This window comes from Sminthopsis crassicaudata, chromosome 5, assembly GCF_048593235.1.
Source record: "Sminthopsis crassicaudata isolate SCR6 chromosome 5, ASM4859323v1, whole genome shotgun sequence".
Lineage (NCBI taxonomy): Eukaryota > Metazoa > Chordata > Mammalia > Dasyuromorphia > Dasyuridae > Sminthopsis > Sminthopsis crassicaudata.
Window position 1 is genome coordinate 19009352 of NC_133621.1, and position 109848 is coordinate 19119199.

General features: G+C 48.3%; 1 protein-coding gene across 1 annotated transcript; it reads left to right on the forward strand.

The window, feature by feature from the left end:
• The first annotated feature begins 21900 nt into the window (after window positions 1–21900).
• TRIM71 (tripartite motif containing 71) lies at window positions 21901–99107 on the forward strand. The gene is given in 11 exon segments (XM_074267130.1): window positions 21901–22052; window positions 22055–22195; window positions 22197–22298; window positions 22301–22330; window positions 22332–22361; window positions 22363–22397; window positions 22399–22498; window positions 22500–23132; window positions 86829–86996; window positions 93844–93978; window positions 97502–99107. Coding segments are annotated over 11 exon segments (2961 nt in total). The 5' UTR covers window positions 21901–21917; the 3' UTR covers window positions 98954–99107.
• The last annotated feature ends 10741 nt before the right edge of the window (window positions 99108–109848 follow it).

Sequence of the window (109848 nt, forward strand, 5' to 3'; positions counted from 1 at the left end):
ATATATTGTATTTAATTTATGTTTTAACATGTTTAACACATATTGGTTAACCTGCCTTCTGGGGGAAGGGGTGGGGGGAAAGAGTTGGAACAAAAGGTTTTGCAATTGTCTATGCTGTAAAATTACCCATGCATATATCTTGTAAATAAAAAGCTATAAAAAAATAATAAACATATTGCCACCAAAAAAAAAAGAAAAAGAAAAAGAAAAGAGAGAGAGCTTGGAAAAGGCTTAAGGGGCCATCCACTCAACTCCTTCATTTTACATATGAAAAACATGAGGTCCATAAAGATGAAGCTGTTTAAAAAGGAAACAGAGGTCATAAGTGGCAAAATCAGGATTTGAACCCAGAGCCTAATATTAGATATAGGGTCTAGAGAAATGAGGTGGCCACTAGCTGTGTGACTCTTGGTCATTCTCTTAACATCTTAGTGTCAGTTTCTTCATCCATAAAAACAAGAATAATGGGATCAGTCGTATCCTCCCGTCACAAGGTTCTTGTGAATGAGATAGTCAATGTCAACCTTTATTGTTGTTTTGGCTACGAATCCAGAATTCTGCCCTCAAACTTGCCTAGGTGCCACATTTATGGCATTGTAAATGGGGAGCTAGAAGGGATCTAGAACTCACCGAGTCCAATCCCATTCTTTTCCAGAGCAGGCACTTGATGCCCAGAGCGGACAAACGGCTCACCTGTGGCCACACAGCTTAGCCCTGTTCAGTTGACGTGCTCAAGCATGGAATAGGAAATTCCAAAAGATCTTTCTGTTCCCTCAGTAAGGAACACACACGCAGCTCCAGTCACAGGCAGCTGTAACTGGACACTTTCCGCTGACCCGGTGCCTTGTAAAAGCCCAGCAGGAGCTGCCGGAGAGAACATGGGAACAGCCCTATCAGCCGAGGCCCCAGCCAGGCTTCCGTGGATGGAGCAGGAGCTGGCCTGGGATGGTGGGCCCAGAAGAAAGGAGCCCTGTTAGCTGGGAAATCTCCTTTAGTAAGGAGGCTGGTCCTCCCTGGCAGCTGTATCCATGCTGCCCACCAGAGACTCCACTAGAAAGTTAGTCACTGCTGTCAGGGATCTCCTTTATCCCCAAGAACCAAGGTGTTTGTTTTTTGGGGGGGGGATTTAGAGGACCAATACAGGGGAAGCTGAAGGGATAGAGGTAAGAGTCTAGAATCATAATTTCAGACTTGGCAGGATCTTTGGGGACCAAGATGATCCCCATAGACTTATGGGATCATAGATTTGGGCTGAAAAAGACCTTTAATCTTCTTAATTTTACAAATGAAGAAACTGACTCATCTCTGTCTCTGGTTCAAGAGCTCTTAATCTGGGTGGGGGGAGGGTCTGTGACCTCTGAAAAATGTATTTTGGCAACTGTATTTTAATATAATTTGTTTCACTTGTAATTTTATTCTATGAGTCAGCAGACTGCCAAAGGGGCCAAAGACACAATAATCATAACAATAACGATAACTAGCATTTATATAAAACTATTTGGTACAGAGATAAGCACTTTCTAGACATGATCTCATTTGATTCTCACAATAACCCTGGGAGGGAAGTGCTATTATTCGCATTTTATAGTGGAGGAAACTGAGAGGTTAGTGACTTGCCCAGGTTCACACAACCACCAAGCATCTGAGGCAGGATTCAAAGTTGGGTTTTCATAATTCCAAACATCATGCTCTAACCATTGCACTACCTAGCTACCTATAAGAGAGTTATGAATCCCAATGCAATAGATCTTTTCTGCAGTGTTCCTGAAAAGCAGACAGAATTAGATCCCCACAGAACTTCCTACCCATATTCTGATTGAAGTCTAGAGAGAGAAAACTGAACTTGGCATGAAAAGTCTTGGGTTCAAATCCCATTTGACTTGTGTGACTTTGGGGAAGCCTCTCTAATTGGATTACGTGGCCCCTAAATCCCCTTCCAAGCTTACACCTCCAATCCTCATCTCTGACTGATGGGATGGGAAACCATATGGACAAGGAAAATGGACATCACCTATTGGAGGAGCCCCCTCCAGAGAATCTTATCCTAAAGTCCCAGTGAGTCCATAACTTGGATGGGAAAATTACACCTTTACTTCCATATAACTGGTCTCTTTTGTGATACTTTGCATTTTTTAAAAATGCATTTAAGCACATTATTCTGAGAGATCTATGGGTTTTTTCATCAGACTGACTTCCCTAACAGGTCTATGATTCAAAAATCACTTAGCACAATGCATGGCACATAGTAGGTGTTTAAGTTTTAGTTGATTAATTAAAAAAAGATGAAGAATTCCTAGTCTAATTCAACCCCTTGATTTTACAGACAAGAGAAAAGTTCACAACTCTTTTTACGTGATTTATCCAAAGTCACACTGTTGTTTAGTGACAAAGCCAGAACCTTCTAACCGTCGGCTTCATTTTCTTTCCAATTTGACATTATGTCTCCGTCTTTTGAAGTGGATAGATCAATAAGAAAGAACTCCAAATAACTCCTCTGTTAAAAAGCAGAATGGATCGCCTCAGGAACGGATGGCTGGATGAATGAATGAACGAATGAAAAAAGCATTTATTCAAGTGTTATACATGCCAAGCATTGTGGAGCTAGAGAAGGAATGAGTGGAATTCTGGGGCCTTTCAGTAAAGGCTGACTGAGAGCCATATAAATGCCAGCCATAATTATTATTATTAATTCAGTTCTTTGGTGGGGGACACGCAGACTGTCTGACACTCGGTGCCATATGCAAGAGGGTCAGGGGTTTAATTGGAAGGAAGTATACAAATACTTCTTGGTTCTTCATTCTGAAGACAGAGGAAAAAAGTTCAGATCAGGAAGCTTGGGGCAGTTTAGGTCCAGAAGACAGGGGGCCAGGGAAAGGGCTGCTCCGAAGGGATAGAGGAAAATATTGAGCAGGAGGAGAGGGCGTCCCTAGAGCAGAAGCAGCCATGGGGAGGAAAGACAGTTCAGGAAACCATTGGTTTTTCTGGTTTACCACCTACCGGCACAAACTCAGATTTTGAAAAGAAGTCAAAAACATGAACAAAGAGCTGAGGGTGAGTTACAGGCCTCTGTAATAGCCGTGCTCACAGTTCCGAGCCTAGAACGAGCTGAGGCGGGCCGTGGAGTCTAAGCATAACAGAAGGGGTTTGGGATTGTTGTTTTTAGCTATATTTGAAGCAGAAAATCAAAGGAAGACTAAAAGAATGGGATTATATTTGGAGACTGAATTACTCAGCTTTTCTTTTGGCTTCTGTTTTGTTCTCCAAAGAAAATACGCTTGCAGATTAGAAGGAATGAAATCATAATGGTTATGTGGAGGGAAATCCCCAGGAAAGGGAGAGAGAAAAGCACTGACTAAGCACTTCTTATGTATTGGAAGCTGCACTGAGTACTGGGGATACAAATAAAAGCAAACCAGAAAGTCTCTGCCCTCAAAAAGCTTCCATTGTAACGGGGGGAAGACAACACAGAAAGGGATGCTGGGAAGGGACAAAGGAAGGGATATCCATGAGCCTGTGGTCAGAAAACTATAGAAAACAAAGGCAAGAAGCTCACACATGAGGCAGGAGTCTGGGAAGAAGGGAGAGAGACAAGAGTACTGCTTTCTGGTGGGCTAGGGTGATTGGGAAGTGAGACCACGTAGGGAGGATGCAGAAAATGGGAAGTTTGTCAGCAAACCCCAGTGAACAATGTAGGAATTTAAAGGATTGCCTTCTGCTTGCTGAGCCACGGTGGGGGATGGGAATGGGGGAAGAGGGGGGAGTTCAATAAATGGAGGAGAAGAGGACGGTGGGCTCGACTTTCTGAAAAGGGAAGAAAACTGACATTCTGAGATCTCTGGCTGACCAACTTTGGCTTTCATTCCCGGCAACGTTCTAAAACCTATTATTAAGTACAGCAAGTGAGCATCAGGGAAGGGATGTAGTGCTCACTGAACCCCAGCAAGGCTTCGTCCAGGACAGGACAGGACACGCCACCTTAACCCCGTTTCCTTCTCAGACACAGAGACCCAAGGAGCAGTCGGAGAGGGAAAAGGAGATGGGCGCTGTGTGTATGTGGACATATATGCATACATGTGCCTAGACATAAGTGTGTATAATTCAGATCAGCATTTATTAAGTGCTCACCACATCCCATATCAAGTCCTTTGCTAGCTCTAGAGATACCTAAACCCTTCTTGCTTTGAGGGAGCTTCCAAGGCAAGCAACAAGTAAATAAGCAGTTCCATCCTAGAGGAGAGATGGAAAGGTACACAATAACATGTCTTTCCCGAGACCCCTTTCTCCCATTCCTTACCAGTCCAACTGTAATCCACCCGCCAGAAATACCTGTGCACCCGCTCCCTGAGACCCCCATCTGGGACTGCGAGTAACGGCCGTGTGAGCTGATGGGATGGGATGGTCTCTGTCTCTTCCCACCCCTAGGAATGAGTTTGGCCCAGATCCCGGAATTTCTAGGTAGAGCTCTGACTCTAAGGGCCAGAACTCTGCCCTAGACATCTGTAAGATGGAGATAATAATATCTGCAGTATCCATTTCATGGGATAGGTCAGCTGCTGTTATGAGGTAAGGGCTTTGTAGGCCTTGAAACTATAGGAGGATGTTAACTTCTATTATTAGACAGAATATGAGGCATGCAAAGCAGCCCCCAGGCCTTCCTGGGCAGAGAATCATGGAGTCCTGGGTCCTTCTATTCTCCCATTTCAGAATCAGTCCCCTCAGTGCTCCATTTTCCCCTAAAGGACTTAGACTTTCAGTGAGGAGGCAAATCCCCACTCCTGCTGGGCGATGGGAGCGCTGGTTTGTCTGGGAGGTCCTGGATAAGAGTGATGGGCTCTCTCCTCTCTCACTCTCAGGCTGAGCAAAAAGAAAACCCAGACTACCGATCAGTTACTCAGGGTTTGAAGGCTCAGCCAGAATCTTGTGAAGTTCTGTGGAATCATATCCCCAGCTGGTGTGGTGAGCAGAATCCGGCGCCCTGGATGCCTGCCAAGAGGCATTATGGTACAGTGGGCAGGGCAAAGACCTCGGGGAGAAAATCTCACTCTGCCTCTTATTACTTGTATGGTTTTGCACAAATCACTTTATTTCTCTGGGTCTGAGTTTATTCAACTGTAAAATGGTGGGGAGGAAGCAGGAGGACCAAGAGTCTGCAAGAGTCGGGCCTTCTACCTATAATCCATGCTGTTCATGCTTTTTCCATCACCACTGGTCTGTTTTTAGGCCCAAAGCCTTAGTTCCTATGAGTAGAGGTTAATACCCCAATGGCTAGTTGGAAGGCAAGAGGCACCTTGTGGGAGACAGGGTGGTATAGTAGAGGGAGCTTTTGATTTGGGGTCAGAAGACTTGGTTTTCAGTTTCATCTCACATGCTCGCTGCCTCTGTGACCACTTACATTTTCTGGGTCTCAGTTTCCTCAAACATAAAATAGGAAGGGGAGGGATTGGACTAAATGGCCTCTGGGAATCTCTTCTAGTCCTAAGCTTCAACTTCCCTGATGCTACGTGACCTCCCCCTCACTGAACCTCAGTTTTTTTAGCTGTAAATTGAAAGGGTCGGACCTGTTATATGATCCCCACTGAGAGGAATAGTCCTGGCTTCAAGGAACTTTCATAGTGAGAAGTATTGTGGTATGGTGAATAAAGCATTGCTCAGAGACCTGGTTCAAATCCTGCTCCTGCCCCTTACTGGTTCCATGATTCTGGGCATGAATAGCGCCCCAAGCAATTGTCTAAGGCTTCTAAGTCACCACTGGAATTGCTGAGCCGCACTGGGAGAAGTTTCCTCCTTGAAAATTCTGTCCACTAATGAAATCACAGACTCAATCTCCCTCCAAAGCCTCCGGCTGTCCCCAAACAAAAAGCAAGAAATGTTGCCTTCTTGTCTTCAGGCCCTTGGGCACAAACAAGTTTTAAGAAATAGTTCTTGAATCAAATTGAATTTCAGCTCTAGGTTTTCTAAAATTCATAGAATTTTTTTTCATTGAAAATAGTTTTTAATGATTCATAAATTCCTTCTTTTTGTTTTGTTCAGTCATGTCTGACTCTTCATAACCTTATTTAGGATTTTCTTGGCAAAGATACTGGAATGGTTTGTCATTTCCTTCTCCAGTTAATTTTATAGATAAGAAAACTGAGGCAATCAGGGTGAAGTGACTCATCCAGCTAAGGTACCCGAGGCCAAATTTGAACTGAGTGGGATGAGAGTTCCTGACTTTTGATCCAGTGCTTTATCCACCATGCCATCTAATTGCCTTCATTTTTAGACAAGGAAACTGAAGGTGAGAGCTTTAATGACTTGCCTAGGGTCACACAGCCAAATCCTTTGATTCCTAGTCCTGTGTGAGGGTGACAAAATGGAACAACAGGCAGTGATTGGAAGCTAAGAGGGTTGTTTCTGAAATATAAACATGTGGAGAAGAAGCAACAGAAGTAACCCTTAGTGGATGTGATGGAGATTGCAAGGCAGGTGTTCACAGACTCAAAAACTTCTAAGGCTAAAATTATGTAGGAGGAGGGCTATGAGAGATGTCATCCCAGAGATATGGGACAAGAGAAAAAGGTGTGAAGGGCACCCAAAGAGAAAGGGAGGAAGAACTGTTGGGTGGCTTGTGTGGACCTCATTACTTCTGCTTCCCTTTTTGCTTGCCCATCACTGAGGCCTTAGTAAGCACTTCGTAATTGTTGCCTCTATCTATCTATCTATCTATCTATCTATCTATCTATCTATCTATCAATCTATCTATTCATCCATCCATCTATTTATCTATTCACCCATTCACTGATCTAGCTAGCTGGCTATCCTGTACCTCCCCTCCCTCTAGCTTCTCTCTCTAGCTAGCTATCTACTTCTTCTGTATTGATCTATTCCATCCCAAATTTTATACAGCTATTTGTACCTGACTTGGCAACAACAGAGCAAAAAAGGAGGGGGCAGCTTTCAGAGATTTGGTGTGCCGCGCTGCATTTGCTCACCTGGTTCAGAACACTCTCAGACATCCAGACTGATTTGATGAAAATGATGGGGAAATTCAGAAGCTACAAAATGAAAAACAAGAATTCCATAGGGTGTACCAGCAGGATAGTTCATCTATCTCCAAGAGCATTCAATTCCATCAAAAATAAAGTACAATCAAAACTTAGAGGGATGCAGGATTCTTGGTTCCGTAAGAAGGCAGAGAAATTCAGGTTTATGCTGATAGTAACAATCCAAAGCCTTTTCATTATACGTCGAAGATTATTTATGGGCCAAAAATCTACGGTGCATCTCAGTTACTCAGTGCTGATAGTGCTACACTGATTAGTGTTAAGGACGTGATCCTAGAGAGATGGACTGAACACTTCCACAGTGTGATCAACAGACCATCATCAATCAATGTTGAAGCTATTGACCATTTATTTCAAATTGAAATCAATCACTCCCTAACTGAAGTTCCAACTGAAGAAGAGCTTTTGAATGTCATTAGGCTACTTTTGTTTTGTAAAACACCAGATGCTGATTCTCTTCTGGCTGAGATTTACAAGATGGGGGGGGGGGGATCCATTGCTCATGCAAAAGCTGACTGAAATTCTCCAGATTGCATGGAAATGTTATGCCCCAGGAGTTCAAGGATGCTTCCATAGTTCATTTTTACAAAAGTGAAGGGGAAGTGGTAAGATTCTTGCCTCCTTAAGAGGCTGACTCTACATGTAAAAAAAGGTCATTTACCCAAGAGCCAGTGCAGCTTTAGAAGGGGCTAAGTTGATATGGCGTATAGTCCTTGACAACTCCTGGAAAATGGCAGGAGCAGAGCAGAGGGCTCCACACCACATTTGTAGCTCTGACCAAGGCCTTTGATGCTGTCAGTTGTGAGGGCTTATGGAAAATTATGTCGAAATTTCGTTGTCCAGAGAAGTTCATCAGTATAGGATGTTAATTTCACAATGGCGTGCTTGCCTGGGTTCTGGACAACGGGCAATGCTCTCGAGCTTTCCCCATCACCAATGGAGTGAAACAAAACTGTGTGCTTCCTCCTGTGCTTTTTAGCATGATGTTTTCATCCATGTTGCCAAACAAACATGGAATCAAAGGCAGCTATCGCACCGATGGTGAATCTCCAACTTGTAAAGGCTACAAGCCAAAAGGGAGTGCTGGTACCTGGTTTTTTGTTTGCAGATGATTGTGTGCTCAATGCAGCCTCCAAAGATGAGATCCAACAAAGTACTCTTGTGCTAATCTTGGCCTAACAATTAACACCAAGAAAACTGGGTCCTCCATGGGCCAGCACCACACCATCCAGATCCGAACCATCGCTGACCGCAAATATTGAAGTTTGGAATGCTGTGGATAAATTCTCTTCCCTTGGCAGTACCCTTTCCAGGGATGTCCACATTGATAATGAGACTGACACAGGCATTGCCAGTGCTAGCTCAGTGCTTGGGAAGCTGCAAGGGAAAGGTGTGGAAGAGGAGATATTAGAGTGGCTACCAAATTGAAGGTCCACAGAGCCTTTGTGCTGACCTCGTGATTGTACACCTGTTAAACCTGCTGGTCTACCAGGGCCAGGCCGGGAAACTGAATCCTTTCCATTTGAACTGTCTTAGGAAGATTCTGAAGATGGCCGGCAAGATAAGAGACTTATCTTGAATTAAGAGCCTTTCTTGAATTAAACTGCCTAGCATTCCAAAGTGACTCCGGAGAGCACAACTCCTTTGGGCTGGCCACATTGTTCAAATGCCAAATACCCTCTTGGGAAAAGAATTATTTGATGGAGAACTCACACATGGACAAGCACTAACAAGGTGGTCAGAAAAAAAGTAATACAAGGACACTCTCAAGGTATCTCTTAAGAACTTGAGAATCGATGGCATGACATGAGAGACACTGGCACAGGACCGCCCTGCGTGGCGTGCCCTCCTCGGAGAAGGGGCTGTGCTCCATGAACAAAGCAGAATTGAAGTAGCTCAAGAAACTCGAGATGCACAAAGTTACAGAAGCTAGCCCAGATGTTCATAGGGACTCTTTGTGTCCGACCCATGGCAGAGCATTCCAAGCTCACGTTGGTCTGATCAGCCACAGTCGCACACACTGTAACTTGACTCTAACAATGATATCATTTTGGTTGCCTTATGAAAGACAATAACTAGCCAATCTCCTATTTTTCTATTATCTAGTATAGGAAGCCTTTCCTAACTTCTCTCACTTCTAGAGCCTTCCTGTTATTTCCTGTAAATAGCTTGTTTTTACATATTTCCTTATTTGTTTTTTCCCTGGTTAGATTAAGATTTTTCTCCTCTTTTTTTGCATCCTTAGCATCTGGCACATAGTAGGCACTTAATATGTGTTTATCAACCAGATGATAAACTAGCTATTTTTCTGCCTTGGAACAGCTTGGTGGCCCAGTGAATGGAACATTGGATCTAAAGTTAAGAAAACCTGATTTTAAATCTAATCTTAAATACTTCCCAGCTGTATGACCTTGGGCAAGTCACTCAACCTGTTTGCCTCATTTTTCTCATCTATAAAACAAACTGGAGAAGGAAATGGCAAATCATTCCATTCTCTTAGTCAAAAAAACCCCCAAATGAGTCATGGAGAGTTGGACACAACTGAATAACAAAAATCTTCTACCCATGCTTTTATATTTATTCTTCTCTATCTTCTATTTATCCTTCATTATCTTTTATCTATCTCTATATCTATTCACTCCCCTCTCTCTCTGTCTCTCTGTCTCTCTCTGTCTCTCTCTGTCTCGCTCTCTCTCTCTCCCCCTTCAATGGGATCCGTTATCAAAAGAACTGGAAAAGGTTCCCCGAAAGGTGGGTGGATCAGCATTATGAAAGAGCAGCTTTCCAGGTTGAGAAGCTTTCGATAAATTATGCCATGGCTGTTGGAGAGAACCAATAAAAGCATGGGTGAAATCCCAGTTACATAGGAAGCCTGAATGCTAAATAAGTACTTTGCAACCATTAACTCATCGGTTCTGTTATGATCATCGCCCACATTACAGATGAGAATGGAACTTGCCCAAGTTGGACAAAGACCAAGCGCCTGAGGTCAAATCCAGAACCCTACTCTCCCTCCAAAACAAGCACCATCAGTTTAGGAAAATAAAGCACTCCAACAAAATCAGTAAACTTTGAGTCCACCACCTTGCCAGGAACTGTCTTTGGTGCTGGAGATAACAGAGACTAAAACCAAACATTCCTTACCTATAAGAACTTTGTTTAAATATTTAATTAGGTATGTGAGAATTCAACATCTGACTCTGTTCTATCAATAAACCAATCAACAATCATTTTTTAAACTCTTACTTTGTGCCAGGCACTGTGCTAAAAACCTGGCCATATTTTCAAAAAGAAAGCAAAAACAACCCCTGCCCTCAAGGAGTTTAAATTCTAAAGGTGGGGGCAGAGACAACAAACACATGTGCAATTATGCATCTATTGTCTCTGCCCCCTCCCCTTGGGGATATATTTGGGATATTTGATCTCAAATATATTTGAGATATATTTGGGAGGGACAGAAGGTCACATGAGGGAGAAGGCACTAGCAAGTGTGGATTAGACAAGACTTGGGTGTCTGGGATTATTGGGGGGGATATTCAAACCTGTGTAAATCTAGAGAGTAAAGTTTTGGAGTTTGAGATAAGTTAGTCCCTCTGAAGTTCTCTGCTATAGAAAGAGGTTAAGGTAGATTTGGGGATTTGATTCATGATGAAAAAAATTGATGGGCCCCCTCAGATAAGTTTTTGTTCATTGATAAGGAAAGGGAAAAGCTTTCTAAAGATCCTCCCAAAAGCTGATGGGATTAATCTAAAAACTGGAATTCCTACTTTCTTTTCCAGAAGTTAGAATCCCTAATTTTATGCAAGATTCAGTACAAGTAAATTCTTCCTCCTCAAGGCTTTCCCTCATTCTCCCAATTCTCAGCCTTCCTCATCTATCAACAGGTTATTTCACCTTAGTGAATTGTCCTAGGGACAAGAATTGTTTCTTGTCTGTGCTTGTGTATCCAGCACATAGTAGGTGGTGATGGTAGTTTTGTCTTTTATTCTCAAAGACACCATGACATTAGGGAGGTGATGTCATGACTTGCAAGTGAATTGGATGTAAGTGAGGGAGGGCTCTCCTCCAGTGGCTAGATATACATCAGAATAAAATCAGACAGGCTCTGGATGCAGTGGGAGACCCTGAAGGCCTTTTTAAGCCAAGCTGTTTAACAGATCTCAGTTTGACTGAAGTACTTAATAAATGGTGGATGAATGAATGAATCAGAGTCACAGAATTTGAGAACTGGAAGGGACCTAGAGCAACACAGACAATGAATGAATGATAATTTGTTTCTATTTTTTCCTGCGTTCTAATGGAGCTAAAAAATGCCTTACATAATTAATTACTTAGAGGGGACTCCTAACCCAATAGTTGCATAGTCAACACTGTTAAAAAGCAGGCTTGCTTTATTAAAATTCAATTAATTGGATTTTAATAGCATGAAAGTATTTGTGAGAAATCATTAAACACCAAATAAAGCCCTTTGAAGAGCACAGGATAATGGGGCAAGAAGAGACTGGTTTTTGTAACAGTAATTAGTGAAAGACTAATTTTTTCCTAAGTTTTAACAAGTGTTATCCAAGTTAGTACACAGCTAGTTTATTTAGCATTTTACAAGGTCCTGGAAGGAGTTATAAACTTGGTAAGAGATTGTTTTAAAAGGCAAAAGAATGAAAGTGGCCTAAGTGTGAATGCTACTTGATAACAACATTTCTGTGTGGTGGGAAGAGGCTCCAATTCTATCCTTCTACCATAGTGACCCTAGATAAATCGTTTCCTCTGAGCTTGAGTTTCTTTATTAATAAAATGGGGGAAATCTTAAATATTCTCCTACCTCCTTGGGTTATGGGGAAGATCAAATTGGAGAAAGTAGGTAGTTTGCAGTTGGAAAGGACCTGGAGGCCACTGAGTCCAATCTCCTCAATTTACAAATGAGTAAAACGAGGCTGAGAGGTCAAGTAATTTACCCATGGTTATCCAAGTAGGGTTTAGAGCTGGAGTGCACACAGGTCTTCTGACTCCAAATCCCATATTTTTTCCACTCTCTGTGTCCAGTCCCTTATTACCTCCTGCCCGGACTATTGCTGTTTGGCTCTTGTTTCCAGCCTATTCCCTCTGCAATCCAACCCTCACTCACCTATCAGTGGTTTTCCTAAAACACAGGTCTGACCATATCACTCCCCTACTCAATAACCTCCAATGGCTCCCTGTTATCTCTAGGATCAATGATAAAATTCTCTGTTGGCTTTCAAATCCCTGCCATTCCTTTCCGGCTTCTTACACCTTCCTCCCCCCTTACCCCCAAGCTTACAAATGTTCAAGGCTTTTTAGAATACTCAGTGTGTTCACATAGGCAGATCCATTGCCTTGTGGAAGATTGTTTTAACAATTATACAGCACTGTTTTCTTACAATCCAGGGACACCTACTTAACTTGAACAAAAGACTTCATTATTTACTGTCTGTCCCCCAGATTCTGGATGCTCTTCTTCCTCACCTGGGCCCCTGATTTCCTTTAAGTCTTAACTAAAACCCCATACTCTGTAAGAAACCTTTCTGTAAGCTTTCTACCTAATAGTGCCATATTTCTGTGATTACTGCCCATCTCCTCTGAATGTATCTTATGCACATAAAAATGTTTGTGTGTTGTTGTTTCCCCTAGGCTGTGAATTCCATGAGGACAGGGACTTTTGTCTTTTTTTTTTTTTTTTTTTGTATCTCCAGGGCTTCCCACAGTGCCTGGCGCATAGTAGGCATTTAATAACTTAAAAACATGCTTGTTATCTTGACTTGATTGCAACTCCAAATATGTGTACATATATATATTTATATATATACATACACACATATACATATGTGTGTGTTTACATAAATGTATGTATAAATGAACCAGAATTGAGCATTTATTATGTGAAGACATTTATGTGCTTGGGAATAGAAGAAAATAAAACATAGTTCATGATCTATAGAAGCTAATCGCCAAATGATAGGACAGAAAACACTGCTGTATAATTGATGAAACAATCTTCACAAGGCAATGGATCAGACTATGTGAACACATTGAGTATTCTAAAGAGCCTTGAACATTTGTAAAATGTTTTCCATTTCCTTGTTATCTCATTTGATCTTCACCGTGCTTCAAGGTTTGGGCTGTTGCTATTCCTATCTTTAGATGAGGAAATGGGGGTTCAGAGAAGGAGAAAAAGTACATGTCTGAGGTACGATTCAAATCCAGCTCCTCCAGACTTCAAGTCCGGTATTCTAGCCACTAGGTCAAAAGAACAAAAAGTCGTAGTCCAAAATAGAAGGTTTCCTGGAGGCAAAAGTGATTTGAAAATTTAAAAGAAAGGAGAGATGCAGAGATGAATGTGAGGGCCATTCCAGGCCATTCTGAGCCAGGCTCAGAGGTGACAATTTTAGAACTATGGAATCTGAGAGATGGACTGAGTTACGGAGCTATACCATCTAAGCCTTAATGTGGTCCTTGCTGGATGACTTCCAGGGAGGTCGCCCAAATCAGCCCATTCCTCTTCTGGGTATTTTGAATGTTTTAGAAATTTTTCCTTATTTCAGCCAAAATTCTGATTCACCCATTGCCCACGATTTGACCCTCAAGGACCAAACAAATCCTATCTAATTCCTTTTTCATGTGATAGTGACACCCCGTTAAATATTTAAAAGCAACTGTCATGTTCCCTCTTAAGTCTTCTCTTCCCAGGCTGAATATTTCATTTTCTTTGAGCCAATCTTCGGATCCTCGCAAAGCAGCCTTCCAGGCTTTCACCAAATTGTTCCCTGATGGATGTTTTCTCGCTTCGAGCTCAGTGCCTGCTTATGGATGGTCACCCAGGCTTTTTCAGAAACAACACAATACCACAGAGGGGTCTGACCAGAGTGGGGCTATCACCTCTCTCTGATCCTGAAGCCTCTTTATCTCTGAATGCAGTTCCTGACTGCAGCAGCTTTCTACAAGTCACACTGGGAAAATGGGGACAGATCAGAGGGACAATGACCACTGTCTATTTAGGACTGAGGGTTCTCACTGATGCCCTTAGATTCTAAAGGCCCGGAGGTAAGTAAGGACTTTGCTTTCCTTGGTCCCTAAACAATCCCTTTGTCAGAACCAACTCTGTCCCATCCCAAGGTAAAGCGAGCAAAATCGAGACTTTAAAAAGAAGCAAAAAGAACCCAAGCCAAACCAAAAACAAAACAAAACAAAATAAAACCAAAACCAAAATTCTAGTCATAATAGGACCCAGCCACAACTGGTTTCTGGGACGAAACTTCATTCAAGCCAATTGAATACCAGCTCCTCTATGACAGGAAGCCACTGTGGATGTGGAGGGAAAGAGCAACACCACTGGTTGGTCAAGAGAGAGAATTCTAGTAATTGGGAAGATATGGGTGAGGGATATGGAGGCAGCAGCTCCAGAATGCAAGAAAGAAAGACTTAGTCTCTTGAACAGATTCACCGGCCAGAATGCTTGTTTCTTTCTAATTGTTTTTTCAAGTTTGATGGATACTTTTTAGTTTTTACGCATTATATTTTCAATCCCACTATGCTCCCCTACCTTCCCTTGAACCCATCCTCGTAACAAATAGATACACTCCAGCAAAACACATTGGCCACGTCTAGAAACCGATGCCTCCTTTGTCACTAGATGTTTCATCATTAGTTTTTTTGAAGTCACACTGACCTTATAAAGAATTCTGATCCACTTTACTTCTGCAGGAAGCCTTTCCCAACCCATCTTAATGCTGGGGCTTCCTCTCTTAATTATTTCCTATTTACCTTTTTTGTTTCTCGTTTCCTTCATTAGATTGTGAGAACCTCAGAGATAGGGGCTTCTTTTTAGTCCCAGCTTTTGGCTCATCCTGGGACATAGTAGGTGCTTAATAATTGTTTATTTCCCATTACCAGAGGAAAGCACAGAGAAGGGATTTTTATTTATATTCTTCCTTTTGGCTCAAGAGTCCTAGGTGATCTGATTTTTATTCCATCACAAGTTGGAAAAGGATCGAACCTTGAAATCAAAAGATTTCAAGTCAGATCGAACCTCAGAAGCCATCTTCTCTCATTACTCCATTTTACAAAAAAAAAAAAAAAAAAAAAAAGCAGAGGCCTAGCAAGGTTATTTTGCTCCAGGTTGGTGAAATCTTTCTCTTCTGAATGCTAAGGCTAATGGGGCAGAGGACCAGACCAGGTATTTCCCCCAGGTGACTCTGTCTTTGGAAGTCCGGATCAATCCTGTTCTGACAGAGATGATTCAACAACAACATGCCTTAAACTGGCATTCTCTAATTGATTCAATAGCAATTATTACGTAATGTTTGTTTTATGTTTAAAAAAAAAATACTCAGGTGATTTAGGAGTTCAAAAGTTATGTGAAAACTCTCCAAGGACCAAGAGTGAAAAGTGAATTTCAGAATCAAAATAAATCATACATCAGAATATTTAAAGGATTGGATAGAAAAGCAGATGCAAAATTTCAGTAATGGAGTTGTGTTATAATCCCATAACCTGGGAAAATAGGGAAGGGAAAAACTGAATCCCCTTTAGGAAAAAACCTAGAACTGGTTATCATAAAAAGACACCCTTAAAACAAACATCTATTATTAAAACAAAAGCTGATTTATAAGATACTTGCACTAGAATAAATATTCTCATCACCTGCTGTGGCTACTAGATACACCTGAAAGGGTTCTCTCCCCACCCTCAGTCACAGAGGATGCTCATTAGTTGGAATGAGCTGGGAAAAGGTAATTTGACCAAGTTTATAATAGTGCACTAGTGACCTCGGACCTTTATCCATTTTTCCCCTGGTTAAAGGTAAGTTGGAATTTTACTGGTTGCAAATATCCATTTTTTTTTTTTTTATAATGTTTAAATTTAATTAAGAGTTAACTCCAAGAAACTGGGTATGAAGTTTTTTGGATATGAAGAAAATGTTCAGAAGCTGACCCTACTGAAATCCCAATGGATTGCTTGGAGAAAGATAAATAGAATCTTTTTTTTTTTTTTTTTTTAATGCTTTTTAAAAAACTTTTGGTTACATTTATAATTAAATATAACTGAGAAACAACTTAGAGGACAAAGAAGAAATTACTCTTGGGATCTATGTTTAGGGGAAGAGTTCATGACAACACAAGATCAAAATGGATAATTCTGATTATAAACAATTTAAAGGGTTTTGTACAACCAAAACCAATGTAGCTTAGAGGGGAAATGATGAGAAAAAAACCAAAATCTTTGCAGCGTTCCTTTAATAAAAGTCTCAGAATCAAGATATGTAAGGAAGTAATTCAAATTTACAGCATTAAGAGACATTTCTGAATAAAGAAATGGTCAAAAGATTAGGATAGACAATTGTTAAAAGAAAAAAACCAAGCTATCAATAGCCAAGTGAAAAAAAGAGCCTAAATCACTAATAATTAGAAAAAATACAGATTAAAGCTTCTTTGGGGTATTACTTCTCACTTATCAGACTGATAAGAGATGACAAAAGAGGAAAATGATAAATGTTAGAGGGGCTAGAGGAAAACATTGGGGCATTGTTGGTAGAGCTCTGATTAGTCCAACAATTTGGAATTATGCCCAGGAAGTTATTATATATTATTAAAATATATATAAACTCTTTAATACATAAATACCATTACCAGTCCTATAAACCAGAGATCAAAGAAAGAAGGAAAAGATCTATATGTAGACTCCAAGTTCAAATTTTGCCTTAATCTCTTATTCATTATGAGAGCCTCTCTGTTTGTTTCCTTGTCTTTCAAATGGGGATCATATTAGAGAAGGTGCTTTATGAACCAATAAATCGCTAAATAAGTGCTAGTTATTGTATGCAAAAATACTTATGGCAGCTCTTTTTCGTGATAGTTAGAAATTGGAAACTAAGGGGGTGTCCTATTGGGGAATGACTCAAACAAATTGTGATATATGAATGTAATGGAATTATTGTGCCATAAGAAATGATGAAATGGTTGGTTTCAAAGGAGACCTTTATAAATTTATGAAGATTGAGCAGAACTAGAACAATTTATACAATGATAAATTACAGAGAAAACCAACTTTGAATGACAGCAGAACTCTAATCATCTCAATGATAAATTATGAGCCCATAAGGACAAAGATGAAAAATGCTACTTGACTCTTGACAGAGGTGATGAATTTAAGCTGCAGAAAGAGACGTACATTTTTGCACATGGCCCATGTGGAGGTTTTTTTTCTTGACTATGCAACGATGTATCAAGAGCTTTTTTTCCCCAAGTTTTTTTTAAAAAGTTTTGTTCAGTGGGAGTGTGGGTATTAGAAAAAACAAATTAATTTTTAAGAACAAAGGAGGGGGATAACAAATACCAGAAATTTACAAACATGATCATTTATAATCTTCCATGGAGATTTGTTTTTGTTTCATCATATGTTCCTAATTCTTTTCTTTTTGTGCTCTGATTTATACATAGGAAGACTCATATTTGTCGATGGATGGTAAAATAATTTTAAAATAAATAGTTATGGGTTACGAATGAATCCATAAACTAAACTAAAATTTAATAATGAAAACTTAAGCCCTGCACAGGTCATGTTTCACTTCAGCTCAGTTCTGTCGGTGTCTTGTTTACCCCACACCGGTCATAGAGGTAACCTGCTTTACGATGTCCTTGGTTTCCTGAATTATCTGAAGTAAGGCTGTCTCTATGGTGGCGACCATTTGGTATCATCACAATGCCTTGGCCCTTTTACTATGACCTTGTAAAGTTCGAGGATTATTTTCTTTGTACAGGTGAGCAAACTAAGACTTGAAAATAAAGGACATGTGCAGTATTATAATCATGAAATGGTTAACCCAGGGCTGAGACTAGGATCTCCCTGGCAGAGGAACAACTTTTTTCAACTTATTCCCCACCCCCTAAGAAAAATTTCCAAACGCCTTTTCTGAGAAAACAAATCCACAAAACACTTCTATCCTTTCTTTCTTTTTTCTCCTTGACTTATTTTTTTTAAGTCACCAAAATAAAATGCTTTTACTTTTTGACAACTACATTAAAATTTGTCTTTTGAATCTTTAAGTTTGATTTTTTTTGGGGGGGAGGCCCTTTTTTTGGTTATTACATTATTCCCCTCCATCATTAAATCTTGGTATAGTGGGCAAAAATAACCAGAATCACAATTAGACAGTAGGTTCTCCAGAACACTGTTCCGTTGATCATCTTCGTGCCCCTTTGTTTTCTTTTTGGCTGGAGGTCCTCCCCCCTATAACTTTGGACCTGGGACTCCCTAGTGCTAAATGTTCCATGTAGCAGCAAAGGTGCACACGTAGGAAGGAACATTTTTTTTTTTTTTTTAATGTCATTTATAGAAAAAGATGTGGTCCTTGCAATACAGAGTGAGGGACAGATGGAGGGAGTTTGTTTTCCCCCAGTAGTTTTTAATAGAACATTTGCCATGGGTTCTGGATTTTTCTTATTTCCAAACCACATAATGGAGGAGCTCTAGATTGCTCCCCCCCTTCAATCCAAAATCCTTAAGAGGCTTCTCCTTCCCTAATAACTTTGTCTTTATTTATGATGTAGACATGTACATGCTGTTTTCCCCCAAACAGAAGGAAGCTTTTTGAGGTGAGATTGTTTTTGCTTTTGAATTCCCAGCCCTTGCCCCCAGAAGATCTCCAATAATAACAGCTAACATTTATCTGGCCACAGGCAGTTTTCAAAATCCTTTATATTTTCTCTATTTGTCTCATTATTAAACACCTACTGTGTGCCAGGCAGTGTGCTAATACCAGGGATGGAAAAAAACAACAACAAAAAAAACAAAAACAAAAGAATCCCTTACCTCAAAGTTTAATGCCAGGAAACATTGTGTAGACAAATATCTACAAAGCAAGCTATCTAGAGATAACTAGGAAATAAATAACAGAGGAAGGGCACTGGAATTAAGAGCTTCCTACTTGTTGAATGGAAAAGTGTTTGCCTCCCAGTTAATAGAAGTCCCAGGTTCAGTGGATTTTTGGTGAAGTTATTCAAAAGTATTTGAGCATTTCCAATGTCCAGGACACCATCATAGCTATTTGAAGAAGTTTTCATGACCAAGAAGAATGGGGCGAAGGGCCCTTTGGATTCTTGACTTGGGAAACCTTTTCTGCTTCTGGGGAACGCTGGTGGTGTAGACCCTAGTGGGCCAGGAGCCCAGTCTTTCTGCTTCCTGGGGGCCATCAGCACATGCATCCAGCTGGTTTAATTTAAAACGTGCTGCCTTTTAAACACTTCTCCCAACGAGTCCGGACACCCAGGGTTGGAGAAGGAGGGGGCCGCTGCCTTCTGCAATAAGTGACACTGACACAAGAAACAACCTGGGAGTTCTTGGGCTTTTTGGAAACAGGGAATTTTTTTTTTTTTAAGGTATAATTTCACTAAACATGAGCAAGAAAACCAGAAGATGCTGGGAAATTCAGCATTCGCTAATCCTTCCTCCCTCCCTTTATCCCAGTTCCCTCGTCCTAAGAGCCCCGATCCCTCCCCCCCCCAAACCGTTCAGCTGTTGCCAGTTTCTCAGCCCCCCCCCCCCCCCTCTCACTGGGACTTCTGGGAGCTGCTGAATTCTGAGCATTGCCAGTAACCCCGTGGCTGTTCCTAGGAATAAAATCCCGGATATTAAAAGCTTGCTTATTCGAGTCTTCCCTGAGGGAAGAGGTAACTGCCTTAGCTCAGAACGAGAATTTGGACGAGACGGCTCGTACGTGCTGTGTACAAATCACGCGTGATCTCAAAGCTAGCAGAGAATCGGCCTGTCTCCACGCACCTCGCTCCTGGAGTAAAGCAAAAGGTTCTTGGGCTTCGTAGCTGAGGAACGTGCAAGCTAGATCTGCCGAAGGAACTCTTCCTTTTAAATGAAACGGCGAAAGCCCCCACCCCGTCTTTCCCCCTCCCCGCCTCTCCCCCACAGCCTTTCTTGGTGGCAAATATTTGAGTTCGCTCGGGAGCCCATCGGGAGCGGCGGTGGGAGGGAGGCAGGCAGCATACAAAGCCAGCCAGCACTGCTCGCAAGGCTAATGTTTCCTGTTTGCCTTTTACACCGACCACCCTCCCCCTCCTTCTGACCCTCCTCAGGGCTCCCCCCGCCCCCCAACTCCACGCTCCGGCGGAAGTGAGTTCGTTCGCTCCTTTGGAGATTAAAAGGATTCCAAATTCCGCTCGGTTTCAATGCCCGGTGTCCTGGGAGGAGGAGAAGGTGGAGACGGGGAAGGAGCGGGGGAAGCGCGCGCGCGCAGACACTCACACATGCACACAAGAGAAATACACATGTTTATCACACACCGCCTGTGAGCGGCGGCCTTGGGCCAGCTCCTCCGAGGCTCGGGGCGCCCGAGCTCGGGCACTGCGGCGCTCGCGGGGCCCCGCTCCGGGACTCGATTAGGGTGCGAGTGTGGGAATCCGGCCCCCTTCACGCCGCGGCCCAGGCCCACGCGGGCACGGCCGGCTGCTCCTAATTCTCACCAGGCCCCGGGCATTTTTCTGCAACGGGCATTTAACTGGGACGGGGGGAGGGAAGAAAACACGAAATGCAAAGATGACAAAGGAAACGTGATCCCCCATCGCGGCAAAGGTTGGAGTCCGAGACAGAGAGAGAGAAAGAGAGAGAGATGGGAGAGAGGAGCTAGACCGGCGGGAGGAGGAGAGAGGGGGGATGGGGGCAGCGCTGGGGGGGTGTGCACGAAGGTCGGATAGCATTGCACGACCGCTCGAACCGGCGAAAGGTATAATATCTTCCTGGGGATGAATAATTCAGGGCGGCCGGCGGGGACCAGCGGCCCCGCGCAGCCCAGGCAGCCGCCGCCGCGCCGATAGCACGCGCGAGCCCTGGACCGCCAGCCCGCCGGGCGTTCCAAAGCCACCGGCAGCCCGCGGCGAGCGGGGCGCGCGTCACCCCCGGTGCCATCGCTGGGTTCCGATCCCCCAGGCTGGGGCGCGTGCAGCCGCCCGCGGAGCTCACCCTCCTCGTAGTCGGTGGGGGAGCGCGGAGAGTGCCCCGTGCAGCTGCACCCACTGCCGCGTGGCCCGAACTCGGGTGGAAATAACACGGCCACGCGTGAGCGAGGCAGCGGGTATCCGGAAGCTACCGCGAGGTTCTCCTCGACAAAGACGCCCTTCCGAGCCTCGGCACCCGGCCGCGACGCAATCGGAGCTCCCAGACGTGCGGTGGCAGGGGAGGAAGGGAGTTGCCGCTCGCGGGAGGCCGCTCTCGCATTATTTTGGAGGCTGCTTTGGGCTCCTAAGGGGAAGAGAGGAGCCCCAGGTGAAACCTAATCAAGCAACTAGACTACCCTGACCCCCCAAACCAAGCCACCTCGGATTCTCGGGCTGGGGGGGCTACTCCAGGGAGTAGATCTCACAACCCCTTTCCTCCCCACACCCCCCTATTTCTCCCTCCAGCTACATTTTCTCGTTGGGGTATAAACTGCAAGTCGACCTCCAACTGGCCTCAGGTTTGAGGGGGCGTTCCTCGCCCCCCTTTCTTTGCTCTGCCCCTTACCCCCAGCCTTGGTCAGGCTTGTCCGGGCACTTGTGTTCTAGAAAAGACACTAACCACGTTGTCAGCTGCTGACCAAGGGAAAGGAGGCGAATCTGTGTCAGTTATTGATTGCTCCGGGAAATCGATATTATTATTTAATGTAAACAGCATTAAGGTTAACTATAGGTGGGGGGGGGGGCGCTTGCAAAGCCCGGCCAGCTCCCAGGTACCCGGAGGAAGGACTTGGCTCTCAAATAGCACGACTAATCGAAGCAGTTTTCTGGGTGAGCTGGTTGCTCGGCCGTCTCCCTCCCCTCCCAACTCCGCCGCCCAGCGCTTCCTCCTCCTCCTCCCTCCTCTTGTTTTTGGTTGCAAATGGCTTCGTTTTCCGAGCCAGATTTGCAGCTCAGCCCCCAGTGCAAGAAGTGCGGCTCGCGGGCTCGCATCTCCTCCGCCTCGGCCACGTCGCCGCCGTCCTCGCAGACCTCCAAGTCGGCCGGGGGCGGGGGGCGGGGCTGGGGGGCGGGAGCGGCCCGGCCTCTGCGTCCTCCTCCTCCTCCTCCTCCTCCCGCTCCTCCTCGTCCTCACGGAGGCTGCACGTCCTGCCCTGTCTCCACGCCTTGTGCCGCCAGTGTCTGGAGGCGCAGAGACACCCCGGCGGCGGCGGGCGGGCCGCCCGGGGAGCCCCTCCACTTGCGCTGCCCCATCTGCGACCAGAAAGTGGTGCTCCGCGACTCGCCGGGCATGGACGCGCTGCGCCCTCCTCCAACTTCCTCCTGAGCAACCTGCCTGGACGTGGTGGTGGCGGCCGAGGAAGCCGCCGCCGCCGCCGCCGCCCAAGAACAACGGCCGCGGGTGGTGGTGGTGGGCGGCGCGGCGGAGGCGGCGGCGGAGGCGGCAACGGAGGCGGCGGTAGCGGCGGCGGCGGCGGCAACAACCGCCATCACCACCATCACCAATCACCACCACCACCACCCCCGTGCGCCCCCGCCGCCGCAGCCGCAGCCGCCGCCCACGGCGCGTCTCCGCTGCAAGCCGCCGCAGCCGCCGCCCTCCTCCTCCTCGTCTTCTTCCTCCTCCTCGTCTTCTTCCTCCTCGCAGCAGCAGCCGCCGCCGCCGCCTTCCTCCTCCTCCTCCCAGCAGCCGCCGCCGCCGGCCCAGCACCAGCACCGTGAGCACCCGCACCGCGACCACCCGCACGCGCCCCGCGCCCCGTCCGCCCCGTCCTCCGCCCCGTCCGCGTCCTCGCTGATGCTCCGGCGGCCGCACAGCCAGAGCGAGGCGCGCTGCAGCTCGTGCGACGAGGGCAACCCGGCCAGCTCGCGCTGCCTCGACTGCCAGGAGCACCTGTGCGACAACTGCGTCCGCGCGCACCAGCGGGTGCGCCTCACCAAGGACCACTACATCGAGCGCTTCGGCAGCCCGGCCGCCGCCGCCGCCGCTGCCGCCGCCGCCGCCGTGGCCAACAACACGGCGGCGGCGGCGGCGGCGGCGCAGCTCGCGCTCAGCCAGACCTTCCCCGGCTCGCCCTTCTCCATCCTCTCCGTGTTCCCCGAGCGGGTCAGCTACTGCCAGCAGCACGACGACGAGGTGAGCCGGCGGGCCGGGAGCGGGGCGGGCCGGGGGAGGTCTGGGGCCTGGAACCGCGCGACGTTGCTCCGCGGGGGACGCGGCCGGGGATGCCCCCGGCGACCCCCCGGAGAGATCCGTGGCCGTGCGGCCGCTGCAAGGGAAGGCCTCCTGCACAATGCTCTCCGGACACACGGGGAAACTGAGCCCCACGGAGCGATGGGGAGGGAGTCGGGGAGACCTCGAAGCTTTCTGGGGGCCTGCACCACAACAGCTTGAGGTTCCCTTTGCCCGGGGCCTCCCGGTCGAACGGAGCTTCTCAGGAACAGTCCGTGTTAGAATTCCAAGGGCCTGTGCTTCCTGGGATGACCTTGAGCTAGTCAACTCCCCTTTCGTACCTTAGTTTCCTCGCCTGTAAAACAGGGACCTTGGGTTTCTTGGTTTCCTTCCTCGGATTTCTATGGTGTTTTAGATAATGTGTGATAATAGGGAGTTGTGTATGTGGGTGCGCGCGCCCATTCATCCGTTCCCCGGAAAATGGGGCCGGAGAGGGAGCCGAGGCCTGGGGCCTTGCTGAGACCTTCCTTCCCTTACAGGGAAACCCACCACCGGGCTGCCCCGTTGGCATTCTGTTTAATTTTGGGGGGGAATAGAAATAGAAAAGTCTGGGGCCTGTGCCTTTTTATTTGGTCATATTGCAATTGCTTCTCCCCACAAAATCCCCTAACTCACAAAGTTTGAGCAAGCTCAGAGTTCCCGTGCCCTGCACAGTTGCTCTCAACACCCACCCACGCTGGCTCCCTCTTTCCCTCTCAGGGGCCTGCCTTTAGCTAAGAAGGGTGTTGGACACAGTTTTCCCGTGCACACGTGGAGCTGTCCACGTTTGCCTCGAGTTGGGACTAATCTTGCAGAATTGGGGGGCTCCATCCGGCCTCCCCTCCCCTTCGCCCCCTCCCATTGTCAGGCATTTTAGTTGTTGCTGTTGGAGTTGCCGGGGCACTCTCGGAGGTGGGGGAAGGTGAGGTGCCTGCTGCCCGGGAACCGAGGGGCTGGCCATTTCTGCGGGGGAGGGAGTGAAGATGCTTTTGTTGCTGAGTCAGTTTTCTTATCTGTTTCTCCCCTCCCCACCCCCCAGCCCTTGAATTTCCTCGTGGAATAACCTGTGGCCTTTTCTCTTAGTCCTAACTTGTGGCCGGCTACTGAGCATTTTGAAATGCAGTTTGTTGAGTGTCAGGGAGAAAAAAAACAGAAATTGCTAGTATATGAGAATTAAAACGTGCCTAAAAGTCTGATGTGCGGGAGCTTAATTTAGTTAAAAGTTTACTTGTGGTGATCTACTTGGCTAAATTCAAGTGGATTTTATGATAAGTGGGAAATTGAGTTGTGCTAGCCAGTCCCCTGTTGGTAAAAAAAAAACAAAACAAAACACGACGATCTCAGGCTGGGTTTGGGGGTGTTACTTTTTACTAGTTCTTTGTTGGGGTGGGGAACTTCGATTTTTACCCCTCTGTTTAATTCTGTGACAAAGACTTGAAACTCCAGTCCTCTCCTTTCCCCCTGAAGAATTAAACAAGTCAATATTCTTGCCCACTAAAAATGTAACAGTGAATAATGGTAAATCCCAGGGTAGAGTCCCCACAAGGTTTTCCCCCAGTGCCTTTATTCACTGGAGAAAAACATGAAGATTTCATGAAATTCTACCAGCCAGTCCTGAGAAAAAATTGCTGTTGGAACTTGAGAGAAATGACAAGTTGGAAATATTATTTTTAGTCTTAAAGCTTGAAATGAAGGGGAGTGTGTGTGTTGTGTTTATAAAAAATGCCTTCATCTTGTGCCTATGGAGAGCTTCCTCTTGGGAGCTGGCATTTGTTGACCCTTAACCTGGACAGCTAGTTACTTGGGTAGTGGGTGATTTCCCCCCTGGGGGATGGGTTATTTTATTTTGTTGGATTGGACTGAGTGGAGGATAGAGTTGATTTACTTTTCCATTTAAGGATAGCAAATGAACAATGGGCTAAAGCATTGCTAATCTATCCACATTTAAAATAGTTTGTGAAATAATTGGTTCTCTAAACACTAAATACTCAATTACTATCAACAGCAGCATTTTATATGAGTTGGCTTTTTCTTTTTGGCTCTTTCTGCCCCACCATTTTTTTTTTTTTAAAGAAATCTTCTTTCTAATGAGTATTGAAAGAAAATTGCTCCAGGAATTTAATTTTATTTATGAAGTTATTTTAAAAAGATTTTTAGGGTTAGCAGACTAAAAAAGTACATGAAAGATTAATTTGTTTTTGTTTATAGGAATATACATATACATGTATATGTAGATATATGTGGGAATATACACACACACACATATTTATGTGGAGAGAGAGGTGTTTAATCCTAGAAGTTAGTCAATTTCTTCCTCCAAAAATAGTGATCAGTTTCTAATATGTTTCTAATCAGTTTCTAATAGTACCTTCTTGTTTAGAAAGATGGTCTTTTGCTATAATCCTCCTCCTAGGTCTCAAAATAATTCATTAGCTACTTCAGGGCCCTCTGTTTATTTTTTGGTGACTGACAGACATAATTCAAGGGTGTGTATCTGATTTTGGTGGGCTTATTAAGGCTTTCTCAAATGCTTTGCCACCAAAAGAAGAAAACTTCCATCAGCTTAGTAGAAATTTGTCTTGGGGAATGTTTCCGGATCTTTTCCCGTTCAGAAAGAACCATTTCCCCCATGGCTCACTCCTGGAGATTTTCAGATCTTTCTGGAAGAATTTACAAGTTGAATGAAGTCTTGCTGAATTTTGAGGGGGGGGGGGGGAAATCGACTTAAAAAAAAAAAAAAACCCTTCCAAATAATTTTGTTTTAAAATAGGAGGCATTCTGCTATCATATGAATTTTTAAAAATCGGCCTGTGTAGCAGTAATTTGGGGTTAAAATCCAGTCCCACCTCTGGCACTGTCCTAGGCACCTTGAGTTAAGAGCCTCCTTTGCTTAAGCTGGGTTTCCTCTAGCAGGTCCCTTGTGCGAACCTTTTTTATTTTGTTTTTGATGGGAAAGGAGAAGACTTAAGTTTGGATAGTGCGATCGAATGTGCGTTGTTGGGAGAACGTCGGAGCACCTGAAACAAATACATTGAATTTCCTGGGTCAGTGGGGAGACCAGACAGGATGTTGCACAAGGGCGAAGGAGCGAAGTTGCAACAAAGTGTTTTTTCCATGGGCCGGGCCCGGGCCTGGGCCTGCCACACACCCTCTCCAGCCATTTGGTTGGCTTGGTCTCCGTCAGGGTTAGTGTCACCAGAGCCATGGGACTGCCCCTGAGAAATGCTCCCTTTTGGGGTCATTGTGACATAAAATTTTAGGAACTCGGGTACCAACTTTGATCCCCCTCCCACTGCCCTTTTTATAGCGCCTAACTGTTGCTCCTCCAGTGGCTGGGGGCCCCCGGGCCCTGGCAAATAAAAAGCCTTTTACAGCTGGGGAAGAAATGAGGAAGGTTAATTAATGATCAGCGAGGTGATCAGCATTTCCTGGGGCGGGGTGGGGGTGGGGCTGGGGGGGCTTCGGCTTTCCTGCCTGGTTTCCCAGCTCTCCCCACCCCCGCCCCCAAGCTGGAATGCATCCTGGGTCCTGGTGATCCGTTTGCAGGCCGCAGACCCAGGCAGGGGAGGGGAAGACTTTGTAGCCAGCTCTGCTTTGCAGGGCCTGGAGCTCTGCCCCAACCCGGGGAGGCCATTGTTTTTAAGAATTGCTATCTTGCTCTGGAGAAACTTTGTAACCAGGCCTGCCACCGGGCTGGGGAGAGAGGGTGACCTTTTTCTTCCATGGAACTGCAAAGGATTACAATCTTGCTCCCCCTTAGGCACCCGGGGCCCGGGGAAAGGCCTCTGCAAAAGGCCATGGGGGAGAGTGGGCAAGGATCGGGCTTGTCCTTTAAGAATAAATATCTTCCCAGAAATACAAGCACCCACCTAGATCCCTCCCTGGAAACTCGCCAGTGCTGCCTCCAAGATGGTCACCACTCTGCACTTTGGTTTCCAGGCAAACCCTCACCCTGCCCTCCCTTTTCCCTTAGGAAAGGGCTTCGTAGAAATGATCTACCTTAGGAAACCTCTGGGACTTGGATCAGAAGTGGTTAGGCCTCTGAGGGCATCTAGCCCAATCTCATATCCCTATTTTACAGAAAAGGAGTTATATGACTTTAGATCAGGATTTGAACCCAGTCCCTGGGACTCCCAAAGCTTGCAGACTTTATTTTTAATTACCATTAACACATGTCACCCAGGACCATAGATTTTAAAGCTGAAAAGATCTGAGAGAGAGACTTGCTGGGGCCATTCCCAGCACTTTCCATGGCCATTCCCATCATCCTCCAGTTTCAATTTGAGAGATGTTTACTGATCATCTCCTGGGCTGTGGAATGAGGGAAATGAGACCCTGAGAAATGGAGGTGACTGAGGTCACACAAGCCAGGATTCCAAACCAGCTCCTCCAAGGGCATGGCCGGTTGCTGGTACTCTTTCTAGGACCCCCATTTGGATAACTGAGGGAATTGGGAGACCATGTATCCAGCCTTGGCTTTTTAAACTGGGGTTGTGAACCGGTGGTAGGTTTTTCCTGATATTTTGAAGACAATTTCCATGTAATTGGTTTTCTTTGTAATTCTCTGTATTTTCTTTGACACATTCAAGGCCATGATTCTGAAAGGTTCTTTTTATTTCTCTGAAGTTCAGGCCTGGAGAATGGAGAGGGGAAAGGCCATAACTGGGGCCTGACTAAAGGCTACTGCTCGGCCAGAGTCCAGTGTGTGTGTGTGTGTGGGGGGGGGGCTGCTGAGGATGCTTAAGGGGCTATCTTAGGAGCAGGCTGGAGAAGCCATCAGGCATCTTTAGCTGAAGGGGAGTGGGTCTGCCTCATTGCATCCCCTCTTCCTGAGCAGTTGTGACACCTTGGGAGTAACTCGGAGGCCTTTTTTCTGGATAGTTACCTTTACACCCAGTGAGTGGGCAGCTCTACTGGAAAGGTGGGAATGTATGTGTGTTCACATCCAAAGAAACTCCTCCAGGCCTCTTGTTCCAAGGGAATGATTAAAGAAGTTGCCAGTTTTTGAATTCATCTCTCTCTCTCTCTCCCCCTTCTTTATTTCTTCCCCCCTTCCCCCACAGGTTTATAGGTATCATTTACAGGGTTCACAACTAAACAACCTTGGCTGGATATTGGGAAAAGAGGAAAGTTCAATCGAGGGGGCTGGCCCAGTTCCTTGGCCTTGTGGTGAGGTTGAGCTAAAACAGTTACTTCTCAGTTGAGAAGGGCCCCCACTCAGGCAACTTTGTTGGGTGAACTCTTTGGGCCCTCATAAGATGACAGGCCGCCCTCACACAGCCCAGGGTGCTGTGGAGCATGGCGGGTGTTTCCCATGGGTAGGAGATACAAGCTGAGTAAGCCAGATGGGGTGGGGGCAGGGATCAGCTTTAAATGTCCAGCCTTTTGTAGCTACCTAAATTTTTCAGAGAGGTAAAAAAAAAAAAAAAAAAACTTTAGAAGAGTCTCTAACATCCAGCCTCTGATCTCAACCTGGGATGGGGGTCAGTCTAACTTAGGGACCGAGTTTTGGAGCTGGGAGAGCGGAACTACACTAGCCATCTTTTGAAGATCGGGGACCCCTCCTCAGAGCCATGCCTTTAATGCCTCTAAACAGATACAGAAGGTATGAAGGAAACTAATTATATCGAAATAATTATTCAGATATTTCTAAAACAAGTTCACAGACCCTTGAAGCCCCCATCAATATTGTCCCCAATACCGTGAGATTTATAGGACTCAAAATAGTTATTTTGAAAATGACATTTTCATCATGAGAGATGCTTGAATTTTAGTGGCCCAGTGTTGTAGTGGTTTTGGGCACTGAGATATTTTTATGGAACCTACCAAAAAAGGTAAGGGGAAAATGGTTATTACTCTGTAGATGTGTTCTTTATTGTCTTTTTTTTTTTTTTTAAGTAGTTTGATTTTTAAAATTTTATTTTACTATGTTTCTAGGTAATAATCCCTCTTTTATAACAAAGACTAACCAGCTGGCTGGTTGGGGTTTGTGACCATCTTTATTTCTTCCTATCGGCTCAGGCCAAGCTTAGTCAAACCATTGACATCAATTTTGATTTCATTTTCTTGGAGTCACCCTGTAAACTGTGGTGCTAGTTCCACCTAAGTACCTTCTTTTGACATTACTTTATAGGAGTTTCTCTGCTTTCCTATGGTGAAGTAATAATTTCAAGGTTCTTGGACCACTTTTTTTCAGCCATTCTCCAATCGATGGATATCCACATTATTTCTGCTTCTCAGTGTGTACTTTATCATTTCTACGTTGCCACATTAGATATACAAGCTACCTTGTGCTTTGTCAGCTAATTTTTGAAGACATAGTGTTTTTGCATTGCATTAATTTCTGAATATGCTGCCTCCTGCCTCTACCCTTTTCTCATAAAAAAAGATTCTTGTTAATGATTTGGCAAAGTTAACAAATATAGCAATTGGAGTATATGCAATTAATAGTTAAGCGAAACTAACATAGAAACTGACATTCTCTAAGTATATAAGCAAATTAATGGTTCAGTAAAACTAACATAGAAACTGATGTTCTTTAAGTATATATATATATATGCAATTAATGTTCAGCAAAATTAACACATAAACTGACATTCTCTAAGTATATATGTGAAATTAACAAACATAGAAACTGACATTCTCTCTAAGTATATATATGAAATTAACACACATAGAAACTGACATTCTCTAAGTACATATATATATATATATATATATATATATATATATATATATATATATATATATATATATACACACATACAATATTCCATAGCCTTAGACTCTAGGAAGGGAGAAGGAAGGGGTTCTTCCCTGGGGCTAAGTTTAGGCCACTTACCTGAATCTACTTTATCTTTCTTTGCCCAGGCTTGGGATCTTCCTTCCTTCACTTTGCATCAGTTCTCTACATCTTCCCCAGTCTTCTCTGAATGATTTAGACCTGGGTGTTTTCTTGATATGCAGCAATTTTTTTTTGTATTCTTAAACTATAGTGTATTTAGCTCTTCTTCTCCCATGGCTACGGGGCCTTGGGTAGGGACACTTTGGAGAGCAAACTCTGTTTTTCCTCAAAGTACAGCTCAGCATTCTCTAATTTGGCTTTGCTTATTGGATGTTGATGGAATAAGGTATTGTCACTGGCTTTGGAGATGACAGTCTTATGTTACTTTGAAGTTGGCATTTTAAACAGTGAAATGATAAAATTAATTAGGAATTAAAAAGAAAAACCATTTTAAGTTAAAATGATTTGTACTACTTACTAAATATTAACAAGATGCCTTGAATTTAGTAAGCTGAGATTGATATTTTTTTCCTTTACGTAAAAAAACCTTTAAAGACTCATTAGAATTTGATGTACCTCGTTTACCATAAAACCGATGATTAGAAATCTGTACATCTCTCCTCCCAACTCCAAACGGAGCAGCTCCAAGATAGGTCTTTTTCAGCAGCAGTTGTGTGGGCTTTGGGCTCAGTTTTCCTGAAATTTCAGAGAATTTTACTTCCTACCTGTGACTTCCTCATTCTTACTGATCTTTCCTCTATTTTTCAAAATGGTGCAAGATTTTTTTTTTTTTTTTTTTTTTGCTGTCAGGTCCAGGCTTGAAAATGAAAGGAAGTCCTTAGTGGGATGCTAAAGCAAAGGCTGGACCTGAACCCTTTCGCAGGCCCCTTCTGGCCCCCAGTGGATGATCTAAGTGAACCAGGAGAGAAGGCATGGGATGATGGGAGTGTAAGAACTGTGGACAGGGAAGAATCAGAAACCCTTCTTGGCCAGGAACGACAGTGGTTTGGCCTGATGACACTTTCAGGGTGTAAGGCAGGTTAAATCTAGGATAGCTTAACAAGGTAAAGGAGATTTTCTCACCCTGGAGTTGCCTACAACTTACAAAGAATGAAGTCACAGTTCCTTTTCAAAAAAGTAAACCCTGTAGATTCCAAGGTGATAAAAAAGGAAACTGAGCCAGCAGGGCCCATAGTTCACCAGCCATTTTCAGTGTTTCTCAAGGACAAATCTTTTATGGGAAGGTTCCTTTAACTAGGTTATCTCAATAGAGAATGCTCCATATTCCATAATTCCTCTGCCTTTGTAGCTCTGTCTACATCCCCTCAGGCACAGAATTGACTGGATTAATGGAAGCCTTCACTTGATAGTTTGGCTAAACTGGTTAATAAATAAAATAAAATAAAACTGTGGGGAGGAACTCTGGAGTAGGACCTCTCAAAACCGCTGATTTGGAAAGATGGGTTTTGTTGAACCTTGTGGCTATTTTCTGTCTCGTTTCAAAGCCTTTGATGATAGTTGTAGACCTAGAAATTGGGGGTCAGGTCCTGTCTCCCTGGGAAGGGGAAGGGGACACTGTTCAGAAAGTCCTGTAGCTCCAAGTGCCTTTGACCTTGTTTTGTATTTGTGTGGAGCCAGCGAGAGAGTGGAGGTCTTAGCCCTGATCCATTTCTGGGGGCTGTTGTCAGTCTTCCTTCCCCCCTGACTTTTCTGGGGCTTTCCCTTTAGGGTGAAGCACTTGTCATGCCCTTTGCCAGTAGCTATGATCTTTTAATGGTGCGGTAGAATTTATTGCAAACCAAGATAATTAATAAAATATATAACCGAGAGGATCTTGTGTCTAGCGCTACGGCGACCATTTGCCTGGGATTTCCTGGCATGGTCCTGATTCGAAGACAAAGTGTACATTGAAGGAAGCTGTGGGAAAGGAGTATCATTTGTCAGGTCATTTGTCCCAATTTTTGGTTTGGAGAATATGGCCGCTGTCTCTCCAACCTTACTGGTCTTTGTACTTCTTTTTCTGGATTCCCTAAGCTAAGGATAAAGATTGACTTTTGGAAAGCTGCAATTTTGCAATCAGTCATTTTCTAGAGTAAAACATTTTTAAAAATGTTGATCTCTCATCAGCTGGTTTACAGAGAAAGATTATATCCATCAATTCAACATTGTCTGCTATATGCAAGGCTTGTATACTTGTTGAGGTAGAAAGATAAATGATGGGGTCAATATTCCCTTATCCAAAGATTTGAAGATTTTAAAAAAATTTGTTTTATTTATTTATTTTTGATTTGAATATTTAAAAAAATGTTAGAATGGTTTTCTTTTGAATATCAAATCCTGAGGGGGTCATTTTAGAGGAGGAAAATTCCTCTAGTGAAAGAGATAAGAATTAAAGGCTGCTTCTGATAACTAGCCTGTCTTCTTGGCATTCACAACATATTAGAAGGTTGTGAAGAACTTTAAAAATGTTATCACATTTGATCCTCACAATGACTTTGTTGCTACAATCATCTCCATTTTACAAAAGAGGTAAACAGAAGTAAAGTGACTTGCTCAGGGTCACACAGCCTGTGTGTGTCTAAGGCTGAATTTGAATGCAGATCCATGGGGAAGGAGGATGCATAAATGCTTAGGATAGATGGTTCAGTTCATTTAAGCCAAATCCCTTAGCGGGTCAGTGATGGACTCCAGCCAGGGATCCAAAGTTCAAAGGGGAACAGCTTTTTCTCCCTCTCACAGATGACATTCTGCTCTGTATCTGACAAGCTGCTGAGGAACCTGTACCTGGGTGAGCAAGACATGCATGTTGGAATGAATTTGTCCATCTGTCCCTCCCAGGGCTTCCACGTACTATGGGCAGATCTCGTTTTGTGAATCGTTATGGGTATAATCAGACCTGTTTTATATTAGAGAAGGCAGAGATCCAGGTAAACGTGACTCGCTTGGCTCCCAGCCACAACACTTCTTCCCACCAAACCCATTCTCTGTCCGGTGAACATCACACTATCAGCTCCTTTTCATAATATATGGATATTTCTGGCTACAGTCATTCTAGTTAACACTAGCTTTTTTTTTTTTTTTTTTTTGGCTGCCTCTTAAATCAATCTTGATTTTTGTACTTTGCACAAAATCATTGCCTAGAATCCGGGTGGAAAGAAGTGGTTTTCTGGTTACTCCCCTAAATGGTCTTTCTTGGCTGGCCGAGCTGGTTATTTTGGGGCCTCTGGTGCCTGAGATGGGAGCTGCAGTCCGCCACAGGGAAAGCACTTGTAGGTGGTGGAAAGCTCCCTAGGCTAGTGAGAAATCGGGAGATCTGAGATGTGGCCAGACCCTGCTCCGGATGTTCAGCTGGCTCACTTTAGGGCAGTGATTGGCTTCTGGTCCTCGGGCCTTCATTTTCTCCCTCTGTAACATGAGGAGTGCTGAACAGCTGGTCTCGAAAGTCCCTTTAGCTTGAAAGTTCTGTTATCCTAAGCACGCGTGCATCTGTCTGGGGGCCAAAGCATCCGGCACAACGGTGGGCTTCCACCCCATAGGGCTGGGTGACAAAATTATCATCCTGTGGTACTCTGAAGGATTTTTCTAAAATTAGGGGTGGGGCCCTTGTTTATTCCCATTCTGCTGGTTCTGCTCTTTACTCTCTGTGATTCTGGGAAGCTTCTGGGCCTCGGTTTTTGTGTTTGTAAAATGCAGATAACCTTGTAACCTTGCAGCTCCAGACCAGTGAGCATTTAGTGAGTGCTTCCCCTGTGCTAGGTTGTGCAGGGACGGGACTTGTCTTTAAGTGAGGGGATGGAAAATTGGGGGGGACATCAAAGTTCCTTTGATCAATGAGTAGCACCTGCAGAAAGTGTGTCCGTTAGTGGGCGGTCACTTCTAGGGGGCTGGAGGCCTGCTGGTCAGAGAATGACACTGTCGGGGATTGTGGGGAAGGTGCCGGATGGACCCTGGAGTCCCAAACTAGGGATTCAGATGGTACCTTAAGTGTCTAACTTAGCTAGCTGTGTGGTCCTGAAAAAGTCACTTACATTCTGGAAATGGGGAAAGTGATAGGGTGCTGGGGAGGAAAGCCCTTTGCAAACCTTAAAAGCCCTAGAGAAACGTGAGCCATCCTTGGGAAGCTAGAGCTGGGGACCTGACCTTGGGGTTTAGAAGGCAGCCTTTGTGTGGGGCAGAGGAGAGAAGAAAGACGGACTCTTTGCTGGCCTTGACTCGGCTCGCGTTTCAGAGATGGGCATCTGAAGGCTGCTGTGATCACTGGATCCGAGAGCCGGAGCTGGAAGGGCCCTCAGAAGCCATCCTTGCTGACCTTTTAACGATTACAGTTGAGGAAATGGGGCCAAAGGACTTAGGGAGCAGATGCAGGACCCTGGATTTCCAGGGTACCACAGTGTACTTGAAAATGGCTCCGGCCTCAACCTAGCAACCTGGAGATTTGGGGAGTGGGGCCAGGGATGTTTCTCTCCCTGTTCCCTTCCCTCTCTTCTTCCCCTCCTCCTTTTCCCTTAAATGTTATTTAAAATGCACACACTTGATTTTGTTAGATGGTTATGATAGAATTTCTCTAGCGCCAGATTTTCCTTAAGGAGGAGGATTAATTAGGGATTTCAAGTAAAAGTGACTGAGGGTGGGGAGGTTGTTTCTGCCAGGCAGGTAAGGGAGAAATCTACCTGGAGGTAGAAAGGGGGGCTCCCCTTGGAGTAAGGAAACTGTGCTCCAGAAATAAATTCTTCCAGAAAGGTGTGAAAAAGCATTTGCCAATGTGGCCAATTATAGCTAATCAATTGGGGCTTGCTGGAATTTGGGAAGGTGCCTCAAAGCCACAGAGCCGTGGGGTGCAGCACTACCAGGCCCGGGCCCCAGGCAGCTATTGGGGAATAGCTTCTGTTTTTATTGTGGCAAAGACCTGGTAGTGAATGGGGTGCCCATTAACCGGATACCAGCCCAGCAGATTATGGCATGTGGGTATGATGGAGTGTTGTTGTTATAAAAGAAATGGCTCCAGAGAAACTTGGTGGGACTTCTGCCACCTGATGCAGAGTGGGCTGAGTGGGCTGGACAGAACCAGAACGATTTCTGTTCAACCACAGCACCTTTGAAGGAGATAAGATCAGTGACTGAAGGAGACTCTAGAAGAGCCTTGATGAGGTCTGCTCCCCCCCCCCCATGTGACAAGAAGTGGTGGGACTGGGAGTGATGAATGAGATGGACGTTTTAGAACATGACTATTGATGTAGAAATCTGTTATTTGATTCTGCATATCTTTAAAAAAGCGTTTATTTTTATTAGAGCTTTTTATTTTCAAAATATATGTGGATAATTTTTTTTTAATATAGCTTTTTATTTACAAGATATATGCATGGGTAGTTTTACAGCACTGACAATCGCCAAATCTTTTGTTCCAGTTTTTATCCTCCTTTGCCCCACCCCCTCCCCCAGATGGCAGGTTGACCAATACAAGTTAAATATGTTAAAGTATAAGTTAAATACGATATATGTATACATACAGTTGTTTTACTGTAGAAAAAGATTCAGACTTTGAAATAGTGTACAATTAGCCTGTGAAGGAAATCAAAAATGCAGGCGGACAAAAACAGGGATTGGGGATTCTGTGTAGTAGTTCATAGTCATCTCCCAGAGCTCTTTCACTGGGTATAACTGGTTCAGTTCATTACTGCTCTATTGGAGCTGATTTGGTTCATCTCATTGTTGAAAATGGCCACGTCCATCAGAATTGATCATCATACAGTCTTGTTGGTGAAGTATACAGCGATCTCCTGGTCCTGCTCATTTCTCTCAGCATCAGTTCCTGTCAGTCTCTCCAAGCCTCTCTGTATTTCTCCTGTTGGTCATTTCTTACAGAACAATAATATTCCATAATATTCATATACCACAATTTATTCAGCAATTTATGGGCATCCACTCAGTTTCCAGTTTTTGGCCACTACAAAGAGGGCTGCCACAAACATTTTGGTACATGTGGGTCCCTTTCCCTTCTTTAGTATTTCTTTGGGATATAAGCCCAGTAATGACGCTGCTGGGTCAAAGGGTATGCACAGTTTGATAACTTTTTGAGTATAGTTCCAAATCACTCTCCAGAATGGCTGGATGTATTCACAATTTCTATGTGGGTAATTTTCAACATTCATTCTTACAAAATCTAGATGTTTTCCCTCCCTTTCCCCCAACTCATCTCCTAGTAATCCAATATATGTTAAACGTGCAAAATTTAATTATTTTTAATGCACACTGCTTTATGAGTTATTTTGGGAGTGAAAAATCAGAACAAAGGAAAAACCATGGGAAAGAGAAAATAAAAAAGAAAAGTGAATGTAGCATGTTCACTTCCTTCAGTCTCCAAATCTGCATATTTGTTACAAGGTTTTATTTTTTGTTTTTAATGGTCGAGAGCTGGGACAGAGAGAATACATGCTTGTTGGAAAAGGTCTAGGGGCAGGTAAACTTTGTTGGGACTTTGTGGGGAGGGGAAAGCAAACTGCTCACCTTTTTCTGAGTCGTTGAAGGTTGACAACTGGTGGGGTTTTTTTGTGTGTGTCATCAGTTATGCAGGTAACTATTTTACAGATGAGGGAAACTGAGGCACATAGTAAAATAATTTGCGTTATTTAACCTCACAGAGTTTGCTGGGTGTTTGAAATGGGATTAGGCCTTAGTTAACTCCCAGGTGCCATGTTTGTTCTGCAATGAAACTGAAGTGTTGCACGTTTACAAAATCGGTATCTTTCTAGGAAAGTAGTTTCTGAGCGCGTGTAGGGGCTTTTATTCTGGCAGCAGTGTCTGGATTTGTACGTGTTTTTCAGCGAAGTAAGGTCGCACTGGTTGACACATGGGAGGTAGCATTGCTTTCAGGTGTACTGACCACAGTTGCTCTTACTTACCTATGCAAACTCCGTGCAGAGTTATGAGTAAATAGACTTCTGACTATTTGAAGTCTCACACACCGCCCCAGCCATACCTCCCTGGCAGGCCTGTAGCCCAGAGAGATCCAAGAAAGGAGGGCAGATCCTACATGGAGAGAAACACATTATATGATGGCAGAAAGCTAAGGATGCCCCTGGAGCAGAGCTCTCTTAGGTTCTGCTCTCTGAAGGTGATGGGGTCCACTTGGGACACAAGAAATGAAATCATTGAGGCCAAAAAGACATGGAAAAAATTGTATGAACTGATGCAGGGGGAATCGAGCAGACCCAGAACAATGGTGCTGTTAGATCTGTTAGATCAGAACGGACCAGAAATGGATGAAAACTGAGATGAGCTGGACCAAGGCCCTGTTACGACAGGCAGCTTAGAAGGCTTTCAGAGCCATGATCCAGGCGAAGGCCATTTATCCTCCCCGGGAGCTGACAGTGATACGTGAGCTCCCTTCCAGGGAGAAGCGTCGGCTTTTGGGACAGAACAAGCCAAGAACAGCCATTGAAGGAACTTCTTTTGCCTGGTTGTTCATATTTGTTAAAGAAATGTTTCTTTGTTCCTCCCCAGTGGGGTTGGGTGGGAGGGAGAGAAAATAGATTTCTCTTAATTAAAAAACAACAACAAAAGGAGTGAGAGTGAGTGTGTATTGTGTTTTGTGTAGTGTGTGTGTGTGTGTGTGTGTGTGTGTGTGTGTGTGTGTGTGTGTGTGTGTGTGTGGTGGGAGAGGTGTGAGCTTTGCTAACTGGGTTTACCCTTGTTGTAAGAGAGCTCACATGAAGCCAGTGCAGTGGGTATTGAGAATGTGTAACATAAAAATAAAATGCATCAGAGGGCTTAATTTTAAAAAAAATTAGCAACAAAAAGTACATTGACCACCCTTTAGACTGCTAAATTGCCTTTCCGTACAAGGATGACCTGTAATGGCCGACTGTTCCTCGCCTCGGCAGCCCCCTTTTCCCTTTGATCATCCATGTCTGTGCGCGCGTGTAACCTTTTTAGACTCTGAGGCAACACGCATAGATTGTTTGTGTTCTGTGTTCTTCATATAGCATGACAGTACAAAGGTTTCTAGTGCAGGGAAGTACGGTAGAGTGAGGAAAGGGCTGGGCTGTGGACAAGTCAATTTTTCTTTTTTTTTTTTTTTACAGTCTCTGTTTTCTCATATGTGAAATGGGAACGATGCTCAAGACTGCTCATCCAGAGAAATGTCTGTTCGATTTAGCTGTTACTTAAGTTAATTACATTAAAAAGAACATCCTCACACCGAAGTACAATTTTAAACTTTAATAAATTCAATAGAAATTTAACCTCTAACATAAAAATTATTTGGAAGGTTATTTAGATTTACTTTACACTTATTTAGTGAAGTGAGTTTTGTACAATCCGTGTTTCGTTTGAACAAGACTGGGCATGCCTTCTGAGTTATGTGTCCTGCGGGTGCCCCTTTTGTTCGACGCTCAGACTGGGGAGACATTAGAAGATGCCCCTCTTCCTGCTTGGCCATCTTGGTCACCCAACTCTCCCCATTCAGCTTATTTTTGGGGGTCACGTCATCAGCGCCGTCCTGGATGCATCAAAAGCATTCATTCTTTGGAAGATCGAGCTTAAAGCCAAGGCACAGACTCTGTCTTTTCGCTGATCATGGGCTGAGAAAAGTTGTCGAAGGGTTTAATAGGGAAGGAGGGAGGGGACAAGGGAACAAGCTCTTATTAAGTGCCTACTGTATGCCAAGTTTGACACACTGGTTGACTAGATCCATGTGTAGCAGAAGGTAGGTAGGTTAAATTTTAATAAGCAACCCTCTCTTCCTAATCTTTTCTGTCAAGTCCCTGCAAGTCAGTATTTTAAAACCTTATCACTTGTTTTTTTCAAAGTTATTGAATCTGTAACTTCTGAAAGATATTAAAAGATGAGACTTTGGGGTGTCCTGTATACAAAATGATTTGCCTATAACGGGTCCCCTTAGAGCCTCATGGCAGACCAATGGGGAGCTGCTAGTTTGTACCCCCATTTTATCAAAGAAAATGAGTGTTAGCAGTGTGATTATGTGCGAGTGGGAGAAACATTGGGAAGACTGTTGCAGCTACATTCAGAGGTGGCTTTTGAGTCTCATTTTAGTTGTGTGATCACTTTGCAATTCCATTTGGGCTTTTCTTGGCAGAGATATTGGAACAATTGGCCACTGCCTTCTCCAGCTCATTTTACAAATGAGGAAACTGAGGTAAACAGGGTTAAGTGATTTGCCCAGGGTCACATGGTTAGTGAGTGTTCGAGGCCACATTTGAAAGTTGAGTCTTCATGGATCCAGATTCAGCGCTTTGTTGCACGATGGAGAACCCGGGTTCAAATCATATCTCTGATACAGATTATGTAATCCATACAAACCTTTTCGGGATTTTATTTTCTCCATCTGTAAAATGGGGATAATGATGGCATTTAGCTCCCAGGGCTATCGTGAGAGGCAAATTTACACACACATACTCCTTAAAGGGCTATAGAAATATTACCTATTGTTAGGTGACATTGCTTCTAAAGCATCATGGAAGTATTCCCCTAATCTTTTTTCTCTTCCTTGGTTAATCACTTCCTTGACATGGTTGTATCCTATTTCCCTCTTTTGCCTTTAGATCTGGGCCGTTCACCCCAAGTGTTGGCCATTTGGATGCCTTCTAGGTATCTGAAATTGCACATAAGAAACCAAGCATTTCTCAGGTGCCCTTCCCCCCCCCCGTACTAGTTTCAGAAGTGGGTTATTTTCTTAAAGGATATAGGATTTCCCTTCTCCTTCCTCTTGTGTACCACCAGGCTGTCCCTAAAGAGCCTTTGGGGTTTGTGCTTGAACAAGAGGGATGAGTGGATCTGCTGTCCCCTGAGCTACGGCAGAGTGTCACGGCAGCGCGTGGCTCCCTGATTAATCATGGGGTGGCCAGCCCCGTTTCAGGTGAACTCGTGCGGACATCTGCGCTTAGCCTAGCAGTATTCTTCTCTTGGAAGAAAGCCCTGTTTGGCTGTTTGTTGTATTGAATGCAGTGATTAATACAGTGACATCGAGCCACTAGAGAGGCAGTATGGTATACAGCGGAGACGACCTCAGGACCTTTGTACTCTGAGAAACTAATAAGGATCCTCCACCCCAAGAACTTTTAATTTTCATTGTTTTGTTTCTTTATCGATAGTTAACTACAGTAGAAATGAAACCATTTCCGTTTTACAAAACTGGTTTTCGGCTTTGGGAATACTCGGCCGTTCCCGGACCACTTCTGGCAATCAGCTGGTTTAGTGGATAGAGACCTGGGCTTGGAGCCAGCAGGACCTGGCCGGGGGACTTCTGCAGTTATTTAACCATCTCATGTTTGTGGCCCGAAGCAGAATCAAACGGACAAAATGAGTGAAAGCACAATTCTGCTCAGATAGTGTTCATGCGTGGGTTTGGAAATCCCGACCCATGTTCTAGGCTGCTCCGAGGCGCCTCCCTTGCTGAAGGGCATCTCCTTATGGCATGTTTCCTGTGCCATTCTAGAACCCGTTCCTAACTGAGACTCACGCATTTGAACTTCAAGGAACTCTGTGAAATAGGAACTTATTATCTTCATTCTAAAGATGAGGAAACTGGGTGTTCCAGTTGGCGCAGGAACAAAACCAACAGTTTTCCATTGACATTCCCTGGTCATTTGGAACGAAAATGTTGGCCAAGGAGAAGCCGATTCTCTGGAACCTGACTTGTCATTTAAAAAAATAAAAACCGGACCTCTAAAGAACATCCTAAAAGATTTTTGCTCAGCATAGTGCCAGGCATATAGTAGGTGCTTAATAAAAGTTTTATTGATTGATTGGCCCTCTGTAATCTGGTGTGTTTCATCCAGGAGTAGACCCAGTCCATCTCACCCTGCTGCCTGCACGTGTATCAAGGAACGCTTGCTTCAGGTTGGCGCTGCCCATAATCCAGCCCCATCAGTGGCAGTAGGTGCTGCTGGCTGATCGAAGGATACTTTGTGGCTGGTTTTGGTGTCCAGTTGCTGGAGTCCACCTTTAAAGCAGCAGCTGGCGCCACGCTGGCCAGAACAGGGTCGTCTGGAGGCCCTGAGTTCACATTGGACCACAGACACTTCCTTGTGCTATGAATCTTGGCAAGTCACTTAACTAGTTTACCCCTTTCTTCTGCTATAAAATGGGGGTGATAATAGCATTTATCTTCTGAAGATCAAATAAGATATTTGCAAAAAGGACATAGCTCAATGCCTAGCACGCAGTAGGGACTTTAATAAATGCTTTATTTTTCCTCTTTGCTCTTTTTCCTTCCTTCTTCCACCTCTCCTCCTGCCTTGCTTCCTTTACTTGGCATTAAAGGCCTTTCATGATCTGGCTCCTTTCATTTTTTCAGCCTAGTTTTCCATTGTTCCGCTTTACGTGCCCTGCATTGGGTCAGAGTAGGTGCCATTTTGGCCAGGAATGAGCTGCCTCCTCCTTTAATGCCCTTGTTTTCATGTATTTATTTGAATGTTGTCTTCCCCATTAGATTGTGAGCTCCTGGTGGGGAGAGAGGGGAAGGGAAAGACAGAAAGGCAGAGAGACCCAGAAGAAGCGGGGGAACAGAGGGAGGAAAGAGAGACAGGGAAAGAGACAAGACAGAAATGAGGGGAGAAGCAAATTGGGACAAATGTATTTATTTGCATGTGTCTTCCCCATTAGGTTTTGAGTTCCTGGTGAAAGAATGAGGGACAGAGGGAAGAAAAAATGAGGGACGAGGGGATACACGGAGACAGGGAAAGAGTGGGTGATGGGGTTTTCTTTGTATCCCCAGTTCTTAGCATAGAGACAGGTACTCTGTAGGTGCTTAATAATTGTTGATTGACACATGCTGCCTGTTCAAAAAAGACTTTCCACTTCTGTCATCTACCTTTTCTTCAGCTTTTCCTGGGTCATTTTCGTGACTCTCCTGGGCACCCACCATATCCGATCCCCTTATTTTTCTGTGTTCTTGAAGGCGGAGATTGTGTTTCATGTTTGACTCTGAATCCCTCACGCCTGGTATACAGGAGATGCTACTTAACTATTCAGTGGTTGACATTATATCTCGGCTCCCTGAAAGGAAGCTTCTTGAGACTGGGGGCTTGGTTTTTAATCTAGATCCCCAGAGCCTAAAGGAGGGCACAAAGTAGGTGCTTAATAAATGGAGGAGGAACTTTGGTTTTGGTCATTGTTGAGGGTGTGTTGAGTTGCTGAGCCCAGGCTGACCGTGTAGACAAGTCATGGGAAATAGCACCAAAGATTGGAGACACAAATGGATTTATGAATTCCGAAAGGAAAGTGATATTTTGAGGAGAAACATTTGGAAGGACCAGACCAGGGACTTCCTTGCTTTAATGGCTCAGATGGACTGTATGGAAAGGAGATGGAGCAAAGGCCGGGGAGGGCGAGATCCCAGGGATTCCGGCGTCTCGTTTCCTATTGCCCCTTTGGAAGAAAGGAGAAGGGGCTCTTGGAGGAGGCTTGTTTTGTTTAATTGTTTTTCAGTTGTGTCTGACTCTTCATGACGCCATTTGGAGGCAAAGACTTTGGAGGGATTGGCCATTTCCTTCTCCAGCTCATTTTGTAAATGAGGGCACTAGGCATCCAGGGTGAAGTGACCTGTGCAGGGTCTCCCAGGTAGGAAGTATCTGAGGCTGGATTTTAACTCAGGAAGTTTTCTTGGTTCCAGGCCCAGAGCTCTGGTGCTACTGCTGTTCAAGCTAATGTTTGATAAAGAAAAGGACTTATTATCTGGTATCCAGATTTAACCTGGCTCATTAATGCAACATTTTTGAAATTTTAGTATTTTTTAAAATATGTGAATAAACAGTGTTTCTATCTCTCTCTAAAGAGCTGTGAAATAGAACTTTTTGCCAGCAATGATTATTTTTAAGGGTGTTCATTCTAGTATTAAGAGTGAGCTCTCCAGAAATTCTCTAGCTTCTTGTACATTCTAGACTTCATCTGTCAACCCTGGGCATCCCTGACTGTTCCCCCCACTTCCATGCCTGCAGCACCCTTGGACCTTTCTTTGTCTTTTATTTGTGGGGGTCCCCCCCAAAAATTGTCATTATTTGACTTCATCTAGGGCTGGGGTGGGATCCCCCTTCATTTCAGAGGATCAGATCAAGATTTGTGTTCCACTTCTTCCTCTTCACTCATTACCCAGGGAGACCTTGGGCAAAATGACTTTGGGGGCCTCAGTTTCCCTCGTGTGTACTCACTGAATTGTATATATACTCTTTGATCCAGAAGCACACTATTCAGTAGCTCAAGGACAGACAGAGGGGAAAGGGCTCAGATGTACAGAAATATTGAAGGCATTGCTTTAAGAACTGGAAATCACTCGGGTGGGTGCCCTTCATTGAGGCTTAGCTGAGAACTGTGGGAAATATTATCATAAAATGAAATTGCACAGTGAGACATGAGGAGGAGGATGGATTTTGGAGACCCCCTGGGGGTCCTGGGATGTACTGATGCAGCAGCAGGAGGAGCATGGAGCCCATGGCCACCCATGGTCTTTCAAAGGAAAACAACTTGACAAGAGGCAGGATTCTCTGGAAGTCCGGCTTCCCGCCTCCAGGAGGAGACTGATGGGTTTTTTGGGATAAAAGAAAAAATGTCTTTTCTGATTTGACTCGATATAGCGCACATTTATTTGACTTGATTGTCCCCCCCCCCCCTTTTTTTTTTTTTTTTTCTGGTAAAGATGTTTTTAAAAACGAATAAAAGAGGAAATAAATATAATTTCTCCACATTCAGCTGAATTGGAGATAATCCCCAGAGAGAAGGTATGACCATTAAGGGGGCTTGGGGAAAGCTTCTGAGGTGAGATTTTAGAGAGGTGTACAAGGGAGCCAGGGAACCATAAGGAGGGAGGGAGGGGGCAGCCAGGGATGCCCAGTGTTGAGAGGAAGTATGTAGAAGGAGGGGGAGGAATGGACAAGAGGCTGGAGAATTTACGGAGACCTTTTATTTTTAAATATATAAAAACGTGCCATGATTAAGCTTGTCACAAAAGAGACTTTTATTATTTGGGGGGACCTTACTTTTATTTTTAAATATATAAAAACGTGCCATGATTAAGTTTGTCACAAAAGAGACTTTTATTATTTGGGGGCCAGGGAGGTGATGAGAAAAAAATGGAAGCTGGTCGGCGAGACATTTAAACCGTACGTGGAGGAGGAGAGCAGCGGGCCAAGAAATAGACTTTTAGAGAGTTCCTCGTAATAAAGGGCTTCAATCTAATCTTCCTAAGAAATGGTCTCATTTGTGGACGGAAATACCCATACCGATTTCCTGTTCGCACTTGGCTTTGAAACTTCTACCAAAATGGCCTTAAAGCCATAAATCTGTGACCCCACGAGGTGGGGCTGGCAGCTGGGAGGGAGTGTGGGTAGTGGTTAGCGCACCAGACCTGGAAGACCAGATTGGGATTTGGGCTCCCATGAGGAAGAAGCTGTGACCTCGGCCTGGGTTTCCTCCTCTGTGGTGAGGGGTGGGTGGGCACTTGCCTGTCTGGACATGGGATAGTGTAGATTAATGCCCTAGCTGTTCTTTGCTGAACAGTTTTGCCTTTAACTGGGCTGGGAGTGGGAGGGAGGGGGGCAGTGGAGGATGCTCCAAGGTCAGCCTTCTGATAACAGGGAGGGGAAGGGGAAGGAGGAGCTCACTCCTGGGCTCCAGCGGGCAGAGCCATCACCCGGGAAGTTGCTGTTGCTCCCTTTCCCTTCCTTAGATGGAGGCCAAACGAGGGTGGGGAGGGCAGTGGGCCGGCCCTGGCAGGGTGGCCGTGGCACCTTCAGGGGCAGGGCTGTTTGAGTTAACAAGTGCCGGATTTATTTTTAGTTTTCTATGAAACTTATCTCCAGGAGGAAGCTGGGAGCTGGACAGTGGCTTGGGAGGGGCTGGCCTGTGGCCAGGGTTAGGTGGAGTCCCAGCCAGGTGGGGGGTGGGCTCTTGGGGCAGCCTTCAGACCCCTCCTGGGCCGTTGATGTTGGGAATTTGGAGGGTCCCCAGCCTTCCGGCTGTGTCCTGGGAGCTTTCCTCTGATCTGGGCCACGGGAACCTCCCTCCCTTCTGCCCTTTGAAGTAGACAAAAAGACCCCGGCTTGGTTGGAATTCTGGCTTTGCCATGTACTTCCTACCTGTGGCCTTTCACTCCCTGACCTGCTTCTTCCATCTGTAAAATGGGAGAGTTCACCTCCATTGCTTCGAGGTCCAGGCTAACTCTCCCGCCATGATCCTAAGTGGCTGATTGTTGGCGGACTCCCCAGTGAGGGAGGATCTCAGGGAAGGCCGGGCCCTCCCTTTGTTTCAGTCCCCCTCTATCCAGTTGATTCCCAGTGATGGGGGGGGGCTAGTAAGAGTCCATTTGGAATTTGGTGGTGAGTGCAGGAGTTGTGATCAAATCGGAGACTCTGATGGGGGCTTAAATCCCCCAAGATTCCTTCAACAAAGAGCTCTTTTGCAGACAGCTCAAGGGAGGCCGGACTGACCAGTAATCCTGGTGGGGAGGGCGGGGAGGGGGAGGGGATGCTCAGGAGTGGTCCCCTTCCTTGGGGGCACCGAGGGCTGACCCGTTCCCATAAAGCTTTGCATCCTGCCCGACGATTGAGGCTCTGGCGCTTTGCTTTCTTCCTGCTTGTTTCCCATAAAGGTGTTTATCCCCGTTGGGAAGAAGCCGAGCTGCTGTTGAGATCTGGCCCGCTCTCCTGTCGGGGGGCAGTGGTTAGTGCCGGGTGTTTGCCGAACGTGTCCCAACAGTTCGGGATTTCATCATGTTCTTCTGGTGTCTTGACTCGGTTGTGCAACAGACAGGAGTGAGCCCGGATGGTGGAGCCCCGGCTCTGTGGGCAATCACCCCTTTGCCTGGGGAGGGAGAGGCCGGGCCAGGAGCTGGCTGGCCACCCCAGAAGTACCAGGCCACTTGTTCTCCCGCATCTGCCGCCTTTTCCCCTTCTGCAACGTCAGCAAACACTTGGGAATGGATGAAAAGGAGCACGAAAATGACAAACCACCTAATGCCATGGAAACGAGAAGGGAAATTGAACCAAGGAGCGCCTCCCTGAAACCAGGGTGGGTGGCAAGGGCTCCCAGTGTAAAATACTGTACAGCCCCAGCGGGTGGGATTAGCCTGGCAGAACTGCCTTCTCCCATCCCCCAGCCCCTCTTTAAAAAATCTTCATGGCTCAGGATGGCCTCTTAGATAGGGAGACTGAAAAATAAATGGGATGTAAAAACAAATACTAATTTTTTTTTTAAAGAAATCGTAAATAATACTTTAACATATTTAACATGTATTGGTCCACCTGCCATCTGGGGGGAAAGGAGGGGGAAAAATTAGAACAAAGGATTTGGCAATTGTCAATGCTGTAAAATTACCCATGCATATATCTGGCAAATAAAAACTATTAAAATAAAAAAAAAATAGAAGAAAAAGAATCATAAATATCCGGCCCACTTGAGCCCATGGTTTCCTGTAGAGATCTACACCGGAGATTTCTTGTATTCCCCATTTAACTGAACAAAGTGGGCCATTCCAGTCCGTCTGCTAGAAGGAAGGGCTAAAACTGGAGCCCCTCAGACGGGTTGGGGTTCCCAATGGCGCATGCCCGATGGTGGCGGTGTTTTAATCGATACCTGGAGGGGGGGGTCCTATCCCCTTCGTTTCTGAGTGTCTCGCCCTTCCTCCCCCATGGATTCACACCCTCTGGTAACAAAGGAATGAAAAAAAACAACCGCTCGGCGGGAGAGTATCTATCTGCCCTGCCGAGTAGGGGAGCGGATGCTCTGCTCGGCCTCGGTTTCTAGGTCAGAGCTTGGTCATTATAATTATACAGTGTTGCTGATTATTTTTCCCATTGAGTGATTGAAATAACAATGAGGTGTGAGGGGCGGGCCCAGATCTAGGCCGCTTTATCTCAATTGCTTTTCTAATTTGAGCCGACTGGGGGATCGGAGCCCGGGTGGCCGCACTTAGGCCGGTTCCCAGAATTTCATGCTAGCTTCTGCTGCCCTTTAATCACTGGAAATCTGAAGAGTGACATATTTCTCGGGCCGGGCTGAACAAAATGGAAATACATTAAGTAGAACCATGAAAAATTGGCCAAATAGTAAAAATTAGCTTTCTTAAATTAAAACAAACAAGTGCTGGCAAACTAAATACCTAGTTAAGAATGGGGGTGGGGCCCGGGGGGGAGGGGGCAAGTGAACTTGGAGCCTCGGCCTTTTGTGCGGCTTCCCCCCTCTCTCTGCCACAGCGAGAATATTTCATTTCATGCTAAAAGTTTTTTATTTTAAAAACAATAGCTCAGACCACTTCTGAAAGCCTAGCTGGATTTTCCGTGTGAGATTTCGGATCACCACCTTTTGAATTTCATCTTTTTCTGGCTAAAAAATGATTGGATTTTCCAGCTCTTTGGTATTAGCTGATAGGACTCCCTAGGATCCCAGTTGCTTCCAATTGAAGAATCTTAATGGATCTAGAATCCCCTCGGTTAATGAGGATTTAATCCCATCGGAGAGGCCTTCTGGGCTCTGGGGCCTGGGGCACGTGAGGGCCTGAGGGAAGGATGCTCGAGCAGGAGCTGTTTGCCTCCATTTATTATACCCCATTTCCTATCTGCTCACAATGGCTTGGGGCTTCAAAGGTCTAGGGCCATCCTTCCAGGGGCGATCTAGAACGCTGGGGCTCCTTTAATTGTTTGATAGGCGCTCATAAAAAAAGCGCGATTCCCTGCAGATGTGCTCGATTCCCTGCAGATGTGCTCGTTTCCATGAAGATCATTAGGGGAGGGGGGGGAACAGATATTTCTGTTTTTCAGGATGTCCCAAAAGTCTCAGTTCATGTGTGAGCCTTGGCCGATCAGAATCCCCCTTGGAGCGAGCCTGCGCTGGGGGTGGGGGTGGGCTACCCTGACTGGTCGCGTCTGCCCTTCTGGGAAACACCCTCCGAAATGGACGGGAATTCTCTTCCCGGGGGCCGCGGGGCTTCCTCGCGCGCAGTTGGAGAGAATCCTCATTGTTTGTTTTCTGCCGAGGGCTGGCTGGCGTACAGCCCCTCAAGTGGCTTGGGAGTGAATAGCCCCCAAAAACTCCTCCGGGGGACAAAGCCGGGAATTACTCCGGGATCACCGAGCCCCAGCACTCGGGGAAGTGTATTGCTTGTGGGGGGCGGGCACGCAGGGAGCACTTTCTCCCTTTCGGTGGGTTGCTGTCCACTGTGGCTTGCAGTAACATCCTCCCTTCAAATAAAACTCCCCGTTTGGGTGTAAACGATCCCTTACGGCCCCCTGGCTGCCAGGCCCAGAGAGGGAGGCCTCTGCTAGGTGAGTGCCCAAGGCCTTTGGGTTAAAGTTGAACTGGCTTCGAGCCAGAGTTTGTTCCGGAGCCCCTGGTTAAAGTTTCCGAGTTTCCCCAATGCCAGAAATAGAGGGAGTGACAGATGGATCAGAAAGAAGGACTTTTCTGGGAGTGACCTTCCTCCCCCAGCGAATCACCCAGGTTCCCAGTGGGAAAACACCCTCCCTTCCTCCCCCCCCCCCTTTGTTATGAGGAAACAGTCTTGAAAACTGCCCCTTATGCGAATTCCACAAACATTCAGGGAGTGAAGTTTAGATAAAGTTCCTAGAATTTGTGGATCTCCAGCTGGAAAGGCAGCTCAGCCCCATCCCCCTCAGTTCGAAGTCTGGAAACTGAGACCCAGGGAGCTGGGGACGCTCTCAGAGACCCAGAAGCCAGACTCTAGAGCTCCAAGGCAGTGTTGCCTCTCCCCACCCCCACCCTCCTCCACCACTCTGCTTCATTTGGGGAATATGACAAATAACTAGAATATTAAAAAAAAACCAAACCCTACAAGTCAGAACATGCGAGGCTGGGAAGTGTTTCCAGTGGAGATTTCCTCCCACTCACTCCGTGGAGGTCTTTGGGTGTATATGATTGTTTCTAGGACATCTCTTGGGAGCCCTTTGAGGGACCAAGGGGATTTTCCTTGCTTTGATTCCCCAGCACAGACCAGGCCCATTCTGGGGGCTCTGATACGTACTGCTTTGTGGTGATGATAGTGATGGTGCTGGCGGGGTGTAGGCCGGAGGTATATTTATTTGAATTGGGTTAAGGATGAATTCACCATTGGGGTGCAGGCAGCCAAGGCAATTAGGTGGGAAAGGATGGGGGGGGTGGTTATTTGTCAGGAGCCTCTGCTTCCATTCCAATAGAACGAATTTTTTTGAAGGCAATTTTCCCACCAAAACAGGGTGCTGGGTAATGGTATACTAAATTGAGTTGCTGCATGGAAGGGGGGGCTCTGAGAGGAAGCTGGGAGGGTGGGGTTGTCCACATTGGAAATGACCTGAAATGCTGGGCACAGAGCTTTAGTGTGAGAAAGAAGTGACCTGCTCAAATGATGCTGAAAGCACGGTAGTGGGGAGCCTGGATTAGAGGGAGGAAAGAGAAGGAAGTTGAAATTATTTCACTCATTTTGTGTTTCAGAATGCTTTTGAGAAAATGCACTACACTGTGAATATTTTAGACATTTTATGAAACTAACGGGGCATGATGAATTATGTGGTAGAACTTGGGTTTTTATTTTATTTCTGGGGCCTAATGTGAGCACTCTGAATGATTTCTCCCCCCCCTTCTCTGTGTCTGTTTTTCTCTCTCCCTCTCTCTGTATCTCTCTCTCTGTCTTCTCCCCTCCTCACTTTATTATGTTGGCTCCTACTCTTTTGATGATACTATTTGAAGATCTGTTTTTTTCTCACTTTAGACTCGGGATCCAGGCCCTTCATCCTCTCCTGTGTATTTGTGTGTATGATATAAATTTATTTAGATCTAAAGGAAATACTTTAGTATCACAAACACAATGTTAAATCTCAAGGAAAAACAGTGATTTGGAGGGAATTACTATTTGTACAATCATAACATAGGGTCAGGTCCAGAAAAGATGATTAAAGTCTGAAATTGTCAATATCCCACCACTAGGAGCTCTTGGTCACAACACGACATTGCAAACACAATATGAAATGCATTGGAATTGGTGTTGATGACATTTCTACAGACCCTTCTTTCCAGTTTATAAGAAAGCTTTAAAGATGCAAATTGTTGCAATCCTCCCCCCTCCCCCCTCCAGAGTCTTCTCTCGGATGGGGAGGTCGGAAGCCAGCTTCTGGTCTCTTGGGGACAAGGGGACGCCCTGGTTTCCCACTCTGAAAGCTCAAATCCCATTTAGGTGATCAGATACAAATGAGTAACTTCTCTAGGAGAGCTGGATGGTGTTGGCTAAGTGGACAGTGCCTGGTGGGCTGGGACCCCCACTCCTCAAGCTTAAGTAGCTGATGACATGCAAATCCCTTAATCTCAGAACCTCAGTTTCCCAGCTGGAGGAATGAGTGACAGTGGGAGTTTTGGGGAGGGGAGGAGAAAGTGGGTATCAGGCCCGGGAAGGCGGCCTACCAAACTGCCGGTGAAAGTTTCCCCCTTGGAAAGCGCCTTTACCCCGGAGGCTGCTGGGAAAGCCTGCCTGGTTACCCCTCTGCCTTAGTTTTTCACTCACATTCTGCCTTCCACAGGAAGTCTCCACTGCAGCCTCCCCACCCCCACCCCATTCTCATCCCCACCCCCATCAGTGAAATGCTAAATCAATCATGCAGACTTGTGGCAGCTTCCGAGCAAATATGAAATGCTTCCTGATCCTATCTAATGGAAATAAATCTGAGGCAGCGGGGTGTGGAGGACCGAGCCCCGGGGTGGAGTCTGAAGACCTGGGTTGGAATCTCGCCCCAGAGGCAGAACTCCCAGGTCTCTTAACCTCCGGGAGCCTCAGTTTCCCCAGCTGTAAAATGGAGCGGCTTCTCGGGGTGTTCGCCAGACAAATGCTTTTGCAAAAGCCTGGGGCGGCATCTATGTGGGGGAGTGGATGCTCACACAAAGCCCTGGCGCTCTCCCGCTTCTCCCAAAGCCCGTCCCGGGAGCCGCCGGGACCACCCTGAGCCTGCTGGGATGGGCCCGAAGCGCCGCCGCCGGGCCGCCTTTTAGTAATTTATTAATTCTCTTAAAACCCAAGCGCCGCCGCCGCCGCCGAGCTTTAGTGAACGATAAGAGGCCGCCCCTCCTTCTAGGGGGGGAAGCCTGGTGGGGGGAGATGTAATAAACTTAATTTGTGTAATAACCGTCCCCGTTTATTCAGCGCATCCAGGAATAGACAAGCCGCAAGGGAAGGTTAATTATTAAGACGAGGCTGGCGGTGGTTTTGTCACTTTCCCGCTCAGCGTTTTTAGCGAGAGTTCAGTAACGTTCCCGGCATCCCCGGCTCGGCCCCCCCCCCCCCCCGGAATTGCAGGGGTTAAATGGAGCCGGGCGCGCGGGGCTGAAGCCGGGCCGCGGCCGCTGCGCTGGTTTATTACTTTTGTGCTCGGTTAAAGTGGTCCGGGAAAGCGAGCGAGTTAAAATCTCGGGGAGTTGGCTTTGAAAGCGCACGCGGCCCCGCCCCCTCTCCTCCCCCCTCCTCCCCCCTCCCGAGCTCTTTGCAAAGTCCCCTTTCTGCATTAAAAGCATTCTTTCTGCCTAACTCGGGCCCGGGTTTCTTTCTGCTCCACTTCAAAGCCCCCCGTCTCTTTGTGGCCGCGCTTTTTCTAACCCCATTTTGCATGGCCCTCTCAGCCATTGAGGGGGAGCCGCCGGGCCTGCGCTGCCGCTGGCGGGCGGGCTCCCCGGCCCCGGCTCCCGGCCGGAATTCATTCCTGGAGTGCCTTGTTAAACACCCCTGTGGTCATGAATGAAGCATCTCTCTGGAATGTTTATCTGTTTCTGCTCGGGCCCAGGCGCTGACCTTTAAACCCATTGTTGGCCTGACCCACCGGCCAGGGGGAGCATTGAAACCTCATCTTCCTGTATACTGTAACCCCGGGGGGGGCCTGCGGCAACCCCCCCCCCCGAATTAATAGAAAAGCTTTCAGACGAAGTGGATAAAGGGGTGGTCTGGCGGAGGGTGGACCCTGGGAAAACCCCTTAAACCCGGCGAATTTAAAGCGTTTAATTTGAAAGGGGGGTACCCGAAAATGTCAAGCCCTTCCTTAACCGCCTCTCTCCCAGCGCCTCCGTAATTAAAAACACCAGGCCAAATAAATACGGAAAGCCTTCGGCCCGCCCCCGCCCCCGCCCCCACCGGCACGGACGAGAATCCGCGCTGGGTTAATTTCGCGCTGTTATAAACAGTGTGAATTTCACGTGGGCCGGAAGGCCGAGAAAGCCGGGTTTGGGGCTGGGGGCGGGGCGGGTCCCGCGGGTCCCGGCGGAGTTCGGATCGTGGGGCGCAGCCCCCTCCCCCCAGCCCTTGAAAGCCCGAATTTTCGTCTTGGCGCCCTTTTTGTTCTGTTATGCAAATTCTCCGAGCGCAGCTTTCTGCCTTTGTGGAAATGTTTGGCCATTTATTCTTTAGGTCGGAGATAGAAGCTTGAACTGTGTGTGTGTTTTTTTGCTCATAAAGGGGGCAAATCCTTATTTACAAGGAAATGAAGGATGTAATTCAACACCTGAAGCATGTGACCTTCTCCCCTTCCCTCCCCCACCCCAGAAACCACCACATTTTGATTTGCCCTCTCGCCGTGAGTGAAATGGGAGGGAAGGTTCAGTCACCAAATGTTTTCAAGGACAGTTCAATGTGCGGGGTCCAGCTGCTCACAATAGACACAGTTAAATGTCCCCGCCGCCAGCCTTTTCAGTGCGGATACCTAATAGGTTCAGATGGGAGAGAAGCGAGGAGAAGGATTATCTTACCGAGCTGGATGGGAGGGCCTAGGGGAGGGCTCATCCCTGACCAGAAAGGGGCAAAATCCCTTTCTGATGGACACTGGCTTCCCCTCCCCCCTTTCAAACACCGTGAGGTCTCCAAACTAACCCAGAGAGGCCTTTGTTAGCTGGGGGTGGGGGGGAGCCTAGTGGCCACTGTAATTAACAGGAATCCCTCTCCCTGCCCCAGGAGGGGCCAATGGCTCGGGGCTCCCTGGAGGACAGCGGCCTGGCCCTTCTGCCTTAGATCTAGGCGGGCCAGCAGTGGGGGCTGGGAAACTGCCCCCTGCCTGTAATTTGTTGACCAGAGCGGCCCTTCCTGGGGCTGGCTGCTGGCCCCTTATGGCCACTGGGAAGAACGGGGCTGGGGGGCTTCTTTAATGTGACAAGCACCACGGTGAGCATTCAGATGGGTGGCCGGCCCCGCTGGGCAGATGTCAGGGAATCTCCGGGGATCTAGATGTTCTTTGCTTCCTCCTGAACCCAAAGGGATCATTGTTGCTCGGGCCTGGGTGTGGGGAAGGATTTCCACTTAGCTTAGAAAAGCCCCAAAGAAGGGAAAATGAGACTGTTCCTGCTCCTCCGGGCCCTGAAGTGAGGCTGGGACCAGAGATGGTTTCCTGTCCTTGGAGAGAGATGCTGTGTATAAGAGGGGGAAAGGAAGGATTGTGAGCAGCAGGGAAAGCCGGCGGTTCCCAGCCCGGAGAACGCCACTCATCCAGAGCCCTGGACGAAACTGGGTGCAAGCATGCAGAAGAATTCCGGAGTTAATTGTTGACTTGGGTGGACTTGCTCCCAGAATCCTTTGTGTGTGTGTGTGTGTGTGTGTGTGTGTGTGTGTGTGTGTGTGTGTGTGTGTGTGTGAGTGAGAGAGAGAGAGAGAGAGATATTACTTGGCTTTCTGGGCTGGAGTTCTCCCACCTTTATTTGGGGTTTGTTCTTTCTTGTCCCTGATCTTCTCATGAAATATTGTGAAAATGTGAGTCTGGGCAGCGCCAAGTTGTAAAACGTGGAGATACCCAGGCTCCCTTTGGGAGCCCCCCCTCGCCCTGCTCGGGGCCCCAGAGAGCCTGGAATTCCGCATGTCTACCAGCACATGAAAGCATCTCCTGAGATGTGCCCGAGGAAGCGGTTAATCTCCACTTCCTTCCCTCCGGGTTTTTATGGGCATCTGTGAGCCTGTCCCTACCTTAGCCCCTAATGATCATAAATGACCCTCTCAGAGGGCAGGGGCCAAGGCCAGGCTGTTCTCTTCACACACTAACACATGCAATTAAGTGCTTAATAAATGCTTTTTGATGATGACCGAGTCCATGGCTCACTGTAGTTGGGAGGGGGGTCCCCTACCTAGAGTAAGAATGGGGGGGTTAGGGATTAAGAGTCGGTGACTCACAGCCAGGAGGGAGGCAGTGATTCATCGCCCTTCAAACCCAGGAAATTGTGGCTGAGGAGGGGGCGTGGGAAGGTATTTCCCCCCTTTCCCTCCTTTTTGGTTGATTTTCATGCAACTTTACTGATTCAGAACGAGGCTGATGACTACCAGGGATGGGCCTGGGCTGCTCTGTGGGAGGCAGGGAGAGCAGGGAGCCCGGGTGTGGCCGGGAGCTGGGGAGTCTTGTTTGGCTTCTTGGATGCGGCCATTGGAACCCCAGAGGGAGCAGAGAGACCGGAATCTCTTCTTTCCTCTTCTCCAAGGAGCATGGATTAGGAACTGGCACGAGCTTGCTTGCTGTAGTTGGAGTCAAAAGGCTTCAAATCCTGGCCTTAATTCTTCTCCTTTAAGACCATAATCAGTTTCCCCATCTGTAAAATGAGTGGGGCTGAACTGGATGGCTGTTTCCTTTCTGTCTATTGAAGTCCAGTTCCTAGCACACAGGAGGCACTTAATGCGTGCTTGTTGATTGATTTCAAGTGTAGGATTCTATAGTCATTAGAGGGGAAATAGATCCAGACCTAGTGACTTGCCCAGCGACACAGCTGGTGAATGTGGCCAGTCTTGGCAGATAATCGGGGCAGGGGACCTTGCCCAGCCCTCCCTCATGAGGATCCAGTTCCTCGGGTGTCAGAGCATCAGCTCACCACTGTCTTAGTCCTTTGGACGAAGGACAAACAGCAGAAATGCTTTCCCAGCGTGTAGCTACTAGCCGGTAGATATTCTTGGGCCTAGAGTCAAGACTCATCTTCCTGAGTTCAAATTCAGCCTCAGACACTTCGTAGCTGGGTGAATCACCCTGTTGTTCTACCTCAGTTTCCACATCTGTAAAATGAACTGGAGAAGGACACAAGCCTCTCTAGTAAATCTGCCTAGCGATACCCAGAATCCTCTCCAGTCTCTGCCAAGAAAACCCAAATGGGGTCAGGCACAACTGAACAGCACAGCTGCTCGTCTGCTTGAATGGACAAGTCTCCATGGATTGAGTTTAGGTTTTCCGCCATCAGCCCTGGCCCTTTTTCCCCGGCCTCCCCAATTTTGGTCTCCTTGGTCCTCTCCAGACAGAACTCTTGGAGGAGCAAAAAAGGCTTATAGTGGGAGGCTTCTTTTAGGCAGCTCTGTGATGGCAGAGAATGGAGCCAAAAGGGTTGGGAAGGGTGCCTGGATTGGGGTTCTTTTTAAGGGGCTCCTTCTGCGGTGTCTGTCACTTTGGGCCGGGGTTGCTACCAGTGAGCCTGGAAAGCCCTCCCAGGGTAGTGAGCAGAAGAGCTGGGAGGGAAACTTCCTCACACCATTCCCTTCCTCGTTGCATCTTCTTCTTTCAATGGCTTTTCCCTGGTCTGTCCCTGAACTCATTCCCTTCCTCACTTGCTGCGGGGCTGGGCCTGGAAGCTGGCTCTCTGGACCATTTCCAACCCAACCAAGGACAAGGCCTCCTCTGAGGGGCTCCCAGACTCCCCCGGGGCCTTTTGGATAAGGACTCCCAGTGGATTCTGGTCTTGAAAGGAGCCAGATTTTTGCCCTTTAGGGTGAGGAAGAATTAATGTTTATCGAGTGTTTTCCAGTGACGTCTTATGTCTTATTTGATCCTCACAACAACTCTCTGAGACACATGCTGTGGGCATCCATCTATGCTAGATATAAGGAAAGTGAGACACGTAGGTGACCCCCTTGCCCAGAGTCCCAAAGCCAAAACCAATGCCATCCTCGATAGAACAACTGCCTTAGAGAGCCCTGAGAGCCCTGAGTCCAGAATCGAAAAGACTAGAAAGTCACTTAATCTCAGGCTGCCTTGCTTTCCTCAGCCGTCAAATGAAGCTAATAATAGTGCCACCTTCCTCTTAGAGGATCAAAATGAGAGGATATTTGTAAAGTGTTTAGTAGAGTCCTCAGCACCCCACATGGGCTTAATAAATAGGTGTTTATTATTATTACTATTATTCTTTCCCTTTTTTCTCCCCTCTTCCCTTCTTTGTGAGCAACCGACTTTTAAATCCAGAAGTTACCCCCCACCCCCTTTCCCCCAGCTCACCTCCTCCCTCTCCCCATACAGAGGCCATGGGCTCCGCCATCATCAAAAAGCATTTATTAAGCACCTAATTGCATGTGTTAGTGTGTGAAGAGAACAGCCTGGCCCTGGCCCCTGCCCTCTGAGAGGGTCATTTATGATCATTAGGGGCTAAGGTAGGGACAGGCTCACAGATGCCCATAAAAACCCAGAGGGAAAGAAGGGGAGATTAACCGCTTCCTCCGCATCTCAGGAGATGGTTTCATGTTAGGCAGAACATTAAATCTCCCTGCCTTTTCCCTCCCCTCCCCTCTCCTCCTTTCCCTTTTTTTTTTCTCTTTCCCCCTTTCTCTCTTCTTCCTTTCCCTTTCTTCCTTCCTCCTTTCACTTACTTGGCAGGATTTCCATTAAAATCCCCACTAGACCAAATCCTGTAGCAGAGACTTTGTTTACTCCTCATTTGCTCTTTACTGTAACTGGGAGGTGGGTTAATATTTTTTCCCCATTTTAGAGCCAATTAAGGCTCAGGAGGTGAATCATCCTTTTCTAACTCCCACTTTATTGGTCGCACTGAGGCGTAGAGAAGCGAAGGCTGCCCCCAGCCACGGGCACTAACTGGCAGGCAGGACTTGGCTGCGTTTCCCCCTCGTTACCTCCTGCTCCCAAACTCGGGGTCACAGATTTATGACAAAGATTTTGGGGTGCAGCTGCTTTTTGCTGTTTCCTCACTTTCTAGTCACATCCCAGTCTTTGTGACCCCTTTGGGGGTTTTCTTGGCAAAGCTCCTGGAGTGCTTTTGCCATTTCCTTCTCCAGCTCATTTTACAAATAAGGAAACTGAGGTCAAGAGAGGGAATTGACTCACCCGAGTTCACACAACTAGTGTCTGTCTGAGGCTGGATTTGAATCCAGACCATCACCCAGCTGTCCAGTATCTGGTGTGCTCCTTTCATTTTGCAGATGAGAAGAGCGAATACTCTGTCAGACCCTTAGTGGTCACCCAGCTGGGATTGGGACCCTGTTCTCTGCCTCTTTGGCCAGTGCTCTTTTAGCTTACTATCCCACGGCCTTTCCTAATTTTCAGCCACAAATTGATCTTATTCTTTGTTTCTGAACTCAAAGTCTGCTGCAGTTGAGGCAGGGGAGGCGGCTGTTCATGTCATTCATGTTGACTCGTCCCCCACAAAAACTCGTCCCCGGTTCTCTAAGCCTGTGCCCCCCAGCAAAGAGGGCTTAGAAGTGGGTGGCAGGCTTAGGTCTCCCAAGGAGGCGACTTGTCCTCCCGTGCCCTGCTCTCCGGATCGCCAGGGGTTGGTGGTATGAAAATTTCCATGAACATCTGATTTGCATGGAGCAATAAAAGTTTGCGTAATGATGATTCCGTTGATTGTTGAGAGACTGGTGACCCACCAAAAACATGTCAAAACAAGTGTGTTCCAATCTTGTTTTCTTTTTCTTTTTTCTTTTTGTCCCCACCTTAGACAAAGGAGGTTGGAACTAGGTTAGCCGTCCTGGGACTGAGAGAGCCCGGACTCGGAGGCACATTCCCTGAGCCTCCCCAGCTGTCGAGGGTGAGGTCGCATTCCTTGCCAGGCCTTCAGATTCTGTCTTTGTGCCAGTTGGCATTCCATCTATCCAAATGGAGCTGAACGGAAGCCATCTGGCCCCCGGCCAGGTACCTGTCTCTCTTGGGCAATGAGCCTTTAGGGCTGGCTGCCCGGCTGACTGCTGGGAGCTGGGGCCCGCGGATCCTCAAGGTGATGCTGGACCACTCCCTCTAGAGCTGCTTGTGTGCCGAAGTGGAAAGCCGAATGTTTCTCAGGCCTCAGTTTGCTGAGTCAGGGGAAATGGGGGGGCGGGGGTCCAAATCTAGGACCTGGCCAGGCTCTGGCCTGATGCTATCATCTGTAATCTAAGCCCAATTTAGAGAAAAGGAGTTTTAATTTGGTTTTCAGGTTCACTTATGTTTGTGTCGGCTCATTGCGTTGGTCTGTGTGTGCATAAGTGTGTAAAATATCCCTTTTTAGATCCCGCTGCTTGTCCGGGAAGGGCAGAGTTGTAGAGGAGGTAGACTGGGAGGGACAGACAAGGCCTGATGGTTCATGACTGGAGACCCTCATCGGCATCCTTTCCACAGGGGAAGGATTCAGCCAGCCGGGGGCTTTGGTGGGTCTTTGTTCCAGCTTGTGCCATGGTTTGGGAGAGAAGGCCCTCGATGTTGGCCCGGCCTTGGCCAGGATGTCAGTTATGGGCACTGACTGGAGGCCCGGCCTGGGTGGGTTCCCCCACTCCCATCTGCCCCTTTATACACTGTGTGGATGTCCCTGTGAAACTGGTCACCTTGCTGCATTCTGTCTCCTGCCCTTCTGGGCCTCCATCCCCAGCAGCCTCCCTTCTTCCAGGTCATCTCTTAGGGAGGGTTACTCTCTCCTGGAGCACAAGCTCCCTGAGGGCAGGGATGGTGACCATTCTGTCTTTAAAAGGCTACTAGGCTAGGGGCTTAGTAAATGCTTATTGGTTGCAATCTTGAAAGCCCAGAACTGGAACAATTAATCTTCTAATCACTGGGAAAATCGGAAAGTAATGAGTCAGAAATTTGGCATAGACCCACATCTCACAGCCCAGAGCAAAATAAGGTCTAAATGGGTACAGGATTTGGGCACAAAAGATGATCCCCTAAGCAAAATAGGAGAGCGGATGATTTATCTGTCAGATCTTTGGAGAAGGGAGGGATTTATGACCAAAGAAGAACTAGAGATCATGAGGAAAGGCAAAATGGACAGTTGGATTACCTTAAATTACAAAGGGTTTGCACAAACAAAACCAACAGAAACCAGATTAAAAGGGAAGTGGGCAGCTGGGAAAAAATCTTCAGCCAGTGTTTCTGGTAAAGGCCTCATTTCTAAAATAGATAAAGAACTCTGTCAAATGTGTAACACAAGGCATTCCCCAATTGATAAATGGTCAGAGGGTATGAACAGACAATGTTTAGATGATGAAATTAAAACTGTCTATAGTTACAGGGATCTTCTGGTCACCAAGTCTAGCACGATCTCCACGTTGCTGCTCAGTGCTCCTTGGGCATCTCCGCTGCCTTATCAGCACCCTCTGTTGGCACCCAAAGGGGACTGCCCTTTACCCCTGCAGATGAGTACTAGTCCCCTTCCCCCCACCTTGCATTTTCTAGATTAGTAATTTACCCAGCATCACCCAGCACCTAAAGATAGGAGGTATCGTTTGAACTCATCTCTTGCCATGCATCTGCACTTTACAGTCTTAGGCAATTTTTTGGGGCCCCAAGAGGTTGAAGGACTTGGCAAGGATCCCACGATGAGGATGTATCTTAAGGGGAGAGACCCGGGGAAGTACAGGTGTAGGGACATCAGCCTTGGGTCTCTCCAAGGCCACCACGTTCCCGGTTCCAGATTATCCAGGACAGAGGGACAAAAAAGGCTGTTTGAAGAAGCAGGAAAGATCCAGCACCCGACACCCAGTGCTGTACGTGATAAACACTGGCTAATTTATCCGGGGTTGTCCCTCCAGCATGTGCATGGCCCTCCCCTATCCTACATACGGAGTTCACAAAAACAATCTCTCTCCTTAAGAAGCTGACATTGTCCCGGAAAAGAGAGAGGGGATGTAACAATATGTATCTGAGGAAATAAGGAAAATGTATCCACTGAGGCAGGCCGGTAGTGATACATCCCTTTGTGGGATACTTGGCAAGTCCCTCAAACTCTTTTGGTAGTGTAGCCCAGTACTTCCAGAACAAGATGGATACTCTCCATAAAGAGTGTGGCAAATGTCCTCAGCCTTATCTCCGTTCCTTCCCTACTTCCTCCCCCGGGGGCAGCGGGGACTCTGCAAGTGGGCTCCCTCTGGATTTGGATGTTGGGTTTGAGGACTGAGGAGGAGAGATTTCATCAGTTACCCGTCTGCCTGGGACGGAGGGACTCCAGCCTAGCTTTTCAACCCCAAGAAACACCCAGGACTGTCCCTAAAATAAAGGAGGGTGACAATCCCTGGGATTGTCCGTCCTTGTGCGCATTGTGACTCACTTATTCACCTTGCTGTTGTCCGAAGCCGGCTGGGGCCGGTCCGCCACACACCTCGGGCCATCGCCTGCTTCTCTAGATCTGTCTGTCTGTCCATTTATCTGTGTGGGTCTAGGAGAGGTAGGATGTGGTAGCCGTTCCTGTCTCGATGGCCGCCTCCATGATCAGACTTTGGCGTCTCTCATGCCTAACATATGGATGAGTCTGGCTCAAGTCCTGTGTGTTTTAATCCAAGTAATTCCCAGTTAGCAGCAGTGGGCTCCAAATTGTCTTTGCCGTTCCTGTTCTTTTGGTTGGGGCCCAAGTGTTCCCTAGGGATGGTCCCAAATAGGCAGAATTGGCAGGTGATCCTTGGGGTTAGTTGGACTGTAGATTCTCTGGGTGGCCGATGGCCTTGATTCAGAGCCTGTGGAGCCATTGGGAGGAGAAGGGTCTTGTCTAAGATGGAGGGGAGGAGAGAACCAGAGATGCTGAGTAGAGGCCTCCTCTTCATTGCTGAGGAGGTGGGCAGGGCGAGATACGGCTTACTGACTTCTGACTTTAGTGGAAGAGCATCATGATAGCCAGGTCAGCCTTGGGCTCTTAAAACCTGACTTGAAAACTCCAGAAGATTGTTGTGATCTGCCCATAGCCTCCATTTTATTGAACCATCCTGGATTTGCTGAGCCTGTCCAACCTGCTTTGGAGCCTTTCTTTTCTTTCCTTTCCTTTTTGTTTCTTTTCTTTTTTCTTTTAGTGAAGTAACTGGAGTTAAGTTTAAGTGACTTGCCCAGGGTCACACAGCTAGAAAGTATTAAGAGATAGGGAGTGACTTATCCAGGGAAACACAACCCGTTAAATAGCAGAGGCAAGATTTGAACTTGAATCTTGCTAATTAGCCCCACAATATCTCCACTGTATCACCCAGCTGCCTCTGTGAAGACCATAGAGCCAAACCACCATTTTACTGATGACAGGAGTGGGCTGGAAGAGATCCCAAGGTCCCCTTTTGTTTGGTATTTATTTATAGATTGTTTTATTAAAATAATATAGATGTGAAAGCATACTGTAGCTGGTTTAACTTGGGTTCCTTATGATCTTAGAGATCTATCTGACCTTAGAGCATTCTTTTCTCCCTAAACCCTGGGGCACAAGCAGAATTATCATACTCAGCTGAAGGAAGAGTAAAAGAGGCTAGTCAGTGGCTGAAGTCCAAGGGCCTGAACCCTGAGCCTGGGTCCTACTGACTAGCCTCCAGCTTCCCCCCCCCCCCCCCCCCTTATCACTTTGGCCTTATTACTAAATCCTAGAAAGGGGAGGGCAGGCGGACGAGGTTGGGCCTCCTGCCACTGGGCGGTCATCTCTCAGCCCTCATTTCCAGACTCTAACGTGGGCGTGGGGAACGGCTCCTGGAAAACTGTGACCTTCTGGACTCTGGAGCGCTTAGAGCTGCCCCAAAGCCTTTCCCCCTGTGCCTCCTTCCTTCCATTCTTTTTTAAGTTTCCCTGCTTGTTTCTTGTTGCTTTTTCTTGCTAGAAATTGATCAAGTGTTGTTTACATTTTAAAAAGCAACATCCTCGGTTTTTATGTCCTCTTCACTGCTAAACGCATATCTCCCACAAGCCACCTCTTCCATCCAGCCATCCTTTTGAACAAAGAAGAAAAAAGAGAAGAAAAGATTATAGCAGAAACAGATCTCCTGACATGGGCAGTGACTGCATCCCTACCCCCTCTCTCTTACCACGAAGGGAGGGATGATGTCAAAATGACCTCATTTATTGGACTGTATATTTGCCCATACCTGGGGAAGAAAGAGAGAATGACCTCAAAGTGCCTTTGCTTTTTACTTCGGTGAGGTCATATTTGAAAATTTCTTGTTCAGGGATTTTCTTAATGGGATTTCCCAAAACGTGGCATTTTTTGAAGCCTTGGTTCCTCATTAGAATTCCCCAGACTACAGCGCTTTGGGAAGGGCCAGAGAGAATGGGGCGCTGGGGGCTGGTATCCCTCCCAGCAGTCAGGGGGCTGAGGAGCAGGACAAAGGCCGCCTTGACCCGGCGGTGCCACGGGGGCCGTTAAAGGTCAGCCCGAAGTAACCAGCATAAAAGTGCCATCTTTCCCGGGAGGTTGAATGCTGGATGGGCAAGGAAACGGTCCCATTCATTAGTTTGCCTCTAAAGTTTGCTGAAGACCGTGAAACCGTGGGTGGGCTTCCTTGTTCTCATCTGAAACCTCCTCCTCCCTTGCCTTTCTGTAGTTACAAGAAGGTTCTTTCGGGGGGATCTCTTGAGGGCGAGACCAGAGAGATAAAGGTTCACTCTCAGTTTCACAAGCTGGACTGGAGAATTCTGGGATCCAGTTACCTAAAGGCCTCTTTATCAGGCTGAGCCAGGTGGGAGGGAGAGAGAAAGAGCTGAGCTCACCGGGCAGGTAAGAGGCAGATTTTCAGGCCTTTGTCCTTTTGAAAACCAGGACCCATTTTGAAATCACCTTATTATCCAGGAGATCAGTGATATGGGGTGTCACGAGCGGAGAATGCTAAGCCAGGAGAGATGAAGATGGGCGGCCCGAGGGAGGAAAAGATGTGGCAGTGGAGCAGCAGAGAGATGGTGAAGGGGAGGGCACTGGACTGGCCCGGTTCGATTGGAGAAGAGACCAGGGGAAACCATAGATGACTTCATTTCAAGAAGGAGGGTTTGGTCATGAGCCTTGAGCCCTCTTGCCTTTGTTTCCCCCTTAGATGGAAGTTTAGTTTTTTTAAAAAGTAGCCATTGCTACTGTCAGCCTCTGAAAGGAGAAATTAGTTAGCTTACTTAACTATACAAGTTTGGAAAGTAACAGAGCCTCCAAGAAGAGGAAGATTTTCTTTTCTTTTTTTTTTAGTTTTTTTTTCTTCTGATTATGCATGTATATTAACTTGTTAAACACATTTCTTTATGAATCATGTTCAGAGAAAAATTAGAACAAAAAAGGGAAAAAAACCTTTGGAGAGGGAAAAAAAAGACAGGAAAGAAAAAGAAAGAAGTAAACAGAGCATGTGTTGATTTACACTCAGTGTTCAGCTCGCTCTGGATGCAGATGGCGGTTTTTTTTCCAGAGTTTATTAGGATTACCTTGGATCACTGAACCGCTGAGAAGAATCGAGGTTCCTAATGCTCGCCTACACACCCACACACACCCACACACACACACACCCACACACACCCACCACATACATTCTCACACAGATTCTGTGTGCGCATCCAAGAAAGATGCTCCACATCTTTTTTTTCTTCCTTTGTTGATCATCAAATAATCTCATGTATTAATAATCTCATCAAATAATTGCCATGTACAGTGATCTCCTGGTCCTGCTCACTTCCCTCAGCATCAGTTCCTGTCAGTCTCTCCAGGCCTGCTGGTTGTTTTCTTAGAGAACGATAATATCCCATAACTCATTCAGCCATTCCCAGCTGATAGGCATCCACTCCTTTTCCAGTTCTTTGCTACCACCCAAAGGGCTGCCACAAACATTTTTACACATATGGGTCCTTTTCCCTCTTTTATGAACTTTTTGGGATACAGGCCCAGTAATGACACTGCTGGGTCATAGGTAGAGCTCTATATAGCCCTTTGGGCAAAGTTCTACATTGCTCTCCAGAATGATTGGATCTGTTCAAAATTCCATCAATAATGTATTAGTGTCCCAGTTTCTCCACATCCCCTCCAGTATTTCTCATTATCTTTTCCTGGCATCTTTGCCAATCTGAGAGGTGTAAGTAAGGTGGTACCTCAGAGTAGTCTTAATTTGCATTTCTATAATCAACGGTGATTTAGAGCATTTTTTCATATTACTATAGAGGGCTTTACTTTCATCATCTGTTCATATCTTTTGGCCATTTATCAACTGGGGAATGATTTGTATAAAGAGGAAGTTTTTTTTTAAACACAAACATGGGCAAGGCTGTTGCCAAGTACAGATGGCGACCTCTTCCACTATCTGTTTAGGAGACCGGAGAGTTCAAGAGAGGCTGGGGGTGATGAGCAAACTGCGATAGTTGGCTCGTTTTTTACTTTTTTTACTTTGATTTGTCAAAGGCCCGCTCGTGTCACCCCCCTTTCAGTAAGAGGCAGGAATGGTGTATGTTGTACCAGAAATGGGCAGTTTTTATAGAAGAGGCACCAAAACTTCGAGCCGCCATTTTTGATAGCCAGCATTCAGACATGGGAAGGAGAGGTAGCTGTGTATGGGTGAGTGCCCTCACATTTTTTGCTGCCTTTTGTCTTTTGATGACGGCCACCTCCCAGCAGTTGGAATCTTTCCTCCCTTGGGACGAAAAGAAGCTCAAACGGAGAACTCTTGAGTGACGGTGTATACGTGTTCTGTCCTGTTAGCCACCCAATTCTTCTGCTGTTTCATTCTTTTCTCCAGGACTTCTCTCCCAATCAGCTCATTTTACAGATGAGGAAACTGAGCTCCAGAGATGAGGAAGAGGTTTGCTTTCCTGGGGGGCCATTGAGTCAAATTCAGTTCAAGCTGTTTGAGGGCAAACATTTTTACACACATGGGTCCTTTTGTGTGCAGTGTACACATACTTAACACATGGTTGTTGTCTTTTAAAATGTGTTAAATAGACTTTGGAAAAACATGTAAATGAGAACCTTCTTTTTTCTATTTTATTCTACTGGGGAGAAACAGTGGTTTCAGTCTGTGGAGGGCTGACTTTGGGGGGGGATTCAGGTTTCCCATTGTGGGATAGGACCCTCTCTGTGACAATTTCGATTCCTGATGTGGCCAAAGGCTCACCTGGAAGTGATCTTGGAGCTCATTCTCAATTAGAAATGGGCTAAAAAAAGGGACCTGGAAATCTGAGTTGGGTGTTCCCTTCGACTAAAAGCAGATTGAAGCCTCGGTGGGAGAAGCACCAGCTCTCCCCATGGGACCACTGGGCTCTACCCAGGAACGTCTTTTGATCTGATTCTTGGGGTGGGCACAGTGGGGCAGAGCAGGCTAGGCCCATCTAACCCGTTTCTGTAAGGGATTAACTATTTCCTTTTGACCTGCTACTCTGATCAGGATGCCCTGCCCCTTTCTTGAGAATTCTGGGAGATTTTTTTTATTAATCAGCGACTGCAGCTTGCCTGGTTTGGGTCTTTGTTTTTATTTTTTAGAGTTATTCTTTGAAAAACAAAATTAACAAAAAACTTGCCCTTTATTTCCTGTTTTTAGGACTGTGGGAACCGATACTGGCCTGGCCTGTCCCCCAAGTGTTACTGGGGGAAATGTAAGAAATTTGTATTCGCTGGTTCAGATCTCCTTGGGGGTTGGGGGGTCCACAACACATGGGAGATCCGAGGTCATCCTCCACTGCATCTCGAGTGTCCTGTCACTGGGCAATGGCGGCTTTAGAAGAGAGCCAGGCTGTCCACTTCATCCAACCCTGCTTCACTTAAGTCCATTTTATGCACGTGTCAGAATCGCGCCATTTTGCCATTTCTGGGAATCTCAAGGCCCTGTTGTGGATACCGTGGGAGCTGTAGTCACAGCCAGCCATAAAGTCATTATCTCACTGGAAAAGGGGGTCAAGGAGAGAGGGAAGTAAAGGAGACTGGGGGGCTTTGTTTTGAATTGGGGTTAGTTGTTGTGAGGAGAACAGTGAAAGCGGAGGAGCTGGATTCAGTTTTTGCTGCTGATGCTTACTTACTATTTGTGTAATTGGATGGGCGGTGTTAGACGGCACGATTGACCTAGTTACCTTATGATCCTTACTTGGGCTTCCCCGTCCTCAGCTAATAGAGAGCTGAGTTACTAGGAGTGCTTGGACTGGTCACGGCTAGAATGGGGTGGCTCTCTCTGAAGTCTCCTCCCTAAAATGGCCCCAGCCGAGCCCAATGCAGAAGCGTTGGGATTGTTCTTGCTCTGTCTGGTCTGGGCCTCTGCTCTTGCCTTAGCAAAGAAAATGGAGAGTTGGCTGGAAAGAGAAAAAGAAAGACGTGGAGGATGGTGTGTGTAGGCCAGTGGAGAAAGCTGGGGAAAAGCTCCTCCCTTCTGGAAAGGACAGCTGAAGAAACCAGTAAAGACCCGGAAAGGATTTTTTGACAAAACAGGAATAAATTAACTGGATCATCCAAAAGTGAATGGAGCATTTGAGTTCCATCAAATGGAAGGAACATTGAAATCTCCTTTTCTTCTATTTGCACCGGGAGCCATCCCCCATTTTTCCTCAGCCCATTGCTTCCCCCTTTTGTTTTTAGTGTCCTAAAACTCTTCAAAGATGTACCTGGGGTATGGTGGGGGGGAAGAGCCACATTGGTGCCTTCCTTTAGTCTGGAAGGACCTACTTCCGATAGTTCACTTGGCTGTGACCTTGGGCAGTCCCTGGTCTTTCTTTGTGCCTCAGTTCCCTCTTCTGTAAAATCAGGGGTTTGTGATTCTAGGAGAAGGAAAGTGTTACAGGGGGAGAGGAAGAGAGGAAGGAAATGCTTTGTAAGGCTTCCATCCCACTGGAATGGATGCCAGCATCTTTCCCACTACTTTAGAATGATCTCCTGCAGTTTGGCACCAGACACTGACCACAGACTGCTGGCGTGGGGACGGGAGATATATGGTGCAGCCCTTGACTTTCTAGACCAAAATAATGGCTGTCATTTATATAGCGCTTTAAAGTTTGTGAAACATTTTTCATTTGATCTCCTTTGATCCTAACAATAACCCTGGAATGGAGGGGCTGTTATTATCCCCATTTTATAGGTGAGGAAACTGAGGGAGAGAGTGTGCCCAGGGTCATATGTACCTAAAGCAGGATTGGAAGGCTTCCAAGTCCAGTGCTATCCACTTTGTCATGGGCTTTGTGTCTCTGAGCAGATCATTTCTCCCTCAACGCTCCCAGGAAACTCTATAAGAGCTTTTTATTTTCAAAATACATGCAAAGGGGGCAGCTAGGTGGGCAGTGGATAGAGCACCCGCCCTGAAGTCAGGAGGTCCTGAGTTCAAATCTGGTCTCAGACACTTAACACTTCCTGGCTGTGTGACCCTGGGCAAGTCACTTAACCCCAATTGCCTTAGCAAGAAAAAAAAAATACATGCAAAGATAGTTTTCAACACTCACTCTTGCAAAACCTTGTGTTCCAAATTTTTTCTCCTTCCTATTCCCCAACCCCCTCCCCTAGATGTCAAGCAATCCAGTATAGGTTAAACACGGGCAATTCTCCCAGGCAGTTCTAAAGAGACAATAGGTCCCTAAGCTCAATGATCCACATGGGAGAAACTTAAGGTTAGTTCCTACCATTATAAACTAAAAATTCTATTATTAACCACTCCTACCCCTCAACTGTGTTCTAGCAATAGAGAATTCAAAAAATCCAAACAAACCCAAACCAGCCTTAAGGAGCTTGTCTTCTGTGGAGCCAACACAAAATACATAGGAAGTTATTCATTTCTTTATTTTGAGAATGTGAGTTCTAGAAATTGAGGGGAAAGTGACAATTGAGCTGAGCTTTAAAGAGAGGAGCCAGGATTTCCAAGGTTGAAGGTGATGGGGAAAAAAGCAGGGGGAGGGGGCATTCTGGGAAGGAGGCCAGACGGCCTTGGGAAGGACAGAGCCTGGCCTCTACTCTCAGAAAGAGCAACGGGGCCATATGTACCACAGCCTGGGATGAAAGGTGGGAGGGGAGTGTTGTCACCTGGGAAATGTCTGAACAAGTGGTAGTGCTCGAAAGTAAGGGATTACTGCTGTGCTTCCAGAAACGCCAGTGAGAGTGGTTGGAGAAATCCGAGAAGATTGGTGTGAGAGTGAGGGAAGTGAGCAGGACCCGGAGAAGGGCGCATGCAGCCGATCTCCGAAGGGTTTAAGACCACCTAACCACTGCACACGGTGCCTGCCCACCTCCTCTGGAGAAGGGAGGGACTCGGTGAAACCCCAGACACAGCCAGGGATGAGCTTGAGTTTGCATATTTGTGATAAGCTATTTTTAAAAAAACTTTTCAGTGTAGGGGGAGATGAGAAATATTGACCAAAAAAAGTTCTCCTCCCAACAAAAAAGACAATCAAGGCCTGAAATGGAATGGTATAAGGGACAATAAGGTGGAATGGAAAGAGACGAGTTGCATATTATTGTATGAAATGTGTGGAAAAGCAGCTGGGAGCCCAAGGCTTTAAATGCCTCCCCACAGTTTGTATTTTTTCCTAGAGGCAACAGGGAGTTATGGAAGTTTCTTGAGCAGGAGAAGAGCTTTGTTCAGTAACACTGCTTTGGTCACTTATAATAGACGTTGGATTGGAGGGAAGGGGCTGAAGAAAGAAAAATTGAGGACTTTTTATTGTAGCGTGGAGGCAAGATGCACGTAAGAAATGGAAGCAGGAAGGACAGAATTTGGTAACAATTTGGAGCTTGCATAATTATGTTTCTAATACTTGGCAAAGAACAGTGCGAAGAAATTCTTGTTATTTATTAAAAAAAAAAAAAAAAGATAAGATTACAAGGGAAAGTTTCCCATTCAGATTCCAAAATGAAAGGTGGAAAAGTCAGAACAACGGCAGCAAACAATATTAAGTGCCTGCTGCCTACCAGGAACAGCACTGAGTCCTGGAGATTGAAGAAAGTAGAAGGAGGAAGAGCTTAGTGTAGGACTGGTGCAGAACTGTCTGTCTTCAGGCCACTGCGGGTGGACATAAAGAGAAAATATCCCCTCCGGGAAGGTCTGGAGGCTGCAGCTGGGACATGGCTAGGGATGGAGGAAGAGCAGAAGGTGGAAGACCCAGAGAAGATTGGATTCACTCTCGGGGACTGCAGGGAGGCATGGAGGAGACTAGAGTGAGGGAGTGACCCTGGCAATTTTCAGGTTGGAGCCCAAAGCCCAGCCAGAAAGCTTTGTTCTGCCACGGGCCATGGGGCGTAACGGAGATGAAACTGGGCCCAGCATCTCCTGTGGGAGACGAGTCATGGACACGGCTCCACCCAAGGAAGAATCCTGAAAGCTGCTTTTTCTCAGAGGTTCTCTTGATGTTTGTTAAAGGTGAATTCCCATAAAGTCCTCGCAGGAAGCAGGTGTGGAGTGGGACCCCGAGCCCTGGAAGGCTCTGGGAAGCTGCCCGGTATCCTGCCCTGGGGCCTGCGGTGTAGACCAGATCTGGCCCCCGGAGGCGTTCTGGGCCAGGTCACCACAATTTGGAAATGGGGAAACTGAGCCCTGGACAACTTAAATGAATGTCTTAAAGTCCTGTGTTGTAAGTAGCAGATTTGAGATTCAGGCCCCCCTCTTCTGTCCCAGAGAATTGTCATCCAAACCAGATGGAATTTATTCATGTGAAAGTAGATGTCACTTAAAGCCTCAGTTTCCCCATCTGTAAAAAGGGGGTTCTGTTGTTCATATATCAGGCATGTCTAACTCTTCATGCTCCCATGGGGGGTTTTCTTGATAGAGATGCTGCTTTACCATTTCCTTCTCCAGCTCATTTTCCAGATGAGGAAACTGAGGCAGACGGGCGAGTATTTCACTCACGGTCACCCAGCTAGCAAACGTTCAGAACTCACATCTTCCTGAGTCCAGCCCCAGGGCTCTTACTACTGAGCCATCCCAAAGAGGGATAATTCTGCTTTAATACTGCCTTGGACACAGGATCATGAGGAGGCCCAAATGAAGTCAGTGGTGCTCTTACAAACCTGTCCAGATTCCAGCTGTGAGTGTGAAGGCACTTGTCACTGTGAGGGGCAGGAGGGAGCTCCCCTTCCTGTGTAGGCGGGCGCCTTCTGGGCGCCTTAGAACGTGACTTACCAGGAATCACCAGAGGCAAGATGGGAACAGGACATTCTGGCTTAAAAGGGCTCCGGCTTCATAAGGAGCACATTCGTCATGATTGTGAGGAACGCTCAGGATGGTCCCCTCGCTTTCCTTGCTCTTCAGCAGCATCAGGGTAGAATTCACCTTAGCATCCCCGACAGGAAGGGACCTCCAAGGTCATCTTGTAAACTCCTGACCTTATTTAACAGACGAGGAAACTGAGGCTCAGTTGATACTGGATGTAACCAGAACTGGGATTGGAATCCCTCAATACCACAATCCCTCTTGCTTTAGGTGCTTTGTGGAGAATTCGACACAAACCATCCCCATCCCCAGTGTTTGAGCTCTTCCTTCCTTCCATCCTCACTCCCTTCCCTTTTATTTCTCCGTCTCTGTTTCCCAAGATGTCCCTCTCCCCTTCCCCTCCAGAGGGTCTACTCTTAGAATAAATAATTTAAAAGAGGGGCAAGAAAAGAAAAGTAGTTCCTGCAAAACTCACCCCCGGATCTGCCGAGTCCAACAGGTCGGTTCGGGGTTCCATCCCCAGGCCTCCCACCTCCGGAAAGAATAGAGGGAGGGTCATTTACCCACTTTTTCTTCAAGCTCGATTGGGAATTAAAGAGTGGGGTTAACTTTGATTTTTTGATTTTGTTTTTGTTTCCATCCTATTTGCTTCTTGTGGTCATTGTAAAGATTGATTTCCTGGTTCTGCTTGCTTTAATTACGTCGGCTCGTGTCCCATGCTATTCCTCATGTCCTCATTTGTAGCACTTACCTTCCATTACTTTCCCATGCAGCAGTTGGTTTAGCCGTCCCCAAATGATTAGTTGCTGTTTGCTTTGTTTCAAGCATTTTATTGTCGAGGAAAATACTACTATGGTATATGTGGAGCCTTTCCTTTTTGGTAATTTTTCTTTTGGTTTGTGCCTGGAAGAGCGCTATGGTTCAGAGGAGAGGCATGTTTTCCGGGCCTTTAAAAAAAAAAAACCAAACCAACAACAAAATAAAAAACAAAACAAAAACCCGGTTTCCACCTTGGTGGATCAATGTGTAGCTCCATCCACAGTGCCGACCTTATTAGAACCGCTCTTATTCTCTTTTTTGTCATCTTTACCAATTGGCTAGTATGAAGTAAAACCCTAGAAGTAGATTTCTTTTTTCTTTTTCAAGGTGGGCGTTGGTGCTTGGAGCAGCTTTATGTGGTAAATGGTTTGTACGTCTTTGGAGAACTGTTTGCTCCCCTCTTTTAACCAGCGATCCGTGAGGGAATTGGCCAAATCATTTCAATCCTTTGGTCTGTTAAATAAGGGGAGAGATGAACTCCCTTTCCATCCTGCCTTGGTAGGGTGAGAACATACCCGGAGTCTTAAGAAAAATGATGTTGGTTGATATTTACTGAGCATATGTAAGATTTACAAAGGACTTTACATCCATTTTCATTTGCTCCTCATCAACCGTGAGGTTGGTGCTATTACCCCCATTTTGGGGACAAGAGAACTGCGGCAGAGAAGTACTTGCCCGCAGCCACACGGCTTGTGTCAGAAGTGGGATTTGAAGCCAGTTTTCTTGACTCCAACTGCTGTACTCTGTTTCTTCTTTTTGGGGGGAAGGGGGAGGGCAATCCATGTCACAGATTGTAGCAAGTGTCTACGGCTGGATTTGAACTTGGACCCAAGTTCTTTGCTCCGGGCCTGGTACCTTGTATTTCTACCCAAAAAGTCATCGTAATTTGAAAGCTTCCCTGCCAGCCAAGGTGAGAGAAGAAGCTCGAGTAGTCATTATTGAATGAAGTCACTCTTGACTTATCTTTACAAAAATTGCATTCGTGCCCGCTGTCTCAGAGCACTCACAAAATCCGGCTCGTGTCATGGTTTACCTTTAGAGAAGTTCGGAAAGCTGCTTTTCTCAGGAGAGAAGGGAAAGTCGGGGGTCACCAAGGGCAAGACTCATCCATCAGAGGTGCTGCCATGTCTCAGATTTGGGACCAATTGCAGTTTATGGGGTTGGGGGGGAAGGTGCATCGTAGGGGGGATTGAGGGACAGAGGGGATGGGAGGATGAGGACAACGGGGCAGAACGAGACTTGTTCTCACCTGGCATTCTCCTTTGACCCCGCAGAGATCTCTTCTAACTCCCTTCCTACAAAGCATCTCCTGGAAGCTCCGGGACTCACCCGGTGGACAGGTGGCTTCTCTGCTACTGCCTGGGTTATGGTGATGGCGTGGGATCAGACGCAAGGCTGCAGGGGCGTTGGAGGCCATTTTGTCCAATTGGTCCCTCGTTTTTCCGTCATAGTAATTTTGGTGGTCCCCACTCCCCCTTGCCAAGTGAGTCTATTTTCTTATGACAAAGAAAGTAAATTAATCAGAACCAGCCAATAACCAGCTGAGTCTGACTATGCAGCATTCAGTGCCGCGGGTCTCCCTCCCCCCCTCCCATCTCACTCCAAAGCCGCCTCCTTTCCGCTGTCCTGCGTGGGAGTCACGGCCGGGCCCTCCCGCTGGATGGGCAGAGGCTTTCCAATACAATCCGGGAGTTCCTTTTCCTACATTCAGTTTCTGTTGGACCTTGTGGACCTGGATCATCTTTCCCTGCCTCCCTGCAAGGAAGGGACGGGGATGTGCATCCTCTGCGGGGTGGAAGCCTCCAGTTTCATTCGCCTTTTTCATTTTCCATCCTGGAAGGAAGCGTTTGAGCAGAGACGAAAGTTAGCCTGGAAATCCTAGTTGTTTTGGCGGCAGTGAGTGAACTCCTCCTCGTGTGATGTAAGGCACTGGTCCCAGCTGTTTCGGTGCAGGGTACGGGACTCAGAGGGCCTCCCGCTCCCCTTCCTTTTGGGGGTGGCGGGCGTTTCGTCCGTGAGCAGCAAGGTGGGAAAAGGGATCGAGGCGTCAGCGGGGGGGCTCGGCGCCTGAATGAGACCCCGCAGATCTCAGAGCCGTTCTCCGGGCCCCCCCGAGGCCTTCCGAGAGCCCGGCTTCGGCATCCTGCCATCCTCCGGGAGCTGCTCCTTGAAGTTCCTCAGGAGGAGTCGCTGAGATGTGCGGATTTTGCTTCCTTTCCTACCGGACTAACGGGTAACGTTGAGGGCAGGGCCTTGTTGGGGTAACAGGCCGCTCACCCACCCGTGGCTGTTATAAAAAGGGGTTTGCTCTGTCCGGTGCTTGTCCGCTCATATAAGTACCCGCAGATTCTTGAGGTCAGCGTTCACAGGAAAGACTGATGCCATAACGCCTCCATCTTGTGGCTGCTCAGGATTTCCCATGTTGCGTTTTCACAACTATCGGCACCCGCGGTTGGCCCCGTTTCTTCTTCCATAAAACAGCAACGCTGACGCCGGGAGGAGAGCACTTTGGGAAACTTGCTCAGCAGAAGCTTCTCTCAAGTTGCTGATCATTGCAGGGGATCCAGAGGTCTTGGGCCGGCGTGGGGCTCGCGACTCAACGTCATTAAGCACCTGGATAAGGAGGATGCAGGGATGGAAGGCGCCATGCTGCTTTGGGAAGTCCCAGGGAAGGCGCTAATTAAGTCCCTTGTGGTGGTGGACCAGAACTATTGGGGTGGGGTGAGAGGGCTAAGCGCCAGTAATAACAGCTGGGGGGTCCCAGAAACGGTGAGGGGTCCTGTGGGCAGGACAGCCCCTTTAATCCCTAAGGCAGGGATGACTAAGTAAAGCCCAGGGACCATTAAAGCCCTTGTTCTCCCCAACTCTCCAAAGGAGAGGGGGATGGAGCATTCATTAAGTGCTTGCTGTATGCCAGGCAGTCCCCTAAGGTGGGGGTTACCAGGCGATCCCTGCCTCAAAGGAATATGCTGAAGGGGAAAGGGAATCCCGAAAAGGCAGCTGGAGCAGAGCAGGGGGCCCAGGGAGGCTGCCGGGGAGCACGGGGAGCACGGGCCACGTCCGGAAGCAGGTGGGGGCCGGGCCGGTGGCCTGAGGGAGGCAGGCCGGGTGTCCAGGCCCAGGAACGGCCGCCGAAGGGCCAGGGCCGCTCTTCACCACCCAAGGGCGGCGCTGACTATTGCAGGAGCTTTTCCATCTCCTCTAGAGCCTTGTCTCCTCGCCGGGGACAAGAGCTGAATTCAGATCCTGCTTCCTCAGGTTCCTTATTAGTTAAAATGGAGATAACTGCAGGTGAACCGCAGGGCGATGAGGACCTTGCCTCTTCCTTCACAGGCTGCTGCTACCCAGAACCCAACTTTGGGGGCCCCAGACCCTAGTTTAGTCAGAGCTCCAGCTTTGCTTTTTTAAGTCTGAATTTGACCCCCCAAGTCAGGGGCGCAGGCTGTGGAGGGGGGAGGGGACTGGCCCGATCCGTGGCCCTGACCATGTGATCCTGGGGCTTCAGGCTGCTGGCTTCCTTGGGGGGAGGGGCAGCCCCGCCCCCATTGATTAGCATTTCAAAGGCCCACCACCCCTCCCCCAGCAGCCCTATCTAGGGGCCAAGTTTCCTGTACTTTGTCTACCCTTCCCTCCAGAATCCCCCTCCGGGCCCCCAGTTCCAGCCCCCCCCCTTCTCAGGGGGCGTTGTCTGCAAGCGGCTCTGGCCTGCAACGATATCACCGCTTTCTGTAAAACACCTTTACATGAGTGGTGGAGTGGACGCGGCCCCTCTGCTCTGTGCCCCGGGACTTGGAGCTCCCCGCCTCCTGTGGGTTCCTGCCTGCTGGGGCAGAGATTGTACCGCTGAGGAGCCCCAAGATGGCCCAGCCTGGAGGCCCTGAGACTGGGGACCCCCGCCCCGCCCCTCCCCTTGTATCTCCTGCTGCCTCCTTGGCTGTCCCACCGGGAGGGTGCTGGGAGTGGTTAAAGGCCTTTATCCGACGATGAAAGAGCACCCCTGCCTGTGTGACCCTCGGCCAGTCAACCCCCAAAGTGCCCTCTGCTGGCCCCGGCTGCTCCCGCACGCAGGCTGCCCTCCCTCCCTCTTTTACCTTCCAGAGCTGCCACTTTCCTCTTTGGGCTCCACTCCTGCCCAGGTCTCCGGATCTTCTCTCTTCAAAAACACCCATTTCCCATCTGGCTCAGGCCTGGGATCCTGCTGTCCGGATCTTCATTAGCATTTGTGAGAACGGGTCAAAAATAACCTCCCCATGAAAGGGGAGTTGAAGTAATCCTGTGGGCGGCCCCAGGCGGAGGAGGAGAGCCCTTCTACTTGAATTAACTGGCTTTGGGGTTTTTCTGGCCTGGAGGGGATTTTAAAATGTAAATACCTTGTTTACTTGGTTACCCCTAGATTTAGGGGAGTGGTATCTGGTGGGCTTGGCCCAATAAAGGCCCGGTGTCTTATGGGTAAGAACACACCGCTTGGGTTGGGCTGTTTGGAGGCTTTTATGGTGCCCCTGAGGCTGGTTTTGTTGTGGGCCTTGAGTGACTTGATGTAGCCGAAGGAGTGACAACAGTTAGTTTGAAGGGATGCTGGGTGGTTGTAGGGACTGTGGACCTACCTGGATGGGTGGGCCCAGCTGCTCCAGATGTGTGCTGGGATTGAAGAAGGCCCCCCCCCCCTCCTCCTCCTCCTCTTCCTCCTCCCCCTCCTCCTTCTCCTTTAGCCCTGGCTAGATCACAGATTCTGAGACCCTGAGGCACCCATGCCGGGTGGTACTGTGGGCCTGGCGGCAGAAATCTCAATCTAATCCGGCTGAGTGACCCTGGATAAGTCACACGACCCTGTGAACTGCAATTTCCTCACCCAAAGAATGAGCTGGAGAAGGAGCTGGCCGACTGAAACGTCCTTGCCAAGGAAAGCCCAAATGGGTTATGAAGAGGTGGATGGGACAAAACCATAAAAGGGCATTTTAGGGCTCCTGCTGCTGGCAAACCCAAGTGTAGACTCAAAGGTCTCAGCACTTGTCCTTAAGAGGCATCTGGAACAACAACCACCCCCCCCCCCCCCATTTTACAGAGAGGGAGACTGAGGCTTAGAGAGATTGTGCTGTGGCCAGGGATCTGCAGCAGCCCAGCGCTACCGGGTGGGATTTCTGACCTCCAGGGCTCTGAGTTCCGACTTTTACTTGGCTTTTGCCTCCAAAGCCACGGCTGGAGCATAGTCGAGCAATTCTGTCCCGATTTCCCTCCGAAGGGCACGGATATTTGTGGTAACTCGGGCCCGGATTTAGGGGCCCTCTCCGAGGTACCCCAGCGGCCTCTGCAGGCCTTCTTCCCGATGCCCAGCCCGACTGAGGAAGCATTTCCTCTTTCCTGGAGAGACGAGCAAATCAATTAATGGCTTCCAGTATATGTATTATGTATCTTGTGAAAAAAAAGTCACCAGGCGGTTTTGTCCTTAGGGAAACGAGGAGGAACTTGTAATAATTGAATAAATTTCAATATTGGTGATTCTCTCATTGCCAACACTTCATGGTACGGAAATGAAGTTTAGGTGATTTGGAATGCGCAGGGGTGGCTTGTGCTGGGATCGGCGCTGGGACTCCTGGGCTCTGCTGTTGGTGGTCCCCTCCCCCCCACGTCCACCTGCCCATCCACCCTCATCCGCAGGGCAACCGAAAACCACCCGGCCGGCTACTTAGCGCTCTCCGCCGCACAATGTTTCCCAGTGTTTTCGGGGGAGGAGGACTCGGTTACACAGCCCACCTACCAAGCTTCACGGCAGCTCTTTGGAGGAGGAGAGCCCCCCACGAGGAGCGGAAAACGCAGACGGGAGATTGGATTCACATCTCGCTCCCGGACTCTGAGCCAGAGACAAAGGGGAGCCTGTGCGCCCGGGAGAGAACCTCCTTTTTATGTCTTTGGAAATCTAGATCTTTCGGAGATGGCGATCCCAGTCTTAGAAGGGATTTCTCCTTGTGTGCCCCCTGGAAAAGGCACGGAGCACTCGTTACGCCTGGGGAGGTCAGCTGCGGCCCTCGGGAGCGGCTGGGAAACCAGTGATCCCTACCGCCTCGAGTGACCTTTGACTCCCTCCTGGGCTGCCACTTGGGCCCCAGATTTTAATTTTCTAAGAGTGTCTGCTTGAGGCCCTGGCCCAGGAGCTCCCTGGAAGACAGGGCAGGAGAAATCCCATGCCCTGGGGAAAGCCATGGAGACTTTTGATCCTTGTGCATGGTCTGGGGGTTCACAGCCTGCTCGGGTCTCCTCCTCGGGGACATTCGGGGGCTTCGCCTTTGGCCCTTTCGCACCCGGCCTTTCATCGATTTGTGACAGTTCGTGTACTTGGGCTCCCTCCCAGGAGGAGGTAAGCTCCCTGAGGGCCAGCCCGGTTTCTCTGACCTCAGCATATAACAGTGGCCTGTATACCCTGGGCACTTAATAAATGCTCCTTTAGATGAATTAAGTTTGTTATTGAGGAATTGAAATCAATCCATTGGACAACTATTGCCATAAGTAAGCACCCCCTTATCAGTAAGCTCAGTTCTGGGGGCGGGAGCAGCAAGGGGCAGTCTTTGGACGCCAGGACCCCCCAGTCCTCGTCAGCCATGGGAAGGTCTGGTGGTTTTTACACGAACTCTTTCTGTTTCCTCGACCCCAAAGTCTGCTGGTTGTCACTCTCTCTCTACCATTCTCTGAGCCTTGATGCCCTTTCCTTCCCGTGTACATTCCGTTTTCTTGGCAACTTCATCTCAAACTTTATTTATTTATTTATTTCCCTGGGGGTAACTGGGGGTAAGTGACTTGCCCAGGGTCACACGCTAAGAAGTGTTGAGTGTCTGAGGCCTTCAGGGCTGGTGCTCTATCCACTGTGCTACCTCGCGGCCCCCAGGTTTATTTGTTTTTAATACACGTTGCTTTATGGATCATGTTGGGAGAGAAAAATCAGAACAAAAGGGAAAACAGGGAGAGATTAAAGACCTGTTCCATAAAATTGGGATTTCTGATCCCAAGATGCCTTGGGGCAGCCCAGGGCTCATCAGCAAACCGTCTGGTGTTTTTGGTGCCTTTCCTATGCTCGCCATGGGTGCTGTTTTCTAAATGGCTGATGGATACGGCCTGGCGGCAGAGAGCCTGGGCTGGCTCCCTGGGGAGAGAAGAGGCACACTGCCCACAAGGCGCGGGACTGGCCGGGCCCAAACCTTGCCGTCTGAGGCTCTGAGTCTCGCCCCAAGAATGATGTGGTTGGAGCCTTGCGGGCATGTCCGCTCCTCCTTGACCCCGTGTGGCGTTTTCCAGCTCGTTTTAGAGACGGCACAGACAGGAGAAGTGACTTGTCCAGGTCACACAGCTAGTGTCTGAGGTGGGTTTTGAACTCGGGCCTTCCCGATTCCAAGACCCGGCCCGGTCCATTGTCCTGTGGGTGCAGCCATTCCCGTCTTCCCCAGAGGGAGTTGTGTCCCCGGCCCTCCCTCCCCCTGAATGCCCTCTGCCCTGCCCTCCAGACGCTGACTGTCTGATGCACCTACATGGGGATGGGCTGCCCTCCACACCCAGCCAGCCTTCAGAGCAGCCCGGAGAGGTTAGGGCTCCAGAGCCGGGTGGGAGCCAGGGGACAGGGGCCGGGATGGTCTCAGAGAAATACAAAGCTATGGGAGCTATTGGGAAATGCCCGTCTGCTCCTAATGTCCGGCTGGGGTCAGTAAGAGGAGGGCCAGGGTCATTGAGCAAGCTGAAGGGCTGGGGGAGGAGGAGGGCCTTGGGATGGAGGGATGGAAGGACCAACTTCTGTCCGAAGTCAAAGGTTCCCCCCACTGGGTGAGAGATGAGGGGTTAGAGAGAGTGGGGGGGCCCGGAGCACCTCCTTTGCATGGAGCACTCTGGTGCCGTTCAGTCTCACTTCATCTGATGTGGTGGGAAAAAGGGAGCAAGGATCAGGTGCCCGAAAACGCTTCTGCTCAGAGTTGGGGCTTTGGAGGGAAAGAAAGTGTGGTCCCTCTGCCCTCCTGAGCTGTGTGGCCCGAGAACCCATCTATGAAATGGGAGTAATCAGGCCTGGGGGGAGGCCGCAAAGGCAATCTCGGCTATAAAGCTCTTTGCGAGCCCTCCGGGCTGGATATAAAAGCTTATTGTTAAAGGATAATGGCAGTGTTGGAGCAAAGGCTTCTGGGGCAGGTGTCTAGTCCAGAGGTTCTTAAGCTGGGGCTCTACGAATGGTAGTTTTAAAATTTGATCATTGGCAAGATTTCTCTTTAGAAAGGGGCCAGAGCCCAAGGAGGGCAAGAACCTGTGGGGGTTCCAGCTTCTCGCTTGATTTGGCCTTGGCTGTGGTCTTCAGTATAAGTTCTCTCTGTCTCTTTCTTCATCATCGTCATCATCATCATCAAATACATCTGGGGAAAATCTCCCAAGTGTAAATTAGGGCAGTTACCTGAGCCGAGCCTGCAGGAAGTTCCTTTGGCCTGATTGGAGCAGGCCTTGCCGCCTCCTACCTTTGGGGTACCCCCCCTTCTCTCCTTGCCTCAGCTCAGTTGTAGATAGTCTCCTCCCCTCCCCCCCTGAAGTTTTTCTGGTCTTGGGAGGATATGGACATTATTATTTCCCTCTCCTGGATCCTTTGTTTTGGGGGAAGGATGTTAGAGAAAACCCCCTGAAAACCGGCCCTGTCCCCGGGAAGCTTGCTTGCCTTCTCTCATGGGAAGCTGGGAGCATTTCTGAATGATCTGGGGCAAGTCTTCCTTCCTCCCTCCCATTTATTTACTTCCTTATTCACTTATTTGTCTGTTTTCCTGTGGTGGGAGACACTGGCCACTGAGAGGCCCGGGATGAGGCAGGAAAGACCTGGAGGCGGAGGACTCCACGGGATGGAGAACACGAGGTGGGGTGCGGAGCTTGGCCTGGGGGTGTGAGGGGCTGTCCCCCGCTTGGGTGGGGGCTCAGTGCTCCTGGAGCAGGCCCGAGCCGGAGGAGCCGCTCGGCTGTTGGCCTCCACTGCCTCATTTGAGCCTCCTAACAAGTGGAAGCCGGGGCGATTGCTTCCGTTGCACAGACGGGCTCACAGAGGCTTGGAAATGCCCGTGGTCATGAAGCTGCTACCAGAGCGTTGGGGACGGCACTAAAGCGCCCACATTCTCCCCGAGCTCCCCCCCGCCCTGTTCTGTGGTGGTTTTACCCAGAGTCTTAGTTAGCAGGCCCGGGGGAAGCCGAGGGGGGGAGAGTGGCAGTGGAGGTGGGGGTCGTGGTGCTGCTGGGGGAGGTGCTGGTGACATTTAGATAGAATTTGAAGCTTTGAAGGATACTTTGTAGCCCCCATGTTAACAAATCCACAAGCATTTATTATTATTATTTTATCATTTATTTATTTTTTGTTGAGGCAATTGGGGTTAAGTGACTTGCCCAGGATCACACAGCCAGGAAGGTTAAGGATTTGAACTCAGGTCCTCCTGACTTTAGGGCTGGGGCTCTGTCCACTGCGCCCCCTAGCTGTCTCCAACATTCTTTTTTTTTTTTTTTTTAAGCTTTTTATTTTCAAAACATACACACAGATAGTGTTTCTTCTCCTCCCCACCCCCACACCTAGATGGCCAGCAATCCAATATAGGTTACACATGTTAAAATATATAGATTTAACATTCTTTTTGTTTGTTTTTTTAAGTTTCGGGGTCCCAGAATTGTTTCCCTCCCTTCTCCTCGGGGACGGTAAGGAATCTGTGCCAATCCATCAGACGTTTCCACTCAGTCCATTTTGTGGAAGAAGATCTTGGAAGGAAAGAGAAAAAGGGGGCTGTGGATCTGTGCTGGGGCCGCCGGGCGGGGGGCTTCTTTCCTGGGAGCCCTTGGAGCGGAGTGATAACGCGGTATTGCTGGGAACGTGTCCCAGTGGAGCAGTGCTGCTGTGCTGTGTCCTCCGAGTTCTGCCCGCTGCATCTGCGTCGGTTCCCAGAAGTCTCGCCGAGCTTTTCTGAACTTCTCCCGCGCGGGTCCCGCCGCGCTCGGGGCCCAGTTGGCCGCCGGTCCCCGGGGGAGACATCATCTCCGTTTTCAGTTGTTAGCGACCCCAGAAAGAGCTGCTGTGAACGTTGTCCGACAAAAAGCTCTTTTCCCCAAGTGCTCTGCTGTTTGTGAGTGTGTGCGTGTATGGGAGTGAGTGCGAGTGTGTGGGAGTGTGAATGGTGTGAGTGAGTGCGAGTGTGTGTGTGTGTGTGTGTGTGTGTGTGTGTGTGTGTGTGTGTGTGTGTGTGCACACTTGCACGCCTTTTTGTATCATCATTTTCCCATAAGCCTCTCTACCTGTCATAGGAGCACCAAGGACTCTTGTTACAGGAGGGAGCACCATGGACTCTCGTTACTGGAAGGAGCACCAAGGACTCTCCTTACAGGAGGGAGCACCATGGACTGATGGTGCTCATCAGTGTCACCTGCTGAGCGGGGGATGGGCCTTTTGCCATGGGTTTCTCTGAGAGGAGGCGATGGTCGTTGCAGGTAGAATTAGTTACTTAGTCTGAGAATCATGGAGGATGAGAGTCTGGGCCTGTTTCCTTTGCTCCTCTTCCCGCTTCTGCGACTTCCTTCGGCACGGAGCCTGAGAAGTCGCGCTCCGTCCCCAGCCCGGAGTTCGGCCGCCCGTTCCCGGAGCTGACGGGCTCCAGCCTCCTCGGCGCAGATTGTGCCACTGTAAACACTTGAGCACGGGTGGGACCCTTGTGTCTAGCTGCACTTCTTGGGTCGCGTGCCCAGTGATAGGATTTCTGGCTCAGAATCATAAATCTCCGTTTTCTAGCAGAGTGCAAGTTGTTTTCCTGGCACTTGGCTGGACCCCGCTCCCAGCCCCACCCACAGGGTGTTAGCGTGCCGCCTTCCCATCAGCCTCCAACTTTGTCTGCTTCCGACTTTGATCCTCCCTGTCACTTTGTGATGTATGAGGCGATAGAAGGACCGGGATGTTTTCGTTCGCATTTTTCTTACTAGTGATTGGGAACAGTCTTTCCCGGGGCTGCCGTTTTGTGATTCGGCTTTGCAGGCCGCCCGAAGTTTTGACCCCGTGGTGGTCGGGGCCCTCGGTTCTGTTCATTTATTTGCATCTCTTCAGAACGACTTCCCTATACAAAAAGTGCGCCCCCCAACACAAAGAGGCCCCGAGATGCCCTCTGCATTCCACGGCTTTTGTGTAGAGCTCAGGCTGGGGAAATTTGGGGAAGGGAAGAAAGGTGGGTGGGAGGATAAGCCAAGCAGGGAGGCCAGGAGCCCTGGCCATTGACCATGCAGGAATTGTCACTCACTCAGGTCAGAGTTTAACCCCGGGGTCCATTCATCAGCTACCGGCTGATTGTGGCCGGATCCCGGGGGAAGGTTCTGAACATCTGTCCGGCCCCTACCTCCCTTTGAAAGTAGCCAGGACTCTTCCCTCTAAGGGGGGGCGAAAGAGCCCCAGGAATTCCTGCTGTTGCAGATGTTTTCACAGTGGGCCGGGGAGCCTTTCCCGAAGTCCTCAGGTTTATGGCTTGCCGGGCCTACTTCTCGCTGCTCGAGATGTCCGTGGGAATGGCCGCGAGAGCTGGCCCGCCGCCTGCCTCCCCTTCCCACTGAGGAAGGAGGTTTTGTTTGACTTTCGGAAAATGCCCGTGGAAGAGCAATGGGGGAGGGGAGAGGAGGGAGAGACAGAGACAGGGAGAGAGAGAGAGACAAAGAGAAAGACAGAGACACAGACACACAGAGAGAGAGAGAGACAGAAACAAAGAGACAGAAAGACAGAGAGAGAGAGAGAGAGAGAGAGAGAGAGAGAGAGACAGAGACAGAGACAGAGACAGAGACAGAGACAGAGACAGAGACAGAAAGACAGAGAGAGAAGGACAGAGAGACAGAAAGAGAGGGGGAGAGAGAGAGAGAGAGAGAGACAGAGAGAGACAGAGAGAGACAGAGAGAAATTGGGGGAATAAGGGATGGTGTAATAAATGATTCATAGGAAACAGTATTTCTTCACCTTGGAAATGGAAAATGAAGGATTTGGGGGAGTTTTTCCCATTCTGAATTATAAATGAAGTCCGTACAAACACCCCCCCCCCACATTATTGCACCCTTTGCTAGCTGGATAGGTGACAGGGATGAGCTAGTGTAGGACTCCTCTGATACTCCAAGGAAGGGAGGTGCGGGGCTGGGTGGGGGCCCTGTCCCAAGATCAGATGGCCTCCGCTCGGAGGTTCAGCTCTCTGTTACCGCCACTGCAGAATTGAACATGTTAGTGACAGAAGCACTCTTTGTGTCCCCTTGGGTAATTTTTTTCTTTCAGTAATTTAGGAACGTTTTTATTTGCTGTTTTGGGAGGAAGGGGGGAGAGCTGGGGCTGGCGCTGTTGCCTGCCCGACCTTCTCTCCTTCCAAGTCGAAATCCTGTCTTTAAGAAACTAGCTGGCTCAGTGGATAGAGCACCGAGCCTGAGTTCAAATCAGGCCTCAGACACTTAATACTTCTTAGCTGTGTGACTCTGGGCAAGTCACTTAATCCCAGTTGCCACAGCAAAAAAAAAAAAAAAAAAGAAAGAAAGAACAAGAGAGAGAGAGGAAGAAAAAAAAAAGAAAAAGAAACATGTCTACATGTATACCCATTGGCCCTGGTACCTTGGTTCTGGCACCTGTCTGCAGCTCAGGAGGTTCTGATTTCTTGCTGCCTTGGGCAGAGTCCTGAGGGGTTTGTATGGCCTTTCCTCTCCTGATGGTACAGTGCCAGGCACATAGTAGGTGCTTAATTAAAATGAATTGAATGCTCTCATTGTGGCCATCTCACACGTTGTTCTCGTGGATCAGTTGGAAGGGATCCCGCCATATTTCTCCGTGCCCATCACTGGTACTTGCGACCGCACGATAATTCCCCACCTCCTTTACTGCTGTTTGCTCAGCGCTCACCCAGCAGTCGGGGATCTGTCTCGTTTCCATTTCCTTGTTGCGACAAAAAATGCTGCTTGAACATTTGTAAGCGTGAGACTTTTGCCGGAGTCCTTGGCTTCCTGACGGGCTTCTCCCACGGCTGTGGTCGGGCTGAGGGATTGGGGTGAGGGAACAGCCTGGAATTAATTTCCCCTTTCTCCTCAGAGCCTCGGCTCCCCTACAGAAAGTGTCGAGTTAGCGAGATGTCCCCGAAGGGGGATCCCTTGGCAGAAGAATTCTTTCCATGGGAGAGCTGTAGGCTTGCAGGGAGGACACCTCGGGGACGGTCTGGTCCCCAATGCCTATATTTGGAAGACAAGGAAACCGAGTCTCAGAGTGACAGCTAAGGGCACAGAGCGTGGAGTCCACTGTCTTTGGGGTTCCCATTTGAGTGCTTGGTCCCTCCACCTGCTGAGATGGAGGCTCGCCGACATTCTGCCAAGGGTCATTTACAGATGGAAGCCGTTTCCTTTGGCTGACTCGCCTGCAAGGTCAGCTTTTGGAGAATGGCAGTTTTCCTAGACTCCAGTGCATAGAGCACCCGCCCTGAAGTCAGGAGGACCGAGTTCAAGTCTGGCCTAAGGCACTTATGGCTGTATGACCCTGGGCAAGTCACTTAACCCCAGGTGCCTCAGTCTGCCTAGTCCCGGACCTAGAGTCGGGAAGTGCTGAGTTTGAGTCCTGACTGATTCAGGTACTGAGTGGTGTGACCCAGAGCAATTCACCTCTCTTCTCTCTGCCTTGGTTTCCCCATCGGTAAAATGGATATGAATAGTAGCTGCCTCCCATCGTTGCTTGGAGAATCGGACTAGGAAATATTTGGGAGTTACGGAAATGCTAGTGGCATTTATTTGTTTGTCAGAGAAACTGGTTTTCTTGGGGTTCTGCTCTGTCTAATCCAGTCCGGTTAAGGTTAGAGCGGGAGTCAAGGGACGGGAGCAACACATCCGTGTCCGGAAAGCCGGCTGCTTCCAAGGAGGCTGGTCCGTGGCCGGGCCCCTCCTTCCTCTGGGTGGCCTCAGAGGGGCCTGAGGAGCTCCTGAGAGGTGCTGCCCTGGGCTTGTTGCTTTGCTTTTAAAGAAGTAAACCTGGCCATCCCTTTGGCTCTCTGGGGAGACCCGGCCAGGCTTCCCAGCCTGCATCAGATCACCGCTGTCTTTCAGCAGGATCGGTTTTCTTGGGGATCTTGTGGACCTGGTTTTGTGGATTTAAGTATGTGAGGTGAGTCGGGGGAGTCCCCAACCGCAGCGGGTTCTCCGGATCTAGAGCCTCCCTAAGGTGCGTTCTGCCTCTGCTTGTAGAGGTAGCCCGGAATGAGATCCCCACCACGTGGTGGCAGTATTCCCTAAACAGCAGGAAATGCTTCTAAAAGGGAAAAATCCCTCCTGGTGCGGGCAGGCAGAGGCCACACGGGCAGTGCCCGCCAGAGACTCGCCCCGGGCCTGCTGTTGGCTAGCCGTGTGATCTTGAAGGCCACGTCCCCGTCCTTGCCTCGGTTCCTCCATGTGCAGGAGTGGATGGGTGTAACTGATGAGGAGGAGGAGGATGGTAAAGGATTGCAGAGCGCCTGCTTGCCTGCACGGACAATTGGTCTCCGGGCTAATCCTGCGCGGCAGCGCGATCGTTAGCCCCATTTTACAGGTGAGCTCAGCACGGAGCCATAAAGTCTAGGGCAGGGATTCCTCAGGCTCTTCAGACAGATGCATGTGGGGGAATGGACCAATGCTAGCTTCGGTTATTGCTGAGTAATTGTTGGACCGGCTGGGTGGCCTAGCGGATGCGCCCTGGGCTGGCGGTCAGGAAGACCCGGATTCACATCCAGTCTCTCCAGACAATTACTGTGGGACTCTGGGTGAGTTACTTAGTTAACCCCGTTTGTGTCCATGCCTTCATCTGTAAAATGAGCTAGAGGAGGAAACCACCGCAGTATCTTCCCCAAGAAAAATCCCAAATGGGGTCCCAAAGACTCAGGTGGGATTGGAACAACTCGGTGGCGATTCATTTTGCTGCTCTTTTCATCTTCTACTTGAGAGCTTCGAGCTGGGGAATCTCATCCCGGCACGATTGCTCTTGCTCCTGAAGGTTGGCCGTTCCGAGGTTGGGTGGACCCAGCACTTTTGTAATTATAGTGTTGGGGGGAGGGCGGTGAAAGTGGGCACCAGCCCCAGGCTGTGGCTGCTTCTCCTCCCTGCATTCAGTACTGCTTTCTGCGTGTTTCATACAGACCTGTCGGGGCTCTGTACATGCAGCGTGCCGTGGTGGGGGCTTCTGGGGGGCACCTCCACTCACTGGGTTTGCTGTGTGCTCCAGGGGCAACGCTAACCCAACTTAATTGAGAAGAGAAGGGAAATTGGCTACCCGGTGGTGGACTTTGTCCGTAAGGGACCTCCTCCTTAGGTGTTCGTCTCGGGCCGGCTATTCGGACGGGGGGGGGGGGGGGGCAGGTGTGGAGTCTGAATAAGTCACCTATAAGCGCGTGTGGGAGAAGCGTTGGTGGGGCATTGGCTGGATTCCAGGCGAGCTGCCTGAAGGCCCGCTCCCTCGGCCGGCCGCCCTTTGTGCGGCCTCCCCGCTCCCCGGCCGCAGCCTTGGACTTTGCTCTCCCCTCGCCAGATGGGAATGGTAACAAGCATCTGTGGGAAGGTGATTGATGGCGGCTTTTAGCCTGGCCTCCCGGCTTCCTGGCCTGGCCTTGACTGGAGCCGCCGGAGGCGAGGCTCCTTTCTCTGCTGTGGTCCGATCCCCAGCGCTGCTACAGGGCCCCGAGCTGCCGCCGCCTTCTTTTTAAATTTCCTTTTTTACAGTTTTGTTTGTTTGTTTCTGAGCGCTGTTCCTACAGAGAGAATGGGCTGTAGGTAAGCAGATGCTTTCTCCCCGTTTTTACCGATGAAGAAACTGCAGTTCGGGGAAGTTAGTGGCCGGCCCCAGTTCTCACTCTGGGCCCGGAGCATCTGTTCCCGCCTGCAAGGATGACTCGGGACGCCGGAACTTTCTTTCTCGAGGATGACTCGGGAGGGGTGGCTGAGCACGTCCCCGAGCCCCTGCCACGCTCTCCCCTTTCCCGGGGGCGTCGTTTGGCCCCCACGGACGCCTCCCTCACGCCCTCTCTCCCATCTTGTCTCGTAGGTGCTTCATTTCTACTGTGACACCTGCTCCGTGCCCATCTGCCGAGAGTGTACCATGGGGCGCCACGTCGGCCATAGCTTTATCTACCTCCAGGACGCCCTCCAGGACTCTCGAACCCTCACCATTCAGCTGCTGGCCGATGCTCAGCAAGGTCGCCAGGCCATCCAGGTAAGTCGCTTTTTCCAGATCCCATCACCGATGCTTCGCTCAATGTGTGACTTCACTTAGGCTCTCCGGGTCTTGTCTCTTTCCTCAAACGCTAAATGGATTTAGAGTAGGGGGCCCAAGGCCCCTCCCAGCTCTCTCCCAAGCACTCCTGGGTCCGGACTCAAGGTCACCCCTCCACAGTAGCCCTCGGGCGCTCCATGTTCTACCCTCATAAGACACCTTTGGACTTTCCTGCTCGCTGCGCATTTTCGGACCCGTCCAGGCGCTCTAGACTTGAGGTTCTGACCCATATGGCACGTTGCCCTTCACTTGGCTATTTTTAACTTTTAAAAATGAGGTGAAAGCGTGGCTTTGGTTGCCATGGCTTCCTGCCATGTCGTGTTCTGAACCCGTGATTTTATTGGTTGCCCGGCACCTGGATGGGAGCACAGTCTTGGGGCACAGACGTTAAGTGACTTGCTTAGGGACATACAACCCATAAACCTTTGAACCGGAACCAGCTCTCCCCCGTTCCCAGCTGTCAGCTCTGGGCCCAATCCTCTGATTTTAAAAGATGTCAGTTTGAGAAGGCTGAAATCTTGCTTTCCCCAAGTCACAGGCTCCATGAAACGTCTTCGTTTTGTGCGTTGTCTCTTTTCTTACTGTCTTTTCTCAGGGCCCAGCGGACATCCTCTCCCCCCTCCATAAACAGACATCCAACCCCCCAAGAGTGACATCAGCTGACAGTGGGCGTCACTTCCATTTCTCGGGGGTTTACTCTTCCCTAGTCAATAGGCGTTCATTATTAAATGCCTACTGTGTGCCTGCCACGAAGGGAGGAGTCTAAGCATTTAAAACTGGAACCATTTGGTCTCGATCTCCCCCGAGCAAATAGAAGCCTGTCCCGTGTTCTCTGTTCAGTGGGGGAGTGACATGGGCCAGAGGAAATTTGGGGGGGTCTGAGATCTCACCTTCCATTAGCGAGTAATCAGGGTTGTTTCCGGATGGTTGATCCCTGTTCCACCAATTTAAGGCCCTTGTTTCCAGTGCGGCAGGACGGACCGCTCAGTTTGCCACTGTTCATTTCTGGGCAGATTACACAGTTGGCTGCCAAATGTGGCCTGGCTTTTAATTGGAGTGACTTGAATGAAGCAATTATTAGAGTTTTCCTAAAATGGGCTAATCCTTCCCCCTCCTCCATGGCCCAGGGCCCACATATTCCGGGGGCCGGCGACTCGCTCCCCGGCATGTTTCCGTGTTCTGGGCTCCTGCTGATCTACACGTTGGACTAGTTTCAGAACATGAGATCTGGGGGAGGAGCTGCGATGGCAGCCTCCCCCTCCCCCCCAGGGGGAGAGGGGCATTTGGAAATCCCCCCCCCCCTCCCCCCGTGGCTGCACCTTCACATTTCCACAAAATCAAAGCCCACCCACGCTTTTTTAGCGAGGTCATTTTCTCTATTCCATGTTTGCTTTTGCTGGACATTTTAATTTGCCCAGAAGCTAGAAGGAGCCCTCTGGAGACACTGGCCCGGCCCCATGGCACCAGCCATGTAGATGAGGTCTCCCAGCCGGCGTGTAGGGAGGCAGGAAGGACACAGAAGTCGGGCTCCGGCGTGAGAGTCTGCAGCCCACCTCTGGGTCTCGTGGAACAGCTGAAGGAGGCGGGGCTCTCACTTGAGACCTTGCTTTCCATCCGGAGTCTAGCCCCCATGCAGAGCTGGCCCTGGGGCCTAGCGGCTGAGTCTACCCAGCCCCAACTTTGATTTGGGAACCCCTGGGGGTGCTTTTTATTGCAGTCACTCCCCACGCTTCAGGATTTCCTTCTGGGCAGAAACTCCCCCGTCTTTGGATCAACCCAGCTCCTCGGACGAAGTTTTGCCAGAAGTTCCTTGGTGGAACCAAATGTGTCTGCTGAATGGAAAAGCCAAACCTAAGGCAGGGTGACCGGGGCTTTGCCTCAGGGTGCTGAAGAGCCTGTCTTCCAACATGGGTTTCTGCATCTCTGTTCGTCCCCCTCATCCATCCATCCCACTGAGGGCAGGTTCTGGGTGTTTTTGCTTTTTTTTTTTTTTTTTTTTTACCTCCACAACTTTTAGCATGTGGAGATGGAAGATTGTTTAAAATCTTGTTAAAAAAAACTAACTTTTTATTTTCCAAATACGTACAAAAGGTAGTTTTTTCAGCATCCACCTTTGCAACACCTGGTGTTCCAGATTTTTTCTCCTTCCTTTCCCCCATCCCTTCCCCTAGAGGGCAAGTCATCCAATATATGTTAAATATGTGCAATTCTTTTATATCTTTCCTCATTTCTCATACTGCACCAAAAAAAATCAGATCAACAGGGAGAAAAAGCAAGCAAATGACAAGAAAAAGGTGGATGTGTCATGTTGTGAGCCACATTCAGTCCCCGTTTCTGAATGGAGGTGGCTCTCTCCATGAGTCTAAGTCCTTAGGAAATGCCTCGGGACCATTAGCTGCCCGGTTTCAGGACTGAGAGATAGCTGGGCCGGTTGGGACCATCTCAGCGGACATTCAGAGCTGGTGTCTTACTTTCTGTGACTATTCCGTAAGGGTCAGCCTCCTGCTTTCACCATCCCCATTCTACAGGAACCGAGGCTTGTTTTGAGAGACAAGCGGCTAGCCGAGTGGCCTAGGGCCCAGGCTCCAAATCCAGGCTTTCCGGTTCTTTTCTGCTCTGCCCTCGTTGCAGAGATGTTTAAAGAGCAACAACAGCATGCTAAAAAATGAGGGACAACTCTACAGAAATGGTATTGGATTGTACAAAAGTGCAGGAGGGCCTAGCAGATCAAGAGCGGCAAAGAGCCCTGCTGGGTAGCCCCCCGGAGCCCAGTGGCCCCTTTGGTCAAGAGCTGTGAATGGCGATTTCTCATTTGTTGGCCCTGAGATTTCCTGAGATCCCGCAGAAGAACGTCCCTGACACGTGTGCAGCCACAGATTGGGGGGGTGCCCTTGGCTCTCGCCTCCCCCTTTTGTAAGTGGCCGCTTGCCCGGGCAGCCAGTCCCACGCAGGAGCTGGGCAGAATTCGGCTTTTCTTCGTGTCTCCGGCTCTTGGCCCAAGTTTTGTCACCTGTAGAATGGAGGGGCAGGCTGCGGGCCTGGAATCTCTTTGCCATTTGTTGTGGCCGGTCTCGCAGTGGAGGTATTTCTCGGCTGCTCTCTAAGCAGTCACATTGCCCGGTGACACCCGCTGTGGCCGACCCCAGCACCCCCTCCCCTGTTTATCAAAGCCAGTCAGCGGGGAGGGGGAAGCGAGTGAGTGAGCCGTGTCCGGGAGGTAAGCTCCAGGCCGGCGTTTCCCCCCAGCTGCTGATGCTGATAAGGAGAGTGGGGAAAGTGGTCGTGATAAGGCGTCCTGGCTGATCTGCATGTGGGCCCTGGTCAATATTTGATGATTCTTTTGCCGATTTTAGAGCCGCAGCTGCCTGTCTGAAACAGCTGGTCTCAGAGTTTGCTCCCCCGGTGCCTCTGGGAGGGAGGTGCCATTCTGAGCCCCGCTGCAAAGACATTCGTTTAATGGAAAGAATCATCAAAGATTGGTTGAAACTGATTACGTGATGAAAAAGTTGTTCTTCTTAGTGGAAGCAGTGCTGATTGATCGATCGAGTTTGCTTCTTCGTTAATCCTGCCCGGTGGTGATAATGCACGAGGCCCTCACCGGGGCTGACTCAGTAAAATCCTCGCTTTCCATTTGGCCATCAGTATTTAGTTGTACCAAGGTGCCCGTGTCGCCCTACTGTCCCCCCTCCAATAATTGGATAAATCAGGAAATTTGAGAGATTCTAAAACAAACCTGATAACCTCGGATTTTTTCAGTGCCGAAGAAATGAAAATAAGGGAGAAGCCATTAACGATTTAACTTCACTGACATAGCTTTAATCCCTATTGTGAACTAACTATATCACTAGCATCCGTCCTGTTCTGACCCTTTGACAGAATTACAAAGATTCTGCCTAAAGATAATTTAAAAGCCAAAATTATATATATATATATATATATATATATATATATATATATATATATACACACATATATCCCCCTCCCCCGCTGACATTGGCCAGCGTAACCTGCCCCTTGTGGGATCTTACCGATGTGGATTTCCTGCAGCATCCTGTGTTCCCAGCCTGTGCCCCTCTCCCAAGCCCCCCTCAGGGACCTGGCTCACATGGGAGGTTTCCCTGTCCCGTTTACTATCCCATGGCGTGCTCAAAGCGGCCGCCTACTGTCCCTTGAAGATGCCATCTTACCCGGTCTGGGCCAGGTGAGGAGAGGAAGGGCCAGGGGCCGTCGCGGGGTCGGCTCCTTCCTCACAATTGACAGTGCCAGTTGTAGGGGTAACTTATGAGTGCTCAGGACTGGAAATTTGCATTAAGGAATTCCATTTGCCAGGGTGCCCTTTACATATACATGGGTCTTTTTAAGATCAGCCAATCAGGAGCATTTATTTAGTGCTTACTGTATACCAAGCGCTGCATAGTCAAAGAAGCAGCAAAAAGAAGGGGACACAATTTGGACATAATTAAGGACAGACAGTGTATCTGCCCAGTCTAAGGCAACTTTATGGGTGGTTGGGGTGGGGGAGGGCTCATTAGCAAGTGGTCAACCTGCAAAAGGTCACCTGCAGAGGAAGGGATGTTTGAATTGAGCCTCAAAGGCAAGCTGGGATGCACAGGTGACAACACACTTCAGGCTCGGGGCAGAACCAGTGACTAGGCCTATAGGTGGATGATGGGAGTATCCCTTGTGAGCATCAGCCTTCAGAAGACCAGTATGCCGGGATTAGAGAGTGCGTGGAAGGGAAGTCAGGAGGAACAGCTTGGGAAGTATTTAAATGGCAGGCAGAGATTTCATATGGAATGGAAGTAACAGAGTGTATTGAGAAGGAGGAAGGCAAGGGGGGAGGAGACAAATGAGAAGTTCTTACCTCACTTAGAATAGCTATTTATTAGAAATTGCGCAATTTACATTTGATTTAGTCAATTCCAGGCGTATAGGAGCAGGGCACCCCTTCATGTTCGGTCCCTTTTCAGCATGGGAAGCACCTTTGTGCGGTTGGGATTTTATTAGGGTCTTTCAGCTTCTCGTTAGGGGTGCTGATAGGACAGGGTGTGGGACAATTTACAGGGTCACAGGTAGTGTGGAGCTCTGGGTGATGTATAAGACACTAGTTCAATGGAACTCCGCTGACAGTGTTTGGTTTGGCTCCCCATCCCCTTAAGGGCATCGTGGCCTTTCTGAGAAATCAGGAGGCCTGACGATCAGGGCGAGGAACGGTGTGTGTGTGATTCCCTTGGCGGTGCTGGCACCCTCTGCCACTCCCTTCACTCTATTGTGCATCCCACAGTCTACAAGGCTGCCTCTTAAAAACTGGGGGAGTGCTATTCCCGAGAGTCTGGGGCCTGATGCAAGCAGAGCTTCTTGGGCTGTGGGAGCCATAAAGGTGATGGTCTTTTGAGATTGTTAGGCAACCCTCATTTCACGGGGAGCCCAGAGATGTTACGGCTTGTCCAGGGGCACGCAGTTGAGCCAAGTACTAGGAGCTTTTTGCCTCATTCTGTCCCATCTCATGGGAATCTCTGTGTATGATTAGGAGCAGTGGGGTAGAAGAGGTTGGGAAGGGACGTGGATTCCCAGTATAGACACCCCATCTCTGCATGTAGATTGGCAGCTTATCCACAAGGACAGAATTGTCTCTGGCTGGGTTTTGAGCCCCAGTTTTCCTAATTTTCAGGCTGGTGTTGTATCTCCCTCACTCCCCTGCCTCTCTTGGTGGATTTAGAAAGAGGCATTAATATAATAAGTGCTTCAAATCACCAGATTTTTTATTTTAAAATAATTCTTCATGAATAATTTCACGTCACTTTTGAAGGCTAAGAAAATCTTAGGAAGTCTGATTTTTTACCTAAGCAGGATGAAGTTCCTTTTGTATACTTGATATGGGTGCCAGTTTTTTCCTTCAAGAAAATGTGTAGATGTCTTCCTTAACAATTTTATCTTTTCTTTTTGCTGAGGCAGTTGGGATTAAGTGACTTGTCTGGATTTGAACTCAGGTCAGGGCTGGTGCTCCATCCACTGTGCTATCTAGCTGCCTCCTTTTTCTTTTTTTTAATACTATCTGCATTCCTTTATTTTATTTTTTTCTGGTTATACATATATATTAACTTTTTTATATACATTTCTTTATAAATCGTATTGAAAGAGAAAAATCAGAACAAAAGGGGAAAAAAAAACCCAGAACAAAAAAGTGAACAGAGCGGATGTTGATTTTTATTCAATCTCCATAATTCTCTTTCTGGATGCAGATGGCGCTTTCTTCCAAAGTTTATTGGGGTTGCCTTGGACCTAACAGTTCTGTCTTGACTTTCTAGCAAACTAACAGCTTTGTGTTTGGGGCTGGGTTGGGGGTAGGAGACACTCACTGGAAAACAGCCCTATCTCCTGAGGTTGCTCTCCTGGAAGCGGCTTTTATTCAGGCAGAGTGGGGCCCAAGATTGGCTGAAAGCTGGCACACGAGCCGATGTCCCTACAGCTGCTTGATACACGCTACATTTGATACTTCATTTCAAGTTTTCGCCCGTAACTTGGCTACACTGGTTTTCCCGTGTCAGAGTATCTCTTAATAGTCCTGACATACACTATTTAGGTGTAACTTCTTATACAGAGGAAGCGGGGGCTGCCAAGGCCTCCTTTGGTTACATGTCAGACAGGTGCCAGTCTCTCGCCGTGCCAGCCCTTTGCTCGGAGCGGGGCTCGGTGAGAGCAGCTTCCCGGGGGAGGCTCCCTTTGCGGTCACCGTTGCCCCTCCGGACGGACGTCCCACATGCCCTTTTGTGTTTGTTGTTTGCAGCTGAGCATTGAGCAGGCCCAGGCTGTGGCGGAGAAAGTGGAAATGAAAGCGAAGGTGGTCCAGTCGGAAGTCAAGGCGGTCACCACGAGGCACAAGAAGGCCCTGGAGGAGAGGGAGTGCGAGTTGCTGTGGAAGGTGAGACTCATGCTGTGCCGGACCCGGCCGCCGGTTGCCAAACCCCATGGTCCCAAGGGCAAATTTTCCCAGTAGTCCTAATTTTAGACTTCCACGGCTCCTGTTCTAAATCCGGAACATTGGCGCATTTCACAGAAGTGTTTTGGGGGAGGAAGGGCCCAGCCGCGGGTGTTGCCGGACACACTGGCGCATTGTCTGCCCTTCTCTCCCAGTCCGGCAACAAGGGCGCTTTTCAGAGCTGTGAGATAGCCGTGAATGAATCGCGCCCGTGTGGAGAAGGCAGGAGGAGAGCTTTTTAAGGCCAGCTGACTGATAGGAAAGAGGCCTTCGGGGGAATTGCTGGATGGCTCCATTTCCTGGCTCATACTAGAGAGCAGCCTCCTTTTTGTTCTTAAGACCTTTCCTCCAATTGTAGCAGGCGAGACTCCTCGCCTTAGAGGGCTGCTTGAAAACCAGATAGAACAAAATGACTTCTCCCCCTCCCTAGTGCCCCCATCAGAGGCCCCCTTCTTGCCCGGTCTCATCCTTCACTTATGCTTAGGAATTGACGGCATCCTGCGGGAATATATGGGCTGTAATTGCATTTCCTAACAGCATGGACCGGGCCTGCCATTGGCTGCCGCCAAACTCTTAATCTCCCTGAGAATACCCAGCATGGCGGGGAAGTTTCCCGGACTTCTGGGTGCTTCTTGGTGGGGTGGTCCGGAGCATAGCTTGGGCCTAACTTTATGAAGTGCCTTTTCCACAAGAAGTTAGCCAGACCCCGCAAAGGCTGGGTACTTTTTTGTTTCCAGTGGTTATTCGTGGAAGACCAACTGTGGGTCCCCAAGCCTTCAGATGCTGTAGACTCTCCAATGCTCTCATTGTTCCGATCTTATATAACATCCCCAAATGTTAATTAAAAGAGGAGAGGAGCTAGCTACTTGGTGCAATCTGAGAAGACTGTCTGTGGTGTATCACACTGAGCCCCAAACTTGCTCTTCTGGATTTCTGGATGAAAGGGTCTTTGTCGTCTGCTGAGGGTGGGGGGGGTGCTCTTTTGAATGCTCACCTTCAGTGATGCAAAACCTCTCTCTTCCCGGGCCTCGCTCTGGGTCTCAGGGCTGCCGTCTTCCATTTTTCAGGAGAAAATGATGAATTTCTTTCTCCAGTCCTAAGTATCATGGAGTAACCTTTCAGGAGGGAAATTGTCAGGCGTGTGTTTATTGTGAATGATGGATTTTATTTCCCAGAAAATTCCTTTATCTTTTCACTTGGGTTTTCTTTCTGAAAGCCACTCAGGTCTCAGCATTGGGCCTTTAATTCATCTTAAGTGTCCTTGACTTCTTTCCCATGACATTGATTGCAGCCACCCAACTCAAACCAGCCGATTGCTGCAAATCTTTCTCATCTTCCATGTTCTTGGTGTGTTTGGCCCGCTAGATGCTGGCAAACCCTTCTCGGTGCAGGTCTTTCCTTCTTTCTTGGCCCTGCCTTGGGTTCCAGATGACGGCTCCTCTTCCCAGCTTGCCATCAAGGACTTGACATTCGTGTTCCTTGTCTTTCTCCTCCACATTTCCAATCCATTCTCATTTCCCATTACTGTGTCACCTTTTTCCTCTGAATCTCAATCATAAACTTTCTTGTGGGAAGCTTTCTCCATCTCCTGGTTCATATTAATTATCCTGTCATTAACCATCCAAACTTTCCTTCCCCATTCAGCACTTGTCTTTCCTTGCTTGCATTTTATTTTCTTTCTCATTTTTTCTCTTTTTGATTTGATTTTTCTTCTGCAGCAAGATAATTGTGTGTGTGTGTGTGTGTGTGTGTGTGTGTGTGTGTGTGTGTGTGTATGCATATGTTTTGAAAATAAAAAGCTTTAATTAAAAAAAAATCTCATGGATCTCAGCATCTGAGAAGGAAAGCAAACAAGAAAAAAATGAAAATTCTATGTTGTGATCCGCACTTAGTTCCCACAGTCCTCTCTCTGGGGGTAGGGGTGGGTCTCTTAATCACAAGATCATTGGAGACTGGCATCAATCATCTCTTGAAAAGAGCCATGTGCATCAGAATTGATCACCGTACAATCTCGTTGCCATGTACAATGATCTCCTGGTCCTGCTCATTTCACTTAGCATCAATTCCATGATATTTCTTACTGGTAGACCCCCACCATGGTGTTCTCTATCTCAAGGGGTGGTTCACAATCTACCTTTTGTTTCTCTGGGTCTCCTCAGTTGGAGTGATTATGAGTGTGCTAAAGAGGCCCCAGTCTTTGGTTCATCTCGGTAAGGACGGATCAGCTCTTCTGCAGTTCTGTGGAGTGCTGCAGACGTTTTGGGTGGGCCTGCCCGTTAGCCACCAACCTGAAGAGAAAACCATGATGTCACCAAGTAGAGGTGGGGTGGGGCCTTGTGGGCCTGGGAGAAAGCCTGCCTGTGGTGTGGAGAAAGGTGTCCTGCACTTGGCTTGAGGAGGAATTTTAGCGAAGCTGAAGAATCCTCATGGATCAGGGCCTGGACCAGTGATTTTGTGAAATTGAGTGAGTCCTCGAGGCAGGTCTTTGGCGACCCTCAGAGCCTTAGGAAATTGTCTAGATCACCAAGAAGTCTAGAGATCCTGGACGAGCCAGAAGCAAGCTCGAACTCAGATCTTCCAGATTCCGAGACCATTTCTCTCTACCCTAGATTGACTGAGGATCATTAATTGGTGTGTGAATTACTTAATTGTGCAAAATTAATTTAAACACTATCAGTGCTTTGTTAAATGTAGGGATTTTATTTACAGTAATTTCTCGGTAGTGTAAATAAGGGCAGGCCGGCTGTCCTTAGAAGCTGGTAAATCCCTGTCACTGACGGCATTAACGCTGCTTGAATGAAACGCCTCCGGAGCCCACCTGCAGACACTGTAGTCCACACTGGGCCTGGGTGGGGTGAGTGGGAGTGCAGAGGCCGGGGATCTGGGGAGAGGGAAGCTGGATTTCCACTGACCCGTCCCTGTGAGAGATCTGGGCCTTGGACTTAGGCTTGCCTTGTCCTGTTTCCACTATCAAGTGATGGTCATTCCTGATAAGCTCCCCGGAAATAATTGCTTGGTAACAATAAATTAAAAGGTCCCCCAAGAGAAGCCAAAATCGGAACAAACAGGAGAACCCTTGGCAAAACCCTTAGTAAAACTGCGGAAAAGAAGGATTGTCTCCAGGACTCCTTCCTCTGGGAAGAGGTGGCGGCTTATGGTCACAGAATGTTAAATACACAAATTTTTTTCTCTTTTTTTGTTACGAGGGAGGGAATGATTTTGTGAGGGTGGCAGTCATGGCATTTCCTTAAAAGGACTGGAGGGAGGGCGGAAGCAAAATATATTAATAGAATCTTTTCCTAAAAGTCTTTCAGTAAACAGACTTTGTTCCCAGAGTATCAATTCCCAGGGGCCCCGGTTTCCTCCTTGGGCTGGGGGGTAGCCTTTTGTGCCCCCAAAGGCTGGCCGCCACCGGGTCCTTTATTTGTATAATTTTCACCAAAGCCTCTTCCCTTTCTCCTTGTAGGTGGAGAAGATCCGCCAGGTCAAGGCCAAGTCTTTGTACCTGCAGGTGGAAAAGCTTCGTCAGAACCTCAACAAGCTGGACAGCACCATCAGCGCCGTGCAGCAGGTCCTGGAAGAAGGGCGCGCCATGGACGTGCTGCTGGCCCGAGACCGCATGCTGGCGCAGGTCCAGGAGCTCAAGAACGTCCGGAGCCTCCTCAAACCGCAGGAAGACGACAGGGTCATGTTCACCCCCCCGGACCAGGCCCTCTACCTGGCCATCAAATCTTTAGGCTTTGTCAGCAGCGGGGCTTTTGCCCCCCTGACCAAGGCCACCGGGGAAGGCCTCAAACGCGCCCTCCAGGGCAAGGTGGCATCGTTCACGGTGATCGGGTACGATCACGACGGGGAGCCACGCCTCTCGGGCGGCGACCTGATGTCCGCGGTGGTGATGGGGCCCGACGGGAACCTGTTCGGCGCTGACGTCAGCGATCAGCAGAACGGCACCTACCTGGTGAGCTACCGGCCGCAGCTGGAGGGCGAGCACCTCGTTTCCGTTATGATGTGCAACCAGCACATCAAGAACAGCCCCTTCAAGGTGCTGGTCAAGTCCGGGCGCAGTTACGTGGGCATCGGGCTGCCCGGGCTGGCCTTTGGCAGCGAGGGCGACAACGACGGGAATCTCTGCCGCCCCTGGGGCGTCAGCGTGGACAAGGAAGGCTACATCATCGTGGCCGACCGCAGCAACAACCGCATCCAAGTGTTCAAACCCTGCGGCACCTTCCATCACAAGTTCGGCACGCTGGGCTCCAGGCCCGGCCAGTTTGACCGCCCGGCGGGAGTGGCTTGCGACTCTTCGCGCAGGATCGTGGTGGCGGACAAGGACAATCATCGCATCCAGATATTCACCTTCGAAGGGCAGTTCCTCCTCAAGTTTGGGGAGAAGGGCACGAAGAACGGACAGTTCAACTATCCTTGGGACGTGGCGGTGAATCCGGAAGGCAAGATTCTGGTCTCTGATACACGGAACCACCGGGTCCAGCTGTTCGGGCCCGATGGGGTCTTCCTGAACAAGTATGGCTTTGAAGGGGCTCTCTGGAAGCACTTTGACTCCCCCCGGGGTGTGACCTTCAACCACGAAGGCCATCTGGTGGTGACGGACTTCAACAACCACCGCCTGCTGGTCATCCACCCAGACTGCCAGTCTGCACGCTTCCTGGGGTCAGAGGGCACCGGCAACGGGCAGTTCCTGCGCCCCCAGGGGGTCGCGGTGGACCAAGAAGGCCGAATCATCGTGGCGGATTCCAGGAATCATCGGGTGCAGATCTTCGAATCCAACGGCAGTTTCATATGCAAATTTGGTGCTCAGGGAAGTGGCTTTGGCCAAATGGACCGCCCCTCGGGCATTGCCGTCACTCCAGATGGCATGATCGTCGTGGTTGATTTTGGAAACAATCGGATCCTCATCTTTTAATAGAAAGTGTTGGCTTTGTGGTGGTTCTTGCGGTGGTTTTTGGGGGACGTGGTTTTGATTTTTGTTTTTGTTTTCTCCATTTTGAATTTCAAAGAAGAAACCGTCTCAGGGAAATTTTTTTTCTTTAATATGAGAACAAAAAAAAGTACAACGTTACTGAAGACCTACCTCATCTTTATTTTTTTACAGATGAATGTACTTATCTTTCTGCAGGGATTGAGCCTGGGAAGTTATAGATTCTATCTACCTCATGTTCTTTGGGTTTCCTCCTCCCTTTGTTCCTTTCCCCATCCTCTCCCTTCTCAGCCCAGTGCAGATTTTGTATTTACCTCCATCCCCAAAACGGGTTATTGAATGCACAAGCCAACGAATGGATTGGTTCTCATACTGTCACTGGATTGGTCGTCTTCGATCAAAGCTTTCTAGAGAGGAAGCCAAATGAGGCTCTCTAAGTTTAAAAAAAAAAATACAGAAAAACAAGATTAAAAAAAGTAGGGTTTAGATACTTAGAGCATCTGTGTTCTGGATTCTAGACTGTGGTTTGTGGGTTTCTGCCTATGTTAAGTGTGTTTTGGTAAGCCTTTTAAGAACTTTTTTAAAATGCTGCAACAGAGAACATTTTCCTCTTACCCTTTTATACCTCAGTATGTTTCACTTCCTGTTCAGCATCTTTTTTCTTATTTCTGGAAAATCTGGGTGGGATGTGCCATCTCCGAAAAGGGGGCTTTTCCCGTTTGGGGGTTCTGTTGAGAGGAGTGTATGCGGTGTCCCTGTCCCAAATGGTCAAGCCAGGGATGGCACACATCTTAAGTTTTTTGATGACTTTTATTAAAATGTTGTTCAAGGTTTTGGGGGATGGTTTTGGTGGGGGAGGGAGGGGGTATAATCTGTTGTTAGAAAAAAATTGGTTAAGGAAGAGTGAAAGTCATCTAATTTCTTGGATTTAAAACTTTTAAAACTTGTTTGGAGTGAATGTAAGTGCTGTGTGTGTGTGTGTGTGTGTGTGTGTGTGTGTGTGTGTACGTACACACCAGTAGAAGCAAAAGAACATGCAAAATTGTTGTCAAGGGCATGGACTAGCGAATGTTGTTTTTTTGTGTAATAGTTAGGAAGTTGTGTCTTTGTTTTGTGGTTTGTTTGTTTGTTTTTTTCCTAAGAGTGATGGTGATAGGTGGAAGGATAAAGTTTTTATTTTAAAGCACAATTTTTACAGCTTTGGAAGTTCAGGGAACAAAAATCTTTACTGTCAGATTTGCTAACATTTCCCCTGGTTTCCTTTTCCTCCCCCAACCAAAAAAAAAAAATTTTTTTTTTTTTTTTTTCTTGGATCTTTTGAGAAGTCACTTTAATGCATCATTTGCTGAAAACTGGTGCTGCACAGGAGGCCTGAGAGTCAGCATTAATTCCTTGGAGTGCTTTTGAATGTAAAGATCTTTTCCCCTCTGAAATATCCGCCTTCTCCTCCCCCCTCAGATGTTGACGTGGTAGATGAAAGTGGGAGAGGAGGCTGCCTCCTCCTTCCTCTGCCTCAGGCAGTACCAAAGAACCAAAGCCCAATGGGAGCATCCAGCATGAACCCCGTGGTCAGACCGGTGGTACTTGGGAGGGCACTTTGATTCTAGCTGGGCACACATTTCTTCTCATGACCTTTTCCAGGGCCCCTTATCTGTCTTGAAGGACAAAGCAGACATTGTCCACATCGTGCAGGGACACAGCCTGGCCTTTTCTTCCATTATCCTGAGATACCAGCGACTTCTCACTTTTTCTCTCGCCTTCCTCTGAAAAGAAAGCAGCCTTGCCTTCGTCCTCAGTGAGGGAGGCTCTTTCTGGGAGCTGCCAGAAGCCTCAGGGACCACCTTGTTTCCAACCTGGAAGGAGGAATGAGACATTGTTCCAAAAGAGTCAGAGCTCAAGAAATCTAGTACCGGGGAAGACAGCGATTTCTTTTTGACCCCGAGAGGAAAGTGACCCCTGAATCCCCTTGTCCAGATTCCTCATTCAGGCAGCTTTGTCTCTGCTTCGGCTCAGCCGCTGCCTTCTGTTGCTGTCTCCTCTCCCAGGCCCTTATTGCTTTATTTCTGTCTGTCTCTCTCCTTCTCCCTTTTTATGTTCTTGAGGTCTTCTGTCCCTAAACTAATGACTTTTAGTATATATCCCGGGAAGAAAGGATACTGTATCCACAAAATCCTCAGTGTCAACAAAAAATCTCAAGTGTATCCACTTCCTCCTGCGGGAGCCTCTCGCCCTGTGGAAGCTGAGCCACCATATCCGGTAGTGGAGGCAAGACTAAGTATCAGCAGGCAGGAAGGAGCAGGAAGGACCGAGAAATACTGCCAGGCAGCGTTTGCCATTCCCTCCAGCGCAATGCCTTGAAACCTTCCCCATTTTCTTTAGCTGCCCCCCCTTGGGCCTATATTCCAAATTCTCACTGATTTGGTTTGTTTTTTAATGGTTAAATGACAGTTGGGGATGGTCTTATTTTATAAGTGAGAAAATACTATCCTAGCATCCCTATTACCAAAGACAACGTGGTTTTAAAAGCTTTAAAAAATTAAATTTCAGTTCTGGGAATCCTTGCGGATTTTTCCCTCCTTCATGTTGACGTTACTGGTTGGTCGAGGTGGTCTGCCCAGGAATAGTCACGCTGCCTTTGTCTGTATTACGGTACGTTTTCAGTGCTTATCCTTTTTATTTCTCCCGGCTTCCCCTCCAAGAGTGTCCTGCTTGTTCTCCCAGCCATTTGGGGGGGAAATCTTGAGACCTGGATGGTGAGTTACCTTTTTGTCGATCGGCAGTAACTCGCGTAGCAAAAACTCGTTTTATTTCTGGCTCTCGTCCTGAGAGCGGGACCTTCCCTGCCCTGTATCTGGAGCCACGGAAGCCCTGGGTTTCTGTGACCCAAGTCCCAAGAACATCCTTGGCTCTCTTTCCTGGTCGTGTCCCTCGCTCCTTGTAATTGAGCGGATCGATGTGCCCGGCGCCCAGAGACATGTGTGTCGCATTTGGGGGCCCGTTGTTTGTAAAACATTGCCATCTGTGGGTCCCCAGACGCTCCCCCTGGAAGAGTGCTGAGCGCTCTGGAAGAACTTTAGTCCAGCTCCCAGTCCGGTGGATCTTTAGTCAAAGGGAAGACTAGAATGAAAGCCCAACATCTAGTGCCCCCTAGGGGTGTGGCTGTTCAAAAAGCACCCAGATAGGGTCCAGGAAAGGTAGAACTTAGGCAAATCAACTGTGTGAGAGAGGGACAGAAGGGAGCAGTTTGCTTCCTGCGAAGACATGGCTTTGAGAAACCTTCCAGGAGTCTCCTTTGGCCCTAGTCCAGTGGGCGCTGAAGGTGAGAGACGGGAGAAGAGCAAAAGAAAAAAGACTAGGTACGTTTCCAGTGAATTCTAGTTTTAGCGAAGGCAGATGGATTTGTGCATTAAAACTCCTGAAGGAATTTATAGAATCAAGGGGTAAAACTACTTTGGGTGGGGGGGAGCTGATGACCTTTCAAAAGTGTGGTCAGCTAAAAGAAACTGCTTTCCTACGGCTAAAGTGACCATTAGGCAATCCTGCTGCCAAGCCTGTGACACAGAACCTCTCCGAGGTAGCCCTGACGCTTGTAGTGCAGTACGTCCCTGGGTGAGCTAGAAGAAAACCCCTCCGTGGGTACCAGTTTTAAGTGTAACTCGGAGGAAACCCCAGAAGATTATACCATAGAAACAACCTGAAATCTAACATTGGGCCAAAAGATTCGAGTCGGAATTAGGGCACATCGTATTTGGCGTCCGATGGGATAACTTGAGATGGGCTTTTTTTTTTTTTTTTTTTAAGTTCGAGTTAAGCCAAAGCTTAATTTATTTGAAGAGAGAAGTCTTTAGGCTTGGTCTAGCAGAATTGTGTTTGTTTGTCTGTTTTCTTCTTTCAAAGATTGTGAGATTTCTATGTTTGGTAAATGAGTGAAAGTCGTGCCAAAGTTTTGTGGAGTTTTTTTTTTTTTTTTTTTTTTTTTTGTCTGTTTTGTTGTATTTTCTTTAAAAAAAAAAATCTACGTGGTGCCAAAAAAAAAAAAAAAAAAAGGAAGTAGGGTATTTATTTAAACACCTCTCTTTGGAGTTTTGTTTCCAACAGTCTGGAGCTGTATAAAAATCAAACACTGGTACTTGCGTTAGACAAATATGCCTCTGATCCTCGAGTCCCTCCCTTCGAGTACTCGGGTTCCCTGCTCGCTGATGGCGCAGGATGCACAAACCGTTACACCGGTTTTATTTTTCTAAATTATTATTTGAAAAGTTGTTGGGTTTTCGTTGTTTGCTTTGTTTCTACCTCATTTTTAGAGAGACAGCATCTACCTCACTGGAGCACTCAACAGGTCTCTGAAGAAATAGTATTAATCCATTTGAGGAAAAAAGAGAGCTCTCCCACTCCTACAAGTTGAATACGTCCATCGACCTACAGGGGATTTTGTTGACTTTGACTTTCAGGAGGACTGTTAAGTTGTTCTGGTTAGAGAAACTGAATTGAAACCAAATGTTCTTACAAAACTCAAGCAAACTTAGTCACCAAATTCAAATAGTTCTTAACAAAGTGGACTCTTTATTTTAATGAAGAGTTATGCAAACTTATTTTAGAAATCCACTTTTTTCAGTATTAAAAACAAAAACGACTAGTCATTTGAAATTGATTTGGAATTGGAATTTGCAGCATTCTTACATCCTCAAGACCTTTAGGTCTCCTCTCTTCAAGAGAAAAATATTTTATTTTATCTTATGTTTGGATGTTTACAAATACATCCTGTTAGAGAAGATTGTATTGCTTTAATGCTTTGGACGGCAGAGCTATCTTATACCAAATGTTGGAAGGGAATGAGAATTGTTTTGACTTTGTGATTGTATTTGTAGTTTTCTTGACCCAGTGGGATGTCTTCCACCATGACCTACAATAACCCACTTCTCTTCACATTTGGGGAGAACTCTTTGAGTGAATGTGGTTTTAATTTTTTGGGTTTTTTTTTTTTTTTTTGCTACCAAAGGTATCTGAGGGGGGTTGGGGGGAGGGTTCAGGGTTTGTTTTTTGTTTTTGGTTTGGTTTTAAATAAAAGTCGAGAAGCACATTACTAGAAAGTAGGGTTGATCTCCCATTCCCCTCACTTGCTTTTTTTTTTTTTTTTTTTTTTCCTAGTTAGCTTAAGTGGATCTTCTGAGTTGGGGGTGGAGGACTGATGGGAGTGTCTAGAACACCCCCACCCCCCAGAGTTACAGTGCATTGGGTTTGTGTCATGGTGAGAAGACATGCCTCTATTTAAAAAAAAAAAGAAAAAAAAAGAAAAGAAAATGATCTTACGGGTTAACATTAAGCCAGATAGGTGGGACGTTTCCTGCCGTTGTTTAACCAATGATGGTTCTAAAAGCTTTGTGAGTACCTGCATGGTCTTAGACCCTCTTAATGATTGTATGAACGTTACAAACTCAGGTAGAATTGGTTGTGAAGGCTCTTATTTCACAGAGCATCCAGACTGAATGTTACCTGTCTATCCAGTGAACGGAGTTGCCGCCCGCCAGGCCTTTGCCCCTTTCTGTGTGTAGTTTGCTTCTTAGTCTGAGTAGCTGTTTTGTCCCCTGGAGGACATTGTGTCCTGGCCCTGGGGCTCTGAAGTGTGTTATCTTCTGGTGAAGGGTGGGTTTTTCCTTTTTTTTTTTTTTTTTTTTCCCTTAAATCAGTACAGGTTATTGGGTGGGTGGGTGGGGATCATTAAAAACTAGTTTAAGGTTAGTCGGGTGGGTGGGTGGGGCCCGTTAGCATGGTTTATGAGAACCTGGCTTCCTCTGTCGATTGCCTGTCCAGCCTCGCCTTGGCAGAGACACTTTATTCAGCGTGGGACTGGTAGACCTGGCCGTTGGAGGACAAATCGAGAGCAAGGTGGAAAGGAATCCTGGTGTCGCTGTGACAGAGCTGACCTTATTGAGATCAGACATGAGCTGGGAAGACCACCAGCCTCCCAGGAGAATTTCCTTATTCCTCAGCAACTGGGCGGCTCTTGCTCTGGCCATTCCTTGGCCAAGGAACGGCCGGAGCGTCAGGGCTCTCCCCGGGACAAACCTTGCTACTTCGTGGGCATTAATTCATTTTAATTTGGCAGGCTCCGTCCCCCTCCCCTTGGGGAGAAGAGGCAGGCTGTTTTGACCATCAGATCCCAGGCCCTGTAGGGAGCCGGGCGTGACGGGCAATGGCCAGAGGAAGAGCAGACAGAGGTGTTCAAAAACTCCTGTGTAGACAGAGGCTTCTGAATGTATCACTGTGGTCCACGGAGGAGGCTGAAGAAGGTAGCAAGGAGATGCCGTGTCAGCTACCAGCAGCCTTAAAACAAAGTTGGTGTCTCTCTGGACCTTAAAATTGTTCCTATGCAGTTTATTTTATTTTTGTTTAATCAAATAAATGTGAGGGTTTTTTTTTCCATTGAAGCCGTGTCCGTGTGATTCATTCTTGGGGAGCACATGTCGAAGGCTGAAGATGGAATTTTGGAAGCTCAAATGAGGGTGATTTATTGACGCCTTATTCCTCTCCACAGGCCCCTTTCTCCTACATCTCTGTTCGTGGCTTTGTTTAGAGAATGAAGGGTTCAAGTTCCCTGTGGTTTCCCGCTCTCCAGCCACAATCCTCTGCTCTTGTTGTAGGGGTTCGGGGTGGTGGGGAAGGCCACAGGATCACTCACCTGAGCCTGCCCCTTTGTCATCACTCTGCCAGGCCGCCGGCCTCCTGGCCCTGTTTGTTACCTGAGGCCGGACTATGGTTTGTGCAAGGCCCTTCTGAGCTCCTAGAGTGGCGATCCTGCGGCGGATCGAGGTGTTCTGTTTAGCAGAGGCCTGTTGTCCGATTTATTATCTGGTAAATTAAAGTTCCGTCTCCTCAGACACGTCGGGCGCCCTGTAGTCACGGGCTGACCCTTGCCACACGGTGCTCGGTGGGCGATCAGGGAGTCCCCCGGCCCAGCCTCGTCAGGTTTGTCAGACAAGAGTGCGTTTTTGCCCCAGTGCTTTTAGTTAGCAGTCCCCTGAATCCTCAAAGGGACGTTTCCCATAGAAACGTTTCAGAGCGCGTTCTTTCCTTGTGCATAGTTTGTCTTCTCGCCCCTCCTGCCCCAATTTGCCATAACCGGCACTTTGCTGTATTATGCTTTGGGGCGTGGGGTGGAGACCAAGAACCTTGGCACAGGGAACTGCCACTGAGCAAGCAGAGCACTTCCCCAGAGGCCCCGGATTGGCAGAGGGCATTCTCGCCAGGCCTTCTTGACTCTGCTAACATTTTCCTGTTGTAGTGATTAAAATGAAAAAAATGAACTTGGTTCTGGTTTCAATCTGCCCCTGATGTTTGCCAACTCCCTGGCCCTCTCCTGGCCCTCGTTGCTCATCTATAATGGGTGGGGTCTGGATCTGGACCAAGCCAACGCTCCCAGGAAGCAGGGGGGGCTGCCCTTCTCCATGTGGGTATTAAGCAGCTGGGGGCCGCTGGGAGGCCGGGAGGGGTCATCTAGAGCTGCACATGTGTCCCAAGGTCTGCCCACAGGTTCCCAGGACCTCTGGCTGCTGATGGAGAGAGCACCCCTACGAGGAAGCCTAAACAGGACCCCTGAAGTGACAGTTGTCGGGGAAGGCACCGAGGAGGGAGACGGGACACGGCCTCAGAACTGCGGGTTCTCGGAGGCCATTTAGTCCAGGCCCTCGTGTGAGAAGCTCAGAGACCCAGTGGGATTTGGAAGCCTGGCTCTGGCCCCTGTCGTCTGGGAGGTAACTGGCTGGGACAAGGGCCCAGCAGGAGCTGCAGACTGGGGGCCTCACAGGCTCCTCTCCCCAGCCTATCCTTTGCTCAGCCCTAAGAAGGGAGGCGGGCAACCTGATGCGTTCTTCCGCTTATCCATGCAATGCCCGCTGCGCCAGGCTTGCTGTTCTCTGCTCGGGGACCTCCCATGAGGGGCACCCCATTTAGGGCCACCCATTTCACACTGAGGAAGCTTGGCTTCTTTCTAAACATCCAGTGCCCTGTATCCAAGCAGATCTCTGAAGACTAGTGTGCACACCCCGAGTTTTCTCCGGGCTCGAACCCCCAGTTCCAAGGAGAGAGGTGCCAGGAGGAGCCCTGGGGATCACCTAAAGTGCTTTGTAGGTGAAGAAGCTCCTTCAGCGAGTCCCCCCCATGGCAAGGCTTCGAACCCCTTCGCCAAGCCCCACTCTCCAGCTTAGCTCCTGCATCACGCGGCTGCCCCCTCCGACCCTCCCATCTTCAGAGAAGCTGCCAGCTTCGCCACGCTGTGCTGTCCTGTACAAGGGTCCAAGTACGAGCCTTGAAGTTCCGTTCTCCTCCAGACCCAGTCTCTAGGTCTTTGGTCCTTCGGAGGTGAGTGGGAACGTTAGCGGGTGATCCCTTCAGAATGGAGCGGAAGATTGTGCACCCGAAGGCCCGAAGTTCCCTTCTCTCATTCTTACTGGACCACATGCACAGCCCGGCACCGAGGCCTGAAGCGCGGTGCTGCAAGCGGCCCAGACCCAGCTCTGGAGGCCAGGGCCTCTCCCCCGGGAGAGGAGGCGTTTCAGAGGAAAGCTCTGCTCCCATGCAAATCAGCACAGCCACAGCGGGGACAATAAGGGGGCCCAGAAACCTCGGCCGGACTTCCAGAAGCCGCCATCGGGAGCTGGGGATGCTGCACCGGGCCATTAGCATTTGGTGCCTGGGCAGGCCCTGCGTAGTGGGGGAGGGGAGGGAGGCTGGGGGCCATTCAGGAGCAGGGACCACACAGACGCTTAGGAGACCGAGGAGCTGGGAGAGGGCGCCCAGAGGCAGATGCAAGGGAGCCATTGCCCTGGTGGCAGGCACCCAAGCTGACAGCCCCCAGACCCCCCGGGGCTCAGCCAATCTAAAAAGCTGCATCTTTCCCAGGGGCCTCCTTCACCCCAAGTCAGACCTTAAACAGGTGTTTGCTTCTGGGCCACACCCGCTCCTTTGGGTGGGGAAGAGGGGCTCCTGTTCTCAATACAAAACAATGGAGATCATCACTGCGCCGAGGATTCTGGGACAGGGTCCGGGTGGCCCCGATGCCCGTCCCATTCCCAAGCACAAGCTCCTGGTTTCTTATTTTCTCTGGATCCCTCTGCAGGCATATGGGCCCCCACTAGTCCCAGCCTTTCTGGTAGTTGGGCATTACCCAAATTAGGCAGGTGCCTAGCACGGGCCCGGGCATGGGGGGGACAGACAAATCACTGCCCCAAGCTCACACTCTTGTTGCTTGGATCAAGGATATGTTTCAGCCGACCCCGTGAACCTCACTGGGGGGTGGCAGACCATTCTCTTTGGTATTCCATGGTCAGCTTCATAAAAGCTCGGTTTGAGCACCTGGAGCCTGGGGTGGCCAAGGCCTGGCTGCTCTGGGAGCTGGTGTGAAGGTGGCCAGTCAGCCCTGTGCCTCTGACACTGTGGAACCCGTACTGCCCGTGGGCCCTGCCCAGGGTCCCAGTGTCTCCCCACCACTCGTTGCTTCCACATCAGACATAATTCCGGAAGGACCCTCAGCTACAGCCAGTCCTCTCCCAACATTTCCTGCAGCTGGACCCTTTGGGCCATCTCAAGGGGGATTTCCAGCTGGAAGGGAGGGGTGACCTCTTCAGTGTCCCAAGGTTCTGGGCGGTCTGTTGATGCCCATGGGGCACTTCTCAAAACCAAGTTTTTAAATGTATCAAATTGTAAGTGCTGGAAAAAAATTACACTGGACTTCGCTCCAAGTTCATGGCTCCCCTTTTAATCAGCGGGGGCTTTGGGCCAGGCCCGCCAGGTGAAGAACCCATGGAGACAATGAAGACCCAAATACCTAAGTCTCTGTGGTCCCGAGAGTGCCCGGCTTCTCCTGGACACCTCCCAAAATGGCACCAGCATGACACTTTCCTGGATGGATAGCAGCTGCCAATGGAGTTTGCCCCCTACCAGAGAAGGCCTCCTGAGCCTCAGAACGGCTTCTCCCTCAAAAGGCAGGCAGCTCCAGCTCAGGCTGAGGCACAGACTCCTGCTCTCAATAGGTTCTGGGGCCCGCCCTTAAACTGCGTCTTGGGAGAGTGGGAGGACCTTCGGGATCATCTAGGACAGTTTCTTCCCTTTACAAGGTCACAAAGCTCCTGAAACAATTCTCTGGGGAGACCCCACAGGTCAGCTCCGCCTAAGAGTGGGAGTCCACAGTGTTGGACTCTTAACAGATGTTTAGCAGCTGTCTTTCCTGTCTGAGTAAGGACCAAAAAGGCAGCTGTGCCTTTGGCATCTTCTGCCTAATCCAAAAACCCAACCCATGCCATCCAAAACCCAGGGCCAACTAATCTGAACTTGCGATGTCACCTTAATTTATTTAGAATTCCGGCTGGTTTACTATCATCTTAAGATTTCTTTTTCTAAATTAAGACCAGAAAACAGCTTTAGGAGTTGGAGGAGAGGAACCTTCACCTTTACAGGCATGATGGCAAGAAATGGACTTTGGGGCAAAAGCTGTAATTCAGCTAGCTTGGCGACCCGCTTGCCCTCACTTTCCCATCCATCATCTAAAGTGATTTCCCCCCCAGGGCGCCAAGAGCATCCCTTCCCCATTTGGTCACTTGTTAGCTCCCATGGCTCGGGTCTCACTTGGGGCCCCGCAGCTCACTGGAGCACAGCTAATTAGCGAGCACCAGTGATTTTCAGGACAGCCCCTCGGCCGCGTCACTCAGGCTCCAGAGACTCTTGACTTCCCTGGGAGCTCCAAGAACATGCCCAACTTCTCCCCGGGCTTGGCCCAGGGTGGAAGGGTTAGTGTTCCTTTCCCCACCCACAGCCAGGCTCGAGGAGTCGTCGGCATAAACCTGGGCTTGGCTTTCTCACGGGGCTAGTTCTAAGCTACTGCCAGG